The sequence below is a fragment of the Lepidochelys kempii genome, chromosome 11 (genome assembly GCF_965140285.1).
Source record: "Lepidochelys kempii isolate rLepKem1 chromosome 11, rLepKem1.hap1, whole genome shotgun sequence".
Lineage (NCBI taxonomy): Eukaryota > Metazoa > Chordata > Testudines > Cheloniidae > Lepidochelys > Lepidochelys kempii.
Genome location: NC_136390.1, coordinates 43,345,861 through 43,485,562, shown reverse-complemented (window position 1 = coordinate 43,485,562; position 139,702 = coordinate 43,345,861). Strand labels below are relative to the sequence as shown.

Below are 139,702 nucleotides of genomic sequence, written 5' to 3'. Positions count from 1 at the left end.
TCAACCCTACACACACACACAGACACTGTACAGCCCCGTGCTGGGCGGAGGATCCCATGGACTGGGGATCAACCCTACACACACACACACACACACTGTACAGCCCCGTGCTGGGCGGAGGATCCCATGGACTGGGGATCAATCCTACACACACACACAGACACTGTACAGCCCCGTGCTGGGCGGAGGATCCCATGGACTGGGGATCAACCCTACACACACACACACACACTGTACAGCCCTCTGCTGGGCGGAGGATCCCATGGACTGGGGATCAACCCTACACACACACACACACACACTGTACAGCCCCGTGCTGGGCGGAGGATCCCATGGACTGGGGATCAACCCTACACACACACACACACACACTGTACAGCCCCCTGTTGGGCGGAGGATCCCATGGGCCAGAGATCAACACCCCCCATCCCCCCCCACACACACACCATACAGCCCCGTGCTGGGAAGACACTCCCATGGACTTGGGATCAAACCCTCACACATCATAGAGGCCTGTGCTTGGCAGAGGCTCCCATAGACTGGGGATCAAACCCCCCACACGGTACAGCCCTGTGCTGGGCAGAGGCTCCCATGGACTGGGAATCAAACCTCAAACACACTGTGCACCCTCAGTCTTGTAGTTCTTGGATGTATCTGGATCAAATACCACATTAGGCCCCATCCTACGCAGTGGCTCCATATACCTGGGGATCAGTCACTAACTGCATTGTGAGCCTTCTTTTGTATGCAATGTTGTTGTACCCATGTTGGTCCCAGGATATTAGAGAGACAAGATGGGTGAGGTAATATCTTTCATTGGATCAAAGTGACAAGCTTTTGACCTTACACAGAGCTCTTCTTCAGGTCTGGGGAAATGTAACCCTTGTTTCAGATGGCATTGGCAGCAACAAAGGCCAGGTTCAATATCTAGGGGATCGTCTTAATAGAAAACTGAACTGGCTTCAGCCTCCACCCAGTAATCTGGGAAAACTAAACACTACCCTGGGCAATACCTCTAAGAAGCAGTACTTCCCCACTTACAAACCCAGCATTAATTTGGGAAAACACCACCACCATGATTCAAAAGCATGTAGCCATGGCAAACACCTGCCCACAGTACACTGGGCACTGTACTTTGCCTCAGTTTCCCACCTTGAGGTGTGAAACTATATGTCCTTTGAATATGTCACAACCCACTCACAGTCAGTTGTCCTTAGTCAGCAAAGACCCAGACCTGAAGAAGAGCTCTGTGTAAGGGTATGTCTACACAGCCGATGTTAAAGCGCTGCCATGGCAGCGCTTCAACATGGCTGTGTAGTTCCAGCAGAGTGCTGAGAGCTTTCTCCACGCTGTAATAAAACCACCTTTGTGAGGGGACTAGCTCCCAGCACTGGTGCACTGTCTACACGGCCACTTTAAAGTGCTGAAACTTGCATCCCCCCGGGGGGGGAGGGGGGGAGGTTATTCACACCCCTGAGCGAAGAAAGTTTCAGCGCTGTAAGGGGCAGTGTAGACAAGGCCTAAGTTTCAAAAATTGTCTCTGACCAACAGAAGTTGATGTAGTAAAAGCTGTTACCTCACTCACCCACCTTGTCTCTCTAATCAGCCTTATTTTGGGTAGAAGCCTCATTGTTTGTTCAGCCATCTGCTTATAGAGGGCTTATAGAGGGAGGGGGAACAGTGACTCACCCAGAAACCTGGAGTTTGTGAAGCTCCATATAACATTTATTTTACTGATGACAGCAATCACTGATTTCCCTGAGCATCAGGAGCAGGTGTGAAAGGAAGTTTTGAGGAACCACAGGCAGCTTGAGGGAAGCTGGGGGCAACCAAAGGATCATTGACAGGTTACTGGGTGAGAGGGAGTTTGGGGGTTATTGGAGAGATACTGGACTGGTTGCTGTATTGGAGATTAAAATGGAGTCATCTGGGGGAGAGGGTGGCCAAGGATCCCAGGAGGGAATGGAGCCAACTCCATTTTACCTCTGCTCCCTAGTAGCCCCCCTCCATGTAGCCAATCCCCTTCTGTCAGCCCGTTCAAACCATGGCCCATCTCCTCCTATTAGTCAACCCCTGTCCCTTCCATTAGCCCCGTCCACCTCATTAGTCCCTTCCTTATCCTGCCCACTAGTTCCTTATCCTGCACACCCCCTCCATTAGACCCTCACCTCTCCAGACAGTGGGGTACTGAGGCAGCTGACCACCTCTGATTCCCTTCTCCCCCATGGTGGCACCAAAGCAAACATGTGGAGCAGAAAGCAGGCAAAGGGGATATAAAATACCCACCCGACTGCCTTCAATTCTGGCACCACAGTGGTCCCCACTGGCTGGGAGGAATCATTGTAAGGGAAGCCCCGCATTGTCCCTACTGCAGGGTGGGTGAGTTGCCAGCACAGGACTGCTTGGTTGTGGAAATGGAGGGCTGCAAATTTGAGCACTGAGAATAGTGCATGATCCTTAGTTGTTTGTTGCTATCTGTTGTAATTGTGGCAGTCTGGAGACAATGGGGGCTGAAGAGGGGAGAAGGTTGGACGAAGGCACTGTAGAGGCAACCCTGGGAGAAGGAGGAGAATGAAGGGAAAGAGGGGCAGGTGGCAGGAAGGGGAAGGTGAGGTCTGGAGAGAAAAACACAGCCTTCATAGGGCTGACAAGCCTCATTAAGTTCATCAGGTACTGAATTTGAAGAGCCTCACAAGACTCCTCAGTATAGTAAGGGGGAGAAAGGAGTCCCAGGAAGAACTCTCTTCCCTTCTCCACTTGCTGCATCATGATGCTCCTCTGGTCCAGTGGAGGGGATCCAAAAGGAGTGAAGAATCTGTCTTCTGCTCTCACCTGCATGTGGCAAAGTAAAGCATTCCAATTTAAAACAAAACCAAACGAAAGAAAACAAACCGTAAAGGAATTCACAGACAATAGACTTTATTAGGTTGGTGTTAATGCTGAGAATACCTATTGGTTTTGGGAAAAGAGAAACCTTACCATAATATTGTAGTCAAAAAAGCAAACATTGGAAACCAAGGAACTTCATATTTAAAACTAAATTTCAACGAACATTTGAAAATATGGAAATGCTATGTTAAGGGCACCAAATAACCTTAACTTTGCCCCTGAATTGATAGCCTAAGGGGGGAAAAAAACAGGCTCTGAGACTTTATCCATTCATAACGGTTCCATATCAAAGATCACAAATGAAAATGCTTTACTACAATTGTACAATGGTTGTGCACATTTTAGCCTGTGTACAGCTATGCACTGTCCACAGAAAAACTCATACTTTAAAAAATCCTAATGATATATATAGCATATTGACGGTTATCATTCTGCAGTAAAATTCCACGTTTCACCAATGATACAAGTATCAGTAAATACAGAGCTAGTGAATCTACAAAAACAAGCCTACCTCTCTTGCCTCATGAAAGTGTAGCTCTTACAGAATGTATTTGGTTTGTTCTTGTATGTTTGTTTAATTTGAAATAGAACATTTACTCACCCCATCATTACAGTTTTGAAAAAAATTAAAATAGAAATATTGATTAGAAGAAAAAAGTATCTTTTAAAGATATCTTAATTAACAGAAAAATAGCTGCCATTCTTTGGGCCACATCATGCTCTCCTTAGCAAACCTCTACTCAGGAATAACTCTCATGGATTTCCCTTAAATGGAAATATTACCTGAGAAAGGACTGCAGCCTTATCCTTGGAATAATAACTCTCTCATTGTAGACATATAATCACAAAGGGAGCCAAGTCAAAACTAGAACCAGTCAAGTAGTATCAAAAAACACTGGCCAATAATGTAATGGATGAGAATATTTATCATAATTCTGTTTATTATGATGGATGGTTGGTTGGAATATTAACCACATCACTAACCAGTAAGTGGAAGTAAAAGTGTATCTTTAGGGGGTGATGACTCTCACTGCATAACTCATGACAGATGCAAAATCCTTCAATAGTGTGAATATGGTTGACTTGTGAAATACTGCAGGCACTTCAACTCTGCTTCTGGTATGAAAATGAAATAAGTATGTGGGCTCCCTGGATCTGGGATATGCAGTGTAAGTCTTCCTTCCTGGTATAACATCTGTATGAAACTTAGATGATAGTCCTGATTTAAGATTATGGTAAGAAAAGGCATTTCAGGAGCTGGAATGCACTGCACCACTTGAGGAAAAACAAAGGGACTTTAATAAAGCCCAAAGAATTCCCTGTCATGCGAGTATCTTCCGCTGAGGGAAAGCCAGTGTAGCTTGCTCTGAACTACCCTCTCTGGCATAGAAGGTGGAAGGAGGCATTTCAGGGGCTAGAGGGGGCAGGGTTAGAGTGTTATGGGTGTCTTGTGGCCACATAGCTTTGGTCCAGAGCTCTGACTCCAACAATCTGCCAGCCACTAGACACACAAGGTTACAAAGCAGATTGTGACAGAACCCTTTATTGGCCTGGGTGAACCCCAGAATGTCACACTGTCATCTGAGGCGCTCAAGAACTATACTAACTTTAACAAGTGCTTATCCTTCCAGATCCTGCCCAAAGATGAAAGGACATTTCTCCAACTTGTGTCTAGTACAGAATATATTATAACTTACTTATGTAATCTGATGAAGGGCCTAACCTTCTTCTCCCCATCCCAAGATCACTATAAGAAAGGACTCTTGTGTCAAGATATACGTCTTCCTGTTCAGCTAACATTCATTTATTTTATTCTTACATCTATAATAGGGAGCATATGTAAATTTTGAAAAAGTGCCATAATATTCAGTTGTGTATCTGATATTTAGATGACATATTAGAGTAACTGAAGATATGAAAGTCTGTTACATTGTTTTGCTATGCCATCTAATCTCCATTCTTTTTCACCCATACTTTAGTAAGAAATAACCCATTTTTTGTCATCTACGGGCAGGGCCAGGAAAAGGAATGATATCACTTAAGTCTTATAGAGCAAGATCTTAAATCCTTTATGCTGGTAGTCACCACAAGGTAGCTGTGAACAAATACATAGTTTTAGTCATATTTGCAAAGTGCTTGAAGGTCTTCAGATGATGACTACTACTGAAGCACTAAGCATTGTTATTAAAGGAAGTTTCTTCCTCCTAGCACTGTCATACAGTATGGTATCTGTGGTACTTATATGGTTCCTCATCACCATAGTATCTGAGCACCTCACAATCTTTAGTGTATTTATCTTCATAACACCTTGTGAGGTAAGGAAGCACTATAAACTCCATTTTACAGATGGGCAACTAAAGACTAAGGCCCAATTCCTTACAGTTATTTAGAGGATCTGAGTTTAAATAAGCCTAAATGACTTGCCCAAGGTCACACAAAAAGTCTATGAACAAGAAGGGAATTGAAAGTTAAAAACAACTTGGAACTGCCATAAATTGCTGAATGTATTAGAAGACAGTGATAATCTAAATTAAATTGCTGTATGTTAATTATTCTGGTCTACCCACCACCATAAATAGTCCAGAAGGCTAAAAATGAAAAACATGTGCAAAGGGTGCCCAGGCAAAGAAAAGTTGGAGCTTGACCTAGATAGCCCGTATCAAAAGTCTAACACCTAATTACAAAGAACATTGTCTATATAGAATTCACCAAGTGATACAAAGCACCCAGTTCTACCACCAGATACATAGGATAATGCAGTGCAATCTCAGGTCTGGAATTTAGGAGCTGTAATAATCCAAAGGCTATCAGATGGAATCCTAGTTTCTCAGCCACAAGAGGAGGAAAGAGAGATAAATCAAGCACATGTTCTCTTACTACAGTACCTACACGTCTTTCCTTCACCAGAGCCTGCTGCAAAAAAATTTCTCTCTGGTAATTCTTATGTTATACCCTGGAGAGGTTTGCTAGCCTTCCCTGGTTTTAAAGGGATAACACCCTATGCTAGGGTGCAAAACCCACTGACTTAAATACTGACTTGAATATTAAGCATTGATTTTAATGTAAATCCAAAGGGCAGAACTGGGCTCTAGCACTATCTAAAGCACATTACATTTGTCTGGAAGAAGAAGAAGGAAAGTAACCCATACCTATGGTACACACCAATCTTATAAAAATATTTCAGCTAACATCATTCACACTGTAACCTAGTCATAACAAGAAAGGAAAGAGAGAGGGAGAACTCAGTGGCAAGCTCTCTGAGCTGTCCAGAGATATCTGAAGAAAGGAATAATAATGCTGGAAGTAGAACATGAAATGAGATAAATTGAGAGACAAAATATCTCTGGGGTGTATTAACTTCTGCTGAAACACTTTAATATAACACGATAAGAAGTAGTGAAAGGCTTTAATTGACACAAAGTATGGAAACCTGAGAAAGTGCCTCTGGATTGGAAACTGGCAACAACAAATCTATTGCATAGTAAATGCCAAGAATTTAAGAGGGATTAGTCATTTATGGAGCCAGTTTGCACAAGTGCTGAGCCCCACAGCTCGCATTGATTTCATCTAAACATTGGGTTGTCATCTTCTCTATGAATCATAGAATCATAGACTATCAGGAAGGGATCTCAGGAGGTTATCTAGTCCAACCCCCTGCTCAAAGCAGGACTGATCCCCAACTAAATCATCCCAGGCAGGGTTTTGTCAAGCCTGACCTTAAAAACCTCAAAGGAAGGAGATTCCACCACCTCCCTAGGTAATCCATTCCAGTGCTTCACCACCCTCCTAGTGAAAAAGTTTTTCCTGGATCAAGCCACTTGTGTGTCTGAGAAGGAATTACAGCGTCTGGAGTACGCTTCTGCAGTATACCAAGACTGCTGTCTACAGCATGCCGAAAGAGAATGCACTAGAAAGAAAAAGAAATTTGAGTTCACTCTCAAAATGAAGATTGAAAACTGCAAAGTTACACAAAGTATATCTGTGGGCTTATGCTGGGGACTTTTTCCCTGTTTGAATCCTTAAGAATTTCCCTACCGCCCAAACCTTGTTTTGCTTTCCCCTCTCAAAATTCTACATTGTCATGACCATTCTTCTGGTTGAAGAGAGCCAGATTATTCATTATTATTTGCATTGCAGCAATGCCTAAAGATCAGGGCCCCATTGTGCTAGGTATAGTACAAACATATAACTTTGTGCTTTTCTACACAGGGAAATTGACTGGCATAGCTATAGCCAAATAATTATGTAGACAAGCTCTAAGAGATGGGATGTAACTCTCCAGAGCCGTGCTCTCCTCAGGGGTTATCTTTACCAATGAAGGTGTAAATGACTGGTCTGAACCAGTATAGTAGCAGGTCTAAGCCCTATATTTGCATATATTTGAAATGTCAAAATGGAGCTAAATTAAGAACTGTTCCACTGGCCAAGGAGTCCCAAGGCTGCTCTCAGAATTAGGTGTTTAGGTCATGAAAAATGCTTTTTTATCACCTAGATTATTAAATATTATTTTAATCATTATTCTCTTTGTTATGTGTTAATATCTACTGAAAACGTTTATAGAACAAATAAGAGAACTGTTATCAGCAGTACACGCTATTTACGTGAAATGGAAATCTTTCCACAGGTAGCATTTGGGGCTTAAGTATGTGTGAGTGGGAGATGATGGGAGGGGGTGCTGTTTGTTTTAGTTTTCTCCATTTTTTGAGATATTATATCCCACGGATATCATTGGGCTTTGGAACGGAGTTCTTAAGTTTGTCTTGCAAATGGGCAGCGTGACCATAAGACCAAAGCAAACAAAAAAGGATGCAACAGTTTAATGATAGTTGCTCAGCATTTGTTTAAGTTCTATTGTGCTATGCTTCAAAATGCTTTAAAGTGTGCAAAACACGTATTAATATAAATCCATTTTTATGTGTATACAGACTCCCACACCCTAATAAGACCTGCCATTGAGATAGCACTTCATATCTTCAAAGCACTGTTAAAATTAATGTATTCAAAAGAGTTTATTTGTTGCGTGTCAGAAGCTAACAGTTTTTGCAGTTTTGTGATGAGGTTGTAAAGCCTTTCTCTGCCCACCCTTGTAGTTAGCTCTGGCTGCACACAGCTTTTTAGGCCACTGGGGGGTTTTCTTCAGGATCTGCAGCAGCAGTTTTCTAGCAAGTCAATGGTATATCGTAACTATGCTGCACCATTCTGTCTCCAGACAGCATGCTGATGGCAACTGAACTTGTCTTTATGAAGGGCTGTAGAAGCATTGATAGTTATGGACCAATCCAGAAATGACTAACTGGTTACTTTCCACTGAAAGAGTATTTTAATGAGGAAAGGCTTGAAAACACAGGGGAAATCACACTACTTTTGTAACATGACTGAGTGGGAGACGAGGCCTGATAGCAACCAAGGAGAACTCTGACACAGAGAGAATGCAAACCAGCCAACATTACACTCCGCCACTCCCGTTCTGGTCCCCCAGAGTAACTTAGGCCCAGATCTCCAGAGGTATTTAGCCTCCCATGGAAGTTATAACCCTAAATACCTTTGAGGGTCTGTGCCTTGGAAGTTAGGAGCCTAAATATCTTAAAGGATCTGAGCCATAGAGTATCCCAAAGCCTGTTCTAAATTATGGTGGCAGCCAATGGCCCCAGGGTATGTCTACAAAGCATAGAAAAACCCACAGCTGGACCATGCCAGCCGACTCAGGCTTGCAGGACTGTTTCATTGCTGTGTAGACTTCTGGACTTGGGCTTGAGCCTGGGCTCTGGGACACTCCCAAGCCTCAGGGTCTTGAAGCCCCAGCTCCAGCCGGAGCCCAGAAGTCTCCACAGCAAGGAAACAGCCCTGCAGCCCAAGCCCTACAAGTCCAAGTCAGGTGGCAGAATCCAGTCATGGGGTTTTCTTTGCCGTGTAGACAAAACCCTAAGGGGTCATTGATGCAAGAACTGAGAATCACTGAGGTGCAGGGAAATCCTGGCTATGCTGTTTTCCCCCAGCAATACCCCTTATGCCGGGCACAGGAAAGAGGGTTGGCCTTCCAGTGACTCTGCCATCAGAAATATCCCCTGCAGTGGGGTCTTCTGGCCAGTTACATAGGGATGCTTTGTGTCAGCAGGGTATGTAAAGCAGCACAGCACAAAGGAAAATCTGGGCCAAAATGTTCTAACAGATTTAAATGGGCACTGGATACATGTTTATATTAATAAATATACAATTGTCAACCTGTTCTAAACCCCATCTTGGGCATTTTAAAATGAGAAGCAGTGTCAAAATCACTGGGAGTTTTGCCTAAGAAGGGGTTGAGAGCCAAACCCCTTAATCACACATACAGTCCCATTGATTTCAACAGGGAAGAAGTGCAACCTCATTAGAAAAAGTTGGAAAGACCAAGAGTGAAAATTAAGGGTCAGCTTCCACCTCTCATGTGTGTGCAGCTCCTATAAACTTGCATGGGAACCATGCAAACACCCCCAGGACAAGATCTGATACTGGGTAAGGGCTGTAGAACATGGGCCCAAGCTTGTATTTATTTTTTCAATAGATTTTTACATTAAAATAAGAGATGCACATTTCCTGTGTTTTTTTTGTTAGTAATCACTATCTTACTACCATTTCCTTAATCAACCGCCTACAGATACTTGTCCATTGATTTGGACACAGGAAAAAGTATAATTTCTAAGAACACACTTCTATACAAATATAATAGCCATAGGGGTATTAGCACTCCAACCACTTTGCATTTGTGGGGATTAGTGCATATTTAATTGACTAAATCAATTATAGTTTGAGATATGCGGAAGCATTTCAAACAGCTTATGCTAGGCTTTCAACAGGGCTTTCATAATATTTTCAAAAGCACCAACCATAGCATTTTCTGAAAGCAAATAGTCTCTAAATGCATCATATTTTCTTCTTTTCCCCTTGCTCATTTATTTCTTCGCTCGCCATTTTGTTCAGAGGGAGTTTTAGGTCTTTCACCTGTTTCCCCACTCCCCCCTGACTCCCATTGACTTCAGTTGGTTTTGTGGTTGCTCAGTATTTCTGAAAATCAGCCCCTTACTGTACAACGTTTTACTGACCGAAGGCAGAAATATCAGTCCTTTTGAGTCAATGGAGCTACATCAGAGATGAATTTTCCCCATTCTTCTTAAAAGGGCTAAATCCCAAAGTCTGATCTCTAGTTCAACAGTTTTGTTTGAAAAAGGACTGAGTAAAATTGATTTCACACATTAAGCTTTGGCCTATATTTACTCAGTTGCCTGTAGAATACTTTCTCTTATGAAAGTGGAGAACCCCGTGCTACAGGTTTCATATGTCTTAGATTACACAGGGCTAGATTATAGCTGTGATGCTGGCAGGCTAGATGTCAGCTCATGCTAAAGTCCCCATGTTTCAACTGGACACTAACAGATACATAAGTGAAATCTGTCTGGCTCACTTGTGGGTTAATATTGATAATATAGGTATTAAAACAGGGGTGGGCAAACTTTTTGGCCTGAGGGCCACATCGGGGTGCAAAACTGTATGGAGGGCCTGATAGGGAAGGCTGTGCCCCCCAAACAGCCTGGCCCCCTCCCCCATCTGCCCCCTATCTGCCTCCTCCCACCTCCCGCCCCCTGACTGCCCCCCTCAGAACCCCCGACCCATCCAACCCCTGCTGCTCCTTGTCCCCTGACCACCCCCTCCCAAGATCCCCTGCCCCAAACCTCCACCCCCGGGATCCCACCCCTTATCCAACCCACCCTGCTCCCTGTCCCCTGACTGCCCCCCAGCCCCTAGCCAAACCCCAGCCCCCAACAGGCCCCTCAGGACCTCACCCCCATCCAAACCTCCCGCTCCCTGTCCCCTGACAGCTCCCCCCAGAACCCCTGACCTATCCAACGCCCCTGCTCCTTGTCCCCTGAGCACCCCCTCCCCCTCCACCCACTCCCAGGACCTCCACCCCAAACCGCTCCCCCCCCAGGATCCAAACCCCTATCCAAACCCCACTGCTCCTTGTCCCCTGACTGCCCCCTGGTCCCTATCCAAACCCCTGCCCCCGACAGGTCCCCTGGGACCCCACCCCCTATTCAACCTCCCCCGCTCCCTGTCCCTGGACTGCCCCGATCCCTATCCATTCCCCTGCCTCCCGACAGGCTCCCCAGACTTCCACGCCCTATCCAATCCCCCCTGTTCCCCATCCCCTGACCACTCCTCCCCAGAACCTCTGCCCCATCCAACGACTCCCTGTCCCCTGACTCTCCCCCGGGACCCCGTACCCAACTCCTCCGCTGCCCTCTTACCAAGTCATTCAAAGCGGCAGGAGCTCGCAGTCCCTCTGCCGCGCGGCAGTGTGGCTGTGGGGGAAAGGGGGACAGCAGGGGAGGGGCCGGGGGCTAGCCTCCCCGGCCAGGAGCTCAAGGGCTGGGCAGGATAATCCCGCAGGCTGGGTATGGCCCACAAGCCATAGTTTGCCCACCTCTGTATTAGAATTATAAGGAAGTGTTTAGTGTTTAGACTCTATTGAATGTATGTTAGTTGTTGCATGCATTAATCTCACACGTATTATCTGTATTCCATATTGTAATGTAATATTTGAGCAGTTGTATTGCAAACCTCTGTGACTGTCTGAATTGCCACACAGGAGAGGGACATTATTTAGTGCGAAGAGCCGCAGGCCAGATCTGTCCTACAGACTCATATTAGTATAACTATGTTGCTCAGGGGTGTGAAAAATAGTTTTATGAACCTAACCTGCGGTGTAGGCAGCGCTACGTCAGCGGGAGAGCTTCTCTTGTCGACATAGCTACCACCTCTCACAGAGGTGGATTAACTAGACAACCAGGAGAAACTCTCCCATTGGCATAGAAGCTTCTTCACTTAAGTGCTCCAGCTGCGCTGATGCAGTGCAGTGTAGACCTGCCCTTATTGTTCACCTCTCCTCTCCTTGAAGATGAGTCATGCAAGTAGACTTCTCCCATCTGTGGAGTTTGCTATGCAGAAGAACACATGGTGGGAGGGAAATAAAAACGCCAAACCAAAGGATCTGATCATCTCTGTGCTGCTTTGTTTCGCGGGGGAAGTGGGGAGGGACAGCAAGGTGTTTCTAGGCATAAGCAAGAGGTTCCCAGGTGCTTACTAGCCTGGATTAGACCTAAAGGTCAAATAGAGCTTGCTGATCATAGAAGCCAATGTTACCTATTGAAACCTAAGACTGTAACTCGTCCAAGTATCTACGGGTATGTCTACACTGGAATAAAAGACCCATGGCACTGCCGCAGCTGGCCCATCAACTGACTTAGTCTTGCAGGGCTAAAAATTGCAGTGGAGATGTTCGGGCTTGGTTTAGAACCTCACATCTCATGGGTCAGCTGACTCGGGCCAGCCTCGGGTGTTTAATTGCTGTGTAGATATACCCAAGTTTGTTTGCTTTAACCTTGTAAATAACTCTCTAATTTCCTTTTCCTATTTAATAAATCCTAATATAGTTTACTATAAGATTGGCTATAAGCATAGTCTTTGGTGTGAGACCTAAAGTACAATTGACATCAGGTAAATTACTTGCTCTTTGGGATAAGGAGTAACCTGAATATTGCTGTGATTCTTGGTGTAATGTCTAGCATAGAGATACGCATACCTGGGTAGCAAGATAGACCAGAGTATCTAAGGGGACTATCTATAACTCTGTGTGTAGGCTGTTAAAGTGCCTGATGAGTTTGCACTTGGCATGGTTGGTGAAATCTAGGTTTAGAGCTCTCAGCCAGTGTGGGGTTTGTGCCCTGGTTTTTAATGAAGTTGGTACTCCCACTTGTGAATCTCTGTTGGGAGCATTACAATAGCTCTTCGATCATGGCTGATGTTGGAGGGAGCTGCAGTGGGTCAACCTGCAGCAGGAGCTCCCAGGAGAGAGAGGAAATTCAGACTCAGCCAGAATTTTTCCTGGGTTTCTGGGGCATGAATGTTGCAACAGTTGTTACATCAACAGAGACCACAGCATCTTTTGCACCACTCCACTTCCTTATTCAAGTAGCTAATGCCAACAGGGTTAGTAGCAGAGAATTCTCCATGAGGGTTGGGCCCAGCCCCAGCCTTGAAAACTGCTGAAAGGCTCTTTGCACCATCTCCCCACATACAGAGATCCCTGGTGTACCCAGGGCTGGACACAATGAAGTTCAATGATCTTTTCAAGTGTGAATCATAATCCTATTGCTGAAATTCCAGCAATGCCAAAGCAGCATCTCAATAGAAACAATCCTCGTTTTCACAATCTTTATAGTCATAACTCAGATTGTTGAAGTGGTGACACAAAGTTCCATTCTGGTATTTGTACATCGTGTCTCACCGCGCTGCAAAATCTTGAAGCAGCCTGTCAATTTGGGTGTGGAATAGTTGTTCACCATTTTACTGTTAGAAGCAGTTAAGCAAGTCTCCTTATTCCCAAAAGATGTTATCTGAAAAGTTCAGGAGCTGCTACTGTGTGTGGTTGCTGGACAAGCCTGGTTAACATTAAAGAGGATTTATTAATGCATGAAAGTGTAACACCAACAGACCCCAGTCATCAGCAGGCGGGATCGAACACCTGGGACCTCTGGAGCTTAGTGCATGAGCCTCTACAGCATGAGCTAAAAGCCAGTAACAGGCTGTTAGCTAAGGTTGTAGAGCAGACTCATTTTATATCTCCCTCTAGGTGATTTTGGTGCCACTAGATGAGACAGAACACCACACTCAGAAGGCGTGCAGGTTACAAAAGCACCTTGTGATGGGGTCTAAAAAATCATTCCAAGAGGCTGGCATAGGATTAACCCTCTCGTTCTTGCTGTCGGAATACTCACAGTTGCCTACCCTGTGTGCAAAGAATTGTAGGGTATCAGGGATGGCCCTGTTTGATGGACTAATTATCTGCAGCACACTAGAAGAGATGTGCTGTGGTTAATTTAGGGCTGGCTGACAGTGAGGGCCAGTAGCTGTAGGAAGTGTTTGTTTGGGTTGATTTGATCTCTTTGTCCTTTCTGATCCTTGACTGAAGCAATCCTTGTTTCATAGACCCCTTAAGTTTAGTTTGAGGGTAGCCTTTTATTTATGCTTGTAAGGAATGGCCTACTCCTTTAAGGAACACTTACTTTTCTGTTTTACAGCTAAACACAGCACAAAGCTATATAAGCTCCACCTAGACTTGTCAAATCACTTCCCCCCTTTAGTTTGTCACATTCCTTTGAAAACCTATGTGGATCTTGTGTTTTAGGAAATGTAATATTTTATTTTGTGAATCATTTGTGAGCCTTCCTCTATAATAATCTAGTTACCACCATCAATGGTGGCCAAAGTTTAAACATAAAATAAAGAATACCAACTATAACCTATACTGGAGAAGCTAACCAGAGAAGATTGCCCCTCCATATATTCTGGAAAGACTGAGTACTGACTTACCTTTGGACACAGATATATGAAATATGGGAATGTATTTTAATTCTAAATGTTCTGCTATCTAAAACCACTGACTGAATGTAAAAAGACCAGGAACAGCTCTGCCTTATCTTCATTAGAGCTATAAAAGCTTATACTCAACACTGCATCTCCCCAGGGTCCAACTCTGGTTAGAAAAAAGCAAAGGAAATACCAAGTTATGAAACAAATCACTTTCAAAGTGTGTCATAGGAGAGATTTATACATTAGTAAAGCTAGGCCAATGACCTGGAAAAGAGAGAGAAATGAAAAGATATTACAACAGAAAAAAAAATCACCATTCAATTACATGTACGCTGACTATGGGAAAGAGTAAAGCAGGAGACAGTCTTGTCATATGCTGTGGAGAATGAGGGCATGTGAAGGGACCACTTACTACCAGTGCTGCCAACTGGTCAGACTTGGGTGTGGCAGGTTGCCTTCCCCTCCAGGTGTTCCCTTCTCTCACTGTAGCTCCACCCTATGGTGGTCAGTCATTTTAGTGATGCAGCACCCCCAGCTGAGTCACAGAGTCAAGTCCACTCCTTTCAGGGTACACATAAAGAGTTCAATAATGTGGAAGTCTAAAGACATCAGCAAGGGCTTCAGGGCTTCCCCCTTGGCTCAGGGTCTTGGATTCTGCACCTTTGTGCCTTCAGGGTCTTCCCCAACTAGGTTCCCTGCCAAGAGATAGACTTCTGTCACTGTCCCCTCTTTAGGAGTTCTTAAAGGAGTGTGGGCCCACCCTCTATACCAGGCTCTGATCCAGGGCCCAATGGTATGCAACTAAGCCCTGCACTTTGGGGTGCTAGGCGATTGCCACCCTGGATCAGGCCCCACAAGCGCTCCCTCTTCCACAGGGTAAAGAAAAGAACTGAAACACAAAAACAAAGTTTCTGGCCTTCAAAAATCACCAGTCCCTCCTTTTCAGGCTTGTTCAGGTCAGTATGCTAAGGCTGCAAGTGCTCCTATGGTGCTCCTTCCCAGGAGTTCAAAGCACAGGTCAGCTACCTTCCCTGTCAGCCTGCTACTCAGCTTCCCTTCTTAGGCTCTCTCTCTCTAGCTTGTGCAGGCTTTGCAGGTGCAGTGGGTCAGGGCTGCCTGTGCCCAAAGCAGCTCCTTACCTCTTTCTTATCCAGTGTAGGGTTTGTATTACCCCATCACAGGTATTATTTTGAGTCTTTTATATATCTCAGTAACAACCGCTGAGACAACCAGACCTCTTGAAAATGTATCTCATGTTCTAGTTAACTTTTCTTCCCACAAATTCTAAGTAATAAACCTTTTGACTTTTCCTTTGAACTGTATATTTTGGGGGCAGATTATTTAGTTATTAATGCCTTAATACTTTAATACTAGTTGTTTTCTTATTATTAGGAGGAAATATTTATACTATGGTAGCTTCCGAAGGCTGCTTAAATTAAGCCTTATTGTGCTAAGTACTTACAAACACAGGAAATCCCTGTACTAAAGAACTTACATACTCAGACAAGGGGCAAGGGATGAGGATACAACATACAAGCAAACAATATGGTGAAGAATTGGCACTGCTTTGTTGGTTACATGTCTAATACTACTTCTTAATAGGGATGGATGTTTGTTTTTCCAGTGTTCATTAAAAGGAGGTTGAGAACTGCTCCAGTCACATCTTCATCTCATAGAGGTCCTTGATCCCTATTAGTCTCATTTTTAGCTGTGAGTATAGTCTGGAGATAGTATTATAATCTGTGGATGATGCTCTCCCTGCAACAATGGACACCAGCTACTCTGAGGATTGTTAGATCTATCAGAAAAGGCTTGAATACAACCACCCGCTTATTAACGTGCAGTCCCATCTCAGTTTGGATGCCTGCCTGATTCTCCCTTCGGGAACCCGTGATCAGTAGTATTGACCAACAGCCTTATTTAACAAAATATTTTTTATTTAACTGTTTAACAAAACATTAGCAATAAACTGATTTTAAAACAAGCAGCCTACCCACACATCTCAGGTGAAGCCTAAGACTAACTAACCAAAAGCTAAGTTAGATAGGCTTTCCTCTTCAGTTACAGCAACAGAACTAAATCAACTCACATTCTTTTACAAAGCAAAGATCCTCTTGTGACCTAACCTGGTCACCACTGACAGCATGCCCTACTGTTCTTTTAGCCCTCTTGCATTCCTTCTGTGAGAGTGTCTCAGGCTTCTTTACATGGGAAAATTGACCAGCATAGCCATAGCAAAATAAACTATTCTCCAGGTGGCCACTGTATTCCAGATAAAAGTGACTCTTTTTTTGGGTATGTCTACACTGAGAAATTAGGTCAAATTTATAGAAGTTGGTTTTTTAGAAAGCGTTTTTATACAGTCAATTGTTTGTGCCCCCACTCAGATGCTCAAAGTGCATTAACTCGGCGGAGTGCATCCACAGTACTGAAGCAACCATCGACTTCCGGAGCGTTGCACTGTGGGTAGCTATCCCACAGTTCCCACAGTCTCCGCTGCCCATTGGAATTCTGGGTTGAAATCCCAATGCCTGATGGGGCACAAACATTGTTGCAGGTGGTTCTGGGTACATATCGTCAGGCCCCCCCTTTCCTTCCTCCCTCCACGAAAGCAACGATAGACAATCGTTTCGCACCTTTTTTCCTGGGTTACCCATGCAGACGCCATACCACAGTAAGAATGGAGCCCGCTCAGCTCACCGTCACCGTACGTCTCCTGGGTGCTGGCAGACGCGGTACTGCATTGCTACACAGCAGCAGCTCATTGCCTTTTGGCAGCAGACGGTGCATTATGACTGGTAGCCATCGTCGTCGTACTCCCGGGTGCTCTTTTAGCTGACCTCGGTGAGGTCAGTCAGGGGCACGTGGGCAGACATGGGAATGACTCAGCCAGTCATTTCCCTTTTTATGTTTCGTCTCATGGAGATTCAGTCCTGTCGGCAGTTGTACTGCACCGTCTTCTGGTGAGCAGCCAGATGACGACACTGGTCAGCAGTCATACTACACCGTCTTCTGGCGAGCACCCAGGAGATGACAATGGCTAGCAGTCATACTGCACCGTCTGCTGCCAGCCTAAGATGTATAAAGATAGATGAAGTGGATCAAAACAAGAAATAGACCAGATTTGTTTTGTATTCATTTGTATTCATTTTCTCCTCCCTCCCTCCGTGAAATCAATGGCCTGCTAAACGCAGGGTTTTGAGTTCTATCCTTGAGGGTGCCATTCCATTTCTCCTTGATGCAAAGCCACCTCCTTTGTTGATTTTAATTCCCTGTAAGCCAACCCTGTAAGCCATGTCATCAGTCGTCCCTCCCTCCATCAGAGCAATGGCAGACAATCGTTTTGCACCTTTTTTCAGCACAGACGCCATAGCACTGGGAACATGGAGCCCACTCAGATCACCGCGGCAGTTAAGAGCACTATAAACACCGCACACATTATCCAACAGGATATGCAAAACCATAACCTGCAACAAAAACGAAACCAGGAGAGGAGGAGGTGACTGCAGCGCGGTGACGAGAGTGATGAGGACATGGACATAGACTTCTCACAAAGTACGGGCCCCTGCAATGTGCACATCATGGTATCAATTGGGCAGGTTCATGGCGTAGAAAGCCGATTCTGGGCCCGGGAAACAAGCACAGACTGGTGGGACCGCATAGTGTTGCAGATCTGCGATGATTCCCAGTGGCTGCGAAACTTTAGCATGCATAAGGGCACTTTCATGGAACTTTGTGACTTGCTTTCCCCTGCCCTGAAGAGCAAGAATACCAAGATGAGAGCAGCCCTCACAGTTGAGAAGCGAGTGGCGATAGCCGTGTGGAAGCTGGCAATTCCAGACAGCTACCGGTCAGTTGGGAATCAATTTGGAGTGGGCAAATTGACCGCAGGGGCTGCTGTGATGCAAGTAGCCAACGCAATCACTGAGCTGCTGCTATCAAGGGTAGTGACTCTGGGAAATGTGCAGGTCACAGTGGATGGCTTTGCTGCAATGGGATTCCCTAACTGTGGTGAGGCCATAGACGGAACCCATATCCCTATTTTGGCACCGGAGCACCAAGGCACTGAGTACATAAACCACAAGGGGTACTTTTCAATGGTGCTGCAAGCACTGGTGGATCCCAAGGGACATTTCACCAACATCAGTGTGGGATGGCCGGGAAAGGTACATGACGCTCGCATCTTCAGGAACTCTGGTCTGTTTCAACAGTTGCAGCAAGGGACTTTCTTCCCAGACCAGAAAATAACCGTTGGGGATGTTGAAATGCCTATAGTTACCCTTGGGGACCTAGCCTACCGCTTAATGCCATGATTCATGAAGCCATACACAGGCAGCCTGGACAGTAGTCAGGAGCTGTTCAGCTACAGGCTGAGCAAGTGTAGAATGGTGGTAGAATGTGCATTTGGACGTTTAAAGGCGCGCTGGCGCAGTTTACTGAGTCATTTAGACTTCAGCGAAACCAATATTCCCATTGTTATTACTGCTTGCTGTGCACTCCACAATATCTGTGAGAGTAAGGGGGAGATGTTTATGGTGGGGTGGGAGGTTGAGGCAAATCGTCTGGCCGCTGATTACGCGCAGCCAGACACCAGGGCGGTTAGAAGAGCACAGAAGGGCGTGGTGCGCATCAGAGAAGCTCTGAAAACCAGTTTCATGACTGGCCAGGCTATGGTGTGAAAGTTTTGTTTGTTTCTCCTTGATGGAAACCACCCCCATGTCCGGATTGACTCTACTTTCCTGTAAGCTAAGCACCCTCCCCTCCTCCCTTTGATCACCGCTTGCAGAGGCAATAAAGTTATTGTTGCTTCACATTCATGCATTCTTTATTTATTCATCACACAAATAGGGGGATAACTGCCAAGGTAGCCTGGAAGGGGTGGTGGAGGAGGGAAGCATTGGGTGAGGTGGTGGAGGAGGGAAGGACAAGGACACACAGCACTTTAAAACTTTAAAACTTATTGAATGCCAGCCTTGCTTGGGCAATCCTTTGGGGTGGAGTGGCTGGAGGCCCCCCAACCACGTTCTTAGGCATCTGACTGAGGAGGCTATGGAACTTGGGGAGGAGGGCAGTTGGTTACACAGGGGCTATAGCGGCAGTCTGTGGTCCTGCTGCATTTTCTGCAGCTCAACCATACACTGGAGCATATGAGTTTGATCCTCCAGTAGCCTGAGCATTGACTCCTGCCTGCTGTCAGCAAACTGACACCACCTATCATCTTCAGCCCACCACCTCTCCTCGCGTTCATATTGTGCTTTTCTGCACTCTGAGATTGTCTGCCTCCACGTATTTTGCTGTGCTCTGTCAGTGTGGGAGGACAGCATGAGGTCAGATAACATTTCATCGTGAGTGCATTTTTTTCGCCTTCTAATCTTCGCTAGCCTCTGGGAAGGAGAAACATATGCAGCTGGTGGAGGGGAAAAAAAGGGAGAGTGGTAGTTAAAAAGACACATTTTATAGAACAATGGGTACACTCTTTCACGGTAAATGTTGCTGTTAACATTACATAGCACATGTGCTTTCATTACAAGGTCGCATTTTGCCTCTTATTGAGTGTATGCCGGTTTGGTGTTAGAGATCACTCACGCAGGGCCGGGCAACAGAATTCAGCTTGCAGGCACCCATGGTAAGCCACAGTCTTTTGGCTTCTTTAACCTTCATAACATGTGGGAATGGTTTCAAACAGCAGTGCCCTCATTTCCCATACGAAGTAGCCATTGGGTTGGCCATTTAAAATGGGTTGGCAATTTAAAAGGAGGGGCTGCGGTTTCCGGGTTAACGTGCAGCAGAAACCCAACTAACCCCCTGCCACACACACACACACACACACACACACACACACACACACACTTCTCTGGGATGATGGCTTCACCCCTCCCCGCACTGCATGGCTAACAGAGGGGAAGATTTCTGTTCAGCCACAGGCAAACAGCCCTGCAGGAACGGGCACCTCTGAATGTCCCCTTAAGAAAAGCACCCTATTTCAGCCAGGTGACCATGAATGATATCACTCTCCTGAGGGTAACACAGAGAGATAAAGAACGGATGTTGGTTGAATGACAGCAAACACAGGGACCATACGCTGCAATGCTTTGTTCTGCAATGATTCCCAACTACGTGCTACTGGCCTGGCGTGGTAAAGTGTCCTACCATGGAGGACGGAATAAGGCAGCCCTCCCCAGAAACCTTTTGCAAAGGCTTTGGGAGTACATCCAGGACAGCTTTATGGAGATGTCCCTGGAGAATTTCCGCTTCATCCCCAGACACGTTAACAGACTTTTCCAGTAGTTGTACTGGCCGTGAATGCCAGGGCAAATTAATCATTAAACACGCTTGCTTTTAAATTATGTATAATATTTACAAAGGTACACTCATCAGAGGTCCCTTCTCCACCTTCAGGGTCCGGGAGCCCACCTTGGGTGGGTTCGGGGGGTACTTGTTCCAGATCCAGGGTGATAAACAGATCTTGGCTGTTGGAGAAACTGATTTCTCCGCTTCCTTGCTGTGAGCTATCTACAACCTCATCATCATCATCTTCCTCGCCCCCAAAACCCGCTTCCGTGTTGCCTCCCACTCCTTGAACGGAGTCAAAGCACAGAGTTGGAGTAGTGGTGGCTGCACCCCCTAGAATGGCATGCAGCTCATCATAGAAGTGGCATGTCTGGGGCTCTAAACTGGAGCAGCTGTTTGTCTCTCTGGTTTTTTAACAGGCTTGCCTGAGCTCCTTAATTTTCACACGGCACTGCTGCGGGTCCCTGTTATAGCCTTTATCCTTCATGCCATTGGAGATTTTTTCAAATGTTTTGGCATTTCGTTTTTTCGAACGGAGTTCTGCCAGCATGGATTCGTCTCCCCATACAGCAATCAGATCCTGTACCTTACGTTCTGTCCATGTTGGAGCTCTTCAGCAATTCTGGGACTGCATGGTTTCCTGTGCTGATGGGCTCTGCATGGTGAGCTGTGCAGAAAAGCTTGCCATGCTGGCCAAACAGGAAATGAGATTCAAAAGTTCGTGGGCCTTTTCCTGTCTACCTGGCCAGTGCATCTGAGCTGAGAGAGCTGTCCAGAGTGGTCACAGTGGAGCACTCTGAGATAGCTCCCAGAGGCCAATACTGTCGAATTGTGTCCACACTACCCCAAATTTGACCCAGCAAGGCCAATTTCAGCGCTAATCCCCTCGTCGGGGATGGAGTAAAGAAATCGATTTTGAGAGCCCTTTAAGTAGAAAAAAGGGCTTCGTCTTGTGGATGGGTGCAGGGTTAAATCGAGATAACACTGCTAAATTGGATCTCAACTTATAGTGTAGACCAGGCCTTTGAAAGCAGATTGATTGTTCTGGAATAGTCACTATTATTCCAGAACAGTGTGTCTACATGAGGAGGTATTCCAGCATAGCTATAGTAGAATAATTTATTTCTACTATGCCAGTCAATTTCCCCATTGAGACAAGCCCTTACTCTCTCCCCAACCCCCATTATGCCAGTTAAATCCATTACCACATTGCTCAACAGTATTCTTTGTTTCAGGGCCAAGCTGTGAATCCTCCTGGTCCTTCAGAGGGGTTTGTCCCTGTTGGTCAGAGCATCCAGTTAGGCGGATGCAGAAAGATGCCCCTGTGATTGCTGCTCCATTGCTTTAGTGGTTGGACACATTCAGTCAGAGTTTGTCTTCACAGGAAAAAAGAAAGGGTGATTTGGTTTAGTTTTAACAGTAAAATAACTAACTCACTCAAGCTATCCTGCTGTCAAATCCCAATGAAGACAAGTAGTTTTTATTGTGAATATATAGGCAAGGTCAAGACTATATTCCCTGTTGGTGATTGACCTTACCTAGTTTACTTCATGGTCAAACTACAGACCCTGGCCTGAGTTAGGATTTTACAGTGGGATAGCAAATGTGTGTTAGTTATCTCATGGTTAAAACAAAACAACAACAAAACCAATCAAACAAACCCACCGCACTTTTTCTGGCAGTGAACACAAAGCCTTAATGGATTGTAACCCTGGCCTGAGGGCTGGGTCTCCTCCATGAGTGATGGTGATGAAACTGTGGACAGAGGACCTTCTCACTCCCTTTTGTTAGCTTAGCATCATCTTACACATCAAGTATTATGGCGGGTGTCATCCCTGAGCACAGCCCTTTTTGTGGTACAGCATGGTCATGCAGACCCAAGCCCTCTCCTCTCCCTCTTGGGTCTTGCAATGATTTACTCCCAGGCCAGTGTATTTAGGCCTCGGTTCCTCTTTTGTGATGCTTATTCATTAACTGTTGTACTGAGACCAAAACTCTTTGGGCCCTCAGTGCTAAACCCTTCTCCTAGGATCAAGAATCCCACTTCTGGTCCTGGGTCCTTAAAGAAACAGTACTGTGGATTTTTCCTAAATACTAATCTCCTGGAACCACTTCTTCTCTCCCTTCATGTACACCTAAACTCCTGGAAACTTACAGGGCCATGCCATGGCCATGGAACAAGGATTGGCTGACCTTCTGCCCTTGAAGGGGATAGATCACCTGTTACATGCACAAAAATCACATTTTTACATAGCTCAACATATACAATTAATACAGAGATACTTAAGGTCATAGATTGTCAGAAACATTCACTTTGTCCTTTAACAGCTGTCACATAGGAGAGTTCCATTTTACCCCACTTCTAGCAATGACATGGGGAGTTGTTGAGATCTGCAGTTTCATATAAATGCGGTGATGTCCAGATATACATGTCTTTTTCAACAAACCTAGACACTGTGACCCAGACCCTTACAGGTATCTAGGTGCCAAAATGCATTTGAGGATCTGTGTCTGTTGTTTTTTCCTTTCCCAGGTGGGGATGAAAGCAAACTCACTCTCAAACCCATGTAAAAGAGGCGGTAAGGCTGATAGGCATGGGAAAACATAGTGTATGTCTGACCTTTAGAAATATAGTTCTCAGTCTCTGGGGTAGGTTGGAACCACCACTGCTCTTGGATCACAAATGACTCTAATAATACATAATACATTTGTTTCAGTTATGGCTAGGCCCACAGCATGATGGTTCTTTTTCACGTGGACCTCACATCACCAAGTCACACCTATGCAATCTCATGGCTCGATAACTGAAACATATTCACTTGAAAACCAGCAGGAAACACCATCTGGCCCATCTCTTAAATTGCATATGACAACTGTGCTTCCATTTTCTGCACTGGCTACCTATTCACATCCAAGTGAAATTAGAGGTCTTGATTACAATTATAATATCATATGTGGTCTTGCACCCAGTTATATCCAGGGGTGCTGGAACAATTTGTACAGTGGCTGTGCTGAGAGCCATTGAACCAAACTGTAAACCCCATATGATGGAAACCACTTCAACCAGGGGGTGCAGCAGCAACCCCAACACACCTAATTCCAGCACCTGTGGTTATATCAGAGATCTCTTCTGTCCTGTGAAGACAGTCACAATCTATTGGTTCAATCTTCCTGTCAGTTCTTGCAACTGAACAATCTAGCACCCGCATTGGGGAGTTCTTAGTGGGTGGCCCATGTTTTGGGATCTACTCCCTCTGGCGTGTAAGGCCAGGTTTGATAAGCTTCAGGGTGCAATATAATGGAAGTTTGTTCTGCCAAGTTTTTTACTTGACCTCTGAACAGTTTTTAAGAGCAAGATAGATAGGTTTTTATTAAGAGCCTTTTTAACTTACATTTTGTGAATTTTATAATGATCTTTTAATTTTAGGCACTCATGTGATGAAGAGAGAGTCACCATTTATAAATCAGAGAATATATGAATGCATGGATTTTAAAATAATAATCCTATACCTATGTTAACCACCGGATTTAATACTAAAGATTACCAGAAACTGAAATTGCATCCATTATCTGAACAGTGGTTGGGCAAAATCCAATCTTTGGTAGTCATTAAAAAATGTATTGTTAGTGGGCTTTGTATCATCTATTTTCAAATACCACTCTAAACTTGATTGTGTTTAATCTAGCTTACTTGTTACGGGAACATAAAAAAGAACATTAAGAATGTAGATTTAGTGAAGCAAGACAGTTAAGATGAAGAATAATGGCTATAAAGCCTTCATTCTCAGGCTTCACTGATGCAGTAACATAACAAAAATCAGATTAGTAGGGTGCAGACATTTCTACAAAGGGTATATAAACAAAGTGCACCTTTTTTCCTCATAAAGAATGGTCCTGATCCAGCAAACACTTACCCATGTGAGTAACTTTATATACACTGAGCCATGAGTGAAAACAGTAACTGCTGAAATCATAGCTGACACTGCTGCAGTGAACTATCTAGAAGTGGAACCCCTCTGCTCATGTAGTGCCTATTAAAGTCAACAGAGTTTGGTGTGGGTGAAGAGGTCTCATTGCAGGGGCATAGGCTGTAACAGAAAAGTTATTCTTTTGATAACACTTTGGTAAGAAATGCACTGTTTATGCCACTGTTGTTAGGGTGCATCAGTGGTTTCCATTATAAACCTATATTTTCTGGACTTTATAACTTGTTGTAACAATTTGCTCTGTGCTTAAGTGTAGTAGCAAATATATCTTTTTGGAGCATGGTAGCTGTAACTCAAATGATGCTGCTTCAGGTTGGTATTTTTTGTTTGTTGCTACTTTGCAATCCATTAATCTCCAGTGGCTGTCACCTTTGTGTGTTTTAGGAAACAAAAACATAAATAAAAAATAAGCAAGTGAATTTCATTATGAAGCTATGTTGTGGAGATACCTACTAATTTCGTTCAACATATAAAGCCCTGTCTACACTAGTAAGCTTACAGCAGCACAGCTGCACTGCTGTAAGATTGCTCAGGTAGCCGCCCTATGCCAACAGGAGAGAGCTCTCCCGTCGACATAATAAACTACTTCAGTGAGCAGCAGTAGCTGTGTTGGCAGGAGAAGCTCTCCCGCTGACACAGTGTGGTGCATACTACCACTTATGCCAGTGTAATTTATGTCATTGAGGGGTGGGTTTTTTTCACACCCCTGAGCGACATAAATTTTGCCGACGTAAGTGGTAGTGTAGACATGGCCTAAGAAGCCTAATCCTGCATCCCATGTTCACACAAAACTCCCAAGACTACACCATTATCTGAGGTTTTAAGTTTATGTATTGGCAAAACACATAAATCAAAGATGGTCAAAACTTTGTGCAACTGAGGATTGCATTGACAACTTGCCAAGAGCACAAGGAAAGCAACTAATGTGTTTAAAATAAGGTAGATATTAATAAATTATAATAGTATTTTGCACATGTCTAGCATTCTCATCCATACAGTGCACAGTGGTTATTATTATCCCCATCTTACAGATGTGACTAGTGCACAGAAAAATTAGATAACATTCCCAAGGTTACAAAACAAGTCAGTGGCACAGTCCAGTATAGGACCTAGGTTTCCTGATTCCCAGCTTCTTGCTCAACCAATTTAATAAGTAAACATCACCTGTTCAGATAGCATCCTGGGACTTATAGTCTCAGTGGGTCAGCTTTCCGTATTAAAGAAGAGTGGAGCCATGGGTCAACAGCAGAACCTTGTGGGCTGCATTTTGTCCCCCCTCCTGCTATAAAGGCTTAGTGCAAACTGTAATTGATTTATGCATCACACTATAAATCTTTTCTTGGAAGCTACAAAGACCCACAGATGCAAAAATCATCTTAATCAAAAGTATTCTAATTGTATTAGCACAGAGTGACCATCTATTGGGTAAATAACAACTCATTTTATATTTGGTTTGCATACCCCATTACATACTTAATTGCCCTACAGCTTAGAACCACTAAAATGTCAATGGAATAAATAGTAAATTACCAGCAACAAGTATTTATTTAACTTCCTAACCTGAACTGAGTTGTCTGTTATGATGAAACAGACATGGGGCAGTTTGTTCTCTGTTACTGTGTGACGTAGACTGGTTGTTATCATTATAATTTATTTGTGTTATCATAGTGCCTAAGAGCCCCACTGTCCTAGGCACTGTACAGAGAACAAATAGATAGTCAATTTAATCTCTCTCTGATTCAACAAGGTGCCTTATCCCAGTTAAAAACCACAGTAATTATAAGTATGTGCAGTGGAAAAATCAGTCAAAACGGAAGGCCTACGTTTAAAATGCAAATGAAGAAACAGTTGACTCTAAACTTAAGGCATCTATTAATGACATTGTGACAATGTATATGGCTTATGGGTAGTTTTTCCCATATCTATCTCCCACTGCACAGCAAACAAATGGATTTGTAACAACTATAAGTATTTACTTAGCATTTAGGTTAAGAGGGGAATATAGTTTAAAAAGTATAAAAATCATCCAAGGTTTTTAAGCTTTTATGAGAAAATATTTGATACCACAAAGCAGGTCTTTCCATTTGTAATTTTGTCTGATAAGAATTTTTGTGAGAGGACAGTTAATAATTTGTTTTATTTTACTCTTTCATGTGTAAATTATTGCTCCAATTTTTACTAAAAAATAGAGTGAGGGCTCACATTTTTAAAAGGAGATAATAATATAGTCCGTATGTTTGTTGTCTGGTTTACCATTTTGTTCCTTGATCCTGAAAACAGAGCTATTTATGCAATCAACAGTATATTTCAAAGTAGTCTGTGATGACCCTAAAGGAAAGGTCTGTGGTATTGTAGTGCAAGTGGCCCACACACATTCAATTCTGTGTGACCATTTCAAACTTGATGTGTTCTTATTGCCTGCATCTGATTTCCAAGGAAACAAGACTTTCCATGATTATTTAAATAGCCAAAGCGCACATTATCCAAATGTTTATTTATCCCACTCAGACATAGCAACTGCATGCCATTTTTCCTCCATAGAAAATGACAAATGCACCTCCAGCCTTCCAAGCCAATGGTTTTGTTACATCTTCTCTGACAAAAATATATAATTTTTTTTTGGAGATCCTTTTGTGGACTGTGGGCTTAAGCCAATAGCATCTAGGTAGAATGTAATCTATGACTGATATAGTCATTTCTTTTTGGGTTTCTTTTTTAATGATGTCTGGGGGAAAAATAAAGCAAAAAAACCCCATAATATTAATTATTCTTAATAATGCAGAGCATGGTAAGTATTTGCTAAGGTCAGGCTGGAATACTGTACTAATTCCAATGAGAATTACGAACTGTGCCTTTATTCCTGTTAGCATAACCAACAACCTGTTTCCAACTGCTAGGCATCAAAGTGAACATATGCAACACCCAACTGCTGGGTTTAATGTTGAATGAATAAATGTTAGACCTTATCTATCATTTATTTGTCTCATGTGTACGCCCATGTATATTACAGACATTTTTATTCAATTATTCAGGAATTGGCACATGAGTTGCATTATCTCATTCCTCTGGGTATCTTGCTGACAGAATAATGCAAAAGAACAGGAACTAACATGTGTACAGTTAAGATTGTTCATGGGGATCCAAGGTGTCATTAAGCTGCCCATATCATTTGAGAAAAAACTATATTTAAAATAAGCACTAGGTTTTAGCATAGAATGTGATTATGTTCCTTCCCATGAATTTTTTCTGACTCTTGTAGAAGAGTTGTAGGGTTTAGTCTTAATTTGCAAGCACATCCCGATATTCAGACTATGTCATTCTGATAGATACAGAGCCATGCACTGCTACAATGCAAATGTGTATTTATTTATTCAGGAAAATATATGGCATAAGACAATTCATTGTAAGTGGCTTGGTGTGGTCAATGGCCTCCCTGGAATCTTTCCTTTGACTTCAACGGAACAGGAGCAGCCCCAAAATGAGGAATTTACCTGGCCTTTTTATAAAATTGATACATTCCTCAAAATCAAAGTGACTGGCATGAACATGGAAACCATTACGAAAATGAAAACCATGACAAACCACTAACCCCTAAGCCATGTGACAATCTTAGAGGCAGAAGCAAAAACAGCTGGTTTTGAAGTTTGCGTGAGAACCACATGCTGCTAGGAAAATATGTTACTGTGGCTGTATGTGCATGTGTATTTGTAGTTAAAATAGAAGGAATACTAACAGTAGGCTTGGTGGGGGAAATGTGTTTTAAAACAATAGAAATTATTTGTAAAGGAATCCAGTCATTTTAAATATTTGGATAAAAAAGTTTTGATTTGGATTTATTTCTCCAATGCTTGTTGTATGTCACTTGTTTGGGATCTTCCCTTTTTATTTATTTTCTCTTTTAAAGGAGCAGTCAGAAGTCAGTAGCTATTTTCCTAGTGTTTTAGTGAGTGATCAGCACAGGCTATGAACATTCGGTTTTGGTGCCATTAATTTTATAAGAAGCTGTAAACATTTATTTTGGTTGCAATTAGTTTCATGCAGGTAATCCAATGACTATGTTTTTTTAATGGCAACCTAAGAAGTGAATCAGCTATTTATGGATAAATGGTAACATCGTGCGTCGTAGAGGAAGTGTCTGTGCATGTGTGTGTTTGTGTTTGTAAGTATGTGTAATTTGGGGCTTACAATCTCATTTTACTTTGCAAATGCACGAAAAATACAATGCGTAACCTAACACTTCAATCTTGGGAGGTCACATCCCTCAAGTACTAAAGATACTTACACCATACTCATTGTCAAGAATCCCTGATGTGCCCCCAGTGCAGCCATCTGTCTTTCACCTCAACATTCAGCCTGAGATATCTCGTCTCTTTTTTACACGGTTTGGGAAAATTCTGTTTCCTGTGATCTCCCATCTGTGATCTCTCTATCTGTGTTAGCAACAATCAACAGAGCAGCCACTGGTGATGATTATACTTGATGCTTCAGAGGAAGAGAAGTTCCAGTGAAAAGAGAAAGGCCTCTATTTCAACCTTTTTCTGAAGGGCACCTCAGGATGGAAGATACAACATGGAGGTTGCAACTTCACAGCCTATCTGATCAGTCTAGTTCCCAGTCCTGGTTTGATTTCTACCTCTTGGACCTAAACAACAACAACAGCCATTTTTCTTCAAGGATGGGGCAGATTCAAGGTATGATTTTTGGCTTGCTTTTGGGCATCCAAGACATAATTGTGAACATTAACAACTTTCAGGGAATGTGTTCTGGGGCACAACAGTGTTAGCCGTGCCACAGAGTATACTAGAAGGTAAAAATTAAAATGGAATTTTAAAATCAGCTGTTGGAATATTTATAGCCCTTTGCCAGCCACAAAAAGACATTTCAAGTGAGGTGTAGTGCTAATCACAGACCAGCAGACTGAACTTCTCTCTCCACAGAACTGGCATAACAGGAGAAGTGCTAGCTTCCCCATGCTACCTAGACAATGTACTGCAGCCCTCATCTGCAGAGAAATTCAATCTCCAGGCTCATCAGCCCCTCAAAGCTCTCTGTCAAGATTATCAACAGAATGAAAAGTAGTGCCAGTTGTGATAGTGGTCATGTAATGTGGACAACTGCCAACTAGGAACCACAGTGAGACCACTACACCTATTTCACATAGGCCAGCGAGCTGCCAACAACAGACAATGACTGTTGGATCTAAGCTGGCTTCTACCCAGAAACCCTAAAGTCACAAATCCCCTAACATTCATCCCCCCTTAAACTGGGATTTTATGTTTAACATCTATTTAGTTTCATTTTCTATTTTAAAATTCTGTTATAAGCTTATTCTGACTTCTCAACTAAACCCAGAAAGGAAGAAAATCAGTGTAAAATCCGCCCTTTGAGATTTCCTTTGGCTCTGTTTTACCTTGCTCTTTATTTTACAAGCGCTGACTTACAGAAATCAGATGAGAGAGATCAGCCTTGTTCACACTTGGATGAACTTCACTTGGCTGTTCCTCATTTTGAACTTGGAACTGCACAACAAAGAACTATCAATCCCATTGGTCTTTTGCACAAAGAGATGTCTGCAGGCAAACCAAATCTTTCTGAACTTTAACAGTCGGAGGTTTTCAAATTTGATAAGATTTGATTGTAAACTAATTTAGTATGGAGCATTAATTTATCCATACGGCATAATCAAGAATCTGAGAACTAGAAGATGATATAAGAAACCAGATCAGGCTGCAAGTGCTGTGTGAGGCCTATGTATTTACCATTCTTGCCCAAGGGCCCCTGGGAGAGGGCAGGAGGTAAGAATCAATGGGGCAAAACAGAGTAGAATGGGAGCTTGTGACGCAACCCAGGGTTGGGACAAGGTAAACTCCAGGCCCCTTCCTAATATCATTGCATTTGTTTAGTTTTGCCTGATAGCCTCTCTCTTCGGTACTGTGTTTATGTCTTTTCAAAGGCTTATTCGAATTACTGTAGGGATTCTGGAGTAAGGCAGTCCCCTTTGGGAAAGCAAAGCAGGGATCCAGGAAATGCTACAGCCGCCCACTACACACCGGCATACATTCTTGCAATGGACCTGCGGAGAGCAGATAAGCTGCTCCGGGCACCTTTGTTTAAATGGGGACCTTTTAGACATATTGGTCTTTTTGGAGGTGGCAACGGATACCTTGCAAAGGATCAAGTATTTTCTATTCTTCCTTGTCTCTGTCTCTTCTCTGTCTGAACTCTCTCTGACCCTGCTCTCCTTGGAGGTCTTTGGGTGGGATAAGAGCGGTCTACGCCCCTTTTAAAAGTTCAGTTACAAATGAAATTAGGGGACCAAAACTTGCTGCATTCCCGCTAACTGCCAGTCCGGTCAGTGGTGATGTTGTGTGATCAAGGCGAGCAGAATCTGGCCCTTGGATTCCTACACTGAGGCGAAAGGCTTTGAATGAGCCGGACTGCTAGGCAAGACACCATAACTTGGAGGAGATCAGATTTACTCCTCCCTCAAGATGTAAATGTGAAGCCACCGGGTGTTTTCATACGTGTGTTTGAATGGGCAGGCGAGAGACTTTCAAATAGCTCCCTCTGGAAAAGGAAATATAGATCAGGGGTTCCGTGAAGTTGTTTCTCTTTGCATATGTGTAGATTTCAGATTTTTTTCAAGGCAGGGTGCATTGCCATATCAAAGACTTCTGGAGGAGAGACCGGAGGTCATTGAAAATGCGTCCAGCCTGGAGACCCTTTGAAATACCGACACATCACTGTGGGTCCTCTGTTGTTTTAACCGAGAGCTAATTAGCATTATGCGGTTGAAAGACAGATGGCCCCAATATATAAGAATAATATTGACAACATTACATTGAAAAGTGTGACGTCGTTTTCCAATCAGGTTATTTTTTATTTCTCCATATTCTTAAAATCTGTGAGTTTTGGTTAAAAGGGATCTCCACAAAACTTATCCTGAATGTGTTCTGAGTTCACTATTGCTAGGGTTCTGCTTTTATACAAGTGATTGCTTTTGAGTGACTGACTTTTCAGTAGTCTTTTTTTTTTATCAGGAGAGTATTATGAACATATTTCCAAGTGGTTTAGGCTTTTTAAAATAGGATTGTGATGTCCTGGGTAATTAAAATATTTCATCCATATGGTTTGATACTAGGATGTTTTTCAAAGGTTTGTAGTTCAGGGATTTACTAGAAAAACAAGTGGAGATTCCCTAGCATGAGTCTTACTCTTGGTTCCATTCGAGACTGAAGGTCATCCATTGAACTTCGGAAACAAGAACATGCACGTGTTCCTTTTTGCTTCAACTCTCTTTTGTGATTCTTGACTTTGGAAGTGTGAATTCGGCCCTTCGCGCCCCTTTGATGTGCTGGTACCCTACTGCGAACCACCCTAAAAGTTTTTTTTTTAAATTAAAACTACCCTATTTGCAAATCACGCTTCTTTAGGCTTTTGCACTGTAAAGGTGGGAAACAGGAAATATGTACCTCTTGTTTTCGTAATCACATTGCGTCAAAATCTTTTTTGTAAGCCCCTGACATCGGAAAAGGGACAAAAAGCATTGTATTTACTGTTATAACTTGTCAAACATACTAAAGCAAAGTCTGACCCTGGCAGAAGGCATAAAGACAAGATAGCAATGACGCTATTAGCGTTCACCAAAACTTTCCCACATCCATTTCATTTGAATCTGTTCTGTAACTATGTATTAATTTTGACTAATTTTCAACTCTGGGTGATTGTGTATTTTATTTTTCAATAAAAACCAATAACCATGCTCTAGCACTTAATTAAATTCAGAATTATTCAAGACAAAGCCTGTTATTCACAAAATATAAATACAATGCAAATCCGGACACCGCGTTGATCACTCGGAGTATTGACATTTAACAGGTCAGTTAGTCCTTGATAGTACTGGAACTATATGAATGGTGATTGTCTCCCGCCCCCCCCCCCCCCGCCCCCCATTCAGGCACATTGAAAAGTAGGAGCAATTTAAAACACCTTGTAGTGCAAATGTTAAACTTCTCTGCCAGTGCAGAAACTCAACTGAACCAGCCAGTTTGCATCTTCTTTGGCTTTCTTACTAATAGCAATAATCCTCCTTTAACTTATTTTCGTTGTATATATATTACTAAGCTGGAGGACTCTGCGTGGTCTTGTTTGACTTTTTAAACAGACACAGGCTCAGCGTGTGCCGGCTACTTGACCAAACAAGTCATAAGACCTATGAGGAAATTAGCAGAGTGTTTTGACCGTCAGCTTTCCCTGATAGACCCATAAATAAAATGTAAACAAGTTGCAATAAAGAGCAATTGTATATTGTTACAGTCCGGCATTAAAAAAAAAATAGCTACATCTAATTCCTTAGGTAGACACAGCCCAAATATTTCATTGGCAGTGATAGTCTTCGTGAAATGATTATTTTTTTTGGCTCGGGTTGTGCAGGATTAACACTGTTGCGATGCTTTATGCATTCTATAAAGTGTCTGAAACGCGGCCTTCCTTTCCTGGCAAGTAGCTGTCACAACAGCTGGCGTTGCCGCGATCAGCAGGAGTCTTTGGCAGGGGAGGAGGGTGCAGAATTCCTGCCTGGCTTGGCTGGGCTTTGCACGGAGGGGGATGCGGCAGGTGAGGGGATCAGCAGCCCTTCTCTTTCCCGTTTCTTTTGTTTCATTCTTCTGTTTTGGAACCATATTTTCACTTGAGTGTCGTTGAGGCGGAGCGAGTGCGCGATCTCGAGGCGACGGGCCCGGGTGAGGTACTTATTGAAATGAAACTCCTTTTCCAGTTCTGTGAGCTGCTTGGTGCTGAAATGGGTCCGCACGGTGCTGGGGGGGGCATGGACCCCGTGGGCGGAGAGTTTGCCTGCAACACAAAACGTTTGTTCAGTAGCAGTGAGAGCTCTGGGCACAGCGCACGGGAGCCGGTTCTCTGGGCATTACGCCGGCTCCAAGGGCGAAGAGGTAACGCTTTGCATGAACGTCTCACGCGGGCGCCCGTTGCTCACAGGTATTTGAGGCGAGAGAAGGAAACAATAAGTGACCCTGCAAGCGATCACATCCTCCTTTCGCTCTTAGCGCTTAGGGCGCGCCGCTCTCCTCCTCCATAAGCGCTAAGAGCGAGCTGTGCCCATGCAGCCCCCTCGCCGAGGTTCACACTTACTTTTCTTGGGCGCATTTCTTTTCACTTTCATCCACTCGAAGGTGCCGAGCGCGCCCCCTGAGGCCGGAGAGGTGGGCTTGGGGTAGGTCCCCGGGGAGGGGGAGGCGCTCTGGAAGCCCCCCGGCTGGACGCCAGGCGGTTCTTTGAGGCAGGGGTGGAAGTGGCTTTGCCCGGCCAAGGCGCTGTAACTCACCGGGAGCGGCGATCCGCTGCCGGAGAAGATGGAAGTTGCATAGCGCAGGTGGCCGCCGCCAGCGTCCTCCAGCTGGGCGCTGGCTCCGTAGGGCAGGGCGCAGCCTGAGCCCGGAGACAGGACGTTGAAGTCCGCAGCAGCTGGACCGGAGTCGTAAGCCCCCGCCAGAGCGCAGGCAGCAAAGCGAGAGGCCGCGGCTGGCAGCGGCTGCTGCGCAGGGCGCTGGGCCGGGCCGGGCGGAGTCCCTGCGCCTGGCACTAGCCGGCGGCCCAGGTACGCGCTCTCTCCGCCCAGGGGGCACGAGGGCTGCAGGGCGACGGCGCTGGGGTCTGCAGGGCAGAAGCTAGGCGGGGCGGGCAGGGCATCGCCGCGAGCCAGGTACTCCAGGTAGGAGTTCATGTCCTGGCGCGGCTCTGGGCCAGCGGCCGGGGGCGCGGGGCAGGAGCCCGCTGCTGCCCGCGGATGCTGCCCGGGCCGCTCTCTGGACCTGCCCTCCACCTCCAAGGGCCATCGCGGCGGCGGAGGTAAATATTGTCCTAATATAGAGCCAGAGGGCTGGCACGTGCCGCCCGGTGGCCAATCGTAGCCCTCCGTGGAGAGCCCACCTCAGGGATGCTGGGTGCTGCTCGCTGCCTTCTGCCCCGGCGCAAACTTCGCCCAGGGAGAAGCGCGCTGCGGCGCGCAGGACCCGGGGAACCTCGCAGCGCCGGTAAGGCAGAGGAGGCAGCGCCGGGCATCGCCCTGAGCCGACCCGGGCTGCCCCCGCAGAGGTACGGGGCCAGGGCCAGGAGGGAGCTGAAGGTGAGACTGGGAGGGAGGCGCTGGCCACTGGGCTTAGCTCGGAAGAGTGGGGTAAAGGCAGCTGGTGCTGTGGGTGCAGAACACACGCGGGCCTCTCCAGCGCGCCCCAGGGACGTCTCCTATTTTCATGTGGCCTGAGTCTTACCCATTGCCTGGCAGAACCACTATAATCCTGACTGTGGTTATAGGGAGCCTGGCTCGGTACCGTCTGCAGTTTTAGTTCGGGAGGCAAAGGGGGCTGGCAGTTCCCTAAACTGAAATCCTAGTCACTTTGAGCACTGCCAGGAGGCTTTCAAGTGCAAAGAAAATGCTCAGAAAGCTTTACTCCTACGCTAATGCACCTGGCCAAGCCTAGGTCGACTGTTCCAACTGTTTAGGGGGGGATAGGGCAGTAATGTTTTATGTATTTCAGTGAAAGGCGGAAGTTTCTTGTACGTTGTAGTGTATCATGTATTTTAGAGGTGTTCCTAGGTTTCCCTTTGCAGTTTAATCTAGCCTTGCTTGCAATAAATGGCGAAAACTGTCTTTTGCCAGCTTTGTGGTATCTCATCCTCAGCTGTACCTGTGTTTCCTTTCCGAGAGGATCTTCATATATGCAGATGAGTTTTTAAGAAATCCGAGGTTAAAATGCATCCGGAAGACAGTTCAGATCTGGGTGGGGTTCGATGTTACTGCAAGTCACAGCAATTAATGGACCTGCTCCATCAGATAAGTGCTTTGTAGTCTCTTGAAAGTGAATCCGAGGGCTCACAACGTTAATGGGCTCTCATGGTCCCCAGGGTGATACAATAGTGTTTACTGAGTGTTAATGACTGGCCCAGAAATAAATAAAAGGAAACAGGAAAGAGATTAGAGTAAGTTCTCTGCTCTACCAAACTTTCTAACTTTGTAAACTTCATTTCCCTTTGGCAGAAGGGAATTAACCTCGTGGAGGGAAAGATTGGACTCCACAAGGCAAGTGATGGTGTTTTCCTAAAGTCTTACAATGCAAGTACTTCAAAATTTGACTCATTAACTATTGGGCTCTATTTCAATCCAAGTCTAGTAAACATGAAGTCACTACACGCTAAAAAGGCAAGTATTTTAAATATTTTGAGTACTCCTTAGAGTTCAAGACACATGACAGAAAAGGTGGCACCTGTCATGTAGCCCATGGGAGGAAAGGGAACGGAGCTACGGTTTAAAGTTTTGATATATGCTTCCTTCTCTATAAGAGAAATCTACAAAGTTCAGAGGCAGACCCTTAAAAGAGAGTGGGGAAGCACATTCATAATTCAGTCCTACTCTCACCCCAAATACAGTAATACACTCTCCATTGGATACATACACCTCCCACCGAATACTCAGTTCTACCAAAGGTCCAGTCCTGTATTCAGTTAAAAGGGTGCAGCTCCCACTGAAATCATGTAGTCGAGGCAGAATTGGGCCCTATCCCAGCGATTTTTCATGGGTCTTAGAGTTAAGGGGTCATGCCTAAAACTGACCCCTTGCTTCTGACACAAATGATGATCTACTCCCCAAAGCAGCAGAGCACCTGCAATTCCCATGAAGCAAAGTTGCAACTTTTATCCCAGTGCTCTCAGTGGAAGTTGTAGACCCCAGGCCCAATCCATACCTTGATGAAAGAACAGATTGCATTAAAGAAGGCAGGGTGTGGGACATGGTCTTCGAGAAGGAAATTAGTAGGGCAGCAGAAGTGAAGCATTTAATTTAATAATAAACAAGTTTTTAAGCTTAGGAACTTCTGTTAGACATTTTAGCCATTGCTTATGTCCACTGAAAAGCTTAGCCAACTTCAACCCTTCAAAATAAGGACTTCATTATTTCCTCTTCAATAAAAAGGAAAATTGCTGCGATTTGCAGCAACAACCTAAAGAGTTTGTCTCTCCCCCCCCCCCTCAAAAAAAGGCCCAGTATCCATTCACCTGAATAATCGGGTTTGTTGAGTAGCTGGCCATTCTAACAGTAGAACAATTAGAGCTCTGCCCCATTCTCTCTCACAAACCTTCGCTTTTAAGCTTTCAACTCAATCACAGTTGGGGCTGATGTTTATTTAACATCAGTTTTGTCCTTTTCTAATGCACAGATGGCAGAAAAACAGAAGTGTTTTGGATGATATTTTTCCTAAGTCAACATTTTCTAAAATAAAGTATTGCAGGGACACTGGACCACAATGTTGATCAATGTTTTTGTGGTGCAGTTAAATCAAGAGTTACTGCAGTTAGAAAAAACACAACTACATTAAAACTAACCAACCAAGTTTTTGGTTACTGTGAACACATTCCTGGATTAGATTTTCCCTGAATACCCACTGACAGTCCTCTTTTAACAGTTACAAACTATGTTGTCAGTGATTTACCATAATGAGAGTCTCATATTTCAGTTTGAAGAGGATCCAGCTATGAACTCGATCATTATGAGCTGAGAAAAAAAAATTATTTAACCAACTGAGGCCCCCAGCTGATGTGTGGTCAGGAAATTTAGTTTTTGGCTTTATGTCCATTCAAATCCAGACTGTGGTGACAATGAGGGTCAACACACCTGTCTGGTATAAACTTCCCAGACACAGTTCACTGAGATCAAAAGAGTTTTTGGAAAAAGGCATTTTCATTGGAGTCGGAGGTGCTCCGCAGCTCCAAGCAAGCACGGGGGTTTCCTAAAAGGGGGTTGTCTGGAAAAGAATCCTGGGAAGTTCAGGGATGGAGAAGGGAATCTTACAGCTAGGGGGAAAGGAAGTGTCCGTAGGGAGTGCTAGGGCGGCTAAGAGTGTGGATTGGGCGCACAGTTTCTGGCAGGCTTATTGAGTAGCTGGCACAGCCCAGAGAAGACCGTTTGGGTGAAGTCCTGGCATTTGTCCAGAATAGGTGGAATCTGGCCTTCCAGTGCCGCTGCGCCACCCACGCAGAGAACTAGCCTGGACCAAACTATGTTAGGTAAGGGTGCGAACAATGGCGCCAGTAATCTTCTCAAACGCAAGTCACATAAAGGAATTCGCTCCAAAGCCACGATGGATTCATGAATAGTAACATAAAATGAGAAAGTCTGACAAACCCTTGGAGTGAAGGTACATATGTAAAAAGCATTGGCACTGAGAGCACATCTCCACTAAAGTCAAAGGTAGCTTTCCCAAGGAGAGTCAGAGGACTTCAGAATTTGACCCATTTGTCCTTTTGTTCATTCTCCTTTTTTCCCCCTCCAGGGTGACTGTTTGAATCCTTTTCTCCAGAGGAAAACTTACATTTTCCAGGTGCCAGCTGAAAGAAAAGTGCTTTCCTTGCCCTGTCATCCTTGATGGTTCCAATATCATAACCTATATTGACACTATGATTATTTAAGTGTGACCTTGAAAAGCGCTGAGGAAATTTTACACCACACTAGCGTAGATACAATAGATTCTCCGTGAAATCTAGGAAGTGAAAGCCCTAGTCCAGATATGCACTTGGATTCTCCCAGCTTACTGTCTGATATTTTATTTTTACAGAAGTTGTTTATTAGAGACGGTTACTGATGGATCTAGATCTATACTGTGTCACACACATTCTCATTTGAAAATACTCTTAGGAATATGTTTTCAAGTGGCTCTCCAGGAAAACTGACCATGTACATTTCATGAGGGGTAGATATGAAAAGCTAATGATAAACATTTCAGCAGCATTTGCCGATATTCTGAATTGTTGTGGCCCTGGTGTACAAGCAAATTATAGGTTCCAGGCTGTGAAGGTTAATAGTGGTATTTGGAAAAAGAAATTGAAACGCAGTGGAGGCGGTAGATTGTTTCTGAAAGTTTTGGATAAAGTAAGGACTACATTTGGACAACTGGCATTAGCAAAAATGAAGTCATCCTAGTGGAATCCAAATTCAGCTCCAGGAAAAGCATGGATGCCCTGTGAAGGCAGTTCACTTCTTCCGATTGAGGAAGTTGTATCAGTCTCCCTCGGCTGACCTTCAGAGTAGTTTTGAGAGGCTTCGGAGAGGATTTCGCCCCCCCCCCCCCCGAATGTGACAGGTGAAGGTGAAATGGGGAGATTAACGGAGAACCTCCCACGCATAGAGGAAAAATCTGTCTTCAGAAACTATCCTGTTATGCATAAATAGGGAAAGTCCCAGTAATTCTCATCAGTATCACTGAAATAAGACCTGGGCTGGTGACTCGGAGTCTTTGCTTTCCTTCATCATGTTACATGGACTTTATAAACATCTGTAGGAAAGATTAAGTGGGGCAAGTCCTGGGAACCAATGGCTTAACAACATGGGAAAGTCCTGTTAGTGGAGTGCTAAGAAGCACACCTTCCCTGTAGCACCCCTGCTAGCCAAGCATGACGAAGTAGGTGCTACAGAGGTTTATCCTTTCTAGGGCTCCTTAAATAAACTCCACTACTCCAGAGGCCTTAAGACACTCCCCTACTGAATCTGTTTATATTACTGTTCACACCAACACTAAATCCTGGGGCTTCTCCCCTACACCCAGATGGGAATCCTCCATTCTCCAGCCTTCCCACCCAGCCTCTTTCCCCCCTGTTGTCTCAATGCAGACTAGGGTTTCTCGTCTTTCCCCCAGAGGGGATCCAATCCTTCGAGCTACACCCATGTTCTTCCCTGCTTTGGGAAGCCACTCCCAGCCTACCTGGTTGGTATATTTCGGTCCCTGAAAGGCCAGACTCTCCTACCGCCTTCTATTCGCTATAGCCCTAGAGAAGACTTCGAACGCTCTACAACTTCACTGTACTACGCAGTTCTCCTCTCCTGTTTCTTTCTACTGTCTTCATCTTCTTCGCCCCCACGCCCCTTCCCCCTTTATAAGGCCCAGGTGCTTTCCCTTAAGCCCAACTGGACAGCAGGTAACCAGTCACAGGTGCACTAACCCCCCTCCCTTTTAAAGGCAACAGGTCACCCTGTGACGGTGAGATAATGCAAAAATCTCACTTTACAATGGTCAGCTAACACACACACACACAAATTTGTTGGATTGTTCCTACATTGACAAATTCCTTTATTTTATTTTATATTAAAGAAACACCACAAAGTACTTTAGGCTGATCAGAGCCAAACCCCGGTGTAGATTCGTGGGACTCCCTGCCCTGAAGCAATAGCACAGAGCCTGTACCTCTAGGGAAGATTTTTTTAAATTGCTCTTAACAGCTACAGTTATTTTCAAGTCCAGTTACAATTTTTCCACCAGGGAGCTTGCCAGGCAAAACTAGAATAAATTAATTAATTGACTAATTAAGCGTTTTCACTTCTGTACACGAATGTGAGCCCCTTAATTAAGTACCCAAAAGTTTGGGGTTTTATTAAGGAAAACGTTTTAATGAAATCGTGTGTGCTAAATCCTTCTGGCTGAATTCCAGATTTGTTTTTATAGGTGAGATGGGGGGCAGGAAAATATGAGCCAATGAAGATGTTCTCAGAGCTGTCGCTTAGAGCGGTGGCTCTCAATCTTTCCAGTCTACTGTACCGCCAAGTTTCGCCTCATTTCAAAACTACTTGCTTATAAAATCAGACATAAAATACAAAAGTGTCACAGCACACTATCACTGAAAAATGTCTTACTTTTGCATTTTACCTTCTTCTTATTATTAAATAAATCAATTGGAATATAAATATTGTACTTACATTTCAGTGTATAGTATATGGATAGGTATAAACAAGTCACTGTCTGCATTAAATTTTAGTTTGTAGGGACTTCACTCATGCTTTTCATGTGGCCTGTTGAAAAACGAGGCAAATATCTAGATGAGTGGATGTACCCCCTGGAAGACCTCTCTGTACCCCTGCTTGATCACCGACTTACAGGTTCATAGAACCTATAATGGCTTTGTATAGAAATAAAGTAGACAAAGCCCATCTTGCTTATCCTGGGCATACTTGTGTATTGACTTCAGGGGCAAGATTACCGGGGGGAGGAGGGGTCACAAAGTCTGAGGAGGCTGTTATCCCGACCACAGGGTCACTTTTTGCATTTCGTTTTTTGTCACTAAAGGATTCAGTTGCATCCTCCCTGCTGGAAGCTGAATGCCGAGCGTCAGCCCGTGAATATTAGATTGCGGTGTTCTGAGCTTCGGTTTCTGTCTCCTCCGGCTGCGGTTTCTGGTTGAATCCCAGCTGGCCCAGACTCGAGCTGAAGTAGGAGGAACCGCTGTCGAGTGAAAAGTGCACATTGTGTGATTGATGAACTCTTAATAGAACCAATCCCCCTTTCCTCCCCCGCCAGCCCCGCTCCCAGCAAGGACCACAGCCTGCCCACTGCAACTGCTCGCTTGGTAATGGAGAGTTGTTGTCTGTTCAGTGATTAACTTGGTATCTAGTCTCCAGCAGTGTCAGGGGCCAACGTAACTCTGGGCTAGCCCATCTACCGACTTTTAAAAATATAGGTTGTGGGTTCATAAATATATAATAGCACGTGGTCCTAGAGCCAACCACCACGGCCCGCTAATTGTACACGTAGAAGAAACCGGCTTTTCGTGCCGCCTGTCTGCCACAGAGCTATTGTTTCTAGCGAGGGATTTCCAACCTTCCCTTGGATAGACGCTGGCCAGCGTTAATGCAGTTCTTCTGAGACTATAGAGTATTTGCTGTGGCTTTCATTGTGTCTTATTATTGGCAGTCTTTGGAAATATAAAGAGACAGGAACTAAAATTGAGTGTCCTTGTCTCTTTTCTTCTTCTTCTTCTTCTTCTTCCAGCTTTTATTTAACTGCTCAGACATCTTTCTTTACCAGCAAGAGCCAAATTAGTCTGTTGTAGAATTTGAACCAGAAGGCAGAATTTCAACAATTTGCATATTGCAGAATGTGGATCAGCCAGGGCCAAATCATGCTTGAGCTCAGCGGATTGAGTGGAGCTATTAGCATAAATCCGGAGAGCAAAACTGGGCCCTAACAGTGACCCTTTTTTGCTATATGTTCCTTTGTTCTTGTTTAATTCTCGCTGAATTAACTTTTGCTCATGAATCTACCTTCCAATCAATGTCAGATGGTTTCCTTGGTTTTCCACCGGGCTGACTGAGTGCAAGGAAGTCTGCTTTGTGCGCTGGTTTATTACTTACAAACAATTCACTACCGAGGTTTTAAAATTAGCCCCCTCTCTTTAGCCCCTTCTACATCAATAACTTTTGCAGGGTTTTACAGCGATTTACATGCCAGCTCTGCAACCCTGACCTTATTGGCACACTCTTAATAGATAGATTTTTAAGACTGTTTGTTTGGCAGGGTTGTCTCCCTCCAGCTTCCTCTTTATGTTGCTGCTGTGCAAATGATTTGATATTTATTTTACCCTGATCCCTCCTGCTATTTTAACTCCATTCGCCAAAACTTGCCACGTCCATCTCTTAGACCTGAGTCCGTGCCAAATCTGCTGCAGCCTTTTCAGAGGGTTGCGAAGTCTGTTCCAGCATCAGAGGAGCCAGTTCCCGCAGTCCACGGGGCCTTAGCATTGAAAAGGAACGGCAGCTTGCAAGCCAGAGAGTGTGCAAACATAATGCGGGAGTGGCAGGATGGCTTTGAAAAGCCAGGGCTTTCAAATCTGGAGAGCTCCCGCCAGTTTTAGTGTGAGGCTGTTACTGATGCGTTCTTCTAACGAGCAAGCTAGGGAGCTAATCATAAATACATCGGAAGGAGACTCAGAGTATGATGAACCCTGCAACAGTAGACATTTTAGTGATGTTTCTAAAACAGATATAAGCGTCAGACACCGGTTATAAAATCATCTGGGGGGAAATAAGGTTCCCGGCGTCAGCTATATGAGATAACTGTTTCATGCATTATTTCTTTTTCTATGGGCTTGCATTGTATTTTCCTACGGACCATTTTAAGATGCACTACCAAATACAAACAGAAAGAAAGGGTTTCCAGAAGAAGAGGACCACGTGATAGGCAGGATACCGGGATATAAAGAATACCACTTCCACATTTATTTCCAAACAACAAGTTACAGGAATTGTGCCTATAAAATATTAAAGTAAACGATGTAGAGCTATTAACACAGAGATTATGACAAAGTCCCCAGCCAAAAGATTGGATGTACAGATAGGTATTTCTCCGAGCTTTGTCAAATACAGATAGGTCATGTGGTCATTTACAGAAATTTTAGTCTCCAGAATTTTTCTCTAACCCTCCCCCCGTCCCCCAACCGAGAGGACATTTAAACTAACTAGCTGCTTTCCAGGGCTTTGCAGAAAAGTCTGCTGCTTTTGCAAGGGTCCCTCTGTTGAATGTGAGCTGTGTAGGAGCCGTATCAAGTGGGATGAAGGGAATAACGCTTAGTGAAGGTGGTCAGTAGACATGCTAAATATCTTGCAGAGTGACTGGTTATTACCAGCCCGTAGAGCCTCAGACACCAATTCTTTCTCTGGTATAAATGATCTTTGCGGGGGGAGAAGGAGTTGATCTTTACAGTCCCTACATTCAAAGGCATTTGCTGGTAACGCACAAAGGGTATCTGTCTTTATTTTTCCATGATATGGTTTAAAGGCAGGTTCTCGTTTTCTTTTAGCTTGTTCTGTGGATGCTAATGGAGTTTTCGGGGTCTAACTGGATGGCTGTGTATCAGAATAGTACAAACAAGTGATCGCTCTCCTGTAGCTTTGTGGCGATCAGGACTCTAAGCAGTCTTTGTACCGATAGAAAATATTATTACAGCGAAAAGAGCACTGAGCATAATAAGTGATGATAAGCACTAGTCCAGCCTTTAAATCAGCCTCAGTATACAGGAATATCCCATTCAGTTCAGTGTTTCTATGACCACTGAGGTCGCCTAACTACAGTGTGTAATTCAAAAACAAACAAACAAAAAAACCACCCAGGGAGGAGGTACTTCAAGGTGTAATTTCGGAGTTCTTTTTCCTGTGCACAGCTCCGTTTGAAATGGTAAATAATAAGTGGGTTATACTGGACAGAAGGTTACCTGCTTCTTACATTCAAAAATAAAGGAGCTTTTTAGGTCCCATTTATTGACTTCAGTGGGGCCAGGATTTCCCCCGGTGAGTTTTGCTACTGACTATATATGGACTAGGATCTGGCTCTAAATCTTTTACTTTAGTTTATTACTAATTACAAGAGGTCTCCACAATCAAAACGCTTAAATAGAGGTCACATTGTTCCGTCAGCTCCACACTAAATATCTTCCTTTAGCAGGAATTAATCCCTATCAAATTAATCGCCCCCCTTCGCTCAATGAATAACCCAGCAGAGATAGCAGGCACAGTCACTGATTAGGTTCGGGTTATTTGTTTAAAACTCTCAGTTTCTCTGGTTGTTATTTTGAATGCCATTTTTAATCAAACAAATAAACAGCGAGCGCTATTATAATAAACTCATTGGGGCCTGATCCAAAGGCAAGTGAAATCAACGGGAGTCGTTCCATCGACTTCAATGGGCTTCGGGTCAGACTTTAAGTAGCCTGACATACAACGAAGCCATCTTTGTCTCTTCCTCAGTAGCACGTCAGAAGGGGTTGTTTGGTCCCGCTTAGAAATGAATTTTCAGGGCTGATGAATTGTCTGTGACTGTCACTGTACCAGGCGTTATTGAAATGATGCCGACAGGAATTGAAAGACCAACTTCAGCCTTCCTGACCTGGTTTGCTGCTCTTAGGCTATTGGTTTCGCGGGAGGTTGGGAGGGAGGTTCATTCCTGGAAATGAATGAAGGTTTGGAGCCTCACACAGCTCAGCCCTTGCACTCGTGTTTTGTTTCATCTAGGTTACCATGGCTCAGAAAACTAATTGCAGGCTCAAAGGGAACTGAATGCATGTTGAAAGTGAAAGCGGGTTGTATAATTTATGAAGGTTTAAACTGCGGGCCAAGGAAAAGGAGGGCTTATGCCAAAGTGTCTCTCTCTTAGATTGCTGGTGCTTGTACAAACACTGTAAAAATGCCAACACTTTAGACAAGGTAACATTACTTCCCATAATTAGGTTGTGACCATGGGGTTCTATCGCAGTTGCATCAGATTTGCCTCTACCAGAATAAACCAGAAGAAACGGAATTTATTTATCACCTGACCCCTCTCCCACCTCACCTCCCACACACAACGGTCAGAACATTCGGAGAAAGAGATTTGCAAGCTTTGCCCCCAGGCCATACAAAGATATGATATACCAGTGCTCACCGGTAACATTATGTTTTTATTCTAAAGCACTTTCTTCAATCCCCTTTTTTTTAAGGGGAAGTGTATAATAATTTCCCTGGTTACATGAATTTTAAATGAACTAATAATAATATAACCCAGCCCAGACACTATGTGAAGTCTAGCCCATAAAACATTAAACAGTAGACAACACTTGGATTGTAGACACCCGCAGACTCAGAAAATGCACGTTGAGTAACATAAGATACTATAAAATGCTAAATGGAATACACTGGATTATTCATTTTTTATTTATAGGCGGATGACGTGAAATATACTTTAGCCTGAAGAACATAAAACTAATCTACATGTACCAGTTCAGTTTTTGATCTATTCCCTGCAAACTGTAACACAAAGCATTGGATCTGTATAATTCACGAATAGAGATTATTACTATTTATTTTATTGATTATTTATTTAAAATATTAATAGCTTAACTCTGACGAAATAATCGATGTGTGTGTCATAGAAAACAATGGTAGGTCTCGAAGTGGTTAAAATATGTCTTCGCTCAAAGTAGTTTATTCTGTTTTGTTTACAGATCTACAACACGTATATTCAAATCTGCTGGGGTAAAAGTTGAAACTTAACAAAAGGATACACTTCTTTTCTCAGCGTAACGTGACACTTTAAAAACAACACAGAGGGAAAACTAAATAATATTTCGAAACATTGTTGTCCAGCGAAACACAACGATCAGAAAATAAAGATTTCCCGTGTTGACCAGAACTCTCGGAGTTAATATTTCTCACACTAGGAATTCCAGGTCTTGTCATCAGGGGATGGCGCAGGGGCGGCAGTTACTTGTCAAACTAAAAAGTGATGCGTCGGGACGATTTTGCTGGGAATACAGAAGATCTGAATCTTAACTGAGCATTTTAAAGGCGGTAAGAATAACGTCTTCCTGGAAGGACATGTCTGGTTACTAACCTTGCTAATACCATTTCTACGTTTACAAAATCGTTGTAAATCCGGCAAGAGATTAAACACAGTTATGTAAATAAAAAGGAGGAAACAAGATGTTTGTTTCTTTTATGAAATAATCTGTTAATGGCAGTAAGATTTGTTTTCACAAGGAATGTATCAGTGTCTGTCTGCTACAGAAGATTACGCGGATGGAGATAACTTTCCTAACTGAAAGCTATTGTGGAATAGTTTGTTTACCTACTACTGTACCTCAGTTTCTACACTTAGCGGCTTCCTTTCATTTGTATATATTTGATTGTCAATTTTCTTTCGTTTTTTTTAAATGCGCGAAATTAAGCTCGGGCTTCCAATGGTGTCTAAAAAAATTGATTTATGGTTAGTATAAAGACAACAGTATAAATAACAAAGGAGACGGGCAGCTGCAGCTCGGATTGCTATGGAAACCCTAATTAAATGATCACTATTAGGCGGTTTCTATTTTTTTGTTTTTGTTTTTGTTTTTGCATTCTAAGCTTTTTCTATTTCAGATAGTTAGAATGTAATACCAACAAAATAGCCCACCGAATTAATGTGTGCAAGAGATAGCGAATCAATAAATAAATGCCAACCTCTCGGAGGTTTTTGTATGTAGAAGTTTATCAGAAGCAAAATGGCCGAGTGTTCCGCTTTGCAGCTTGCATGATTAAAACAGACACTTCCAACTTTAAAAAGTGGCTTATTTTTTAAATCTAAATAGATGTTCAAACGGCCCCAGACAATTTGAAATAAATACACTTTATAAAAATGCATAAGGGCTATTTGTGTGATGCCACAGTTTGTTTTACTCTATTAAAGACTTACAGTCTTAATTAATCCTTACATAAACTACAAACACCAGCCACTGTTACAACTGTTCAAAACTACTCTCTCAACTAGTTCAGACCAAATATACTAAATAGGTGAAATGCAATAGTCACCAGGGACCTGAATCAATCTCCCGAAGTTATGGTGAATAAATTCTACAAATATCCACATAAATACAGTAAGACGAGGATAAATAATCAGTGATACAAAAAAATGTCTCGCTTAAAACAATAAATACATATCATTTAGTCCAATGCAATCCTTGCATTACTGAAGAATTCATAAATTAACTTCTCTGAAATAAGTTTATATGCAGGCAAGATCCCATCGTTCACAATTGGTCTAAAAACACCTCAGCATGACGCGCTGCTACTACTAATTGATCTATAAGACTTACCTTCAAGTACATCATTACCAGATTATTAGCCCCTTGGTTTGCAGTATATTGCACTGTCATGCTTTAAACAGCTATAAAAGAAAGGATCCTTTTCACTGACTTATTTAGAGTCGCAAAAAAAGAATGTGGCTGTTAGGGGAGAGAAATCCGCTAATACTGTTGACGCTCAGAGGAAAGTAACGCTGTAACGTCAGAAAAGTGAGGTAATTTAAACGTGAGTACATTTCGCTCCCTCAATCCGTCCCGGTCCACTACAGATGCGTTAGTTTGGGTGCTTCCTGAATCCTTCCCTGAGATGTGTGGTGAGAAGTAAGATCTGTGTATGTAGGATGAGGGTCACAAGGTCCATGGTGATGGTTGCCTGGGATCTGAGCAGCGCAGCTGTAGTCCACGCTAGCAGATGAAGGATGAGAAAGATGGCCGATATTGAACATTGGGCCAGGAGCTGGCATGGAATCAACAAAATTACCTCCCACATAAACGGGGCTGCCCTGCAGATTGGGATTGGCAAAGCCGCCGCTGCTTTGCATGGTGTGATGGTCATACTCTGCTCCCGGGTACCGTTTCTGCTGGGGTAAGCAGCTGCTGAGAGGTGCTGTGTAAGCAGCCAGGCCATACATGTTTTGCTGTGATTTGGCAAAGGATGTTGGCGAAGGCGCATCATAGCTAAGACTATTTACAGTTGGAAGCTGGCTGGAATATCCTACGTGGTTTGGGCCACTTAAGGGTGGACTTCGGTCAGGGGACTGTCCTACAGGAGAGTGCATGATCCCTTTGGCTTTCTGGTCTTTTTTGTACTTCATTCTCCTGTTCTGGAACCAGATCTTTATCTGGCGCTCCGTCAGGTTCAGAAGATTGGCCATTTCCACCCTGCGCGGGCGGCAGAGATAGCGGTTGAAATGGAACTCCTTCTCCAGCTCCACCAGCTGCGCGCTGGTGTAGGCGGTGCGGACTCGCTTGGAAGCCGGGCCGGGGGGACTTTTATCTTCGCAGCTGTCTCCTGCCGAAGGAAGAGGAACAAAGAAAGGGTGATTCCTGTATAGACCCTGACACAGCCGCCCGCTAAGGACGGGCCAGTGCTCTAAAGATCGTTCTGTACAAACCAACACAAGCCACTCTCCCAGTTCCGACGAGGGAAATGACCCGGCTCTTGCCAGGAACTGGAGCGGTGTGCCTGGCCTGTCTATGCAGACTCAGTCACACCGAACCTGTGCCAGTGGTTTGACTAGAAACGGATCAAATCCCGTGTACTTTGGTTTTGCTTTCCCCTGCTCCCTTCCAAGGGTGTATATTTACCACGCCGATGCGTAGTTGATGTAACATAGCCCTTCAGATATTACCAAACTGGAATTCAAAGTAAAACGAGACTTCATGGGCAGAGTACTGACCGTTTTAAGGGAAAGGCTGTGTCAGAGATTGCTGATGATTTCAATATAACCTCCTTTCATATCACAGTAATTAACGATGAGCTACACACTATTCCAGCTTTTGATAAGTATGCCCTGAGTATGAGCACCCTGAGGTACCCTTCAGAGAGGCTTTGGTGGCATCATATCCAAGTCCCTCTGTCCACGGGTCTCTCTCTCTCTCTCTCTCTCTCTCTCTCTCTCTCTCTCTTTTTTTTTTACTACTAGACCCAACTCCCGATCCTGTTCCCAATTTGCACAAGGTCAAAACTCCTATTACTTCAAATGGGAGCAGGCCAGGCTACTTTATCCGGATTCTGAAGCACCAGAGGCGGGGGAAGTCATTAGTAATTAGCAATAGTGGATAATAAAAGGGGTGAAAGTAAATTAGACATTGGGGGATTTCTGAATAGACTCAATTTAGCTGAATGGAGAAAGAGGGGGAGGGATGAGGGGTCCCCCTTTCTTTTATCCCAAACCAGAGGAAAGGCCAAATGGCAGGATTTTAAACCAGCAGAACTGCTAGCAAGAGTAAAACAGACGGGGGATTGGCTTTATCGCTTTCAAATCAGAAGAGATGCTCCCGTTACTGGAAAAAAGATTGGGGACCTTTCCAGGGATGAGTGTTAGGAGTACGTGGTTTTCAGTGCTTGTGCTGTCTACATTTCTAAAGACTCCGTACTAGAAGCCATTTCGGAGTCAGGGAGAAAGGACAGATTGAAGCGTTTAGACGGAGGGCGAGGAAATGCTGTTTTCCTCTGCACGTCAGACTGGCTCGAATGGCCAGCAGGACTGTAAACCATAAGTCCAGTGGCCCCTCCCTGTAGCACTGCATTGCCTCCCCGAAAAGCCTCGATCAAAGCGCAGGGGACCGAAGCATCCCGCGAACTCAAGTTCCAATGGACAGAGTTGTTATTTACAGTGAAACAGGCCCCCAGCTGCAGAGGACTTGGCTTAGGAGCCCCTCACTCAACTATGCCAGAAGCCACAGAGTCGAGCACGTCAAAGATTTTAGGGGCACTCTTTCCCCGTGCTTCATTGGCCCCTCTGCCTCGCTGGGGAGGGGCTCTGGCCAGGCTGATCAGTGTGCTGCTTAGCAGAACCAGGGACAGCTGGACTTGAGGGGGACGTGAAGGGGTGACCCCAGGGAGGGGAGCGTGTCGGGTACCTGAAGCAGCGCAGGTGTTTTTCTGCTTGGAGTTCTGCCGGGACTCTTTCATCCAGGGGAAGATCTGTTTGCTAATGGTGGCCGTGGAAGAGCTGGAGGAATTGGGGCCGCCTTTGTTTTTTTTCGGGGGGGCCGCACTGGTGGGGTTCGGTGGGGAGGAAGGCGGCAGCGCAGGCGGCTGCTGCTGCTCGCCTATACCCGGGGGCTGACTGCCTGCTTGGCTGCCGCCGTTGGTCCGCATGCAGCTGCCATTCAGCTCGCTGCTCTTGTGGGTTGGGGCTCGGATGGGAGCCGAGCTCTGGATGGAGCAGGCGGAGCTCGGGTAGTCTGTGTCCAGGGCGGCTTGTGTATAAGGCTGGTGGGTCGAGCTGTAGCTGTAGGCGTCGGCTTTGCTGTACGTGTAGCCCCCGAAGAGCCCCGAGTTATCGTAGTAAGCGGTTTTCTGCATCTTGCTCTCTGGGATCGCCAAGGCCTGGGGACCCTGCTCAGATAACATTGACTAGGTCCCAGCGGCTCACGTGGTCGGCCTGGGCCACTCACTGCCTAGGAAGCCACCTATGGGGAAACAGCGAGAGACAAAAGAAACTTTAATTGAGAAGAACTGGTGTGATTTCGTATATTTTAAGGCCAGAAGGAACTATCCTGATCATCTAGTCTGGCCTCCTGCACATGGCAGGCCACAGAACCTCACCCACCCACTCCTGTCACAGGCCCATCACCTCTGGCTGAATAATGAAATCCTCAAATGTTGATTTAAAGATTTCAAGTTACAGAGAACCAGCCTTTTACTCCAGTTCAAACCAGCAAGTGACCACCGCCCCACATGCAGAGGAAGGCTGTAAAACCCTCCCTAGTATCAGGAAGGCAGACATCTCCTTTAGCCACACACACCCCTTACAAACACACTCCCTCACATGCTTACATATAGACTCACATACACGAACTCATTCACTCATCCTATACTTTGACACTCAGACATGCTAAGATTTGGCTAGTATACAGATTCTTTTCAGACCCTTCATCTGTAAATTGCACAGGCTTTCCTTTCAGATCTTTTATCTTCAAGAAAGAGGGAGACTATGGATTAACTTGACTGAGAAGCTACACTGAACATAAAATGGGTGAAAAATACATTAAATACTTTTTAAAAGAATCCTAATCTAGTTGAATAGTCAGACAGATGCCTCAAAGTCTTTGAGGAGTTTCCTTCTTTCTCTCTAACCAAAAAGCATAGATCAAATCACCTAAGTGAAGGGATGAGCATTCGGCCCCATCTCTTTAAAATCTGAACAGATCCTCTGATAATGGCGGATATAATGTGCGAACAATCGCCCAGACTTTAGGAACACATTTCAGGATGTGTTTAATTTCCTCTTGTTCTAGTTTTTTTAAACTTTGAACTGACGCTTAATACATTTACCTCAATACACCTGAACCATTAAAAATAAATGTGTTAGGCTTTCAGTGAAAATTGTGAGGTTACATTGTCCCCCAGTATCATTCTAGTATAACTTTAGAGCGTTTAAAAATCCCAGACGTACGGAAATGAATTAACTACTGTATTTCTTTAGTGTATTATATCTATGCATTTTTCCTTCCCTGTGTTTCCCAGAATGTGTGCAAAAACCACATTTACCTCTCTCTCTCTCTCTCTCTCTCTCTCTCTCTCTCTCTCTCTTTTGTTTTTCCGACTGCACTGTCATATTATCATTTATATTGTCATCATATATGTGTATATATTTATCCATAATATGCATGCATCCTATACCATTTTGGTATAAAGATTAACCCACATCCCTACTTTCCCTCCCCCCTTTTTTTTCTGGGCACGCAGGCGCAAAAGTGTGAAGTGTGAAGCCCCAGATGACATGATGGATTGAACCCGAATTAGAACCTGAAAAAAATAGAAAATTCCATCTCTATTGTAAATTCTGCCTCTTTTTTCCTTGAAAGATTCCTAGGAAGTTAAAGTATAACTAACACCATTCAGTAACTTAAGTTTGCACTATAAAGAAAAACGCTTAGGTCAGCTACCCTATCTTAACTCTTTGATTAATTTTACCCTGCTCAAAATCTTTCACCCAACGTTTCTTGTTAGTTCTTGTCAATCGAATCAATCTGAGACCATTTATATGGTTTGGTTTTCATTACAAACCATGTTTTGTTTATGTACTAGCATGCAAAAGTTATTTCAGATTTCAGTATTTTCCTATCAAACTGCTTGGTCTGGAAAATGTAGCCAAATGAAAAGTTCTCCATATAATCAATATTTTTACTCGGATACAAAAGCTATATACAATTTGTTGAATGTAAATCTGTATTTTATAGCTTACAAGATGGGAACTAACACGTAGTTTTGATAAATGCTATAATATGGCTGATACAACTTCTCTACTGGTACCCTTAGTATTTTTATGCGTTTTTTAAAATTGCATCTTTTATCCCGTCTAGCAAAATAAAGTACGGAATATTTCACCTGACAATGTAGCCTGTATTTGAGAAAATCTCAGGCGTCTCTCTTTATTATATAAATGTATTAACATATTACAGGAAAGTGGTTCTAAAATATTAAAGCAGTCTCTGTTAATTGTTATTCTTCAGTCAATATTTATGCAAAGCTTTAGTAATATGTTACCTTTAATTTTATTTGTCTGCTGCTTCCCCAATAGTAATTGCTATAACTAAGTAGCATTGGCATTCTTTCTAAAAGTTACCAGAATATCTATTCTGAACTAAAATAACGAAAATTCGAGGTCACTTTAAATTGTTTATCCTGCCATCTGATCTTAAATACAGCTTCACCAGAGGAGTTATTTTCTTTCATCAACATGGGCTGATAACTCTTTGGGAAGCTGGTAGGGGCAGAAAACCTGCGGCTTCGCCCCAACCCCATCCTGAAGAATGCAGTAACCAGAGGCCTAAGAAGTAATAAGCGAAGATAATTGTGAGTGCTAAGAAAATACAACGATCCAGACTAGGCCATCTATGGTTTAACTGTCTTTCATAATTTACTTTTTGCAAATAATCCACTCAATTAATAATTTTCTACCTTTACCATTTACATTTTCAGGCATAGTCTGGACTGAAGCATTTTGTTAACACAACACAGCATTGTGCCTATTCTTTTATATACAAAATAAAATATAGTCCCCAAAAGAATACACAGAATCTTAAGAAACAATATTACTGAAAAACTGTTAAAAGCCTTATTTCTTTTCTGAAATACCAACTACTTGTGAACTCTGCTTGAACCTAAAAAGGAGGCAATGGGCCATAAATCACACGGACAATGCTCAACTGTTTGGTGGCTCATCTTTTAGATCTTTTTTTTTTTTTTTAAATCTTTACACTTTTTGACTTTACAAGTGCAATGCATAAGGCGATGTTTTTGTATGTAACACCAAAAGCACGGGCTCAACACTTCTTGGTTTGGCCAAAGACAGTCTGCAGCAAAGTAACCTCCAAATGGTTTGCTAGCGTTGTGGGGGGTGGACTGAAATGCAGTAGGGCTAGGCAACCACAAAGTACCCATGTCTGTGTTTCGAGTTTCCCTTCCTGCTATCCAGAGAGGTTAACCTCATCTGAACCGTTATACATTACATATGGTAATGGGGCTCTTTGTCCTGTCTCTGTTTTCCAAACGCTTGGAAGCTACTATGCTTCATACAGTTATATCTGGAAATCAGACTAGATATAAGAGATGCAGGTTTGTTAGACAAAATACCCCATTCTTCCACTTACACACACACACACACACAAACACATCCCACGTGTGTGCACAAAATACAACAACCTCAAATGTTGACAAGTTTCCAGTCTCACAATTGTGTTCGATCCGACACCCAAACATATTCATATTAAGCAGTTCTCTACTAATACTTCCACTACACTTAATTCTGCTTAGGATCAATATCTAATATGATACGGAATAAATAACAGGCAGTAAGAGCGGCCAGTGGAGTGGTTATTAAGCAGCCGGAGCTCTCACGGTGCATATCAATGCACCTGTCACTGTGGTTTGTAACAAAATTTATGACTGCTAGTACTATGGCAGTAAACGCTTTAGTAAGGAATGAAAAGGAAAACACTTCTCAAGACCTAGCACTTTCAGAAGGGTAAAACAGGCTACGCGTAGGAGGAAGACCAGCAAAAGAATTCCCTACTCCGCAAATTTTCCTTATTTGCAGCCTGGAAGGGGACATATATATAAAGTAGTCAAACAGTTTCCTTCTTTACTGCGTCTCTTGTCAGAGCACAGACTATTTTCCTTCACGTTTCCAGGGACTTTTGAACCCCTCTCTGCTTATCTGTTGTTATTGTTTTTACCCTGCTTCCCCACCTCCCCCAAATCACGTTCTACTACTGGTCGTTGGATTTGCTGGAATATAGTTTACCAAACGGACGGATAGACTGCAACATGAAGACTTCCAGGAAATTAACTCTCCCTCCCCCCAATTTTTGTGCGGGAAGAGTGACTGATGTAATTTGACCATGGCTGCCACTGATACTGAAATGTATTCGTGTTATAGATTGTACACAATGGCTCACAGAGGGAGCCGCGTTTTAATAGGTGTATGTTCTGTTTCTCTTCCAGTGATTTAAGACTCTGTGAGCCACCTAATAACATTGGTAAATCAGGATCCAAATGCTGGTCTTTCTATCTGACCGATTTCAGAGTTCTTCTGAGCGAAGCAGAGGTCTTCCTGAAATATTGTTTTGGAGCTTTAATATTACTATTTGTAACCAGCCTTTGGTACATAAAAGCAGCATTAAAATGTTACTGGCTTTTAAAGAGCCCTACTGAAGATGGTGACAAATTCTCATTCGGTGGGAGCAGGACTGGTTCGAATGTGGTTCTATTCAATGCTTTTTTTTGTTTTCCATTGGAGTTTAAATAGGCTTAATAATGAGCTACTTTAAATGGGGCGACAGCATTTTAAAGAATGTTATTTAGGTGAAATAGCTTTTACAGTAATAACATTCTTCGTGTTTGAAGTTTGGGGTTAACGCTATTAAACAGCAATAGATTTGGAAATCGATCATCAGGTACCATGTTATGTATGTTAGCTTACACTAGGGAGATAAACTTTCAAGCATTTTTGTTCTTTACATATGATAAATTATCCGTGGCAACTACTTCTGTAGCAAGAGAGGTGACAAACTATAGAGACAAAAGTAAAAACTCACCACGCTTATGTTTTTTCTTGATTTTTGACTTTAACTCTTTTTGTAGGATCTTCGGATTCCTTTGGATAATCCGTTGGGACGTACCTGAAACAAAAGTGAGAACTTTCAGTGGAAGCTGCTTTGTTTTGTACTTCCTTCTTGATAAATATCACAATAAATTCACGCCTTTTATGTAGCAATTCTCTCTGACTCCAACTCCACATTAGCTCTTTTACTAGACAGATAACAGGTGCTTCACATGTATTTACTGTACTAACAACACTTTGAAAAGAAGCCTTTGGTTTTTATACGATTCATCGGCAAAACTTTATAGAGGCCTTGTTCGACTTTTCCAGACAATACAGTACATACAGGGCGTGAGTCTAGCGCTCACGTAATCAGAGCCCCAAAGCTTTTTAACCATTTGGCGGAACATTTGATAAAATAGCTCCAACTCAGATCGAAATAAAAAACAATTCCACATTCTCATGGCTTCTTTAATGCTTCCAGCACCTCCACTAGTTACTAGCTACTGTACCAACGTTCTTTGCCTCTTAGGGGGAGGAAGTGCAAACATGGCAATTATGAATTGTAACCCCCCCCCAGCAAAAGGATGTAAATCCATCTAGCGCTGTACAGTGTAAGTGATAACTGCATGCATTTGGCATGGGTAAGGAAAAGCATGCACAGGTCCAGTCATCACACTAAGAAGAATGGAAATTTACTAGAAAGACCACAGCGCCATTACCACGGCGCTCATACATTATGTATATCTGTGGTTATCTCGGGTTTGTCACACCAAGAAAAAAACAAGGCACAGCACTACTGTACAGATCTGCCACCCCCGGCTCTGATCTACTAATTTAGGAAAGAGGTATAAAAATCCAGTTGGAACTACCTTTTAAATTCCCTATTTAAGATACATAGAAAACTAAGATAGAAATTTAGCCTGCTGTACACACACACAACCAATATTTGTGGATCAAAATGAACATTTTGCATTTCATTCTGTAATGTGTCGACTAAGGAATTTGAGAACATGAAGAGTGTCAGAAAATCCCCCACAAAAAAAACCCCAGGTCATTATAAAGACGATATCTAGCAACCATAAGCCTTTGAAATGACCTTTGGCTTGTAAAGCAATAACTCACCACTTAATGAACAACCAACGGAAGCGCCTCCAATAGCTCACAACATAACAGAGCTTGCAACTTTCCACCAAATCTTCTCTGTCCCTGTCCAAACCCAATATGATGCAGCATTCCCCCTCCAATTCACCTTAATTTATGCTGGCAAACTGGAGTTTGGGAAGTAGAGCTTCATGATTACACACGATGTTCTACCAGGTTCCTGGTCCAAGGCCTGTCCCGGTAACGTCTTATATAATATATTCACGTGGGCGTACGTCAACTTTAAGTGCTTTATTTTTTTTTTATAACGGAGTTCATTAGAAATAGAATAGTACGTTACAGTGTGTAAGAAGAAAGCATAAATTCGGTACCCCTTAGCTCTTGACCGGAGAGATCATAATATTGTTATCAAGTCATTGTTATCCGCTGTTGATTAATATGGTAAGTTTTCATTTTGTGTCTAATTAATTATCGACTTCTGATCCTTTTCGCAGCAGCACTTCAGCAGTTCAGTGATATCATCCTTACTCTAGACAGGGGTTACTTTGCAACCAATTTTGCAAAGATATATTTTCTACCCTAACTGCCAGCAACATCCGAAATTTGTATTTGTAAGCATCTGATGGTTAAAGACGTTGGCTTTATACCATCTTACCGAAGCTTCGTCAAAGAAAGAGAACTGAGCTCTGATAAAAAGTTGCCAGGGATAAATCTTTAGAACTATTCAGGCATGGACCCAATATAGGTATTATTGAAATTTTAGGTGAAGTTATAAGTGAGTGCTTCCATCGAGCCAAATGAAATGCTGCTTGCAGTAATTGGATTCAACTGACTAACTTGGCAGGCCAGCAGCTTGGAGGCATCCAGCTAAGAAAAATGTTCCCTGCCTTTAAGTTCTGATCGAGCAGAGCACACGCAATTGACAACACAACTTTCTTTCAGTCTTTTCACTGTTCTGCATAAATATGGATGAGCATCTAAAATGAAGGAAGATTTGCCTAAGAGATATAAAGACTTCTGTTCAGATTTTGTCCAGCAGTGCCTTATTCTGAGCTTCTGTTACCCAACACAAAGGTTGGATGTTATATTATGCTCATTTCAATAGGTATAATCGGGAAAGATCTTCCATAATTCATACATTTTAAAAGGTAGCAAGTTATTTCAAACATGAACTTTGCATTTAGTGGGAGGTTCTGGCTATTTTAAACAGCAAAAAGTTGAGTTAAGGTTTACACATATTTCTGTGAGATCCATTTACTTTTATTAAGCAAAATAGGTATGAAATTTGTTTGTATTTTATTGGTTTTAGACCCCAAACCCTCCACTAAATATCCTCACGCTCTCTCATTTATCACTTGATCAAACTATGGAAATAGGCTTAAAGAAAACTTCTTGGTGCATGAATAGCAAATAGTACTTCAACAGCATGTGTGACTGAAATAAATAAATAAATAAATAAATAACCAGTAGCTCAGATAGAAATACAGCATCAAATGATAGGTATGAACCAAAGGCTAACCATACGTGAGTATGCGAGTGGATTTGCGAAGAGCATTCAAGAAACCATATGTGGAGGCTCCCTTACCGGTGAATTTATTTCAAATCGTACAGTAAAGATCAACCCGGCTGCACCCTGCCCAGCAGTCCAAGTAAGCGAATTAATAGGATGCTCTATAGTATTTTGGCAGTGACAGTACATGACAAAGTTTTTCTTTCTTTTATTTGTTCAATTGTCATTCCATACTTGAAACCACCAAAAACAGGTCCGGGGCAAATATATTCTCCTGAACGTTTGTAAAATGTTTCGTTTCCAAAAACAAAACAAAAAAACCCCCAAAAAACAAAAAACAAAAAAACAAACAACCCCCCGCACATATCATTAAGATGATACTGCTATAAACGTAGATGGAAACATATTTCTATACATATTTTTCAGTCAGATCACAGATTACTAGCCAGTTATATTTAGTCTCGGACTAAAGGCGATAATGCAGATCTATGGTTAAAGGTTCCATTTTGTCATGCAATTGCTTACCTGTGTATCAATTTATCATAAACCTGGGCTCCTCGGTCTCAATATCTGTGCTTGCAGTTGTTAGAATATACCCTTCACCCTTTGTCCGCAGACAGTCCTGTCCTAAGCCTGGGCTTGCGGTGTGACAGGCATTTTCATACACCAGCATTCCCGATAGAATGAACAGAGGTTCAGCCTCAACTACCAATAAACGAGGGCGAGTGGAGTTCGGAATCTGTTGTTGTTATTGTTGTTGTTGTTTTGTTTTTAATTCATTACAACAGTCCTTGGCAATCAACCCCAAGGAATAAAAGTCAGCAATTGGCCGGCGAGAGTGCTTTGTTTTGGTTTTAAATCGTGCGGCCATTTATGATTTTTTTTTTAGAAGAGCAACAGAAACCCCTTTATAATCAGACATATAGGCGCTGCCTTAAAATACAAGCATATTTGTTCACGTGACCCTGAGAGCAGATTGTTCTGATTGAGGCTGGAACTTTCACAATGTCCGTCCTCTCTAAACCCCCCAGAATTCACATGTTTGGGGGTATTACACAGGGATCCAAAAGCACCCATAAGCTTCACTTGAAAGCAAGGCAGCAGTCCAATGCAAATCCGTCTCACATTCCTGGGTTGTATTATTGTTTTAGGTACCAAATGGCAACAATTCCTTCCTGACGTGTTACAAATCCCTTTGGATAAATTGATCTTTTAGGTAAAGTACTTTGAAGACCTTCTCTTCCTAGATAAATCAAGCATTCTTAGAGCTTCTGGACAAATTGAACTACCACAGCAACCCCTCAGTGGAAGGGTCCCTTAGTCCATGAACACTCTATAATCTCTATTATGTCAATCTTTTTTCCTTGTGAGTAAAACAAATACACAAGACATTAATTTGAATGGTAGATTTTTTCAGCCATTGCCGATCAAATACATGATTAAATCAGAAATGTCCGATAGAAGATGAAAATAATGTTTGGATTTTATGTAACCGAAAATATGGTTTAATAAAAACTCTGATGCACAAATGTACACTACAAAGCTGTCTGAAATGTTCTAGGTTTTACTAGTATGCACTAATCTTTGTTTTCTCCTTCTCTATAGGAGGAAATATTTAGGTAAACTCGGATTTTCCAGATCGGAAGACTAAAGAAGCCTTAGAAAAATCGCCTTACTTTTCTGTTTGTGCACTGAGTCTGATCTCGCTCTCTCTTTCTCTCTCTCTCTCTCTCTGTGTATATGTATATACATATATACACAGAGAGATAGAAAAAGCACTATATGTATATATGAATACCTATACATGTACACACAGAGTTAGAACACTCTTTCTATATGTAATGAGTGCATACAAATGTCCTGAACAGCTCAAATTCTGTAAAAATGTATTTTAGTTCTTTTGTTTGATTTTCTAAGGTGTCTGTAGCTATAAATACACCACATCTAATCTAGGATCTACTAAGATTTCATTACCATCCAAAGCATTGAGATCTGACAGTAACGTATTACCTTACAATACTACCCTTAAGTGTATTGTAACATTTATCTAAATTACTTTGCTTTTCCTGACTTTGCAAACAAGTTATAAAAAGATTGCAGTCCAGTAACTGAAGCACGCGTTCAAGGTAAATTATTGTTTCGGACTCCGGATTTGTAATCTTGTATTTCTTGGAAATGATGTACTTGAATCTTGCATCAGGTAAAAGTCAATTGTTCTTTGCATCATTTTCTGCCAGCCATATATTTCACTACCAGTGTATCTATCTGTATATCCATCTGTATTTATATAGAGGTATGTATGTATGTATATATGTATGTATAGAATAGGTTCACACATTTTCTAATGACGAAAATCTCGTTTGCTCCTTACACAAAAGTGAAAGTGCAAAGTGCGCCATTAATCAAGTAAAGATCAAGAGGAGGGATTGAGAAGGAAAATCTCCCTTTTTATGCTTAATTTGTAAATATCTCTTAGCAAAAGTCACACTCCACCGACGGGTTCATTTAAGTTATACTGCATAAACATAACAACAACAAGAACAACAAAAATTAAGACAGTGAGCGGGGACAGCAAAAGCAATAAAGAAGTGTGAAACTCCCGCCATACTAGGACTCAAGCTTTGAGTGAATTTGTCTCCAGTAAAGGATCTGAAGACTCCTTCAGTCGGAGCATATGTTCATAGAGCAATAAAACAGAAAGATTTACAGTCTTCGCCCGCCCCCCAGCAGCCTCGCACCCTTTCAGGAATTACTTACGATGATTTATAACAACAACTCTGGCAATTGTCAAACTGATCAAATATCCCAGGCTATATACAGGAATAAACGTTATTATTAAAGGGTTTCAATTTATGTTCGGGGCCATGATACCGCGTGGCTTTATGGAGTTTGGTTTCTTTCTGGGCAAAGAGGATAATATAAACTTCATTGATGAAAACAGAGGAGTTATCGTGAAGTAGCAAAGCTGGTTTTTAGTCACCACCAACGCGCATACGCGTTTGTCATCTTTGAATAATTGAATTAATGTGTTATTGTTTGAATGTATAATTCATAACAGAGGAAACTTTGCCTCTGTCCTGCCACCGAAACGGAAGTCATAAAAGCTACAATCTGGGTTTTTAGAAATTACTCCAGCGAGGGATAATAAAGAATATCCTGTTCGCAGAAAGTATTTCCAACTGACTATGGGGTTTAACAGAGAAATCTCAGCCTTGCGGTCTGTGTTTTATAGGATGGGGAAACATGGTTTCTATATAAAAACTGCAACCCTCAGTTTTCTTTCAGCGTGGACTACTGGTTCAAAGTTCTAAGAGTGTGTATCTCCCGCAAAATGACCTAAAAACTGGGGGCTTTTCATAGGGTTTTTTCCCCCTTTTCAACATCCTCTCCCCGCCCCCCCCCGCCCCGCCACTCTCTCTCTCTCTCTCTCACACACACACACACACGAATGCTCTGCTAATCATTTCAGATAGAAACCGAAAAGGACCAGATCAAAACTGGGCATTTATCTGACGAAAATAAAAATAAAAATAAACCCTTCCCTTTGTGTAACGGTAGCAGTAATGTCAGGGGAGGGGGAGAAGCAAGCTCGGAATTCATTATCTGCTGCTTAAAACCTGCCTTGGGTAAAATTTCAACTCAGTTTTATAGCCTTCTATTATGACGCAAAGAAAAATTTACGACCCTTGCTTGAAAAGGAGTTCAGGGCCTTTTCTCACCATTTTAAGAATGGGCAGCAGATGCCCTGACAGCCAGTATTGTTCCCAGTAAGACATAAGCAACCAGTAAATCTTCTCCCATTTCACCACACATACAGCTCTTAGTAAACCCTTTCCTTTTCTTTTGCCTTCTTGTTATCTCTACGTATACACGCACACACATAAACAAAAAGAGAGCCTTTGCCCAACATCATAATTTTTCATAAAGTGTAAATCTTTTCCTCTGAATCTAAGGTCACCACACAAGCCTAGACCAACTTCTGACTATTGCATGGTTCCAAATCGGAAAGCAAAGGGTCCTATTTGTCAAGCATTTGACAGCTAAGTTCATTAAGGATTAAAATATGAAGGAATAAAAAGTAAAATGTTTACATACCAAGCTTCTCTTTTTCGGCTGCTACCAAAGATATAGGTGCGCAGGGAAAGAGCCTGCACCCTTTGTATATTATATTCTTGGGATCTCTTCAGTTTTCAAGTCTGATAGAGTCCTTTGCTTGGCAGATTAATGACGACTCCGTGTTTCTTAAGGGACGTGCTGAATTAATTATTTCGTAAATCACGTGGTCAGGACTTGTAGAAATCTATTCTTATCATCTTCCTTGCACTTTGAATTCTGCCTGTTATGACTGTTCCTAGCAAGACCGTTTTGGTCTATACGGTTACAAAAATCAGGGGGGAAGGATAACAAACATGGCCGTTGGAAGCTCTGTGGCTCTGCATTAAAGGTCCCTATTTACTGTACTGTACAGTGAGTGGTGTTTGCTATTGACTCTGCCTTTGCTCCTCATTCTTACCTTAACGACTAGTGGTGATATAATATACAGAATTGTATTGATGTATTGGTAGTAACAGGAGGAGCCATTAGACACAAGAGGGTCAAAGTATAATCAGAAAATGTGTCTGAATATTTAAACTTAACGTCTGGGTACTTAAAAATACACGTGCACGCATATCTTCTCCCCCTGCATTCCATTGTGTTCAGGGCACAAGCCTTATTTATTGCATGATGTTCATTTCACATTCCAAGAAGGATAATCTATTTTTGGACTCATGCCTTGGCCACTCTTCAAGAAAAGATAAGTCATATGTGACATATATCTGTGCTAAAAATAGTGCAATCGACCTCTTGTAGTAAGAAATTGTTGTCGTTGTTGTTTGAGGTGCTTATATCAAAAAGAAAGGAGGAGTCTGCTACAGGTTTATAGGAAAGTTCAACACTCTATATTTGGCTTTTATTTGTGTCTTATTGAGATCAGCAGAAATAATTAAGCCTACTTCTAATTTTAAAAAAACCTATCCCCTTTCACTCCGATTTTTAATTTAAAATTAATTTATGTCATCACCCACCTAAAGTACACGCCACTTGTGTAGGGTTCGAGGTAACTTCAGGTGTGGTTTCTTAATACTTACCAAGCGTGCATGCATCCGTGTGTCACTTAAGAGTGGCTTGTTAAATGTAAAACATTAACAAATGGATGATGGGCACTTTCACTGCGGCCTGAATGTAAATACAAACTTTAGTTTGTCCCAAAGTCACACCATTCTAGTCAATGTCATTAGAAAAACTGTTCAAAGGGACAGTTGGATATATTACTTCGGGATTATAGATAAGCTTCCATGTTTTTACTATATTATGCAGGGGAGGGCCTGTATGATTACAGAATGGAGATCCATATGATAAGGACTATTTGGCCAAGGTACAAAACAGAATGTGTTTCTCTACACCTTTTATTATTTCAAATATATATATGGAGGACTTACATCAAAACTACAGGAGACAGTTAGTATAAATAATACTTTAATCAATGGCAGCAAAACATTGATAAAGTCCATAAAAAGATCCACACGCTGACAGATATCATAGTATTGTTGGACAATGCATTCTTATAACAAAAGGTTACACAACATAGTATCCGTGATAAGCAAAAAGAAACGTCTTTACTTCTTAAGCTATATAACGTAACCTCTCCGGAGAGTTAAAAACACTTCTGTCTTTTCTATGGAGTAAAACGGGGATAACAGCAAATTAGTGTTTGTAGTCATCGGTACACAGAAATTTACATTCCTGAACCTTCAGAACACTGGCAGAAATATAACTAACATATTTTGGTACACTGGTGCCTCAATTCAAGTATTTTCAGAGTTTACTAATGTGATTGTAACCAAGTAAACTTAAATTCCTGCTCAAACTGGACTGGCACATAGGATTTTAAGAGCTGTGTCTGAACCAAACATTCGTCCAGAAGATATTAACATTTCAAAAGACAATGGGTCAACTTCTGCTCTCAGATATATCCTTGTTTTACTTCAGTAGATTTCAAAGGGGGAGCGGGGAGAGGCTGCACCTGAGAGCAGAATTTGACCCTTTCACTTTAGGTATTCATCTCAACCTAAAACATACAAAACAAGAATTTGTTTCTCTGAGCAAGTTACTTTAAAGAATATTACACAAAGGAAGCCAAAGTTGTGGACTTCCCCCGCAAAATAACGTCTGCATGGTTCACAATGTGCTCAGCACAGACATTAGGTAAACAATAGCAGGATTTATCTTAAATCAGACTAACCGGGGCTTCTTTTTCAGATTAATTTTGACAGAAAATACATGATTTGTGACAACTGTGTAGAGTTAACCTTGATTTTAAAAAGAATTGCTTTCAGCAACTTCGAAACTTGTCTGAGGAAAGCCCTTCCCAAAGGCTGCATCTAACTGCTCTCCATGTTAGAAAAAAGGAAGAGTAGTTAGGGTCCAAAAGGTTAAGGGTTTAGAGGTCACTCTTCCCGGCTGAAATACAGCTAATCGAATAGAAAATTTGTCCTCTGGATGAACCTGTTTCTGCAATTTAGCCGAACTTCAGTAAAATACCTTTTCAGCTTCTCAACGTGAAAGCTTCAGAAAAAAGACGTCTTTACTATGTATGAACTCTGTGCTTTTTGTATTAGAAACAATGATGCGAATAATGCAGGAATATCCATCTTTAATATCACGACGTGGAGATTCAAGTATGGCCATGTGCAAGTCTGAGAACTAGGCTAACCCTAAGGAAGAACAAAGAATTGTCTCCAGGCTCTAATACAAAAGACCAAGGCTCGTAAGATACTTTACTGAATTCTAGGGATGAGCAAAGGGCAGAAATTAATCCCTGACCACAGTTAATTTTGCCAACTAAATTATTTTTGAAGCTCTTGCCTTTTTAATTTCTAACCTATATTAAATCATTTTCCCTACTGTTTTCTCAAGTAAAATGTCCAGATAGTAGTTTATTGTCAACATAGTCCAACTAGAATACACTTTTGAACTTTCGAAATAACTCAGAAATGGCTCTCTTTTATATCTTTGTATAGAAATAAGAAGGTTAGGTTAAAAATAGAAGCAATGTCCAGTTAAAATAGCTGGTGCACTGGTATAACCTCTTGACTGTTTTCAGAGTGCAAGAGTAATGGACTGATCTTTAAATCCGTCTATATTAAGGTGTAAGTTAAGAGGGCAAGTTGATTTTGCTCAGTTTATTAGCATTTTAGAAAAGAAATAAGAAAGGCTCATTGATAAAAACTTTTCAGTGGTGCAAAAGACAACCCCGAACAAATCAAAGTACATTAGATTTGTTCAGTTATTATAAAAACGTTACATTTCCCCCTGAAAATAACTTTATTTCATTTCTAAACGTTCAATCCAAGCTCATTTTTCTTCTTAAAAACGAACACCCCTCCCCAAATCATATTTCCCATCTCTCCTAAAAACAATACTTTAATTAAAAATAGGACATGAAGCAAAGAGTATGTCATCTATTATGAAGATAGAATGGCTTAAATAATGCCAGAAATCGCTTTGGTTTTCACTCTGGATGTTTATTTATCTATTTTACAGCTTTCTGTTTGTTTTTTTCTTAAATTAGGAAACGCTGCTTTAAAGTATAGCGCCGAATAAAGCAGGCATTTAAAATACAATATAAAGAATGTAACTTCTTGATGATACATTTTTAAGATTTAGGAACGCTTTCCTATTTACAGAAAAGGAAATCAGTAAAAGAGACAGAAAAGTTCTGTATGTTCAGGTTAACTGATCATGATGCATATGGATACAGAAAAGAAGGAATACTGGATTTCACCTCTCCTCTTGAGTATTTTTGGTTTGACTGTTTTTCTTTTCTTTCTTTCTTCTTCCTCTTTCTAATTAACAATAAATAAATACGCTAACATAAGCAGAAAAAAATAACCCGTTTTCACTTCATGTCTATGCATTTGTTCTGAGGTGTTATGGAAATGAGCAAGTGTTTTCATCACACCATGAAATGTAAAGCAGCACAAAAAGTTCACAAATACTAGTCTCCTTAGTTTAAATAAAAAGACTAAGCCATAGATTTCTGTCTTGAATTTGCCCAAACGCATAATCCCAAAATTGTATGGGGCAGAAAAGGCAACAAAAGCAAAATACCGGAATAAAGCATTAAATCTCAACTTTAAAATTCAAAGCTGAACACAGTTTCATTTTCAATGATTTAGTACTTTTTTATGGACCGAAGATCTCACTTAATATTTTTCCACTTCCCACTACCTGTAAGAAGAGTTTTTAGGCTGTGCTAACGTAGGTAATTCAAATAAAGTCCGAAGTATTGTCATTTTGTCTCCTTTGTACAACAGTACCTTAAAGCAAGATGACCCTCTTGAGTCTTTAGCTGCTACATGCAGGTTCTGCTTGGATAATGGCAGTTATGTACAGTACAGTTCCGAATCAAAGGATGAAATGGAAAATTTCACCTCTTCTATAAAGTTGTCAAGTCCGTCTGATGGTCCTTGGAAACAGTCTGTAAATGTTGGTTTGAACCAGATGAGGAAGACCTGCCCTTAGTGTTAGGCAGTTTGTGGTCTTTTTTCCACTTCATTCTTCTGTTCTGAAACCAGATCTTGATCTGGCGTTCAGAGAGACACAAAGTGTGGGCTATTTCAATACGACGACGCCTAGTCAGATACCTGTTAAAATGAAATTCTTTTTCCAGTTCTAGGACTTGCTGCCTTGTGTAGGCTGTTCTGGAGCGTTTAGGTTCCCCTCCGGTGGAATTGGGATTCACTGAGGAAAAAATACGTATAACTTTAAACAATCTAATCTTGGCTTTCTAGTTACACTTCATAAAACAAACCTCCCAGGCTACCAAGTGGCTGCTATGTCTGATCACATTTCCCTACAACAGGCGTGCATGTTTCCTCAGTCTTTATATAGATAGATACTCTGGAAATTTCTTCCATGCTCCTAAAATGGAGTTTTCTCCTGCACAGAAAAGAGCCACATGGCCAACGGCCTGCTTCCTCTGCAATAAAAATTTATGACGAGTATAATTGGCTACCTCAGTTTAAAAACCTCATCTCGTACTAGTCTTGGAAGGACTTTAGTAAACATCTAACCGGATTAGCTTAATCGGGGTAGAAGAGCAAAGTAGGAAAATAATCCTTACCCGAGTTAACATGGACTTTCTTCATCCAGGGATAAACTACTGCTGGCTGTTTAATTGCTGACCCGTTTGGGGTTTTGAGGTTTTGCTGCTGGCTGCAGGCTCGCGAGTTGGATATTGGAGGCGGCAGACAATGCTCTGCTTGACCGGGGAAGTGGCTCGGTGGGCCGGATTGCTCCTGTCCATGACCCCGCGGCTGCACTGCAGAGTCTTGGGCATTGGTACAGCTAAAGGGCTGCTCGCTGTAGTTTGACCGTGGATAGATTCCCTGATGCTGAAAATCAGCGCCCTGCGATGCACTGTAATAGTCGGAGCCCTGCTCAGCTAAGTAGTTATTCTGTAAATATTCCTCGCAAGGAGGAAATTTAGGATCCACATACTTAGAGTTCACCATATACGAACTCATGGCCATTAATTTCTGAAGGTAGAAAATACTAATTTTTCTCGTGTTGTCTTTTTTTCTCCTTCCATAGAGCCCTCCTACTTGCTGTCAACTGAATAAAGTTAGGTATCCATGTGACTGGCTCAGCCAATAGGGAGGCAGGGAGTTTATCACCGGATTTGTGTGCATCTCATAATTTCCACCAATTTAACTAAATATACGTGTAATCAAGTGACCAAAATTCAATATAGTTTATTTTCAAAAGCAGATATTAATATGTTAAGAATATTCATCAAGCGATGACCGCTTCATTGACCCTCAGGTAAATCAAGCTTTTTGTCTGAATTGACTTTTCTAACCTTTGATGCCCTTTAGTCTAATTCACCAGCAATAATTTCAAACATGGTTTGTTACATTTGTCAAACAAAATATCGAAATAAATAAAGACCGAGAAGCTAAAATAGCATTAAGGGGAAGGAAATTGATAAGGAAACAAGAAAAAGAAAAGACATCAAAGAAGAGGGTAATATGATGTACAATAGACTTGTCCTGTCTTTGTCTTGCAGAGGTCATCCAAAAGTTACCAGAATCTAGTTCTGTTGAATAAAATTAGGCAATCAGTAACTTCTACTTCACTTTGCAAGTCTCAATATTTTAAAAAAAATCACGCAGATAACAAGGAAACATTCATTTTTAATCACTAAAGTCCAATCAATTGAACTCGAGATGGCATTTAACTTTATATACAAAATTCACAGACGTAATTAGATAAATGCAGTCTTCATTCGTCAATAGCGTTCTTGGGATACAAGTAAATACCTTTCAGTGTTTCGAATCCTTCCGATGCTATTGTCATAAATATTTGGATGAAATCTGTATACTTGATATGAAAATTTTGCTAACATCTGGCATATCAAACTAACTTTTTAAGTGTCTTTTAAATGATTAATTAGTTAATTGGTATTTTCCAGAAAATTTGTACTGATCATGTGATTAACTTATTAAAGTAACAGACTATTAGTAATAGTTACTACTGGACAACAAATAGATATTAAGCATTGTTCTACTGAGTAGTTAAATATGATAGAGGCAGCAAAACTTTTAGAGTTCCCAGTATTCAGCACGCACGTCTTTTGATACCTTCAATATTTAAACTTCTAACCATTTGCAGAAAGGTGAAGTTTTTGCATCGACCATATATTCCCCTAGAATCGAATCTGTGACTATGTGAATACCACACAAATTCGGTTCTACAGGGTATATATAGACAACGTAATAACATTCTGTTTTCATCTACAATATAATAGCCAGGATCATTGCAATTTCTTTATTCCTTACTGTCTTCTGAGGAATGCAAACTATTTTGTTGTGATAAAGTTCTGAAATATGGATTTCATGAAGGATGTGATTTCAGAAAAGAGTCAGGTATATTATTATTGATGAAATGGATCTTTATAACTTTGTAAGAATTTGTAGCCACAAATTTCTACTAACATTATTACAAATGATCAGTGAGATCTGGTTATGACTTTAGATGCTCTAAAAAAGAAAAAGGAGGACTTGTGGCACCTTAGAAACTAACAAATTTATTTGAGCATAAGCTTTCCTGAGCTACAGCCCACTGCATCGGATGCTCTGTCATTTAAATTTCCACTAAAGCCAATGGATGTTACTAATCAAATTAAGCTATTTTAAAAAATTAAAATGAAAAATAAAGAGGAATTATACATTTAGGCTATGGATCTGAAGAAATTTTACCTAATTTGATCACTTTTCCCCCCCAAAGGATTTCTTTTAATCGAAACAGGAATAAAAAAGGAAGCAACAGAGAGAGAGAGAGAGAGAGAGAGAAATGGGTGAAAAGAAATTTAAATGATAACTTTTTTGCTTTATTAAAATAGTTTCCAAATTTATCTCCATCACATTATGCTGTCTCTATTATTCCTGTTAGCGAAATGTGAACCTATCGTCAAAATTCTCAGCTTAGACACTCTCTTCAGGTTTCCCGTGCGGTAGCGTTTATGGTGAAGGACAGGGCGAGAGGTCATTCTAAATCATTTACAAACATATCACAAAGTTTCATTATTTTTACTTTGTGGACAGCAGCACACAGGAGTACAAAAGTTCATGAATTGTGTCTGACCCAGCTCCTCAGTGCTGTCCTGTGGTCAACCTCTTCTCCTTCAGCTATTTAGTACAAGGAACATCAGGACAAACAAGAGTGTGCGTGCATATTTCGGGGGTATTGCGTTTATCAAAGTAAGGTTTGCTTCGATGACACATTTAACGTCAAAAAGAAAAGGAGTACTTGTGGCACCTTAGAGACTAACCAATTTATTTGAGCATAAGCTTTGGTGAGCTACAGCTCACTTCATCGGATGCACTACATTTAACGTCTACTTTTGATGTGTTTGGGGAAGATATTTTTAAACATCTGCTTTCTAATTATGGCGGTGCTAAGCACTCAACAGCAAGTGCAACTCCAAACGATTTTCTGAGCAAAATCAACTGTTCCGGATTGCTGATATTTGCATCTAAATATTTTAATATAGCTTCTTTGCTTGCTCTTTTTATTAATAGTGCTTAACTATAAAACGCTTAACAGTTCAATATGCTCAACAAGCCAACGCTCCAGAATCTGGTTCAGAGCTCAGCAGAAAGTTTTGGTTTTCAAAAATCGTGTATAGTGTTGAACAGAAAGGATCGATAGCGTTGGAAGAATCACCTCCATATTCTGTTAAATAGTGCCCATTTTCATATTTGTTAGACGCTGTGACCTGCGTTTCACCTTATTGCACGACTTGCTCAGACAGGTCAAAGCCAAAGAGTTATTGATGAACAAAAGCGTTAAATATTCACCTCCTGTTCAACTGCCCATACAAATGCTTTTGATCTATCAGCCTTTTTGTATTCTGGTTCATAATCAGTATGCTAAATGTAGGTTTGTAAAAAGAAAGTAATCCATAGATTTAGGGTCGGCCACAGAATTATATGGCAAGAGCATTCATGCAACCCAGGGCTGAGCTGTGTAAGAGAAATTACCTATGGAAGGGAATTAAAAACCCTACAGCAGAGGCAATTGCGTAGTTCAGTCAGAGAGAATTCGAAAAATAATATTGCCATGAAAAATCAACGTCAGAACGATCAGCCTGGTATTAAGAAGTAAAAGAGGTCGTTGGTCAGATTGCATGGAAAGGAAGCAGAGAAAAATATAAATAAGCACAGTTCCACTCCTGCACATTACCCCATTCCGTTCACGCTTTGCAGAAATGGTAGGAAATTTAAGTTTAATGAATCCTTAGCAATCTTAGACTTTATTTTTCTCTTAGAAAAAACAAGTCAATCTTCTACTGAAGCATGAAGTTAAAATGCATTTAACTAAGACCTTTGCCATTATTTCAGTCATAAAGCGTCAAAAACAAGCGTTTTCTACTTTAGATTTAGTTGTTGTCTTCGTCACAGATTTTCCCCCCTAATATTCCCTTGTGTTTCATTTCATTTTGAATGATCAAAGATTGGAAAATCAGTAACGTTTGATGTTCCTCCACTGAACTCAAATATTAGCTCTATTCCACTTCCTGGTGTCATTTAAATAAATGTCATATTTTCACTGGCTCAAAAAGACTTAATTGAATCAAAGGATCAGTGATACTACTTAGAATAATATAATTACATCACTAGGCAAACAACTCAGCTCACTAATGCTAACAACATACAAATGCCATTATGCCATTCATTCATTATGCCATTCCAAACGAGTTTAAAATTAGATAACAAACGCAATTGTATTTTGAATCCTTTCCGGAAAAAGAGGAGTAGCCAAGCTTATGAGCAACTGTGGTATAACATGATACATTCAGTATTTGCACAGGGAGGCGCTGTATAGCTCGAGCACGTTAAAATGGTATGACTGCTAATTAGTTTATGCTACTTAAGAGCAGCATAATATGACACCTAGCACCTGGACTGCACTGTAATTATCTATAAAGAAACTGCCCATCAACTTTTAATATTGTATGTGATTATAACATGCACGAGGACAGGCTTAAATAAATTGAAGCCCAAGAGTCTTTGTATACAAATAAAACAACTGTGTAGTCACGTAAAAATGGCATCTCTTCTCTGATTTTCCCAGTCTAAGGAAAAGAATCAGTGTTTTCACGCAATGCTAATTTTGTAAGAAATTAGGAGTTACTTACTGTTGACGTCTTTCCATTGTGTCGAACCTGTTGCAATAAAAAGGTTTGGTTTTGTTATATTTAATAGATTAATATTTCTTTACAACATTTATGGAAACATATGACTTGTATACTTGTAAATAGGCTTGTCAATAGGCAGAAAAGGTGATGGCAAATTCTGAGAACAGGCTAGTAGAAATAAGAATAATATTCTCCAATGGCTGAAGTGTGCTGGTTTTACTTTCACTGTTCATTTACTGTTCATATTGTATCCTTTTTATTTCAGATAAGAGGGAAAGGGGAGGAAAACCCTCTACTTTCACCATTGGAAAAAGAATAACAAAGGCCTTTTTTTCTTTTGTAATTCACTCACATTCAAATGAGGTATTCAGGTCCACCTTTGATAACTCAAACTATAACGTGTGGCAACACGTCACGAAAACATCATATCCATTCTGAGTCTAGAAGGAACTATAATTCTATTTCAATATGACAGGAGTTACTCCAATATCCATACCCTTTAAGGCCGCCAGTAATTATCCAAACATTAACCAAGGTGTCTTCATCTGCATTACCAGAGGGTATATTTTAGTAGAATTCACCTTCACTTTTCTTTTCTTTTTTAATTAAATAGAGTTAAACAGTAATTTAAACCAAAATTTACGTGCATTCAGACTGATGCTCATTAAAACATATATGCTTAAGGAGAAAATGTCGGTCTGGTTTTATTTTTAACAACTATTTTGCATCATCCATTGCATTGCTACCCCATCTTGGAGAAGTGTTCTATTAATATACAAAGCAATTAACTTGGTAATAATAGTTCACTATATATAGCTTTCCAAGCGCCCCCACCCCCGCCTTTTTTTTTTTTTTTTTTTTGCTGCACTACTCGGTTTTCCTCAAGCATAACAGCTAGAACTTGCAATAAGAGTGGAATCTCGGCAGCTAAACACTAAAAAAACACCTTCCCGGGGTAGAACAGGGTTAGTTTCAGAATGAGATACTACATTATAATCAGAAATCTCAAACATGGAAAAGCAACCTAATTCCATTCTCTGCCTAGTCCTAGCTACTGGAACTGTACCCGTCCATGTTTACAGTAAATCTGATTCAATCCTTATAATACCAGGGCTAGTTTCAGGAAGCATAAAAACAGCGGAGCCTCTCGATCACGTTTTTGGTCGTATGAAGAGTAATAACGGACTTACTGTGTGCTTTTCCAGTGGAAGTGGGGGACCTGAAAGAAGAAATGTCTCGATGTTCGGATTCAAGCTGAATGTTCCCTGCTAACACTTTCCCTATTACTGCTTCCAGGAACCGAAGCATCTGCACTTGTATGCTCTTAAACTAATTTATGGTGGGAATTATATTTTGGCTTGTCAACTCTCAAGCCATAAAACAAAGTTTATTGGAATCACGTGCCTCTAAATAGCCACTCAGGGCCTATCTCTATGGAACCATAAATAACCTTCAGCTTTAAACTTTTATTCACTAAATAAAGGTTCGCTGAAACTGTTCTATAAAATGTAAATAGTTCAAAATATCAAGGCTGCACGGAAGGTCATAGCTGTATCAATATGACGGCCTTTAAAATAGTATGTTGCAAGGAATACGACTTAAAAGTGGAGTTAGCTCTCCAAAATAGCTATTGGGAGAAGGAGCATTTCTCTGTGAGTATCAATTCAAACCTTTATTTGAATATGTATGTAGCGCTTAGGGACTGGGAAGCAAATCGTAAGGAGAAAAGAGACGTAGTTCATTTAGGGGATTTTCCCCCACCCTCTTTAACCGGAAGTTTATGGCATTTTGGTCAAGCGCCCATGGAAAATGGTTTTGACTGATTAATCTGCTAAACTGTTTCTCTGTGGATTGGTGCCAGAAAGCTGAAGTCTCCCAACACATGTATGAAGCTTCTAAGAAATGTTTGTCTGAAAGGCTTTCGCAAGTGACCAAACTGCTTAAAACAGCAAGGGGCTGGGGCTTTCTCAAGTGAGAAATCGCGAAGCCTGCCACAATGAAATCTTTGATAACTGAAGCTGTAAGGAGGGCTATAAAACAATAAAACAGCTCTGGTGTGAAGGGAGCAGGGTGTGAGTGAGCAAATGAGGATTTCTAAGCACAGGAAGTCAAATGTCACTAGCAGTCCCCCAGCCTCCCTTTGCATAAGGGAAGCTGGGCACCAATTCATAATATATTACCGCGTCCTTTTCAGATTAGAACGTCAGGTAGTAAGTACAGCAGCGTTGGTGAAATGGAGAGGTTTGCTGATTCGTGGCAGAGGCTTGGAGCCTTTTCTTTAGTAAAGTCTAGGTCTGAAAAGAAACAGGCAACTGACGTAAAAGTGTTTGAATGGAGCAGGGAGCTCTTCTCTCCCCGAATCACGCATATGCGTATCTGAACCTCATCGCAGCCGCATATATTATCAAAAATTATTCAGCTATAGATTCAAGATGGTAGAATAATGTCTAGCACGAATGATTAAGTATTTGTTATTGTCAGGAAACCCAATAGTCTGTAAGCAAAACCTAGCGCCATAGTCCGCAATCTGCCTAATAAAGGCATATTTACATCTTATCTTAGAATCATAGAATCATAGAATATCTTCTTCAATAGTCTCTATGTTTCTAAGCATGGCTTAACAATTTGTCTTTCACTAGGCACAGAGTATGAGGAGTCCTGATTTTTTTATTTATAATAATGTTCCTCTCTTGCTTCCTTTCTCTGACAACTGGTTATTTTGCACTCTGCTGTTCTGCTTTTGCATGGTAAAAACTTGGATTCAAATATAAAGTTTTCGTGTATTCATAAATAGGACAACTCTGTGAAATAGTTTGTTTCTTTTTATGCTCTGTACTGCCTCTGATTCCTGAGAGAACTGTGACAGTTTTGGTATTACATTCAGCTATTTAATGACGCAATTAAGAAATGAATGTCAAAAGAAACGTTATCAATCAACCAATGCAATCTAAGCAAGCATTCAAAAAATAATATTTTTCTAGATCCTATCTGTGTTTGGACCAAAGGAGCCTTCTGGATGGTTTGCTATATTCACACTTTCAAGGATAGGCCGAATTATAGAGGAACTACCATATTATCTTACTCCAAGAAAGCTATGGACCAATGGAAGTTCCGAATAAATTCTTAGCCAGTACAGTTTGTGAGATTTTAGCTATGTTCATCGTTTTAACATGAGGAGGACAGGAAGGGTTAAATCCTCGCTTACCATATAGAAAATATATCCCTCAAGGGCTATTTCTTCCAGATCTTCATCTGGGCACTATCGTACCCCGTGAGCAACAGCCTTGAGAATGACAGACCGATAGAATGGAATTGGACAAAATCCTAGAGAAAGTCCTTCTAGCTGAGAATAGGCCAGAACCTACATCGCCTGTCTACCTAACAAACCAAATGACTGCAAGTGGATTTGTGGGTGCGAGGGGAATGGAGAATCAAACCAGCTATGGGATTGCAGAAAGCTAACTGTAGGGAGCAAAACAAATGCAGATCTCTACAAAATATTCAGATATGTACAGGCAGGTTCTTGTCTTACTATAACTTGGGCACTGTAACATTATGGGTCTTTCTGCAATGTAATGAATTGATGGTGAGTGACTATCACACACACCCTATATGAGATGTATCAGTGTACTAGTGAATATACGCATACACATTCTGAAATAGCATTATGAGCCTTGTGTAGACGATTTAGAAGAATACAATCAATACCAAGTTTATTTCAGTCTTCCTACTAAAGCACAGCAGCTAAAGCGTCAAAAGTGCTGACCAGCTGAAGCATCCAAAGCTAATTACATGAAAGTCCTACAGGTAATTATTACGTGATACCTAAAGGTAAAAGTGAGCTAATCACAAATAGTTCCATTGCAAGGGCGGAGGAAGTGATTGTAGATCAGAATCTAATGGGAAACCGTCATTGTCTAGGCAGGTCAAAAAATGAAGGCACCAACTCATGGAGTCTGAGAATCATGTTGTAGAGGAAATATTTTCTTAATACAGCAGGGAAAAATGCGTTTGGAGCTGGCCAGATCCAGAGATCCACTGAGATCATTGTGGTACAGAAAAGAGGGGAAACATTATTGAACTGAAAAATCTGGCAGGTTAAGATCATGAGTCAACTCAGCTCATTTATTAACAGTGTAATAAATCAACAGTGTAAGATTTTCCCTATCGGCATGCACAATCACTTTAGCTACTTTTGCAATAACCCGGACAATATAAGAGAAATGTATAAAGTGGAATTTGGCTCTATAAAGAGAGGAAAAAGACCAAATAAGCTGTGGGACAGGACGCGTGTGTTCACTAAGATGGCAAAGAACATCATCAGGAAGAAAACATGGCACAACTGGACGGTTCTCAGTGAAATATTAGAACATTGAAAAATTGTGCCGTTCAAAGCAACACACCACTATTAAGCAGCTAAAAAGGTGTAGCAGACAGAATGCACGTGCAAAGGCTGGAAGACATACATTATTTAGCCTTAACAGTTAAGAAATCAGAATGGAGGCAACAATTTTAGGCATGGATACAACCAAGTGATTCAACTATCCTGAAAGACGCATAGAAGATCCAGAAAAATTGGGAGCTAGGAGAGACTGGGGATGTGAGGTGGCGTACATAGAGAAGTTCTACAGAGAGTAAATTGGAATATAAATCTTACTAATTGGGGTATGGAGATACTTTGCATGCTGCTGAATAGCTCCAGTCCACAGATTTTAAACAAGGAAATATGAAGTTCTTCCTGCCGAACTCATTATGAAATGCTGGTGTGTCTTTAAAGCTCTGGTCAGGGAATACGGAAGGCAGATTTTGTTGTTCTAATGAGAAAATGGATTTTGGAGGATTCCGAATAGTACCTGCTTTTCAGATACGGATGTTGCTGATCTTAAAATGGAACAGAGACAATAAAACACTAGAAATAGTAACGATAAAGGAGTGGGATTACTGTAATGATTTGTATAGAGTGCGACTGGCTTTTATGGTACTTGGTGGACATACAGACAAGGATCCTACCTCGAGGAATTTACAATCTAAATGCGACCAGGAGCTGTGATGTTACTATATCACCTGCGTCAAAGCTTTCAGCTCAACCTATTGTGCGATCTTTATGATGGCCAATAAACTAGGTTACATTATTTTATCAACATTTATCCAGATATAGGAATGTGTACTGCTCTTGAAAGTAGATGTGAGGGCTTTCAATGAATGCCTATGAAAGTAGAGGTCCTCATCCCCAGCAGTAAGCCTTTGGAAACAAGTAAAGCGAACAGTGCCAGTGAGCGGGGAAAGTGGGTTGAGTAGGAAGATCAAAAGGTCAAACACGTTGACTCTCGCTGAACATCTGAACCGGTGTAAGGGTTAGGAGTGAGGATGAGGTGGAGCTCTACATGGAGTCCACAGGGTGTGAGAGCTGCTGTAGGAGACCAGGCTCACCATGTACTGTGTCTATACCATTGAAGGGCACTGAGGAAAGAAGGGAGGGAGCTAAGTGACCAGGAAGGTCGTGCTGGTACAAATACTTGTGGCATGACTGTGAAAGTTGAACCCTGAAGGATGCACCAGAGAAGGAGACAGGGCGATTTGTGGGTGAATGGGCTTTTACCACCACTGTCAGAGAGAGGAGAGTAGACAGATAAGTGGGAGTACTAGCCCAAAGTGAGACTGAAGGAGAAATGCAGTAGGGGGTGCTGTAGCCGAGATCAAAAGGAGAGCAAAGGAAACGGTGACTGAACAACATCAAAGACCTGGCTGATGACACTGGAGAGCCCCTAATCGTGAGCACTGGTGAATCATAGTACAAAAGGCAGCCTATATACCCTCATAAATGAGGACTGCACGTGATGATAGTGGAGGCTGGTAGTGTTTTAAATGTCAGTGGCCTGCAGCAGACTGGGCACTGCTAGCAAGACAGTGAATAGCTCTTTGTATGGGGAGGTATAGTGCTCTTCTCATATCCTTTAGGTAGATTTGACTCAGAGAATTGGGCCCCCTGTTGAGGTGTATGTTGGAGGGTGGGAAGGGAGGCTGAGTGTAGCTTGAAGAAGGGTCAGCATCAAGAGTTTAATGACTCAGTTGATGATGATCAGTGCAACTTCATTACATCAGTGACTATCTCAGCGTTAATCACAGTGGTCCTACCAACCCACTGTCGAACCGGATTGAGGGGGACAAAATGGATGTGATAAAGGAAACGGATTTCCCCATTTACAAAAGGTTTGCATCGTACACTGGACGATTCCCTGGGAGGGCCAAAGGAAGGGAAAAACGCATCTGAGTCTTTCCCGACTGTAAATAGTCATCAGGAATTGTATCTTGATGGCTGTTTCTGCTGATTGCCAGATGAAAGCGTGGGCGAGCGTAATATGCACTTGGCAATGCTCCTGTGAGGCTCAGGCACGGTGGAAGCTCATGTAGAAGGAGGTCTCCCTGTGACTGCGAAACAGCAGTAGTTTTACTCTCTGGCTAAGCTAAGGGCAATTCTTAAAGACAGAAAACGGAGGCTTGTCCTACAGCGCCTTCTCCTGGACGAGAGGCCGGAAAACAAAGTGGTTACACGCACCCAGGGAGAAAGGCCTCCTGGTTTCTCAGGGACAGGTTCTCCAGTGAGACAGCTTTGAATGATCGGGGGCGGACGGCGGACACCGAGGGAGAAGGAGAGGGTCTGTGGGGAAAATGTTTTCTGAAAACTTGGCCTTTTTGACGTAGCCTAGATAAAGTCTGATGAGTTAATTCGCACTACACAGATAAACACATAAAAATATCAGTTCTCCAAATGGTTTACAACATTACCACATAAATCAAGGGATACTACCTCTCCTCCTCTTTGATTTTTCTATATGCTGTATCCAAACGAAGTGATAAGCAAGAGTCCAGGGATCACATAACCCGCAGGGGCGGGTTCTTGCCCTTGTTTTCTGGGGTCCCAATGCTTATGCATGCCAACACTCATCGGAATTATAGCTTATTTTCGACACAAAAACTGAGAAAGCCGATGCAAAAGGCAGAATATGATTGTATAGCTTTGAAAGACAAAAAGATATCAAACATCTGGAAGGAATATGTTCATCTGCAAAAAAAAAAAAAATCTTCCTTGTACTTAGGGGCAGACTCTGCCAATTTATTCACTTTGAGTGGCACCTTACTCTTCGAGTAGTTCTATTGATTTCTGGCCTAATAAAATGCCAGGAGGAGAAAAAAGCATAGGACTGAAAATAACAAATAACTGATGTTTAAAGTAAACCTGTCTCTTTCCTGACAAAGGAGTGAACGCCGGGGCACATTTTGCCAGCTACTCTGAAGGAGAACTCCCCATTGCAGGCAGTGCGGGATGCTGCTTTAAAGGTGATTACACTCTCTGGCCCAACGTCAGGTATAATAGGAGCCTTTGGAAAACAGCGAAAATGAAAGAATGTCCAACATTAGCAAATATAGAATCAAAAGCGCATTGGGCTTTTTTTCCATTTTTTTTCCAACTTGCTTGGGTTTATTTTTCAATTTTTAAAAATTTATTAGCCAATACCTGCCTATAGTGTAGATGGATCTATCTGTCTATCTATCTCTACACATACAATATAAACACCCATTATCAGAATGCACGTATGTATGCACAAACAGAGAGAGAGAGAGAGAACTAGAGAAAAATAACATCTTTCCTAATAATGAAACAGGTAAGAGTGCATACATAGATGTGAAACATTGGGCAGTTTTCCTTTTCATTAAAGCCTGCCAAAATAAATTGTTCTTCTTCCCACCTTCACCTTTGCAAGCACTTGAAATCATTTTTCATGGGAGCTGATATAATCACCGGTTCCCTCTGATTGGCAAACTAAGTTCAGACACTGGAAATCACATGTTTCTTGGAGAATGTAGAACGCTTTTATTATTTTGTTATTTCCCCTTTTAGAATTAGAGATTTGAGATTCCTCCCTTTAACAAGCAAAATTGACAACGTGCATCAATGAAATATATATTTTGTTGTATCGTATCTACTTTGGTGATTCTTAGTACAAACTGTACCGAGCTGAATGGTTGAAATGTTTACTGTGCTTCATCTTTTCCTTTAACTTCCAGTTTTTTTCCTCTAACACTGCCAGCAGCATTCACTGCCGCACTGCAGTAGAGCAGTAAATACCTTTAACAGCTGCCTGCCAGCCAAGGAGTGAAATACTGTCTTTGTTCTGATTTTTTCTGCCCCAAGAGCTCATAAAGCAGTCCATGAGAAATATATTTCTTCGAGAAAACATGATTGGAAAATAAACAAATCGCTGGATTCTAAGGCTCAGGGAAAAAATCTTGTATTAATTTTTCCTATTAGGTGCTTTATGTTCGCATCCCCCCGCCCCCCAAGGATATTCACCAAGCATCTACGGACACTCACTCAGCTCATTCATCTAGGTTTTTCTTCTAGACAAAAAGTGAGGGAATTTACTTACAAAAATGAAGCATGGGCTATAACTTTATCTTTAAATATTAAACGAGTGTTAATGAGGTCTGGATAGCACGACTGGTTCCTGGTTGCAGTTTCCTTGATTATGGTTATTCTTTGCAGAGTGTACGCCATTAACGTCTATTTAATGAATCCTCTATTTCCTTTCAAAGATTAAATTAATTATAGAAATCAATATTCACATTGTACTTCTCACACCTGCTTCATGTTACATTATGAACACTTTGCAACCAAATAAATAGACACACAGATAAACACATATACTTTCTTTAAAATGTTTGCAATTTAGAAGCACACACACACACACAAACTTAGCAGCATGTGTGTGTTTGTGTATTTTAAGAACAGAAATATATCGAGAGAGGTAAAGAGAATTGAATGCCGTCCCTTTTCGGAAAAAAGCCACAAAGTACCAAAGAAACTGTTCAAAGGGTGTGTATATAAATACAAACCCATTATCTGTATATATAATATATACATGAGCATATTTTTAAAATTCGCCCTTGCAAAGTTATAGGGTATTCTCCCCACCCACCCAGAAGCTGCTAATAATTTGAAAACATTTTTAAGAGAGTGAATTTTACAAAATTTTAGAGTTTTATTACTAATCGACTGCATAATATTACCTATACTAATAACTATATCACATGAGGAGTCATTCTGAGAAACAAATTATTAGCTAATGCATATTTTTCCAATTGATATTGTAAATTGTTGCTGTGTCAGAAGTTATTTCCCCAACCTGTCCTTTTAAATCAAACGTAATTATGGTGTTGCGAAAGGAAACATATAAAGCACCAGAAAGTTAAGAGTCTTCACTTTACTCTTTATAGCAAGCTTATGGGATAGTAGACCTATTGGAAGGCACACACAGTGAGGGATTGACACTGTTTAATTCTGAAGGCTTCAAAATAGCTGTCCTGAACCCAGTAGAATCCTTTCTATTTTCATAATCAATTCTGAATATTATATACAATGCTTATATTTGACATCATAAATGATTGCTTGTCACCTAAATAATGCTGTTGTAAAATGTTCTATGTATATATTATATAATATGTCTTGACCTTTTCCCAGAATTGTAAACATTAGATGCAATACAACATTTCTATCACTGAGGATAAACAATTACATAATTATTATATATACATTTCAAAATATAGTTTGTAATAGGTAGATTATAAATATTTGCATAACAGAAAATATATATTATTTATGTATAATATCTATATATTTTTAAATTAATCTGTTTATAAAAGTATAATTAACTTATATATGTAATTTTACCATTTACAAATCGTACGGTTAGAACTGTTGTACTGCATTGTATTGTATTGTATGTTTACAACTCTAGAAATGGTATACGTGAGTACGTTTATGTGTATTCCTTGTATCAGTATAATACGTGGTATGCAATATATTAATAAAATATAATCAAGACAATATAGATCTGGAAAAAAATCGCCCTAGATAGCCCTGGAAAATTAAACACACAGTAGACAGTTACTACAAAGCTTCTTTAAATTCTGAAATATTCATTAACTTCAGAGTCTTATATTTTCATTATTATAAAATTCTGCCTTGTGATGAATAAAGCTAAGCAGCAAGAAATAATCAGATCACATACACATCCTTTATGGTTTGATATAATTAAAAGCATAGAGAGAAGAGTTGCTGTAAAATATTTATATTCAGTGTCAACGTCACTCGTAAATTGCTAACAGCATAAATCCAAAATAACTGAGAACTGATAGCATTATTCATCCAGGCTCAACACTGATAACTTTCATGTGTCATTCAGCGTTGCAAATTATTAATGACCAAAATTCTGGTCAGAAAAACACCTGTTAATCTGTAGTTATGCAAATGAATTCTATAATCTGGAGCACACTACAAAATCATTAGACTAAGCAATGCGTCAAAAAGCCCTTTATTGGAGCAAAGCAAAGAATATCACACACATTAAATTGTCTGTTCTCTATCTTTGAGTAGCGTACACTCTGCTTCAACTAAACTTCCTGCTTCGGCAGTCAGCAGAGTATTTTGATCACCTTCGCCACATTTTCCTAGAGCTTGCTCTTCGAGACAGCCCTTCAACAAGACCAAATACACCCCAATAAAAATAGTTTTGAAAGTGGTGCTTGCTTGTGGCTTAAAGGATCAGAAAATGCCTCTCAGACAGGTGACAAAACAGGCAGGGGCAGTTAGCAGCCACATTCAGTGCAGTTAGTGACCTAGACTCGAAGATATCTGAGTGCCTAAATGAATGCGACGGCTATTACTGTCCCGAACACTTTCTTTTATGACTTCTCAAGTCATCTGGTGGCGTCTGGGTTCTGGGGAGCCCTGTAATAAGGCAGAAATGAATGAATTCCTTACCCGCTTGCTGCACTGGAAGAAGGCAGGGGAGCCGAGGAGGATCGCTGTAATCCATTAGACTGGTTGGTAGCAATCCGAGCCGCATAAAATAAAAAGGCAAAAGACAATGGGGCTAACAGGTACAGGGAGAGAGCTCCGGGAGCCAGCCTGGCAGACTGGGACCTTGCCGCTCGGCAGCGAGATGCTCGCTTATGAGTCCTCAAAATAGCTGGAGGCTGACAAGGTAGCAGCCCGCAGGAATCGGGCGAGTTTTTTTTTAAAGAGCCCTGATCTAAAATGGATCAGTACACAAACATCATAGCGACTATAATACACCTCATCGGAGACAAAGGTTAGAAAAAGAGGGGTTGAGGCTCTCAGAAGGCAGAATGCAGGGGGAAATTCGCCAGGGAAATCAGGAAAAAGGCCATGAAAGCCATCACTGCCTGCACATGACCAGCCTCAGCCAATGACGAGCCCAAATAGGTCATAAAAAGGTCTATTACCAAGTTGTAAATTTTCTTCAAACAAAAAGGAATTTACTGCAATTCCTTGCGGATTTTGCACATACTGCTTACCAGCGCCATGTTTCTTTTGCCTGCTCTCTCGCTCTCTCCCTCTCTCTCTCTCTCTCTCTCTCTCTCTCTAGCTTTATTTCCTGTCTTTCCCCTATTTTCCGTGGCATGGCAGATCATCTGTGCAATCTGACTTGGTCGTGTAATCAACCCCGCTGAAGAGTCGCACTCCCAGGCAGAGAAGTTATGGAAGAAAATGCAAAAGAAATCCGGGTTTGTTTGAAGCGTGCTTATTTCCACAAAAACACAAGCCTGCGTCCTAAAGTCTCTGGAGTCCTCCCAGAAGTTCTGGTGCCAGCGCTATACAAAGGGGAGATCCTCTTCCCTACCTGTTATCTAAATTTCTTGGTTTTCATATACCAGGAGTGTTGGAATTTATTCCTAATCCGTTTTTTAATTTATGTAATTTATATTTTCCCCAAACAAAAAGAAACAGAACTGCTTTAGCGCCCCTACTGAACTGAAGCTCACTGATAGCCTACAAATAAACTGAGCTGGAATAATTTCTTCCTAACTAGTCTCAATTTTTTAATGCACACAGGTTGCTCAGTGGCTTCTTTAATTCGAAGGTGGAATCTTCCACGTTGTTTAACTGTTGTGTGTTTTTTCCATTTTTACGTGAGTTTAATTAACCCGTTTGTATCTGGAGAAAACAGCCACGTGTATGACATTTGCCGCTCAGAAAAAACTTTGATTTCTTAAAAATTGTCCCTGGACCTACATATGCAGATCGGAGCAAAACCGCCAGACATTCCTGGGTGTTTCCTCTTCACGTTTTGACATTAGGACATTGCTACGAATCCTCCCCTATCAGCATCCAAGATAATTGTGCAAACAAATGGAAAATAGAGTTTACAATAAAGTATCCTGAAATATATACACCCCCTTCTTTAATATTCTACATGAGTGAATTACAGGTGAGCAAAGGGACATCGAAATGAATGTCACACAAGTGCAATACACACAACAACGTCCATGCATAGAGGTATCAACAGCAGTGATATTTTGTAATTCACTCTTGTAAAGCACAGATGTTGAAAATTGAAATTAAATTGCACAAATAAAAGGTGCCATTTTCATAAACTGCTCTGGGGGATTTGTTTGAATTGGCGCTGCATCCACTAGCACATCGAAAACACTTTTCATTCCAAATGTTGCCGCTCCCTCTGTAAATCACAGGACCCGGATTTTACGGGGCTGTATGTTGTCACACTGTGGGCCATTTTGTGCCATCGATGTATTTAGCGGAATTCCACATTGATATCCGAGAGCCAAGGGTACGAAATAGCATTATAAACTCACAAAGTCAAAATTAAAAGTGTTTTTGGGGGCCCCTTTCCCCAAGAACGAACGAGATGGATATACTCTGGGGTAATATTGCTAGCCCACTGCAAATACATTGTACAGAGTGCGTTGACGTTAGTTCCTTTTCTTTGCTGGTAACCTGTTTATACACCTCTCTAGAAAAACATGCGAACAAGCAATTTTTAATAGATATTTGTATTTTATTCTCTCTGCTTTGAAAAATAGATTTATTTTAGAATCAAATATTTGTCCACAAAAGTCTTCATCCAGATTGATACATATCAGTGGGATAAATAGCCACTTTAAAAAGCAAGATTCGGGTTTATAGACGACGGTAGTCATTGGTACGCTAGTTCAGACATTCCTGGCCTTTCAAAATGGCTTTCCCTGTGACAGGATTTTCCTACATATAATTTAGTCAAGCCAGTTTTGGTCCGGAGGAAAGATGTTCATGTTGTCTCCGGTCAGGGAGTATATTTTTACCCCTGATATATATATATATATATATATATATATATATATTCTGTTTCCGAATATCAGGTTGCCTGTAAGTCTACATTACCAAATCACACAGCCTTTGCTGACACTAGGGGGGTACTGGTGTATTTATGCAAATTCATGCAGCAAAATGTTTGCTTCATGGATTTTCTGCAGTTTCCACACGTTTAGGAGTTTTAACCAAGTAGGAGATCAAACTTTTCACCTTTATAAAATAGATCAGAACAATAGCTTTGCTTGAATCGCTCTCCTTCAAGGCTGTTTTCTTTAGATGAGGTTCAGTCTGAAGTATACAAGTGCACCGGAGTAAAAGAAACCAGTTAACCTGAATTTTATAAATCCTTGCCCAGTGCCTCTCTTTAGGCCATATTTCACACCTCCTTAGATCGTGTCAAATCCGGGAAAACTGCACTGCGTTCAGTTGAATTACTATGGATTTTCAGGTTTCAGAGCAGCAGCCGTGTTAGTCTGTATTCGCAAAAAGAAAAGGAGGACTTGTGGCACCTCAGAGACTAACCAATTTATTTAAGCATAAGCTTTCGTGAGCATCCGATGAAGTGAGCTGTAGCTCACGAAAGCTTACGCTCAAATAAATTGGTTAGTCTCTAAGGTGCCACAAGTACTCCTTTTCTTTTTGTGGATTTTCAGCGAAGCAACTGAGATTGGAAGTTGTCCCACTAATACAGTTCTCACTCCTGGCGGATCCTGCACCACTGAATCAAAGGGAGCAGGATCGGGGCTTGTCTGAACTAGCAGTTTGGTCTGAGCAAACAGCGCAGCGCAGGGCTGCACACAAATTGGGCTGAAGTGTGGGCCATTTCAAAACCCCCCTACACCCTCCCCCCCCACCCCAGTATACATTACAGGCAACTGGTATTTACACAATTTTAGATTTCTGCTTCCGCGAGGACACGTTTGTTTATCAACTAGATAATTTAAGAGCGGGAAGCCATTTGTTGCACCACTGAGTGCGTTCCTGTGGTTTCTTTGCACGAAACATAATTCATGTAATGTGGGAGGGACTGTGGGGAGGAGAAGAAGGTTCTAAGCAAAATCTTGATGGAGACTATGAAATAGAAATCTTCAGAAGACAAGGATTATTTTCACTTGGTCCGATCAGATCATGAGAAATATCATGCCTGGGGGAGAAAAATAGTATTTTCTCTATCAGAACAAAAAGATATCGAAGCATTATACTAAAGCAGGGGGACTTGCTTTTTGATCAAGTTTGCAACTGTCTCTCAAGCAAAAACACAAGTAGCATGGTATACTTTTCTTATGAGATCCTGGGGACCTTACGCCTTTTTGGAGAGATCCCTTCACATCGCCTGTTCTAAATATAAGCATTTTCCTCTGGGCTGTTTTATATTTCTAAATTTCAGGATTAATGAGACTACACGATACCAATCCCCAAGGGTTTTTTTTTTTCAAACAGCCCCACACGAAATGAGAGAAAACCAAAAATCAGAAATATACAGGTAGCTTTGTTTAGGGGTTAAAAGGGCCTTTCCCTTTTCGTTTGTGCTTATCTCGATCTGCACTGGTCTAGGGCCGGATCCTGCAAAGATTTACTTACTTGAGTAGCTTTTATTCATGCTTCCAAACCTAGTAGACACAAGAGTACTCATGTGAGTAAAGAATACTCAGATGAGTGAGGTTTAGCAGGATAGGAGTCCTGTGTTTGGCTGCGTTTTCCTTTAAAGATAAAATAAAAGTATACCTGTCCAATAGCATCGTGCGGTTATGTGCCAGAGACTGAAATAGTTGATGGATAAGATTTTTGAAACCTGAAAACTCTTAATTAAAACTGGATTGTCATTTAGCAGTATCATATATATGTTTATACAAATTCCCCTTCTTACTAAATGAAAAAATGGAAATAAACTTTATTACCCTGCTGACGTTGATGTTCTGTAGTATTACAAAGACCTATTATTGTGGAAATGCAGACAGTACATGCCTAACTAAAGCGATCTACATTTTATGAAATAGTCAGAGATGTGTTCTACTATTTTGAGTTCTGATCACAATATTCATTTGCAAGAGGCATTGCTGTTTTCAAGAATAACAGTATGAAGACATATGGACCTGCAACACTGGGGAAAAAAAAAAATCAAGATGGATCAAATGATTTTACTAGGCCCACACGGGTAACACAAATAAATATGGCGACCCTGCAATAAACAAATATTGTAAAAGGTAAATAGACCAATAACATGCAATTCATGAAAATTACAACAGCAGCTGAAAATGAAAATACGAGGAAAATTCATGGTGAGATGAATGGTTTCTAAGTAACTGTGAAACAGTAGCAGTGTTGGAGAGTTAATGGGCATGGACCAGATCCTGCATTACCTGTGCACCCCAAATGCCCAATGACTTCAAGAGACTAAGTATCAAAGAAATGCAGGAACAGGCCTTCTGAATTATATCATCGGCCTTTCAAGTATTAATTCAATAGACGATTTAATTGTCACAAAGTTCTCTCTCTCAAATTAACTATGGCAAAAAAGTAAAAGTCTGCTACCATTGAAATCAATGACAAGCTTCAATTGACTCAGCCAGAACAAGATAAAGCCTATTTAAAAACAAATAACAACCAAAACAACAACAATCTTGTGGCTATCGCAGTTTCCGTAGACTTCAGGTCACCTGTTCTTTGTCTAAAAGAATGCCGTTTTTCGGCTGTGCTCCTTAAGTCTTCGACTTAAGCTCTCCCAGCTATACCATATATAGTGAGAAACGATGAAAGGAAAAAAGTTACCCTAATTGCAGACCTCCAGAAGGTTATCGAGCCAATGAATTACAAAAGGGAGATAAGAAAACGGGTAAGTATTACATTTGAATAAAATTATGTTTATTTTAATCAATATCAATAATAGAAGGTAAATATTTTAATAAGATAATTTCTTCAAAATTATTAGATTTCTTTAACTTACTCAACATAATATAGGAAAAAGTTTAAAATAGTACAAGTGCACTTGTTCTGATTAATAAAGCATTTTATATGTCTCGCTTATTGGTACTTATCATTAGGAAGTTTATGTCGCTGACAGTAATCACCATCTTTTAAACTTTGGAAAATTACAATCAAAATATATTGCTACATATTCGGTATCAAATTTCCATGTAAATAAGAATAAGTGATCTAGAGATTGGGCCTGATACAGTAAAAACAAAACAAAAAACAAAAGTACAGAAACGTCAAGCCTAAAGACACAGGATAGCCTGAAACACAGGTAAGGACCTTTACAGCAAAGAAAACCGGCCGTGTTTCCCAGCATGCGTGGATCGTTATTTTCAATAGTCTTTTATTAATGTTTAAAGGCAAAACTTAATTCGTCTGGCCTTCAGCTCTGTCTTCTTCCAGATCATGTGCTTCCTTTTTGGCCTCCCCTTCCTTTCCCTCCTGTCTGGAAGCTGGGAATTTGTCTTTGTTGTTTTCTTTTTTCCATTTCATCCTCCTGTTCTGAAACCAGATCTTTACCTGCCTCTCGGTGAGTCCTAGCGCGTGGGATACCTCAATCCTTCTCTTCCTTGTCAGATAAGGGTTAAACAGAAATTCCTTTTCCAGCTCTAGCGTCTGGAAACGACTGTATGTTTGTCTTCCTCTCCTCCTACCAGGCGCTGCTGATTAAAACAAAAACACAGCATTTTTCAAAACAAAGAGCTCATTGCCCTGGGCTCTTATATGTGTCTGTTCATCTAGACATAAGCATACAGCTGGGAGACTATCTAGGTGCATACAACGAATACATACAGATATGTGGCTATTTAGATATGGAGTTGTGTACAAGGGTACAGAAAAATAGCTGTAGACATTTCTTACACTACTCTGCTTTCATTACACATCAGAATTTACTGTCTTACTTTATGATCTGATCTCTGGAAAAACATACCCAGTATTTACATTTAAGCACAGAGCTTTTTTGACACGGGTGTACCTGTATTCATGGGATTTACGCCCTATGCCTATGAGCAGAGAGTTTAAGGCTACCCTGGTGTCTCCTGCATCTACTGCACAGACTTTGGTTTCCTCGCTGTGTTACTTTATTCTCAAACCCCAGCGCGGTTCCAGCACACACAGAGCCGCAGAGACAGGAAGAGGGAGAGGAGGAGGAGGAGAGAGAAGGAAAAGAAGTTTAGAACTCAGACGTGAGATGGAAGCAAATTGTTTTTGCCTGCGTCCAACCTTGCGGTCTCATCCAGGGGAACATTGGAGCGGGAGACGAGCTCTGATTTAAGTGGTCTGGTTCCTCGCCAATATTAGCACTGGACGATTTACAGTCAGGATATTGTACCAGCTCGGCCTCTTGCTGGGTCGTAAAAAGCTGCTGTCTCTGTAAATTATCGTATCCGTAAAATTTCGCGGGCTCCCCGTGACAGGTAATCCCGCCGCAGGGGGCAGGAGGAGGCGGCGCGGGAGCAGGGGGAGGAGGCGGCTGGTAGGCAGCCGCGGGGCTCCCCCCGGCCGGCAGGTAATAGTCTGGGCCCCCGCCGCCGGGCCCGGGGTGCGGCTGGAAGCCCGCGGCGGCGGCCGCGCTGGTCCCGTACAGCAGGGCGGTGGCGGCGGCGGCGTGGCGGCCGCTCACCTCGGGCGCAAAAGGGCAGTCGTAGTACGCAGGGCCCAGGGGCTCGCCCGCCGCCGCCGCCGCCGCCGCGGCCGCCGCCGCCGCCTTGTACTTGGCGTACAGCGGGTTGACAAAGTAGGAGCTCATGGGCGCTGCCCGCGGCCGGGGGAGGGGGCCCGCGGCCAGCACAGCAGCAGGCGGCGGCGCAGGGGGCCCAGGCCCCGGGAGGGGCTGCCGCGGCCGCCCCCGGCCCGCTCCGCTCCGCTCCGCGCTGCTGGCGGCGCCGCTGCCGTCCGGCTGCTGCTCTGCGCGGCGGCGGTGCCCGGGCTGGGACGGACTCGCTCCCCGAATGACCTGCCTCGCTGCTTTTACGGTTTCCTATCAGGCACACACCGCGGCCCCACACACACGCACACGCGCTCCCGGGCAGGGGGAGCCTCGGCCTGGCTTGGCACGTCCCGCTCCCGAGGCACAGCGCAAATACCCCCCTCCTAGCCCCCGCCACCTGCACCCCCGGGGTGTGCTCGGAAAGCGCATATTTAAAACCCCGCGGAGCAGGCCGAGATCGGCCCCAGATAACTGCGGGGCGGGTTGATCCAATGGCTGAGCGCGCTGCGGGCCAGACGCCTGCCCTGAGACACAGAGACACCCACGCCTGCCATAAACAGGCAGCTCTGCCAAGGGCTAATGTGCCTCTTCCAAATTCAATGGTAGGGCTAACGTGCAACGCGCAGGCCTGTCTAATACACGGGACAAGGGAACCAAAGGGGAGACCTGGGGAAGCGAGGGAAGGCACCTAACCCGGAGAAGCAAAATAACATGCTCAGGGACGGGCTGATCATCTGGAGCTATAGCCGTCCATCCGTCTCCGCTGGCAATGCAACAGGGAGATAACTGTTCTACAGGTAAACCCACGCAACAGAGAAAGGCCCCGGTGTCCTCCGCAGGAATCAGGCCATTGTCTAAGCCAGCAGATAGATTGGAAATGAGATGCACGGTTACCCTTGACGCAGTGCACGCATGGCTGCGACTCCCAGGTTAATTGATACTGAATGGAAATCATGCCTATGAATATACTTTCCATCATTTCACCCTGGGTGAACGTCATTAGCGAAGGGGGGAAAAAAAAGGAGAAAGAAAAAAGAAAAGAAGAATGTGTGGGTGAGCATTAGCATCGCTTGGGGATGGAATAAGAAATAGGGTAGGAAGGTTCTCAGGGGCCAGGGAAGGAAGGCTTGTAGGCCATTTGCATTTCTCGGTGTACAGTACACGCTGCTCTCTCTGAATTCACTTCAGCAGAATGCCAAGGGAGATTCATAGATTCCAAGGCCAGAAGGGCCCATCCTGGCCATCTAGTCTGACCTGTTGTATAACACAGGCCATAGCACTCCCCCAAATAATTCATAGAGTATAGAGGCTGGTCAATGTTTGTTCCAACGTTCCACACCTGAAGCTCTGCGTTATTAATCTGTTATTTGGGCAAAGAAATACCGGGGATTATTCAGGTCCCTCCCTACGAATTTAGTGATTCTGTCTTTAAATTCAATTCAAACAAAGACTTGAGAGTCTGATCCACTTCCCACATTGGTCAAACTCCCACTGGTTTCAAGCGGTGCGGAATCGACCCCCGATTTTCCCATATTTTGGCAAAAGAGTTTCGTTAAATAAAAGTCAGTTTATAGGATAAACATGAATATGATCTCAATGTCCTGTTTTAAACATACAATAACGTTTAGGTGAAATATTATATAGATCCACTCAGAGCCATGTGTGACAGTCTGTTGCGAATCGAAAAAAATATTTGTGGTTACATAAAAGAGACTCCAGAATCCTTTCCCATCTTTCACTGTCTCTCTCACACACATACTTCTCCCTTATGTTATTGTGTCCAATAAACATCCATTTTTTTTCTGTTTATGTAGGTAACATGCGGTAACTTCCACAAAATGAACTTGTCTATGCATAAAAACCCGAGACAGAATATCCAGTTTAACATAAAACACGTTAAGACATCTTTCAGCGGAAAGGAAGAAATAGAATGTCATAAAATATACAATGTTATTCCGGAGAATTTATTTTCCAGCTCAGTTGTTTTAAAGGATATGTACGCAAATTATTGTTGGTGTTATGGTTTCTAATCTGTAATTGCTTCTAACAAGTATCTTGTGTTCAGCTGAGTATGTGTGTTCGAAAAACATACTGAACTGCTTATTCTACAAGTGTAGGTCTCGATCCTGCAAATCCCAATTCCATGGAGCCGCTCTTACTTATGAGAACGCATACTTCTTGTGTGAAAAAGGCTGCACACTTGATTTGCAGGGTAAATTCCAAAATTTAGAAGAGCTACACCGTTTAGGATTTACACCAGCGCAACTGGGAGCGGAGTCAATCCCTAAAATATTGTCCTATTGATTCCTTTTGTGAGATGGAAATGTATGGCTATGGAGACAGACCTTATTTTCCTTGCTATGCTAATTGGGTGTAGGAATACATCTAGAGATTGCCTGTGAAATATAGCAATATATTATTTCATAACAGTGTATCCGTCTGTTACGTCCCTAACTGTTCTTTAAAATAAATGTGTTTTATTCTCTATAAAATTTGTAGGTTTTTTTCCCCTGAAGCCATAAATATTATTATGCACAGATGATCACTCAGAGAAAAATTAGGTATATGTTTTATCTTAATGAAACATATACCAGTTCTGACCTTAATAAACCTCAGTCTTGTTTGTAAAACACAAGGAAGAGATCACAATGGGAAATATCGTTCAAACTTAACTTCTTACCTTCTTTTTACCCTTGGTCTTTATAAGGTTTATGTTCATACTCCTGAAATCTGTAAATTAATCGAAAGAATGCACAAGACTTTTGCTTAATATCCATAAAGAGCTTCAAGTATTTTATAGTTTCAGTAACAAATCCTAGAAAATACAGGGAGCATTTTTCGACAATAGGCCCAATAAGCCGGCATTACTTCTTGCTTTTATTTTTTTTCCAGGGAACAACTTATAAGTAAAGGATTTTATCATTGTGTTTATTGTCATAACTTAAATATAATACAATGAACTGAAACCTCCTGGAAAAAAACATAGCTGTTTATATATTTATGGCTTCATATAATTAAATATTGTGCCATATAAGGTGTAATCTGCGAGAATCTTTCTGTCATCTCAAAACTGCTGATTGCGCAAGGTTTTTCTAAGTTATCCATTTAGATCATAGTAAAGAACAGTTACACTTGTTTAATTTGGATTACAAATGTACAATTCATGATTAAAAGTCGGAATGTCTATATTTTAATAAAAATACATTCTGCACGAAAGCCAGAAGCAGTGGCGTCTCAAGAATCATAAAATGGAGCAACAGCGCTCTCTAGTGGTCAACTGAAATTGTGATCAGCAACCAAATCGCTTTAACTTCTCTCTATCTATACTTACTCTACCTTGATTTAAAAGTAGTTTACTCGTTTTAACTCTGGCTTCCATGAATTATATAAATAGCAGCTCTTATCTTTCACGTTCAACATCTAAAGTTATCTAAGCAAGGCATACAAAACCAAAGGAATGTAGAGAACAGCACTCTTTACACTGAGAAATAGAGTGGGTTGAATTCTATACCTTTAGTCACAAAAAGCTTTTTATTCATAGTTTATAATACCGTATCTTTTAACACATTTATAGTAGTCTTTCCATTTTTACCCGTGCTATAATTAAGCACGGGTAAAATTAAGTGTCTTCTTTAGACAAAGCAGCCAATAAAGACGTCTAAGGGCTTAAATGTTGAAGACCGTTGCTCTCCCATTTTTGGTCCTGTTACTTGACATCTTACATCACTAATACTAGATGTTTGGTATTTTCAGGTTCAGAATTTTTGAACTTGCTTTTGATTTAATTATTTTTGTAACTGTAAACTTAAGTAAAGACTATTCCTTTCACCATCCAGCCAATTGTTTATCTCAAATACACCGAACATTCCACTTAACTGATTGGTATATAGTACAGTTCTTATATTTCATTCTTAAAGCAGTCAGCCTATAGGAACTAAAATGTCGTGTCGCTGGACACAGACAGCACCTTGTTTAAATGGAAGTTGTAGGCTACCCAGTGGCTCGAAACGCCTTCATTTTCCTCAGACCATTTGGAAATAAATATACATAAATACAACGCAAAAAAAAACAAAACAAAAAACACAGGACAACTTCAACCCTGCCATTTCGACTGGCAAATATTAAAATCAGGTTCTATCTATATCGCCTTAGTTTGATTGCAGTTTCTTCCCAGCATAGGTAATGGAATCAATGCCATGAAGCGTCCCGATTGCAGTAATACAGCTTGCGTCTTAGATCAGCCAGTAAAAACGGCTACTTTCAAAAATATGTACCTATTCGCAACAGCATTGATCACCATCTAACACTTCTACAAATATAATTTAACAATAAATTACATGTTAAAACCTCTGTTAACTTTTCGACCTGAGTGTCTTTTCTTGACTGTGTTGTCTTGGCCCAATGGTGACATATTGCAATTTATAGTCCAGATTTTAAGACCGAGTTTTGTCTGTATTTTTGTTTTCTTCTAACAACCGCAAACATCAAAATAAGATAGTTTCAAAGAAAAGCGCCATAGCGTATCGTAAACTCATTAGGTCCAGACGTCTAGCCATCTCAATGGTTTTATTATACCTCGGTTCTTCCTGCTTTAAAAGAATTATAGGTATAGGGTTGACAATGAATGGGGAAGCAATGCAACACCTTTTCTTAGCACTATCTGCCTTTCCACTTTTTTTCCAGAGGTAAAAACGTTAAGTACCAGGTCTCTGCAACTCTTTCCTTAATCTTAAACAACTGCTCATAAACATTTGCAGATCCTTCATTTTAATGGTTGCTCTTTAAACAAAGCAAGGTTCTTTTACAATGAACTTCATCTTAATTATCTTGATAAAGTCCTGTGTGTTTATAAATGCTGAAGGCATGAGATGTGTTGCTACATACTCTCCCCCTCTCCTCCAGTTGATAACCTGGAAGTGGCATTAATCCATTCTGAATCTATTAGTGTTCAGATTAAACAGCGCAGAGATTAAAATGGCAAAAAAATAATTAATTAGGTATCGTAAATATTTGGCTTTGGAGCTCCAAATATTTCCTAGTTTACTCCAAGAGGTCACCTGTGAAACTTTACTGATTTTTGAAAGACAATTTGTGTATAACGTGTTTTCTGAAAAATGATGCAGGCATATCTACAATATATAATTTAAGCCAAACCCCCTTGCGATTAACTTTTAGAGAAGGCGGTTGCTGACTATAGTAGAAACATTATGAATCTTTTTTTATCTCGGTAACTACAAATATAAGGCTGAGTTAGTATCTGTGTTGAAGTAGTTTTCATTTGGAGCTAGAGTGGGCAGCAATCTTCTTTCCAAAATTCCTGTGTACGAAATAACCGAGAGCTCAGAGTCTCTACTGCCTTTTTAAAGCCTCGCGTTAACGATAAATTAACCAGTATTATATATAAAAATGCTTATTGGGGCATATACCAGACACTGAGAAAATAGTGCATTTGTTGTTTTCATATGATTGCGGCTAATTATGCGGTGCCAAAAGAAGAGGAACGCACACGGGTTGCCATATAATTGCAGTGATTTCATTTGATCTAGTAGGAGTTTATTATGGAATAACTGACAATAATTACAACAGGTCTTTAGTTAGAAACATGTGATGGCTGATACAACATATACTAATATTCAGAACTCCAGCTATCCAAGGCATCAGTAAATGTTAGGCCTATTGAAAACTGCTTCAGGTATGACACAATCGCCTAATAGTGCACTGAAGAAGAAGAAGAAGAAGAAGAAGAAGAAGAAGAAGAAGAAGAAGAAGAAGAAGAAGAAGAAGAATGTTCTCATTGCCTCACTCTGGCACCGAATGCAAAGGACAAAATTCAGGACTGAAAACAGAGGTTTTGGTAATAGATTATTTTAATGTCATGAACAACACAATACTGCTATTGATTTAAACAAGTGTACTTCAATATATATATTTATTATCATAATTATACTTATGTCCTTTACCTTTATTTTGGCAAAGTGACTATCTACACTACATAACATTTTAAGAAACACGTAAAACATTTAACACTAAGGTCCCAAAGCTAACGTTCACTCACAATATCATGAACCAAACAGTTTGGGGAAAGGGAGAGAGGGAAATGAAGCAACTTTCATAAACACATTGGCGAGCAAGACAGAATTCCCCCCCCCCCAAAAAAAAACCTGACATAGATCACATTTCCCCTTCTACCTCAAAGATCAGATTGATATAAAGTTCTGCAAAAACGCATCTGGTGCTGGAGGGGGAACGATAATAATAATAATAATAATAAGAAGAATGCGTGTCTACCCCCGGGGGTTAGTCTCCTTTATTTCCTTTCTCCTTGTTCATCTTTTTCATTTTCATTCTTCTGTTCTGAAACCATATTTTGACCTGTCTCTCTGTGAGATTTAAAATCCTAGCTACTTCGTAACGGCGGTCCCGAGTCAGGTACATGTTAAAGAGGAATTCTTTTTCCAGTTCCAGAGTTTGGTACTTTGTATAGGGACAACGCTTTTTCCTCGTTGAACGAGCGTGGATCCAGTTTGCTGCCGGATTATCTGGAAAAAGGGAGGTATATAGGGAGAAGGGGGAGACGGGGGTGAGGGAAGAAAGGTCGTTAAATTTAACGAAGGATGGACTCTTCACAACTTTGTAGGAATTATCATAAAAGCCTTAATACCCCAGTCTGTTTACTGTACAAATCATGTCTTGATGGTAGGTGGTTATGTGGAGTCTTTTATGGGTGCTTGTTGCTGCTTGCGCTAGGGTAGGCGTCTAGACGTTTTTATAGGTTAGTAAAACTATCAGTTTTGCACATTGGAGCCTTACAGGTTTCGGCAATAAATCAAAGGGGCAATTTCTTTTTTACTTACTTGGGTCAAGTTGCTGTTGCTTCTCTTCCTTCAGATCGCTGCTCGGGCTGGGGTTGTGGCTGCAGCCTGGAGGCTCCTTAGGGCTGCAAGTAGCCGTCTTCTCCCGGGTCTCCTGCAGGAAGGAATTGCACGTGTACTCGGGCACACTGATCCCTTGAGACTCTCGGGACGAGGAGCACTCAGTCCTTTTGGAGGTGGAGGAGGAGGAGGAGGAGGAGGAAGAGGAGGCAGCTGCTCCCGTTTCAGGCTTTATCCCGTAGTGGCGCCCGTTGGAGGAGCTGGAGCTGCTGCTGGGGAAGCCGGGGAAGGGCTCTATCCAGGAGCGCACGTATCTGCCAGTCTCGGCTGCCCCTAAGTGGGGCTGGTGCATGTAGGGATGGTAGATCCCTGTCATTGCCGCAGACGGCTGCGGATGGACCGTGGACCAAGAAGTGGAGAACACGGTGGATTTTGGTGCAAAGCTACAGGAAGAAAAATCTGAACTCTCTGCAACACCTGATGGCCTGGAGGACGCACTGTGACCTGCCTGGACGAATCTACTCCCGTAAACTTCTTCGCTTTCATGGCCTATGAGAGAATCGACATAATAGTTACTTATGGTGCCACTAGACGACATTTTTAGGTTCCCCTCTTAGTCATATAAAAGGTTACTCTGTTAACTGTGTATGATGCCCTCCCTGAGAACAATCGTAGTATTTTGCAGACTGCAACCCTCAACCATTGGTTGTGGAGCCCACGTGATCATATTTACCAATACTACTAGTAAATCAATCCGCTAAACTGGGGCTGCTGTGATTAAAAAAAAATCGTCAACAACAATAACAACAACAGACAATTAAATCCAAACTGTAACTGTACGGCCCGGAAGGAGCCCACCGGGAGACAGCTGCGCCTGTGTCCCAGCAGGATCCCAAGCGGGCGTGGCCCGAGCCAGCAGCACAAGAATGAGACAGCCGGGAACTATTTCTTCACTTCCTTGGAGTGATTTCTGCCATTCATTTCTTAATCAGTGAGACGCAGGGTGTTTAAATAAACCCAGCAGCCCGGGCTTCCGAATTAAACTGAAATCTGCCGAGAGAACCCGCTGGGAAAGGGGAGATTCTTGCTTGTAAAATCAAACCACATCCCAGCGCTCCGAGTATACGACTGCTCATAAAACAGGAAAACGTTACAGTAAAAGCACATTGTGGTGACTTCCATATTTCAAAGCATGTGGCTGTATTCCTCCGTCTTTTAAATAAAGTTTCTATTTAAGGGACTTTTAAAAAAAGAGAAAGAGAGAGAGAGAGAGAGAGAGAGAGATGCCCACTGTGTTGTTTTAAAACAGGTGGAAGACCTCCGTAATGATTTTATGCCTTTCCATAAAAATTTTATGAGGTGGATTTGATTATAGATTAATGTGTCCCTAATAAAACGGACTGATGGGACAGCAAAACCTGTGTCTCCCTGTACAACTGACTCGCTCCTGAACACATGCCCCTGTATTTGTTAAACTTCGGGGCTCGGATGTTCCAACATGGCAAACGTTATTGTATCATCAATTGTAGCCTCGTCACAATTTGGCTAATGAACTATCGGCAAACGTTATCCAACGAAATCTCTTACAAGTACATTACAACTATAAATAAAAGCACATTTGAAAACAATTCTACGTCAGCAGGAGAGACATTGCACTATTGATAGACAAGGTTTTCCTATTTAGAGTCTAATGCACAGCCCCTTCTACTACATTCCTACCAAGCATATGCAAAAGGCATCTGGCTGTTATTCCCCCACCTCCAAAAATAGTTGGAGACGGAGAATCCCCTTTATTTACTTCTCATCCCTAGATGGGTTCTTCTGAACCGTGTGTGCTTCACCAACTAAAAGAATATTTGGTTAGTATTTAAAACTAAATTACCCATATTCTTCTGCACATTTCTGTTCCTTCAGACATACTGAAGATGGACGTATTTGAATCTGAAGAAAATGCACATAGTTAGTCCATAACCCACAACAGTACTCGTTGAGAATATAACATAACACCATACAGGAAAGCAATTCCTACGCACTGACAAATATAAGGAAGGGACTGAAATTCCTGTTTATTTAATGATTTATGGCTGTCTTCTTCCTTTGCATTTGCATGCTGAAATTTTATTTTCCGTATACACAACTTGTTTCATGTTAAGATATTACACTTAATTATTAATAAATATAAACTGATTAATCAGGAAGATTTAAATGAACATTTTTTTCATACATGTGAAAACTTGGTTTGTAGCCAGCTAATTGCATTTCCACTACTGAAACTTCTTTGGCGATGTATTGAGAACTTTTACGCGAAAGGAGAAGAAAGTAAATAGAGGTTCAAATATATTTCTTATTTAAACTGATGGAGAACCTTGGTTTTAGTGTGGATATTTTGAAACCAGGATAAAAACATCATACGTGAATACTATCTGCGTCTTTAGCATCAAAATGTTTGTTCTCTGGCTTGAGGAAAATATAGTATGTTACTAATTGTTTGCAGCCCAGTATATCTAAACTATATACCCGAGACAAGGGAGGAAAATTTGATATCACCAATTGTAATATGAACTGTAATCGTGTCATTAAGGAAGAAAACATTTAAAATATCTCGGAGCTTATCTCTTGCTTTGGAAACTGAATGGGTAGAGAGGGGGTGTTTTTTTGTCTGAATGCTGTTTTTCGAGAGTAGACAGTATCCACACGTTTCTTTCCAGGATTGTTAGAAGGTGAAAGTATGTTCAAGCATTTGGACTTCAATGTGGAGTCATGTTCATTTGCAAGCCATTTACAGTTCTGTTTAGCATTTCATTCCCTCCTCTTCCCCCCTCCCCCAGTTTGCAAGATAAAGTGGCTGTTAATAACATTTTCCAGCTATGTATCGTTAAGAGTCGTGAACTTTATTAGCTTCATATATGTTATAAAAATGGAATTGCGTGAAATAAAACGATCTTCCGAGCAAACAAAAATGGTGCAGAATAACAAAAGTAGGTCTGAATAGGTTGTCGTACTTTAGTGTGCACCGTTGTGAGCATTGCTAGTAGAAAAAACCCATCCTTGCCAGATATCTAAGAGAATTGTTTCTCTTCCACAATGCTCTTAAAGCTCTTGAGCTCACCAAGAGCTTCATGATGTTTTTCTGTACCCATATCTGTGGATTTTGTATGTTGCATTTTTAAAAGCAAACGAGGACAAGAAATCAAACTCTACACATTATAGGTACACAATGACTGTTATTTTTTAAATCAACACCCTAATGTCAAATAAAACGACACACAGATTGCTGACAGCTTGTACTAGAGATTTTTTTATCACTTACCATTTATGAGTTGATTGAATGAGGATGTCCAGTTTATGCCATAATATTTTACTATCCCTTTTGCATTCACTTTTCAAACTGCGAACGATTACACAACATTTTACCAATTAATCATTTGTTTACAGTCACAATTATAAAATAATTAGGTTTATATCATTTCTCACCCCCCCCCCCCAAATAAAACCACACACACAAAAGAGAAGAAACAAGAAAAGAAGCTACATCAATCCAACCAACTGCTGATAAGGCAGGATCAGGATACCAACCTGAATCTGCACTTTTAAACATTTTTTAGAAAACCAAAGGAACCGCAGTAGTTTACAGACTTTATTGCATTATACATGCGAATAGAACATGCACAAGAAGAACATATTGCTGTTGTACGACTACTATACCACATATGCACCACAAGAAAATGTCTACAATGGAGAAGAATTAACTATTCCATTTTATGAAGGACAATTTCTAAGTTCATTTGATAGAATAGTTACATTTTAATGTGCTTTTTTCCCAAAAGTTTTTCCCCCTTAAAGTATTGAATGTGTTCAAAATGTTATGGCTCGTATATTAGCCCCGACATAAATACCATTTTTTTAGAAAAAACATGAAAAAGTCACATTGTTTGGATGTTCGACAGTTCCAATAAGTTAAGACCAAATGATAATATTCAATCATAGTTACCCTGCATTACGATGAGAAAAAAATAAATTACACGTGCTAGGTTTTTATATATATATACTTATCATAGTAATACATATTCACTTGCAGCACTAAATGAATGACGAAAAGTCACATTCTATCAGAAAAAAATGAAAAATGAAGGTTTTTTTTTCAAAGTCTCTCCTGCATTTTGCAACTGGCGGTGCTGTACCCAGTTCTCACTGTTTCAACCCCCAGGTTTACGGTTTAAGAGAAGGTCAGATTAGCGGTCAGTTCTCGGATTCGGTTCTCCCTGCTCATCTTCTTAAGCTTCATTCTGCGGTTTTGAAACCAAATCTTGACCTGCCTGTCAGTGAGGTTCACGCTCTTACTGATCTCTAGGCGGCGCTCTCGAGTGAGATACATATTGAATAAGAACTCTTTTTCTAATTCCAGTGTTTGATGTTTAGTATAAGGACACCTCTTCTTTCTGCCACTCTTTGCAGTTAACCAATTGCTTGTTGGCGTATCAGACTTGATTTCCTCTATCAAAATCAAAGAAGAAGAAGAAGAAGAAGAAGAAGAAGAAGAAAAATCAAAAATACCTCAGGCTGGCAAAGTGTACCCTTGGCCATGAACCCTCATCTATAGTGTCTGGCAGATATGTTAAATGTTGGTATTAAACATTGCTCGTATGAGGTGTGTGCACTGGAACAGATGTTTAATTGTTGCCAGACTCAAGGTAAATAGTTCAGATAAAATGATTCACTACCGTTTGGAATTTTGGGGCTCTTTTGAAAATTATATCCTAAGTTTTCAACTAGTATATAACATTTGAACACTATTTAACCTGCCATCAGTACAATGGTAAAATTTTAACGGATCTGGGTTGCACATGACAATACAAGTCTTATGAGACATTTAGTAAGAAAATCTCTCAGTTACAAAGTATTGATGCAATATATTTTCTACCAGATTCCTGTATATCATATGTTGAATTACACAAAGAGGTACAGAAGCAGATATGGGCATTTTTCTTAACTAAAAGGATAATTTTCAAATTAACACCTTATACCACGGATTTTTTAAATTTTCCTTTTAGAATTTTTCCATTAGAAAGAAAATTGTCCCGGATAAAGCTATACTTTAATTGTTAAATAAATGTTACACATAGAATTTCTATGCACATACTGGGATAAAAATTGTCCTAAAGGTTGCCAGGCACATTTTTATAAGAGGAACTCTCCCGGTTTTGATACTGCACCATACCCCGGTCGAAATTAAGGCTATTGTGCACTTTTAAAAGGAAAATATAATCAAATAATTATCTCATTCATCTTTTAAATACATTTCAAAATAATGTTGTACTTTTAAAGACAAAACCAAGGTTATCAAAAACACCACTGCAAAATAGTCCACTTTTCATCAAACAGATAGCGGGCTACTGTTTTCATTGTACGTTTGTTTAAAACTTTATGCAGCTCTGTAGCACCCATTTCTCCTCTATTTTAATAGGATCATAATTAACTTTCAATGCAATCAAACCACAGTTAGACTGAGTGAAAATAGTTGACCAAAATATTACAAGATAAAAGGTGAATTGGTCGTATTGTACATGCTCTAGAGCTATTTTGAGGTGTTTCATTGATTTTTGATACTGTAATTTATTACAAAGAATAAAATATATATTCTCCGCATGCACAGAGGACTATCTGCATAGGAGGATATGTAAATATCAAAAAAGAATTTGCAATCTTTTGTGTAGCATTTTGCCCTTCTAAAAGCTTCAGAGACACAGCACCTGCAGCCCGATTCCTCCTTATCATTAAATGTTATGGCTGTAATGCTTGTTAGTATTTTACACCGTGTTTTACGATGCTGGCGTGTTCAAGTTATAGCACGTTACGGTTTAAACTTTATAATACCGACCTTTACTTTCCTTCTCCTGTACTTCTGGGCTGGACACAGAGCCTTCAGCCAGGCAGCTCCTTTCATCTTGCAAAGTGGACTTTGGCTCTGGACTTTCCACTTGAGAGACTTTAGCTGAGTTGTCTTGGTTGTTCGGATTTTCATTCATTTTCTTTTCCATCTGAAGTTGAGAAGATATCTGCGGTTTGGAGCTGCCGCGAGGGTTTAACTGTAACATTACAGTTGAACTCGTTTCAGGACTATTATTGTACTCTTGGGTTTTCCCAGTGGCGTAGGTCTGGCTTAGTCTAAAATATCCTGGGACAGGAACCTCGGGATTTTCAATGGGACATGATTCAGAGACCAACCTCTGGTAGGAAGGGACGTCTGAAGAAATTAGTTTTGTTCTCTTATCAGAATACATGCAGCAATTGCTTTCTTCCTTAATATTTGTAGCAAAGGAACAAGTGGGTGCCTGCTGTGTAACAGGTTGCTCTATTCGACAAGACCTATTCGGATCTGTCCAACTGTCTACTTGAGGTATATAAGGATGTACATTCATACCCATATTTTGGTGATTAACTTCTCTTTTAGCCAGAGACGGTAGAAGTCCACAGGTTTGCATTCCATAAGTTCCAATGTCTGTGCTAGGTGGCATATACATGCTGGCGCTGTTAGAATAAAAACTGTCACTTCTACAGGCACTGATCAAAGAATCTACTAAAAAGGTGTTAGCAGCAGGAGAGCTGTTTGGAAAGGACATTTTGGGGAGGAATTTGAAGAAGAGAGATTGTGTCCTTTGTAGGCTGACATCTCTAGGAAAACATTCCCTGTGTAATTGTGGATGCCTCTGCACAACCACATGACAACCAAGCCAATGAGATTTGAAAATGGCCTTGAGCCGCTACCTCCCCGCGAGTCACGTGCTCCGCGGGACGGTCCGGGCTGCGTCTGAAATGTGGTCAACAGCGACATCTAGAACGCCAGGGGGAAAGTGCCGTCCCCGCGCCCGAGCCCTGCGAAGCAGCCCTGGCGCACTGCGCTGATTTAAAACAAGGGGCTTTATTTCTCTGAGTTGTGTTTTATTACAAACAAGCTGAATCCGAATTCACCGAACTCCTGGCAGCTTACTGTCCCGTGGTCCAAGGAGATGGGGACAAACATGAAACAGATCCTTGCGGACAGAACGCCCCGGAAAATCACTGTAATGGACATAATGAAACCCCCATAGGTTGTGCAAATTTTTTTTTTTCTTTTTGGTACGAAAATAAGTGGTTTCTTCTGGCCGCATGGACGCTCATTACTTCAAGACCCTGTGCAGTTTCGTGCAGAAGACAGTTATTTGCAAGCAATGTGCTCTCAGAGCAGCCGCCCCCAAAGCTCACTATATGAGAAAGGCTCTTTCTCCCCCTTTTCCTTAATGCTAGTAATACTAATTACCAAAAAAAAAAAAAAAAAAAAAAACCCTTAAAAGTTTTAGACAACTGGATGTGCTGAACCATGTGCGAAATCCGAAGGTGTCATTTGGTTATTATGCAAAGAAAAATATGTTTGCCTTTTATGGATTTTGTAAAAGCATTGGTTCCTGACAAGCGAAAGGTACAAAAGGTTGTGGAATTTATTAATACGTATTAAGAAGAATCAGGGCGATCAATAAAATTCTCATCTACATTCTTGGGCTACTTGGTAATTTTCTTGCTTCTGAAGCTTTTTAAAGAGTTATACCCTCTGTTGCCACACACGGGAAGATATTTTATTAACAAATCAATCGAGACTTTGTAAAGGATAAGATTAATAGTTAAGATTTAGCATAATGGCGTTCCCGTTATGAATTATTGAAAATTATACTATTGATTTTTTCCCCTCGCTACTAACCAAGAAGGTCAATTTTGTTTTAACACAAACCGTCAAATATTAAAAGCTATACTTTTATCATAACATGAGTGTAGAGTTACCCTAGACTCTTAAAATTGTTTTACAATGCTCTCGCTCTCTCTGCATATGCAAAATAAAACAAGATAAAAATAAAATAAAAAATTACTTGCCCTAGATACTGAAAGCACCATAAAGATCATTTCTTCTTCTGTAGCATTGCTCATTTAAAAACATACAGAAACTCAGGTTTATTACAACTGTTCAAGCCACTTCTTTTTTCCCAGAAGAATAAATGCCGCATGAATATTTAAAAAAATCACAGAAAGCAACAATAACTGCCTACATGGCAAATTAGACTTTTATTTTCCAACATTTTAAATGTGTTTTGTTGTTTCCCTCCTCACTTTGTAACTATATTTACATCCAGAGCTATTACTTTTAAAATTGCGAGAGATCAGATTTGATCGCGCAACAATTCATTATATGTTTGCCTAGTTACAAACTCAAACAGTTCTCGTTTAAGAATAGTGCTGTCAAGGAATTTCATACAGACAACGTGAACTTGTGGATAAATTCCGTTTCAGGTTCAGCTAGCTATTTATTTGGGGCCTTTACATAATCAAAACACTGTTTTTAAAAAGTCCAGATATCTAAGAACAAACAACACATAAAAGGGAGTTTAAACTCTGTCTTTTGCACAAAAGCATACTTTGAAATGGCATATTCCAGCAAAGTGAATTTGAATTTTATACGAGTTCCTGGTATTTGAATGTTTTTCACTTTTCCGTACACTTTACATTGTTGGAAACAATAACCCTATTTAAAATCTCGCTGTGGCAATGAGACAGACCCCTTAAAACCTTATCGCAGCTGTTCAAATACAACATCATTGTCAGGTTAAGAGCCAGTGTCTTTTACAGCTTCAGTCTAAAGCTTCAGTGTTGCCAGAGAGTTTAAATATTACCTTCATAATATGAGCTGCTTTTAAGATTTTTCTGCACTCCCTAAGTCTTTGTATGCGTCCCTGCCTTTTTCATGTGTGTTTAATCGCCACCGAGCATTTAGCACAAAAAATGGGATTATGTGTATATTTAAGATCATTATCAGAGCCATTGCTAAGATTTGCCTGAGCTCAGGAACAAACTGCAGTAGGGTTCACGATGCTCACTGTTTGCGGACTGGGATTTCCCCCCTGCTTTCTAACAATTTCCTCTTTTGGAACAACAGCCCTGACAACCCACCGAGTTTAAAGAAACAAAATACTATTTTCCTTGACACCGTTTAAGACTTGACTGTTAAATCTAATCAGGAATTTTATGCCCATCAAATGGCCTTTCGGAATCTGTATTTACTCTTTAAGAAAAGAGTGTCCCAGAAATATTCCTACTGAAGTATTATCCCAGAGGTTTGCTGTGTATTTCGACCAATGGTAAAGTTAAAACAATAACCTAATCCTTAAATGCTCTGCGTTCCTGCGTCTGTTTTATTTAATGAGCTGACTCTGCTGCTGCTGATTATACATTATGTTTCCTTGATTTAAGTGAAAATATGATTATAACATGTCAGAATATGTAGTTCAAATTATTATTATTTAATACTGAGTTTAGGAATGTCGAATAGCTCAATTTGATCATAATAAATCATGGCTTTTTAAAATCGTACATGAAGTAGCCTAGCTGTTATTTGGACAAATGAACGTTAGGAAAGTTGGAGTTTGTTTGCCATAGAAGTTGAATAAACGTGCAGTAGTCTTTAGGGAAATGGTTACTTACACTCTGGGTATTTAATGTCACTATTTTTAAATCATATTAAGATGGAATAAAGTAATTAACATTAATAAATAAATCAATAGTGTGCAATAAATGAGATATTTTCAAGGGGGGTCCCTCAAAAGGGCCCATATATACTAGATTACTATTTGTAATAAAATATAGGTTGGCTTTATGCTTTTCAGTCTTAATAAATATTAGTAATAGAAATTCGAGGTTAAAAGACGTTGCTGTGAAGTTTAATTTTCATTCCCCTACCCAATGTTATTACAGGTTATCTGATTTTTCCCCCAACTGTTCTAACGATTCTTACTTGCAATTTCCTATGTTGGTATCGGATTATTAGCGTAGGATGGGAGAACGGTTACGAAAAAGGAGAGATATTTTGCAGATGTATTAATCAGTGCAAAAGATATTGAGAGAAATAGCTAACTTTAAAATAGCCGGAAACCCAGGAAGTCTTTAGTAACATTGCTTTCGATTTGAGCAATTAATGTAGGGAGACGCTAAAAATGCAAACTATATACTGTATATCACGCCATTACATTGCTTTGCGATTGAAGAATATTTTTATTTAGCAAAAATAAAATAAAATAAATAATAATTGGCTACAATAGCGTGACCTTTCTTTTTTAATAATGTAATTGTAACACTAGCCTTCTCTTCGTGAGTCACGTTTTTCTTGCTGGGATTGTCGGAACTTTTAAAAAATATACCGATGCCATTATGTATTTCAAGAGTATTATTGTTGATAAAACAATTGTAATTGCACATTAGCTTTTCCTGCAATAGTGATATTGGTGTCTTGTGTGATCACACATAGGTGCATTCCCTGTATTACGAAGATATTCACACATGGTTTAAACCTTAGCCTATTGTGAATCCATATTTCTTTGTACACGTAAGTACAAAACTCAGAGTGTGATCTGGATGTTATCAGCGTTTAGCGTTTAGATAGGCCAATGAATGCGCCCTAATCTTATTTATTTTGAAAGTACCTTTATCTATATATAAATTCCTGACAATTTGTTCTTTAACCAGAAATACTCTATTTGTTGTTCTGATAGGACCAAACAAAATAAATTGGGAAATCGCTGACAGTTTTAAAAAAACTATACTCTCCCTTATCCATCCACAGAATCATCACATTTACATGATGATTCAAAAAAGAACAAAGCCACATTTTAATCTTCATCTAATTATTTAATTAACAACATATATGATTTCAATCACAAGTTTATATTCGTTAAGAATGGCCTTAGTATAAATGTGAAGGGCTAAAACATACAGAAGCCAAGAGATGGAGTGAAGAGGCAAGATCTCAAAAGAAGTACGTTAATTTTAAAACCAACCAACCTATCAACAAAAAGATTTTTCTGTATTTATTCCTCTGGAACTAAGTAACTAAATTAATGTTGGGGGAGATAGGATTTGCTCTGGATTCTGTTGATAAGCGTTACCTTTCTCTTCAAAGATTCCAATGATCTTAGATGGGACAATGTCATTTTATTACAGACGGCAAAGCTATTTCCAAGAAACTGTTAACAATGAACTTCTAAAAAACCTCGCAGACAAACTGTCAACTAATTCTTTCACGGGGATAGGGCTTGTTAAATAGAGAATATAGTTGAACAAGTAGATCATGCATTAGCTAGTTTTAGATGAATTTTGCAAACAAGCAGATAAAAACTAACTGATCTTTGGTGTTATTATTTACAAGTGCTTATTGGGGGAAAAAAGAAATATGTAAATTCACTGGAAATTTTCCAGGACATGTATCGTGTTATACTTAATTTTCAAACCTTTTAGTTACATTTTAATAGCTCTCTACAGCATTATAAGGAGAGAGATTTTATTTAACAATCCCTTGGGAAGGTGATGTTCCGATATTCAAAATATGTACTCTTCCTTTTTGTCATTTATACTAAACAGGCACATCCAGAATCAAAAGCCCGTCTTTTGTTTAAATTACATACACCTCTAAAATTATGTTATAGCTGTGTTTGCACTTTTTTAGGGACAGGCTTGCAATAATATTTTACAGATAAGCTTTGAAAAGGAGACACATATTTTGATATAACTTTTGTTCTTTGGGTGTTAAGATTGCACTAAAAAGAGTAAACAGAGTTTCGCAATACTGAACGAATTCTGAATATCATATTTATCTTAAAATTATAGGATTTTTAAACCTCGTATGTATTATAAAAGATTACGACCAAAATTTTTCTTTTCAAGTGGCATATTCCTTGAGCATGTCACGGTTACGAGTTATTTGTTTAATAAATCTTTTTGATGCTTTATTTTCTCATTTCGAAAGCCCTGAAATCTTATCGTTACTTATATATTAGATTTTTTATTAGTAGTACAATTACTATTAAGAGGAAAATAGACTTGAACATCAGGACAATTGTAAGCATTACAGAACATGAGCGCGCCCTCCTGTGGAATTCAGAGGCTAAGCACAAGTGAATTTATTTATCTTCTTTGGCTTTCCGTTCAACCTTGATGCTTTTAGGTGTATTCAACAATGGGGTTAATTTCTGTTTTTAAATAGACATTAAAATATAATATATTTGCAAAATTCGGCAATGATTATATCGGTATATTTAGTTTCTGGTGATCATCTTTGCGGTGCCTTAACATTTTAAAGGACCACCTACCCTTGGATAATTTATTAAATACACCATAGGGATCTGAAAATCAAATAACTTATTCTTGCACTATGGATTAAGACCTGGAAGAGATGTGCGATTTTTGTGATAATGTTAAATGATTTATTTTAATAATTTCCTATTGCTACATGTTTCTCCATTTGATAGGATGTTTCCTATTAAAATATATATTTGAAAATGAATTCTCTGGAAATATTGTTTTCCTCCGAAATACCTAGTTATTTTTTACATTCCACGGCTCTATATATAGTATGTTAACTCGGCGCGGTTATAGAAAGAATGGCCTTTCCTGCATTTTCTGGACACGAGATAAGTATTAAGAAAAATAGAAGACATTGTAACATAACTGACGGATTCCATTAGGGACCTGTCCGAACATAGCGTTATTGGAAAGTATTCATGACAGCTGGAATTTTCTTAGCGTTATGATGCATTTGCTAATAAGGCTAGCCATGCAGTAGTTAGTGTGTGTGGGGGGGTGTGGGTGCGTGTGTGGTGAGTGTATGTATGTGCGTGTGAGAGAAGGAGATCGGGAGACAGAGAGAAAGAGAGAGAGAGTGGGTGGTGGTTGAAAATAACAGAGGAACCTTAAGGCGCCTAATTATTCAGAAAGGTTAAAGGTGATGACCTTGACATTTTGGAAGTTCAAAGGCATACACTTATGTTTTTCTTGCTAAAGAGTTTAAAATTTTATTTTTTTAGCTATGCCTCCTTACGATTTAATCAGATATTTTTTAGTTTTTCTGTCTTTTCCGGACTTATTTCCGTACTTTTGTGTTTACTGGGTGCAAGTGTAATGAGACCCACTTTTCTATTATTTTTTTATTCAAAAAAGACAGATTCTTTTCTCACTCCTTTCCTTTATTGCACTTTGCGGAAATCTCTTTTTCACCCACCAGAAGGTGTATAATATAACCCAATTAAGCTGTTTAGAACCTCCGCTTTTATGGTGTTGTCTAGACAGTTCAAGGTTTTGTAAACAGCTTCGCCAGGTCATACTACATGAAGTGAAGAGGGGACCTTCACCAAATTCTTTTACTTTCAAAATAAAGACAAAGACCAGTTATTTTATACTAAGTTGGGGAAACTGATTACATTCCTGTGATTAAATATAGGAAACTCAGAACGAATCGGTAAAAAAACACGGTGAAAATATTCACTTTTTTTTTTTTTTTGCTAAACTTTGTTTTAACTAGTTGCAATTGTTTACAGCTGCCTGTTGTTTGAAACATTCAGGGTTCCCATTCTGACAATCCTTCCCCAGCTAGTAAACATCCATTTGAGCTTTGAATTCTTGTCTCAAACCTTAGACGCCCGAACAGCTATTAAGCGTTTTTCATAGCTCATAGTAATTGTGGTACCAGCAGAAGTGGTGGTCTTCAGACAGCCATGTTTGGGCTGCCTTAAACTGAGGGGAATAACAGTGAAGGTTTTATATAGAATAAGTTAGAGATTTAAACTAACGTTTATATCCCATTGAAAATAATTTGATTTAACTTCCTCCATTGTTACTAAATTGAATTTGGCTCTAGTCGAGTACACACTCTGATCGTTCAGAGATGGAAATCCATAAGTGAGCAGAAGATATAACCTTAACTTTACTAGAAACCATTTATTCACATGTAAAAGACAGTGGCCCATGCGTTTATATGACAATAGAAACACACACACACACACACACACACACACACACACCATGTACATTTACCATCTTTTAAATAAATTGCATTCATTTAAGGGAGGAAAGGCTTATCGTAGATCAAAACCAAGAGGAAAAAACCTCTTTTTTAAAAGCAAAATCTACCATACACACCGCCGATTCATTGGTGTCATCATAAAAAGAAAAGAAAAAAAAAACCAAAAAACAAACACCTTGGGCGATAAACATTGGAGAATGGACTTTTGGATTTACCCTAGCTTCCCCTTATGAGGGACGCGTTCCGCCAAGCCCCCGATATCGCCAGTGGACATTGATTGTTTGGAGGCACCAGAGTTGAACAACAAAATGAAACTTTGCGTTCCGCAGGGTGAATGTGTCCTGTAAACCAATTTCCTGGTGTACTCTGATGGCAGGTTAGATAGGGATATTTTCTTTTCTTTCAAAACAAGGGGTTTCCAGTGAAATATTGAAGTCGATCTCTGTTCAGTTTCTTTTCTTTCATCCTTCGATTCTGGAACCAGATTTTAACTTGTCGATCAGTGAGGTTCAGCATTCTGGACAACTGCAGTCTTTTTTCTTTGTTTATGTACACGTTGAAGAAAAACTCACGTTCCAGTTCTCTTATCTGATATTTGGTGTACGGACATCGCTTTTTCCTTGATCGCTGGGGAACTGCTGAAATTCAAGACAAAATAAACTGATTTTATGCTGTTTCAATAAACACTTTCATATAACGATAGATAAGACACATTCACAATATCGCATTTACTAGAAAGCAGCATCCTAACAGTTAAGGAAATATTCTGAGAGATTTCTCTCTCTCCCGCCTCCCTTCTGGGTAACTTTGCAAAAGGTGGACATTTCCAACTTCCCCTTAAAACAGACCCTATCTAGCAGTACAGAAGGATGTTTAAATTGGCTGGAAATATTCCAAGGTTCTCAAACTACTCCCCTAAACAAATGAAAATATTAGACTCTATAATTAAGGGTGCTTTGAATAATAGCTGTGAAATCTCTCTGCCCCCTCCCAAATCAACAATTTAATAACAATTAATATCCTCCTCCAAAAATACCTTAAGCCCACGTAAATTGGTTTCCTATCGTAAACACGCTTTACAACGGTAAAGGAAATCTTATAGGATATATAAACTCCTTTGGATGCTTATAAAATTGCACATAAAATGCGGCTTGACAAAGTGTTGGCCTTGTACGGTTGCCCCCAATTTACTACTGATACCTACCTGAACTGTTGCTCTTCTCTGCAACAGCCTCACCAGAAGGGGAACCGGCGCTGTTTTCTGTTGTCACTTTCTTCTCTTGGCTGGAAGGTGTTTTACTACAAGGGCTATTCTGAGGTTTCAAGTCGCTCTTGGCCGCTTCCCCCTCGTTCTCTGCTTGCTGTTGGTATGGAGGTCCATGGGCTGTCTCATAAAACTGGTCAAATCCTTGCGGGAGAATGCCGTTCCTTCCCACCGTGTTGTAGAAGTTGGAGGCAGCGGCGGAGGGTCCATGGTGGCTGCACACAGGATCCGTTTTGAATAACATTTCCGTCCTCCTGTTAGCAGGCTGGAGAAAGTCTCGATGCATAACCTCCTCAGCTGAGTAATAAGGAGCATAACTGCCCCTATACTGCCATTTGCTGCGCTCTAATCCGTATTCCCTGAATGCCACTTCTCGCACAGGTTGGACATGAGGTAAATTAGAAGAATAAGGAAAAGTCATTTGACAGGAAGACGATTGCGACAAAAAAGAGGGTTTCGTCGAGAAATCTGAAGGTGAAACGTAATAAGCGCACCCTGGTAGATACATATTGGATGCACTGTGGCTGCAATCGTCAAACTCAGTCATGTCTTCCTTTTTGCGATTGCAAGCAACCAGGAGACTTCAGTGCATTGAACAAGATCCATCTATTGCACAAGAGGGTTTGGACAGGATCAACTAAGAAAAAATCCCCACCGTGTGCTGACGTGCAATTCATCTTGATTGATTCTAGTGGTAATTATGTCACGTGACGCAATGTAGAAATGTCCTTATATCTATATCAGCCCTTCGGAAAGACTCCTAAGATCCTCCAAAGAGCCTCCCAGCACCGAGAGATGAGCAACGCATTTGTACAAATGTTACATTTTTATCTTTCTTTCTGCCACGGCAAGATGGGGTAAATAGAGAGAGAGGCTAATCACCTGAGAATGCACAGTCTGTGTAGCGACTCCTACGCACTGCTGGAAATCCAGCCCCTACCACTGAAGCAAAACGCACGCATACAGAACCCCTCCGATCCCCTCTTTCTAAGCATGTCTCTAAACATATTTGGGGAAATAGGCACAGATAATTCAACTGGGAAAGGTAATCCCTAGCTATTTGGGTGTGAGCTTCAAATCGGAGACCTCGACGCTGTAGTATGACAATTCAGGGTCGGAAATATTTGCTTGTTGCTACTTACACTGATGATTAGCTGATGATAGTAAATTTAGGAAAGCAAAGACCCTATTTACATACTCTAGCAGATTTGCTAACTCAGATCTAGAAATCCATAGTTCGCAAAAAATAACCTGTTTCAAAATTCAAACTATGAGACTCAGTAACCTTATTATTCCCTTCCCTAAGTACAAGCCCTGTGTGTTTGTCTGAGGGTGTGCGTGAGAGAGACTGAAAAGAGAAATATGCAAATAGCACGTTACAGTTAGCCTATTTTGTTAAAGGAAGTCTCTTTCGGGGTTCATTTGGAATTATGGAGAGATTATGATGCAACATCACATCTTTGGAGGAAAAGAAACCCAACAGTCACGATTTCCTTGGGAAGCAGAATATCAGACAAAGTGACTGGATACCATGAACTTCAACCAATGTTCATTTTCATTTCATAGTTGGGAGTTTTGGTTATTAACGCAGAGCCACATAATAAGCGTTAGCCTACCTTATTTTTTAAATATTATTATACCTAAAATGAGCACAAAATGAGCCACGTAGTATGAAAACAAAATTAATTAATAAGCTTCAGAAATAACCCTGCACCAAGACCATTATTCATTCCGAGGGCATTTACCAAATCTCTGTAGAAATCTTTTGTTCCCCCCAGTACAAAATGTCCATCTTAGCCACAGGGCATGCTCGTCTCTAAATAAAAAAACATGCCGTTATGCCACATAGAATAGCTTTTGTAAAAAAAACCCTTGAAAGCCAAGCTTTTTCAGGATACTGTCTGCAAACACTCAGGCCACAGATGACTTAAAATCTTAAAATGTCACACAATGGAAAGCCCCTACAGGTGTGGAAGCGGACTGAAAGAATAATGAAAACAAACAAAAAGGAAAGAAAGAAACCCAGGATATTAACTTTGTTATCATGGCTGAAGCCAGAAAAGGGGCTCAGTATAACCCGATGGGATATAAAACATCTGCATTGCGTGGTAGCAGAGGCATCCGCAATGACAGACACCTATTATGCGCACTTTGCTTTTAGCTGTAGAAAGAGGGAGGTAGAGGTATGGAATCTTTTATTCCGATTTTTTCCCCAAAAAAATCTTCAGACGTGTCCATATGATAGAAGGCTCGTGAAAGCAGTTCCCAAAACGGAGCATAATGTCCTGTTTTCCAAAGGGACTATGTCCAAAGCCATTCAGACAACTTGAAGTTCAATCTATTTTTTCCATGATGCCTCGCTTGTATACCACCATTAATGCAGCAATCTGATTTATCCCATCAGATATACTCACTAAAGATCCCACTAGATACAACGCACAGCACATAACACATCATTTCCTTCTTTGCGGAAGACTTTCAAGCCTTTTAGATTTTGCTGCAACAACTATCTCCTAAAAATGATGACTGCGTAGCTAAAATGGCTTCTGTGTCCCTTCCCACCCTGAGTTCCCAGCAGAACATGGGCAACGATTCGTTTGCATGATGCTCCAGGATTTCTCAAGACTAAGTTATTAATTTGACGGGGAGCTATGAACCTATGAAACTTCATTTTCTTTAGCACCCAAAACAACCAATTAAGCTCTAGTCGAAATCGTATCCCTTCCTTTGGCTGCAGAAACCCTAGAATCAATTAAATATTGTGGTAGGAGTCAATCAATTTCAAGCAATTCAAGTTCAACGACATGGCGACGATTTGTTAATAAGAAAACAGCTCAATTAGGAAACAATCCCCGACCAAAACCAAAAACCCAGCCATCTGATTGTTTGAATGTCCACCCAATAACACTACAGATATTCCACCTGAATGAGATGAATGTGCGAATTTCTGATTGCTAAGGCATTTTCACCCCATATTGGATCCTATCCCAAACACAAGTAATCCTTTTTCTAACCAGATGAAATAGCATCGAAACATAAATGTATATAATGGATATATTCAAGCGAATACTTTACCGTTAGGTGTCTTGTAACATATGCAATCGTTGCCTAGAATTAGCAAGTATTCTTGTCCAAGTGACATTTCCAAAAGACCTCCGTGAAAATTAAGACGACTTGCATAACATTCGGATTTAAAAATATACCCAGTCCAGCTAGAGAAGATGCGGTATTTTTGTGCCACCCAAGATAAGACACTAACTTGACCTTAACTTTGTTATGGCGCCCCTAGTATCTGGAGAACGTGAACAGACACTGTCTGGCAGCTCTCGTAAAAACTGACTGGAGAAGAGATTCTGAGTCATTTCATTTATTGCCACTACAGTTCTGCAAGAAAGCTTTTCCTCCCTGCCAAACTTTAATTATTTATGCTCTTTTAGGAAACACAAAAGCACCCAGAGTTTCCTTTCCTTAGCAATCTAGCACGAATGAAAACCCTATCTTAATCAGTTTATCCGATTTAGATTTCGGTCCGAATGTAAAGATGTTTATGTTGGACTGAATAAATGAATGTAGGTGTGTATGTGTGTATTACTACAATGCATGTATGTTTGTGTGCTTATTGGCACGTACAAAGACACACACCACACGCACCCAGAAATCTATTGGTAGAGAATTAAATACAGGAGTATATAAATAGATGATAATATATTCGTGTTTACTTATTCTATATATATATATAGAATATATATAATATATATTATATTATATATTCATATTCATATGTGTATATGAATTTAGATATAAATATATATGTCTATAGACACATGGATATATATAGTATGTATCTATTTGTGTGTGTATCTATCTATCTAATCACACACTCAACTGAATGTGTGTGTGTATACACAGTATATCTTGCTATATATGTATATTTGCATGTATGCATATACACACAGAGCGACGGTAGTTGCTTTATATTTAAGGTTGCAGTTTATATACAAAATATTGTGCGTGTGTGTGTGTGCGCGCGCGCTTTGGTTATATATTTTAGATCCTACGTCTCCTGTTTTTTATTTTATTTTCTACTTTCATTTCAAGGCAATAAAGAATGCAGATTCACAGTAAGTGAGCATCGTAGAGCAATTAAGCTTAATGAATAATGCATTGTTCTTTCCACATTTTTTCATCCGATATTCCTCTCAAGCTTTAATATTAGAAAATTAGGAAATAAAATGGTTGGATAGTTTGTAAATGTAAAGAGGGGAAGGTGGACAATGCAATATAAACAAGACAATTTTTGCTAGACAGTATTGGAAAGGAATAATATGCGGGGGAGGGGTGAAATCAGCAACGAAGCTTCAGAAGTTCTGGGACTTTTCTTCTGGATTTTTTCAATAGAATTTCTTTGTGTTATTATTATCGAAGAACATACTAGGAGAAGAAGATATTTGTATTTGCCAGTTCGCATTAGCTTGAAATAAAAAATCTTTAAAAAGTTAATTTCTGGACTTCTCAGAATGCATTGTTTCGCTTGTGGTTTTCCTAAGTGTTCACTTTTGAATAGCGAGATCCTCAGGCGTATTTTTGCCTCCATTGTGTACTGAGGTAACATGATAATTTAGAAGACATAAATACTAATCCCCAGTTTGCTGGCTCTCATTCTTACAATCGAAAATATCTCTGGACCCGTTACCGCTTCCCTGTTCTGCAGCAATCAGCCTCAGGCATTCAGAAACATTGCTGATACGCTGCACCCCCCAAAAAGCCAGTATTTATATCCAAAATGAGCTGTAACGACTGTTTCCTTACAACTGCCATAACACATTTTAAAGCTGATGATTGGATAGGAACAAAGTTCAAATGTGTCTTTTTAAAAATTATATTTTGGCTGATCTCAAACAGTCACTAGCCTTGTATTAATAGATAGTTTCTTTGTACAGTTCACTATCATTTTGATCCTTATTCACACGCCTTGAAGAAGTACATTTAAGCCTATTTCATATCAGAAAAACACGGGTATAACCGAGTCTCTGTCATTTTGAATTGTTATGATAAAGGAAAGGCAGCCCAAGATTTCGCATGCAGAAAAAGCTTCTGCATTAAAAACTTTGAATTACGTGAAAAATACATTCAATAGACATTTTAATCAGGACCTAAAGATCCCTGGAAAATTTTAAAATATAAAACCCAGTAAATATATGTAATTTTCATTTGATTCGCATCTGCTAGAGAGCTCAGTGTACTGCTCACAAATCAGTTTCACATTAAAGGTAAAGGGATCAGCCGCAAAAAAAGAATAGAAATGGATGAAACATTTAAAAATCATCAGATGAGTTGGAAAATGTGTCGAGCTCGTTGAAGTTAGAGGTATTTACAACTGGAGGTGTTTGCATTGGACAAAGGCACAGAAGCTTTTGTCCTCAGGGGAAAAAAAATATGCTAAATGATCATTTGAACATCCAGATGAAACAATAGTAATGGAAGTAAATCCCTTCCATGAATAGGAGAGTTTTCAATGTTTACCCAGTTCTTTGGCACTAGTATATGTTGTTAAGGCGTGTGATTAAAAAGAAATCGCAGATCGGCCTGTATTAACCCCATCTTTATCGCCTACAACAGGGTGTTTTGATTTTTTAATTTTTTCCCCCGTGGAACATTTGGACCAGGCCAAAGTCATCCAGACCAACAAGGCTAAAGGCAGCGTAGACTGCGCACCGCACGGGCCGCCAAATAAACGATTCGCATCGAACACATGACGCGACCTACAAGAATTTTTTTAGTTCTATTTCTAGATCATGAAGATGGAAACAGAGCAAAGTTATAGTAACGCTAGCGGCGGGGGGTGTCTATTTTTAAAAAACTCCTTCGCAGTGACATTTCGCTTCTTTCTTTCTTTCTGGAGAGAGAGGGCGAATGGGGTGGGTGAGGGAGCTCATAACAACTGAGTTTTTCACTTGGATTCTAGTCAATGAATCAAAACATTTTATCATGAAGGTGACTGGGAGAGCATTATTTTTGTCAAGGCTGTTCAAAGGCAGCGTATGGGGGGGGGGCAAGACTCCTCGACACTTTCACTGACAAAGAGAGACAAACAATATTTACATCCAAATAAAAGTTGTTTTCTTTTAATGGAGCAGGCAATAAGACGATCAACATTCTACGCATCTGAAAACCAAAGCAAAAGGCAGTCCGTTGACATGTATTTCTTTCTGGTTTACAAGTAAGAAGCTGCGGCAAAGGGCTCAAAGGCCTGACCATCGATTTTCCATTCACAGTTTAAAAGTCTAGGTATAAGGGCAGGGCTGCAAGAGACAACGGCAGCCTTCAGTCGCACATGAATGTTTGAAGATGCACAAAGGATTTTTTACCCCCAATACTTCAGACATTTTCATTCAGTTTGCCGCAGCCTATGACTGCAGAAGAGAGATTTATTCAACACCTTTTAAAATAAGTAGCAGGAGTTAATGCATCATTTTCAACACGCAAGAAGCAGAAAACCTTTGGGCGCATTATGAATCCGTGTTGTCAGGTTATGCCATGCCTTTGCGCACAAGTCACGTGCCCCGTTAAAATGTATGCCTCTGGGTTCTCGGATCGATGCCATTATGTTAATGGATTATTAAAAATAGGGTTTATTTGTTATACGCTTTTCCATTTAAAAAAACCAGGTTATTCCCAACAACAAAATAAACAAACACTGCATGCTCATACTGTAAGGCAAGTTAATATATGAAGAGACTAGCCAGTATTTTAATATCCAAGATCATTACTAGTCAACGTTTCTTTATTTTTCTGCAAAATTATGTTTACATACAGTTAGAGAAATGGATCTTAGCTCAGTACCGCTCATCCTCCAAGGAAAGAAAAAAGTAGAAGAAAATCTATTATAAAGCGAAATTAAAGATAAGAGCTGATAATACAGGTCTTAGTGTAGCCTTTTGATGAGTTTACTTTCTTCTTTTTGGCCAAGAATTCAATATTTGCCAATTTACAAGAGCCCCAAATGTTTGCTTAGAACTTCTAGAATTTGTTTTATTATTATTAATAATAATCATAATCATAATAATAAAAGTTTTCATCGGGAATATATTCTACCCTAAAGTTGCAAAAGACAAGTTCATTACAGGAATGGCAAGACTTTTGTCTAGTACATAGAAAGCGCCTGCTCACGCATTACTACTCTTTTCTTTTTCATCCGTCGGTTTTGAAACCAAATTTTAACTTGTTGATCGCTTAAATTCAGTCTGTTTGATAGCTCCTTCCTCTTCTGTCGGTTAATAAACTCATTGAGGAGAAACTCGTTTTCCAATTCAGCAATTTGTTGTTTTGTGTAAGGTTTCCGTTTCTTTCTTAATCTCCCCTGTGCGGGACACCAAGGCAAACCTACAACAAACGTCGATAATTTAATGGATAAATTGTCTGCAATACATGGAGCATGCAATAAACAGCATTACATAAATGTAACTTGCCCAAGGTATGTTTTCGTCAAGTACATTGGACATCACAAGAACTACCTATCTTGTCAGATTAACTGATTATCTCCTCAAATGGATAAATGTGTAATTAAGATAATTCTAAGGGTCTTTTAGAAAATTATTCTCTAGGTCTCTTCTAGATAAAGTGAGTTATTTAAGGCATACCATCCTGCACTGAAGGTCTCAGACATGACTGGACTGCTGCAGACTGCACTGTCAGGTTCAAGTTGACCGAATTCTTGATGTCCTCCTTTAAGTTTGAAGGAGAGGAATTCACTTCAAAAAGAGCTGATGAGCCATGCAAACCTCTTTGCAGGCTGGAGTGGTCATACTTCACTGGCTTTAAGTTGGTTGGATGAGTAATACTTGGGTCATTGGCAAAAGAGAGCCTCTGCCTGCATCTTTCCTCCTGTTTGGAGCTTGCTTCGTGGGCGTAGTATTTATTGTTTTCTTCCAGGCACTCTTTGTTGCTGTTGGAATTGATGTTGATTGGAACAGAGCCCGTAAGGTAAGGCTGCGAGGAGCCGCTGAAAGCATGGTTCTGAGGCTGAGCTGTACACGAACTTGAGCAAGTCCAGGGGATCGAGCTTCTGGGGTAGGAAATGGTGGGCAGAGCCGCCAATTGACTGCCATTAGTCCGCAAATTAGGAAAATAAAAGGAGTCCGGCGATTGCAAATTCAAGAGAGAACCAACGTAGCCAGATCTGTAGAGACTGCGATCACACATTTCCAACAAAGGCCTTCAGCTGGTCTTACAGCAGGATTTAGTTACAACGGGGAATAAGCGGCAAGCCTAAAACGATTGGACGAAACTTTGCATACAGGTTCTTCAAAGCCGGTAATTTCAGCACCGCCTACACCCAGTGAGCCCTCTTGTTCTCAGTATTATAGTAATACTTGAAATATTAAAATCCCTAACTTGCAAGGGGGAGGAGAAAGCTTTGTCCCCACTCCTATAAAAATGAATGGAGTAGGAGTGGAACGCTGCTTTCCAAAAGGGAAACTAGGAGAAAACAAACATTTGTAAACCTTTAGATGGGAACTTTAGCTAGAATCCGGAGAACGGTGATTTCTCCTTATGCCTACTTGACTCGATTATTACGCGTTATTTCTCACCTAGGGTTTCCTCATTTATTGTAAAGGTGTGAAGCTATTTGCTATACATACAGATGCACATGTACATATATGTTTATTGCAAACATCGTTATATACATGCTTGAAATTAACATCCTCATTATGGTATGATTATGATACCATTATTATAAAATCCTATTATTGGTATGATTATGATAATGATCTGATATGACTCTAGTTGTAGATTTATGCCCCTTTCAGGTTTTCACATTTTAACTTGCATTGTCACCATGTGGGGAGAGTGTAATCATTGAAGGTCTGTGTTCTTTACAGGGCGTTCAGTAATTTACATTTCCCAGTGCACACACACTGTTAAAAATAAAACCCGTTCCACTCTTTCCCCCAACATGTTTCTTATTGAGGAGACTTTATTTTTAACATTGCAAAGTATATAAAAATGTCCAAAGAATACATTTCTATCACGTGCAATACATTTTAGAATAACCTGCCCAAAGTAAAGGTTTTCTTGATTTATTTATTTTATTTTTTTCGCAAATCAGGCTTATTAATAAGGACTGGCGAGGGAAGACGCTAAGAATTAATTCGGAAACTGCGAGAAAACACATCATGTCGGAGGTGCAATAAGACAAGGCAATGATTAGAGTGGTCGCCACCGGTTTTAAATTGTCTGGCTGATATGACATAATTTCCATAGCGTTTATTTTTCCGCCATTAGGTGGTCAGCTCTTGGCACTCGAGGTTTTTCAGGGTCAAACATGATTTCAAGAATTCCCCCCCCCCCCGCTTTTCGCCTAACAACGGAATTAAAAATGACATTAGTGAGCGTCCACACTTCATACCGCATGACTTTGGCAAAGGGTGAACGAACGAGTTGTGGAGCTTTGGGGAGCCGTTGATTCCTTTTGAGGAGTCAGTTCTGAATTCCGCGAGGCCTTCTGTATAGTAACTAAGGCCGAAATAGTCCATGAAAAATACGGCTAATGGCGCAAGAGGCTTGAACCTATTTGCTAAAACACACGGAAATATGGGGTAAGGCGGGTGATATGGGGCAAGTTATCAGAGGAAAAAGCTTCAGATGATCATGGATATTTTTGAGATCACTCTTCCTCAGTCAGCAGTCTTCAGAGCAGGTTTTCGGAACATAAAGTCGACTACTAAATAATATTTTCGGCATCCATCCATTTAATACATTTCACACAGTACATACATACACGCTGCTTCTAATCTGACAATTTCATATGGGTCGCTTCCATAAACGGGATGTCCCCACAATGGAATTAACCCAATTTCAAACAGAAACATAAAGCTCTGACTTCATCGTGTTACCTTAGCTCGATTAAAATATCAAACATGGTTAACACTAAAGGTTAATTTTCCATGTGATTGTCTTGTTAATTATAGTTTTAATCTTGGCTTTATTTCTATGAGGAGATCAGACATTGACATTTTCCTAATGAAACTCGTCTTTCTGTTTAATGGGAATTTTGAGTAAATTATACAGTAATTTCATTGCCCAGGAAGAAAATCTTTAAATGATTACTCTCCAGATTATCCTCCTAGACCACACAAGACCACACAAGCAGTGCTGGAGGATATTACTGACCACTGCTCTTAATTTTTATTGTTTGAGTTATGTCTACCAATTGAGTCTCTCTTATTAACTTATTTGTTTTCGTTTTCCAATATGCTGGGAAATAGTTGGGAAAAGTTTAATTCTCTTCCGCCCTAGCGTTTCATAAAGAAATCTGCAACTGCTTTTAGCCTCTCAGAAGAAAAGAATGGGCATTTTGTGTTCAAAAGAGTATATTTTCCCCCAGTAAAAAAACAAACCAACCAAGAATAGATGTGAGCTCTGTTACCGGAAAGGAAGGTGACACTTCAAACTAGTTTTTATGGTGTTACAGAAACAAGACTTTTCAATTAACCTTAAACTCATCTATAATTGTAAATGAATAATAAAATAAATATGGAAAGAAAAATCTTAGCAACAGCAGAGGTATTTATAGCTGAAGAAAATAGTGGTTATGTTTAAGTCTGCGCAAGCATGACACAATATTTTGTAATATAGTCCTTGTTCAAAGTTTTTGCCGGTGGTGGGGTGAAAATATCAGTGACCAGAAGTCTTGTTGGAGAGGATATCTTCAGCTGTAAACACACGCCTCGTTTGTTAAACCATATTCTTTAATAAAACGTGCCTATCCCTATATTCTTATTTGTACAAGAAATGTAATTGTTTATTATAGAGCTAGATCGAGACCTTTGCTCTTAAGCGCTTTTGGGTAAGTGTTGGATCAAAAGTAGTGTGACTACTAGACCTGATTACGCTTCCAAACCCTATGATTTTATAGGCATAGTCTTTCCCTTTGAATATGAAAGTTGTGCCGTGTAAATTAATGGTACTGAGTTGTCATTTGTACTGCGGAGATGCAGCAGCTGGAATGGGAGTGAAGTGCTTTCCCAGCCTATGCCAGAGATTGTCCAGGAGATGGCAGGATTGTCCTATACATCCACGCTCACTCCACAGCACAGCTATAGGAGTCAAGATCAATGGTAAATAGAGGGCAGCCAAGTCACCATCACGCCATATTTCAATTCAATTTACTAATGTACTCATTAATTATGTGAAATAAAACTATACATGTATTATATAATAAAGATATTTCAGTCATCAGAATTCTGCTAATATGTATAATCAAAGTACTCTTGAATAGTGTGAAATAGAACTTTCTCTTTCACACTTTTATTTCTCACAATTAGTAAGTACATTAATTATCTATAGTAGCAGAATCATTACAATTACGCTGCGCTTGATTAGTCTAAAATAAATTACTATACATAAACTGTGGGGCCATAAGGTCTCCTAGTTAGGTGCTGGCAGTGATATGAAATGTACACTGCACACACAATGGCTGTGTATATTATAATTCATCTGATACTCCAAACAATTGTACAGAATCCAATAGCCTTTGATGAAGACGTTGTCTCTAGCACCAGAGCAGCTCTCCATACTTTCTGCCGAAGCATTCTTTAATTTCTTCCATATCGCTTCCCTGCTCCTTGTATGCGTACCTACAGACAGTATACTCTGTAAATAATGCGTCAAAATGCAGGTGACGAGGGGAAAAGGAAGCCCTCGCCTTTCTGACTATAGTTGCCGTTTTCTTTCTATTTCTGCACGTTAGGCTCCATGGGACAAAAATTAAAAGCAAACTCCTCATATGTGATTGAGTGAGTAGCGGGTTCAGATTTCATTCTGATGTATTATTTGCAGGTCAGGTGGAGTTCTAATATTGCCTAAATCTGCACCTCAGTGTTCTGATACAAACTGAGTCTAAAGGCTAACCTTACAATAAAAAATAATGTAATAGGAGCGAGTTCTGGGCAAAAAGAAAACTAAATGTTACCAATAAAAATCTAACCAATGAGTATTTTTCTTAGTTTAAAAGTATTTTAAAAAATAGGGTGAAAAGGTTCTAACAGATAGACGGAGTTAAAAATATAGAGAGGAAAGGGATTTTTAAAGTTCTAAACAAAGGCAGCATTGATTATCAGAGACGGGTCAACACTTTTTTGGACATTTACTCTATCTCCCATGTACTTCAAGTTAGAGATTTTATGTTCCCCCAAAGTCTCTTATTTTCCCAGGGAAAGAAAATCCAATTTGGAACCTGGCTTTCCAGCGGAGAGAGATTTTTTTTCCAAGTTAAAAAGGAAGGTGGGGGGCGAGGGTGGGAATAAGTGTAAGGGTAACGTGTGAGCCTAACACTTCGCTGTACAGGTCATTTTGTTAAATGAATGGGCTGACAAAATTCTGGGCCGCTTTCTGAACTCCACACTCAGCCAAACCAGCTGCATCAGGGAGGCTTGTTGGTGTGTGAATGCAGATTCAGGCCTAAGGACACAACAAATATTCTAAAATGCCATGTGAAGCAAACACGTATGGAACATTTAAAACACTGGAAGGCTGCTCAAAGAAGCCGCATTTCTTGCGAGACGAAATACCACAGTGGAGCTGAAGTTGCTGGAAAACCACAATTATGTTTCATAGAGCAAACTGTAGGCAGAAAGCATCTTTTACTCATTATACAAAGACCTGGTATAGCAAAGAGCCCCGTCTTTGGGCTGTATTCTCGACTTTTTAATGCAGCCTGTCGTTAGATATCTGACTTGCTTTTTTTAAAAAAAAACCAAGCCATAAAAGTAGCCTTTCCATAATGCAGCCTGCGAAACGCCACGCTGTAAAAATAAATGTGATTTTCTTCAACTGTTTTTATATTGAAAAGAAATCGTTTTTATTGAAGATGTTTTAAGGAGGTCTTGACAAACTCATTCACGGCTTTGAAGTTGAGCCCCCATTTCCAACACAATTCCAAGTAAAAGCAGACCTTAAAACAAGAACGGAAACAATATGGTTTGATGGAAAGAGACTTAGTGTATGTCTTACCCACATACGTTAAGTATCAACGTGTTTAGAGCAATAGGCTATTATAATAAATAATAATAGTTTGGAACACAACATAGTTTAATAATTACACGAGAAATAAATGGAGAGATTTTCTCTTTTCTCTCCTAGCAGTAAACTGACTTGTATGATCAAAATCACTGCATGGGTATCATAACACGCACACTAAGATTCAAACAACACTAAAACACAACCGCCAGCCTCTCTGATCTTTATAAATTACGGCATCTTTCGAAAGTCCTCATTTATTGCTTCTTTCATTAACACCCGTGTATTTTTGTAACTTAAAGGTATCAGCAAGCTTCACTTCTGTAACAAGAAGTTTTCAAACCACATGATGGGGTGAAGGTGGAGAGTCTTGTGCTTGTTCAGATAAACAGGATAATAGGGCATCCAATACATTATATAAAAATACACATAACGTTTATACACACCTTTATACAGCATGTCCTCTATATGCAATATGATTAAACACTGGAATTCCATTTAACTGTGTGTTCCTAGTATGCAGCTAACTAGCTAGCTATAAATTGATAAAACTTATCTGTTTCGGACTATCTTACTAATGAAGAGCAAATGATAACCCTATAAAACTGTATTGTTTGAAGTAATTGTATGTGATGCATCCGAATGAATGCATCTGCACAGAATATTTTGTTATTCTTTAAAATAGGGAGTATGAAATCATTAATCTGCAAATGACTACAAAGTAAAATCCAAAAAAAAAAAAAAAAATGTGGAATACAGACAGTCATGGAAACAGCTGAAGTTAAATATGTTTTTCTAGTTCCAATCTGGCTCCAAATTACATTTTTTTCTGAAAAAATAATAACCACCTCCCAACAACATAAAAGTAGCTATTTTCACATTAACAACCACTCACTGTATATGCTGGTGGGCTCACTTTATTTTAGACTGAGAACAGTGTTGTAATGATTTCTTAATCCCCAATTACATTACATTAATTTTAATTTTTTCACAACCGGCGTGGTTGTGAAATGTATTATACCAAATCACAACTGACAGTCTTGGCACCCGGCTGTTCAGAGACAATTTTACAGAAAAAAAACAGATAAGTATTTAAGAAAATTATAATTGTAACTGATCAACATACTTAAAGTCGTTTATACTGGCCTAGAGGGAGGAACAGAAGATATTAAAATACACAAAAAAGAAGAAAGAAACAGAACTACAAAGTCAAGTTTTGGCAGCATTCTCCACGGATCAGAGAAAAATGCTGACATTAATTAAAAGCAAATCACAAAATCTCGCCGCCATAGGAAGGGGGGAAAATATTAAATATATTTTCAAGTCTTTCCAAAAGTCTTTAGCTGATCGTAAATTGCATTTATATTTCCATCACTGTCCACAACCAATAGATCAAGAAACATTGTCCTTCAGCTTTGAGACTATTTTCTTATCCTTCACCCTTCTATTCTGAAACCAAATGGTAACTTGTCTCTCAGACAGGTTTGTGGCTGCGGATATCCTTCGCCTCTTGTCCTTGTTAATGAACTTGTTAATGGCATATTCATTCTCGAGTTCTTTAAGTTGCAGTTTTGTATATGGCACTCGCTTCTTTCTTCCACGTCTGTAGACACACATATCTGGCTGGTTTAGTGCAACATCCCCTATTGTAAAAGACATTATGCGAAAAATTAGAATTTTATTACAGGCGTTTAAATCTTAACTGATACTTGCTGGGCACTGGTTTTCATGGGAAAATAAATAATGTTAGGCTGTTTGCAGCTTATTATTATTTACACACCCACATTATTTACACGCTATTAAAGCACGAAAATCTTGATGGTCTGTCATCGCTTTCCAAGCCTGCGTGGTAGCGAGCCTGCAAAGTTTAGCAGTGCATTTGCTGGGGAGGGGGGGGTGGTGGTGTTGGTGTTGAGTTAAGTTACATGTATGTAAAGTACACGGAGAACTTTGCTTAGTGTGTGTTTCCCTGTGTCTGTCTGCATGTGGTGTTGTGCATGGGCACACTCACCGTATGCAGTTTCTTAACTACACTGGGGCGAGTCTTAAATGCTAGGCGGAATCAGAGACAATCCCAAGCATTCCAGACATCAACTGGCACATCTTCCCAAAACAGCAAAGGCAAACGTGAATAAAAGTCCAATCATCCAAACACATTTAAAACTAGCCATAAGGCTAGGACAGCTGGGCTCTGGGGTCTACCACACAGGGTGGAAACACAGAGTGGGATATTCTTAACCAACATTTCCCCCCTGCGCCGGGGGGCTGTGTGCGCAGAGTAACCAGGTCGCCAGGCCGGCGAGTGTAGCACAGGGCGGAAATTAAACTCAGACCAAAGCTCTCCCTCGCGTACCTGGAAAGGGCGATTTCCAAAAATGTGAGCTCTGGGACTGGTCTTTAGCGCAGTAAACCTGACTGTTCCAGCCATTAGCCAGAGTCCAGGACTGATAGCCCTCCATTGAGATGTATGTTTCGTGCCTCGGCTCCCCAGAGCCGAACGTGGAGACCATGTCTATGTACCCAGGAACGTGCTGGTAAGGGTTGGTGTAGCCCTGGTAAAAGGACACTTCCTTGGCCCGGGAGGAGACTTCATTGGCGGGGACGCTTGTGCTGGCCAAGCTGGAGACGTCCATATACTTTTCCACGGGAAAGCCGCCAATGGAGGCATGGGGGGAAGACTTCAGGGCGTTCTGCTGAATCCCGACCCCGTGGGACATCCGACAGCTGTAATATCCATTGCCAAAGTGATAGCCGTAGCCCAGCGCCGGGGCGGCCGGCGGAGCGGCGGAGCCTGGGCACTCTTTGGAGGGCGGATCGGAGCGGGCCGCGGAGCCCGAGCGCTCCGGGCCCCCAGCGTACGCGAACCCCGGAGCGGCCGCCGAGCGGCCCGAGTGAGCCGCCCCGAACACGGGCGACGAGAGAAAATTGCGGCACTGGCTGGAGGCGCCGCCGACCCCGTCTCCTCTTAATCCTTCCATCTCCCAGCTCGCGGCTTTGCTCATGGCCTTACACATCCCTGGCTGCGGCTCGGTCCCGGGCTAGGCACGGTGCACATTGTTATTGCCTCCAACAGGTTAGATCATTGTGGTACGTTTATAAAAACTAACTTCAGATTGGGAGGGGGAACAGGGGGAGGGGGCGGCCTGCTCCAGATTAGTTTGCTGGAGTCCGAGGGCGCCTCATAGGCTGCCGAGGAGCATGTGATCCTCCAGCCGCCTGAACTAGTTCAGAGCTCTCAGCCCCTGCCCGGGACCGGCGTGTCCCCTTGCCTCACTTATTCATATTTTACTGTTCGGATCCACGGGCGTTTACTCCGAAACGCAATGATCACGCTAGTGGGAGGAGGGGTTTATGGCCCCCTTTTCTGCAGCACCAGCGGTGCTTTCATCTCCCGGCTAGCTTCCATCGGTTCAAAAGGCTTAAAAGAAAGAAAGAAAGAAAGAAAGAAAGAAACAAACAAACAAACAAACAAACAAACAAACAAGCGCCCCAACTATTTGACCGTATTGCGCAGGAAATGGCGGCGGGGGGGGGGGGGGATGTATTGTCATTGTCCAGAATATCTCGGTGTTTACTGCAGTTCTTCACACTTGAGATTATTTCTTACTTCATTATTGATTCATATGGTTATTTAAATTCTGGCTCAAAGTCATTGAAAGTTGCTAATGACTAGCAACCAAAGTGTCTTAATTAATGATCCTACTCCAATATTGGAAGGGTTACTGCTAAATGCACAGAATGGGGATGCATTTAAATAACCATTTAGTTTAGAAGTAAACATTCCTTTCCTAAATAGATGTATTGACATTTCTGAGTTATTAATGATTGCTACACGGAAGTTTGCAGTATCTTTCTAATATATCATAAAGAAATATTAGACTTTGCATGGTTTTGTTATTATTGTCATTTAGATACTAGATATATATACGCAACTTACTATGTGCTCTAACAGGGTATATAAATGACAGTGCTGTTTACGTTATTTCTGAAACGTATAGTGCATAAACATATATAGATATATGCGTGTGTGTGAGATCACAGACACAAACACACGCACACATAAATGGCAGGTCTTATATCATTGCCGATAGCCATTAAAATCCACTGTCTGTGTACTGCACAAGATGTTAAACCTGGGATTCATTACATGTGGCTTTTTTCCTGAAGTGTCAGTTAATCTAGTGGTAAAACTGACAAGTTAAAATGCCGTGTTTGCTTATTATTATGGTTCTAGGGTTAACTTTCCAAGACTGTAGCAAATCTTTATATTGTCTAATCGACACGAGTGCTGTGTCAGTTTTGAACTTGCCGTAGTGCAAAGATCCTAAAATGTATCGCGTTCTATAAACATATCTCAGTCTTATTGGACTGGCTCTTTCCAGCATTCTTGCTCTCGGTTTACTTGTTGCAAACACTTAACACGCTCACTTGGACATAATATGCAACAAGTTACTACAGGGAAGCTTCTCCAAAGTAAAAGGAAGAGGGTTTTTTAAAATTAAAATGATAACAGAAATGTTTTGAATGCTTAACACACACACACACACACACAAAACAACACAGTAGAAGATTCAAGGAAAAGGACAGGTTATGGAAAGCGAAATTAATATTTGACATGATTTTGTTTTGAAATGCAATTTGCATTGATAATAACAACCAAGGATCATAAGCCTGTTGGGGTATTTTATATAAAAACTATGATCTCTCTTTATTAACAGTGGCTTAAGTGAGTTGAATGAGAAAGCGAACCGCTTCGCAGTAATCGCAGGTCTTTTAGTTTTGTAGCAAGTCTAATAATATTTGGCAGTTTCTGGAAGTGGGGTGAGGAATGACAAACTGGTGCCAATAATCACAATAACAACCGCCTGGCAAACACAAGTTCGTGTTCATTAGCTCCAACCACTTAATTACTCTTAATCTTTCATAATCAGGTAAGAAGTCAAATAAATAAACCAGACAGGGCTACGTATTTCGCTCAATTATAAGCCGACTCAGTATTTGTTCCCAGGATATAAAATGGTACCTAATTAGGGAAGTGGATCCTAAGGATACAAGTAAAGACTCATTCCTTTAGTTAACTGAATTCAGCTTTCCCATGGATTCTTAACTAAAATATACAATATTTAAGATCGAAAACGTGTATTGCACTGGCCATGTGCAATTTTCTGTTTGTATCTCGTACTGTAGTTCTTCTAGCCAATAAGTATACTGTAATGATCTTTCCTGTCACAAAAATATAAAAAATGTGTTTAATAAAAAAAGAAACTGAAAGTATGAAGTTTCTTGTCCGCTTAGCCCTCTTACATCAAAGCAAATTAATTTGTAATTATGTCTTAGCGCAAAATAACACCAAAGACCACTTTCGCCTCAATGAGTGTTCTATGATTCCATGCCCAGTGAGACTATGTCCCTGAACAGTGGTTTGGGATCAATAATTGAAACTCAGTAATACGCCATTTTGTGAGGTGTGTAAAAACACAGCATTGTCTTACTCTCACGCTTTGCACGAACAGGATATTATGAATGTGAATAAAAATAATGAGCTCACAAGTCACAGTCTCTTTATAATGTCTGAAAATACACACCCAGTTTACATGTGTTAAGATTTGTTGTTTTAACTATGTGGTACACTTAGGTGTAGAACAAGAATCTAGACTAATTAATGCTGGCTTCTGTGTAATATTACACTTTGATAATAAAGTATTCTAAAACGATTCCTTATCTCCTTCATTTACTGTGAAAAAGTATTTTAGAAGGTAGTGGCAACTGACAACTTTGAAACTTGTTAGTAGATCGTAATAATGGATGTTTTCATTTGCTCCAGAGCGTTACAGAATAATTTTCCTTCCCTCTAGTGTATAGTAAGTGTGTGCATAGTTAACATCATATCTGTATGAAATTTTCCATTTAGAAATAATACGGGCATCAGTATAATAAATTAACTAGATATCTGCAAGCACATCATGCAGGAAAGTTACTGAGCTCTTCCCATAAAGAACTATGCCGCATTTTATGATTTTGAAATTATCTCGTGTCCTCAAAAATCTTCGGAAAAATCTACTATAGTAATCAAATCTTTGTCCTAATTAAACATACGGATTGAGCAATTGCTGTGCCACTCTCTTTCACCTCCCTTTTCCGTCTGCCCAGCAAACACACCCTCGTCCTTCCGCCACCCCCTTCTTTTACCTCTTTCCAGGCTTCCGTGGGATCTGGCTTTGAGAACGTCGTCCTCTTCTCTGAGCTATATTTTAAATTTATTTCTTTATTTCGATTGCCCTTCTGAAGTCATGGTCTATTGCTATAGTTTGCTGCAGAAAACAAAACCACACCAAACAAACCAAGGAACTTTGCACTTTTGGGTTCAGCCTGAACAGCTCGTACACAAAATAAGGAGATTAGTAATATTTCAACAGCTACCTTCTCCAATCCTCGCTAGATTTTTTTGTTTAATGTTAACCAGCTTATGTTTTTAGTGACTAAGTAGACCAACAGTGTTTATTTTCTGTGTTTCTTTTTCTTCCAACTCAACAAAAAGAACTAGTAGAAATTGAAACAATTGCAATAAAGAAAAGGCTTAATTGCCAGGTAAGGATATTTGTTAAAATATGTTTTCCAAATCTGTCTTATGGATGCCCAGAACTTGATTTAGCAAGTCAATTAACTCTGATGTTTGAAAGATACATTTTCACAGACTCATAGAAATGTAAGCCTGTGTAAAGGACCTTCAGAGGTCACCGAGTCCAGTCCCCTAAGCTTCAGAACATTGAAAAGTATCACTCTGCACAGTGGCCTCTACAAAATCCAAGCAGACTTTTAAGCAAACGTGAGTGTTTAACATGTCCCCCCCCTCAAGTCCCCCATAAACGGGTATAAAATCTTTCATAAGTCCCAGCCAGTATTTAGAATCATAACTCGTGCTGGCGTTGCATACAGGTCGCTGCAGGGAACTGATAAACGGTTCGGTTTAAACCGAAATAACTTTTTACATCACATAAAATGTTATCAACTGAACTTCGCAACATACGTCCCATTCGTGAAGCTAGCCACAAAAAGACACAATGTTATTAACTTTGTAATATATGGTGCTCAAAGCTTTCTTTGAGTTGTAATCAACTTGTATATTTACGACGGCAGTGAAATATTTTTAAAAGCACAAGTGATTAGACAACTATGCTAGAGTCCTCCTACATAATAATTCTCTCATAAGGAAGTAGAATAAATATAAGTATATTTATATATGGAGGTGTGTGTATGGATATTTGTACTTAAATTATTTCTTTGTATACAGGAGAAGAATATGGGCTCATAGAAAGCACTGATGTCTCCAGTAAAACTCCAGGCAGCTGCTGTACCCAGCAGCAAGTCTTCAGCAACAATATTAAATGGCTTCCAGTTTTTGCAGAGTTGGAGGTGTAAGCAGAGAGAGAATTTCTCTCAAGTTTGCACCATTCAGCATTTCCCATGATTATATAGTACGATGTAGTATCCCAGCTCTGTCACTAGATGGCTCTACACGTTTTTCTGTGGAGACTCAGAGTGCAGATTAATAATGTAAATTTGAACTGTATTGTTTCCTTGATTAACAGAACCGGATTTTCTATCTTGCAAGAGTGAAATATCTGAGTTTATATATATTTTTTTACTACAAAGGAGGGAAGAGGGTTCCCACAGAAAGTGAACCTGTTATCTTAACTCAAACTTTCAGGTATAATTGTCTTAGTGCAATAAATCTCAGCTTGTTTTTTTCCTTCTTAAAACCAGACTTTCTATAATTCGCTATAGATCTATAAGTAAATGAAGCAAACAGGCTCTAGTTTCATGCTGTGAGTAGTCAAGTCAAGGGCAAAGCGACACTGTATAATAACGTTAGATCTCATCAGACCATTTCACCTACACATGAAAATTCTCTTTTTCACCAATCACTTTTAATAATAATTGGGCAAAGCTCACGGATCATTATCTACTTGAGCCTGGGTCCTCCTATAGATACCTGGGCGAAATCAACTGCAACATCGGGCCTTTGGTTATTTGAGAGACAATATAGACATATGCAACCAGAAGTTTTTTGCGAGCTCCCACCTGAAACAGTGCATCTACACGTTGTATGTTACCTGCAATAATAATAATATTTTACAATTTACCTCTGAACACCCAAAGTTAAGAAAAAAACCCAAATATTTAGCCGGTGTTCCCTAGAACACCTTAAAACTAGTTAAAAACTGGTTGAGATTTCAGTCGATTTCATATGAATTTCTCTTTCAGTGAAGATTTAACAGACATGATCAAAATATTATTTGATATCATAAGTAACAACTCTCAAGATAAAATAAAATATTTTGGCTGTCGGCCTATGCAGCTAGTTAAAGCTTATAAGAACAACTGAGTAAACAGGGTAGCAAAAACTCATCTATTTTCATCGATCTATATCACTTTCTTTACATTCCCTCGCTGATACAACCCTTTAAATATGTGTTGAAAGTTTTCTAGATTGCACTCATTATTAAAAGAAAAACTATAAACATTTATAAAATATATCAATCTAGTTTTCTAAGAATATAAATATCAAACAACTAGTTTATTAGTGGATATCCATTTTTGAGAGGAATGATTAATTGTATTGTGCTGATTGTTTTTGTTTTAAACTGAAGTATTAATATTATTTAAAAGGTGCACAAAGTAACAAAACACTAATTAAGGTAATTAAGGCACAGTCGACCTTGTGTATAACATATTTTTCACATTGGACGTTTTGTAGTACCCTATTTCACCTGCAATATACCATAAAACAATTATTTTCCTTTTAGTGGTGCAGTAACATTTTTGGAATATAAAGCTCCACTGGATTTGGTAGTGTTCAGATGTAAGTGTGTTGGAGATGTGGTGTCTAGCTGTGGTTTTCAAAAAAGGGGGAAAAAAGATACTAACCCAGTTAAAGTATTTAAGAAAACAGACGGGGGCGCCAAACGACAGCAATAAAGCTACCCACAGACTTCCGTTTCCCCTCCTATAACTGGTAAGGCACTACTCAATCTGGACGAAATAGGCTTTCAGATCTATATTTAGGAGGGGTATTTTGCATAATCATTATTTCAACTGGCAAAACATAAGTCTGTATTTAACTGGGACCAGTTCCTTTTGCGATGGAAAGTTTGGTTACAGTCTGGATCACCAATCTATAGTCAATAATAGAGAAGTTTTTGAATTCAAGTGAGGCAGTGTTTACAGTACCTACAAACAGAGCCCAATATGTACATCGTCACTCTTCTGTTCAGAATTGTTTAATCTCAGGGAGCTGCTGTCCTTATAGCATTTTAATAACAGGATAGCCTATGGAGACTGTCAGACAACTGAATGCATCCGATGAAGTGAGCTGTAGCTCACGAAAGCTTATGCTCAGATAAATTGGTTAGTCTCTAAGGTGCCACAAGTACTCCTTTTCTTTTTGCGAATACAGACTAACACGGCTGTTACTCTGAAACCTGTATCTTTTCAATAAATAATGGTGTAGGAAATTGTGCTCTCTCCTGATAAAACAGAAGATACCGCTTTGTCACCAGTTATATTGGGGTAAGAAAGGCAAATATATCACCATCTCTTACGGGTTTAAAATTATTTATGGAGAAATATAGTTTCAGAAAGTGTGCTCTTGGATTGTGTTGGCAATATAAAGGGCTTTGACGTTTACATTCCTCCTATTACAATATATGTTTTTCTTATCTAAGTCTAAGCACACTGCTCAAAGCTGCCTACGGTTAGTGAAAAGTTGATATTTACTTCTGTCTGGTTTGGGGCTGTAAAACATAGGACACCAAACTGCAGCTAAATTCACGTTTCAAAGAACTGATGTAAAACTCTGATTAATAGAATGCTGGATTTTATAAACAATGCCTAGAATGTTTCCTAAATATTTCATGGGATGTTTAGGGAGACTTTTAATACGTTCTTAAAAAGCCGACAAGAATCCCGTTTTCCAAGTATGAATCATAAGCAAGAGCATAAGAACTTAGGAGATGTGACTTTACCATTACAAGGAAGCGCCTCTCTTGGCAAAAAAAAAAAAAAAAAAAAAAAAATCCTATGTAATCACAGGAAACGTTGGAATATTTCTATACCTGATCAAATTCAGAAACTCGGGATCTAAAACTTCACTATGTGGGTAGAAAAAAATCTCTCAGAAAGTAGAGATTGGGTAGTTATTGAAGAGTACTCCAGAGATGCTAATGACAAAGGATTTATCTTCGTTTAAATGGTTGCCATCAGCGTCATTATTACTATCAAAGTTATCACTGAGGAGAGACTTTCCGATAGTCACGTCTACTAAGCTTGCTAGCCCGTGTCCCTTACAGCACAAGACATTTTACTCCGGATCAACCCGGAAAACAACGGACAGCTCAGCTAACTAAGCCACAGGTAACCTTGGCGAAAGAATGACGATGAGGAGCATGTCTTTACTAATATTTGATGCCTTTGAAATACTAAAATCAAGTCATTATATCTATATAGATTTTAAAATGCTTCGCTTTTCGGGGGGAGGGTGTAAAAAGAAACCTGTCTAGAGAATGAAATGACAGTGCTGCAGTACGGTGCTTTAAATCATGAATGCATTTAACGTTATTTGGACGTTTTTGCCATCAAATTGCACAACAGAGAATATTTTCCCAAGAGGGGGGGAAAAATCGTAGACTAGCTCCGACAATAAACAAGAGTATAGAAAGTAAAAAGGACACCATATTTAAGGATGTAACGAGGAAAATATACTAATAGACCCCCCCCCCCTTTCACCCCGGATTACAATAAATCCATTTGCAGGCTGCTGTGGTAGATGCACTTAAACTGCTACGTACCAGCAGCGATAGTTTTTAAAAGTCTCAGCATAAGGTTTGCGTGTATGGGGCTGGTTGGGGTGTGTGCTAGTAAAATTCCTAAATAAAAAGTACCAGTGCATTCTTAACTGGAAAGTAAAAGTAAATAAAATACAGAGGAAGGGTAGTCTCAGTCCGCAGGTCCTCTTCCAACGTTTCCTCTTGTTGCGATCTAAAATCCGCTCTTAGACATATAAAACATTATCTATTATTTAACACGTAGTTCTGTCCGAGGAAAAACGAGAAAGAAGCTGCATCATTAGGACCTAAAAGGCAACAAAACAAAAATCAGAGCATAATGATGCACCTAAATGAAGGGGGAAATGTTGCACAGCTCATTTTATTAATCAGACTGTCAATTTCACCCCAGAGGCCAAACCCCAGAGCAATTCAAGCAAGATCTGATCACGCTAAGGACAAGAGCTTTACTCTTCACTTCTTGTCTTTCTTTCTTTCTACCTGGATATATTTGTCTGCTCAGAAGCTGCCTTCATTATCCACTGACAGAAGCTTGTGTTTATTTGCTTATAAACCTGTTACAATAAATGATTATTCGAACAGCGTCATTCCTACCTTAATGACGAGCACTACTTTTTGATGAATGACATTTCGGGCTAGAAAGGATGTATGGGTCATTTTGACCAGTCATTCCCTCGCTTTGGCATCCCACAATTTTTACGCCTCCCTCAAAAAGAGATAATAATATCACTTGCCGGGCTGAATGTGAATTAGCCCCTGCTGCAGCTCATCATTAGTACAGGACCAACCCTGCAACTTTGACATTTTTTATAAAGCTGAGATGATGGAAAGAATAAGAAAAGAGATGATTCTGATGGAAAGAGGTCTGCACAGCCCTACAGCTGGCAAAAGGCTCTCGAATTTGTCAGACTCAGCTGGAAATGCAGTGCTGGAGGCCCTTGAAAATTCTCAACACACTAGTCGCCTCAGCCCTAGACTAACTTCCGCCTCTCTGCATAGCACTATAGGGGACATCCCTGCCAAAGGCAAATTTGAAATAGACACTTTATTCAATCTTCAACATCAGAACAGTGAAAGCAACGTCTCCTCCGAAATTGCTCCGTCGGAAAGCAGGAAGAAAATTAGCCATTATTCAGAAGTTGCTCAAGAGGCAGATATGAACAGTGATGTGGAGGTGGGCTGTTCAGCACTCCGCTCCCCAACTAGCCTGAGTTCCTCCCAGCTGAAGGAAAACAATAACAAAGGTAAATATTATTTTATCCTCTCGATCTAAACGGTACCGTTATTTGATTAAACTTGTTAGCCTGTGGAAATAGCGCTCTGTATTCAGTAAAATCACTGCTAAAACGGTGCACAATTATTTTTCATGTGTTATCACGATACACAAGATACACTAAACAGTGTTTATATAGCCAAGTGTCTCTATATATTAATGGAAATCGCTCTCTTTCTCCCATATATAGAACTATATATATGTATTTATATAGTTTCTCTCGTTCTGCAGATCTGTCTGTATTTCTCCAGCTATACAAATATACATACATGGAGTAAATTGAGTGTATAGATAGTAGAAACTATGTATCTAAGTATATGTGTGTATTTGTCTTTGTACGTATAAAATGTGTCATTGTGTATTCACACTAATAATAATTGGCCATTGTTCACTTTCAATCTCTGATAACGCTGACTATTAAAATCCCCCCCCCATCGTACCAGGTTTGAAATAAATTTGGTGAATTATTTTCATTGGGGAGTGTAATAAGAGAATAATCAATGGATTTCTTTGGGGCAATAGTAGATGCGTTTTGTCAAATGTGTCAAAAGAAAAGCAAGCTACACCATAACGCAAGACATATCTTTGTTTATGGCTGCACTTATTTTGTGCCTCTCAAACGAAAATAAGGAAGGCTCATGTAGCTGTTAAAGCTGATTCACAGATGAGAGTTATCCGATCACCGCAGTATGAGAGCGGTACCACGTCTCTAAAATTGTGCTCTGCATATGTACTCCTACTTGGCTAATTGGCTGCAGGAGCTAGAATTCTATAATTACTAAAATGCCTAATTTACTTAGAATAATTTCGTTATGAAGTGATTTAAAAAAACTTTATTGATTCTATTAACAGCAGCAATTTGTAACAATGACAGCTAGCATTAATTATCAGAGTTCACAGCCAGACTGGTAACGTTACCTCCTGCTTTATTTAATACACGCAAACACATCCAGAGGAACAAATCTTTATTTCACAATTTGCTTGCTTGTTTGCCAGGCTATTCAGAAAGCAGCTCAGCTCCTACTACCACCACCTCGTCCTCAGGTTCGAGTTTAACCAGCCTGCACAGCAGCAGCAACGCACTGGGCAGCTCCGGCTCTGGGGCTGACCAGGTGAGAAGGTACCGCACCGCCTTCACCAGGGAGCAGATAGCCAGGCTAGAGAAGGAGTTCTACCGGGAGAACTATGTGTCTCGGCCCAGGAGGTGCGAACTGGCCGCAGCGCTCAACCTCCCTGAGACCACCATCAAGGTATCTCAGCTGAAGCGCTACAAACGCGGGGCTAGTACACTCGATGTGGATTTTGGTGCTTTTGTGCTGTCTGGGAGCTTAAAATGTGAGATCGAGCCCAATTCCCGGCTAAATAGGTGCTTCTTACTGACAGGAAAATGCAGTGGCTTATACTTTCCTCCTGTATGGCAAAAGAATAAATCCAATGATAACAAAACAATAGAACATAAAAATAAATAGTGTTGCATAATTCCCACCACGGTTTCTTAGCTATTTTTAGCTATGGCTTTTGGTTAAAGAACATCCGGTCTTGTCTTTCCTGTTGGGTTTGTTTGTTTCTCTGGGTTGAAACTTTTTTTATTTGTTTTTTTAATTTTCCTTGTCAATTTGTATTGCCCTTGCACGTTAAAAAGGAAACAAACGATGATATTTACCAAAAAAATGAAGCAGAGGAATTGGACACGTCAATATAATAAAAATTCTATTTCTCCCATTTCGGACAAAAGCACTTGAAAGACAAATGCTGTATTATTTAAAACGGATTTAGTGTCTGACTGGCACAAAGCATTTCAGTGATTTATTCGGGTGAAATCTCTTTTGGTTGGATTATTTTAAATAATGTGGTTACTTATAGCACATTACAAAGAGGCAGTGGAGAACCAAAAAGCTTGAGACAAGAAAACAAGCTGCTCCGTTACAGAGGGCGAATCTTAAGCGCTCTCCTTCATGCTTCAGAAAGATCTGTATGTTTGGAATGTTCCTTTCCTGAAAGTAGCTCTAGAAAATAATATAAAGCAAGGATGCTAAAGCGGAAGGCAGATGCAAATGCCCATTGTTACAGGGCAGAAGCAAGGCTGCAGCGTTAGCAACTCGGAATTTCATTTGTACGGCTGCTTTTAAAAACAAAACGCAAACAATATTTTGCCGTGTGCAAACCCCGTGCAATTAACAAAAAGCAAACAGAAAAGCTTCCCCATAAAAGCAGCTGGGTTCCTTCAAAGGAGCCACTTTCATTTTTAATTCCTGACAGCTTTAAGCCTCTCTGATGTCAGCGGGTTTTGTGGGTGTGCGAATTTGGAGGGAGGTTTCTAGGTAGCAAACCAGGAGGACACTTAATAAATAAGTCACAGGCAGGCTAAGCAGCGGGGGTGGGTCCTGGGAGGGGAGCGTGCCCGGCACGGCCATGCCCTGCTCGGGAGCTGCTGCAGCCCGCGGCCGGAGCAGGGCTTGGCGGGAGCCGGCCTCGTGTCCGGCGCCGCGGCTGCGCTGCTGTCTAAGGCCGGCCTGTGTGTTGTGTCTCCCCCTCCCGCCAGGTGTGGTTCCAGAACAGACGGATGAAGGACAAGCGGCAGCGCCTGGCCATGTCCTGGCCCCACCCGGCTGACCCCAGCTTCTACACCTACATGATGACTCACGCGGCGGCCACGGGCAGCCTGCCCTACCCCTTCCACTCCCACGTGCCGCTGCACTACTACCCCCACGTCGGGGTGACGGCGGCCGCCGCGGCTGCGGCCGCCTCCGGAGCGGCCGCCGCCTCGCCCTTCGCCACCTCCATCCGGCCGCTGGACACCTTCCGCGCCCTCTCGCACCCCTACTCCCGCCCGGAGCTGCTCTGCGGCTTCCGCCACCCGGGCCTCTACCAGGCCCCCGCCGCCGCGGCCGGGCTCAACAGCAGCGCGGCGGTGGCGGCGGCGGCCGCGGCGGCCGCGGCTTCTTCGGCGCCCCCGGCCGGCTCGGCGGCCTGCTCCTGCCTCAGCTGTCACAGCAGCCAGACGGCGGCGGCGGCGGCCGCGGCGCTGGGCTCGCGCGGCTCCGGCTCGGATTTCCCCTGCACGGCGGCCTCGCAGCGGGCGGAGAGCGGCTTCCTGCCCTACTCGGCGGCCGTGCTGAGCAAAACCGCGGGCGCCTCCCCGGACCAGCGGGAGGAGGCGCCGCTCACCAGATAACTACCCCGCCCGCAGCCGGGGGCGACCCGTTTGTAAGGGGCGGGGGAGGGGGGCCCGCAGCCGGGCTCCGGAAAAGTTCCTTCTATTTTTGTACCGTTCACCCGCCCCTCCCCCCAGCTTTGGCGGAGACACGAGCCGGGGGGCGGTGGGCAGGGCCCCGCCCTGACATTCCCCTGCACGCCCCGCGGGGCCCAGCGCCGGGCGCGGGACTGCCTGCAGGGCCCCGGGGCGGGGTTTGCAGGACAGCGCGGCGCAGGGGCCAAAGGCTGCCCTGGGCGCCACTCCCCGGGGAATTGCGCGGGTGTCACTGGGTGCAAAGCTTCTGTTCTCCTTGCTGGGCCCAACCCCCGCCGCCCTCGGTCGGTCCCGAGCCAAACCTCACCCCCTGCGCAAGGG

At 40.9% G+C, this 139,702-nt stretch overlaps 10 protein-coding genes across 21 annotated transcripts; 1 reads left to right on the top strand and 9 right to left on the bottom strand.

Annotated features, from left to right (window-relative positions):
- Positions 1-32,539: 32,539 nt before the first annotated feature.
- On the bottom strand, positions 32,540-34,401 carry HOXD1 (homeobox D1). The gene is made up of 2 exons (XM_073305945.1): positions 33,723-34,401; positions 32,540-33,425 (listed from the first exon to the last, which is right to left on the bottom strand). Exons 1-2 carry the CDS (start codon positions 34,312-34,314, stop codon positions 33,106-33,108), a joined length of 912 nt encoding a protein of 303 aa, XP_073162046.1. The 5' UTR covers positions 34,315-34,401; the 3' UTR covers positions 32,540-33,105.
- Positions 34,402-39,692: 5,291 nt separating this feature from the next.
- HOXD3 (homeobox D3) lies at positions 39,693-82,017 on the bottom strand. 8 transcript variants are annotated; one of them, XR_012154302.2, is made up of 6 exons: positions 81,953-82,009; positions 71,131-71,157; positions 54,768-54,851; positions 49,581-50,135; positions 47,007-48,006; positions 39,693-40,852 (listed from the first exon to the last, which is right to left on the bottom strand). XR_012154302.2 is itself a non-coding variant. In XM_073305938.2 (5 exons), the coding sequence occupies exons 4-5, from the start codon at positions 50,074-50,076 to the stop codon at positions 47,258-47,260; spliced, it is 1,245 nt and encodes a 414-aa protein (XP_073162039.2). In that variant the 5' UTR covers positions 50,077-50,135; positions 54,768-54,851; positions 71,131-71,157; positions 81,953-82,009; the 3' UTR covers positions 45,334-47,257. The 8 variants fall into 8 exon arrangements, 6 of the variants coding, with proteins under 6 accessions (XP_073162039.2, XP_073162040.2, XP_073162042.2 ...); XR_012154301.2 differs by lacking the exon at positions 39,693-40,852 and adding an exon at positions 45,334-45,680; XM_073305938.2 differs by lacking the exon at positions 39,693-40,852 and having other exon boundaries at positions 45,334-48,006.
- Positions 62,938-82,012, bottom strand: HOXD4 (homeobox D4). 2 transcript variants are annotated; one of them, XM_073305949.2, is made up of 4 exons: positions 81,953-82,012; positions 71,131-71,157; positions 66,553-67,527; positions 62,938-66,170 (listed from the first exon to the last, which is right to left on the bottom strand). In XM_073305949.2, the coding sequence occupies exons 3-4, from the start codon at positions 66,959-66,961 to the stop codon at positions 65,866-65,868; spliced, it is 714 nt and encodes a 237-aa protein (XP_073162050.1). In that variant the 5' UTR covers positions 66,962-67,527; positions 71,131-71,157; positions 81,953-82,012; the 3' UTR covers positions 62,938-65,865. The 2 variants fall into 2 exon arrangements, with proteins under 2 accessions (XP_073162050.1, XP_073162049.1); XM_073305948.2 differs by lacking the exon at positions 81,953-82,012 and adding an exon at positions 72,321-72,368.
- Positions 82,018-86,175: 4,158 nt separating the features above from the next.
- Positions 86,176-89,661, bottom strand: HOXD8 (homeobox D8). Of its 2 annotated transcripts, none has more exons than XM_073305947.2 (2): positions 88,502-89,661; positions 86,176-87,936 (listed from the first exon to the last, which is right to left on the bottom strand). In XM_073305947.2, the coding sequence occupies exons 1-2, from the start codon at positions 89,025-89,027 to the stop codon at positions 87,644-87,646; spliced, it is 819 nt and encodes a 272-aa protein (XP_073162048.1). In that variant the 5' UTR covers positions 89,028-89,661; the 3' UTR covers positions 86,176-87,643. The 2 variants fall into 2 exon arrangements, with proteins under 2 accessions (XP_073162048.1, XP_073162047.1); XM_073305946.2 differs by having other exon boundaries at positions 86,176-87,939; positions 88,502-89,657.
- A 5,186-nt stretch (positions 89,662-94,847) lies between these two features.
- On the bottom strand, positions 94,848-97,931 carry HOXD9 (homeobox D9). Of its 2 annotated transcripts, XM_073305937.2 has the most exons (3): positions 97,743-97,931; positions 95,843-96,409; positions 94,849-95,527 (listed from the first exon to the last, which is right to left on the bottom strand). In XM_073305937.2, exons 1-3 carry the CDS (start codon positions 97,744-97,746, stop codon positions 95,286-95,288), a joined length of 813 nt encoding a protein of 270 aa, XP_073162038.1. In that variant the 5' UTR covers positions 97,747-97,931; the 3' UTR covers positions 94,849-95,285. The 2 variants fall into 2 exon arrangements, with proteins under 2 accessions (XP_073162037.1, XP_073162038.1); XM_073305936.2 differs by lacking the exon at positions 97,743-97,931 and having other exon boundaries at positions 94,848-95,527; positions 95,843-96,928.
- A 1,439-nt stretch (positions 97,932-99,370) lies between these two features.
- On the bottom strand, positions 99,371-102,672 carry HOXD10 (homeobox D10). Its single transcript, XM_073305935.2, has 2 exons — positions 101,739-102,672; positions 99,371-100,354 (listed from the first exon to the last, which is right to left on the bottom strand). The coding sequence occupies exons 1-2, from the start codon at positions 102,478-102,480 to the stop codon at positions 100,077-100,079; spliced, it is 1,020 nt and encodes a 339-aa protein (XP_073162036.1). The 5' UTR covers positions 102,481-102,672; the 3' UTR covers positions 99,371-100,076.
- Positions 102,673-109,538: 6,866 nt separating this feature from the next.
- HOXD11 (homeobox D11) lies at positions 109,539-111,596 on the bottom strand. 2 transcript variants are annotated; one of them, XM_073304755.2, is made up of 2 exons: positions 110,935-111,596; positions 109,539-110,368 (listed from the first exon to the last, which is right to left on the bottom strand). In XM_073304755.2, exons 1-2 carry the CDS (start codon positions 111,539-111,541, stop codon positions 110,133-110,135), a joined length of 843 nt encoding a protein of 280 aa, XP_073160856.1. In that variant the 5' UTR covers positions 111,542-111,596; the 3' UTR covers positions 109,539-110,132. The 2 variants fall into 2 exon arrangements, with proteins under 2 accessions (XP_073160856.1, XP_073160857.1); XM_073304756.2 differs by having other exon boundaries at positions 109,539-110,365.
- A 6,542-nt stretch (positions 111,597-118,138) lies between these two features.
- Positions 118,139-119,196, bottom strand: HOXD12 (homeobox D12). Its single transcript, XM_073304754.1, has 2 exons — positions 118,635-119,196; positions 118,139-118,377 (listed from the first exon to the last, which is right to left on the bottom strand). The coding sequence occupies exons 1-2, from the start codon at positions 119,194-119,196 to the stop codon at positions 118,139-118,141; spliced, it is 801 nt and encodes a 266-aa protein (XP_073160855.1).
- Positions 119,197-125,406: 6,210 nt separating this feature from the next.
- On the bottom strand, positions 125,407-126,992 carry HOXD13 (homeobox D13). Its single transcript, XM_073304753.1, has 2 exons — positions 126,368-126,992; positions 125,407-125,657 (listed from the first exon to the last, which is right to left on the bottom strand). Exons 1-2 carry the CDS (start codon positions 126,990-126,992, stop codon positions 125,407-125,409), a joined length of 876 nt encoding a protein of 291 aa, XP_073160854.1.
- Positions 126,993-135,678: 8,686 nt separating this feature from the next.
- EVX2 (even-skipped homeobox 2) lies at positions 135,679-139,306 on the top strand. The gene is made up of 3 exons (XM_073304752.2): positions 135,679-136,102; positions 137,128-137,381; positions 138,674-139,306. The coding sequence occupies exons 1-3, from the start codon at positions 135,679-135,681 to the stop codon at positions 139,304-139,306; spliced, it is 1,311 nt and encodes a 436-aa protein (XP_073160853.2).
- The last annotated feature ends 396 nt before the right edge of the window (positions 139,307-139,702 follow it).

Coding starts and splice junctions, on each gene's coding strand:
- HOXD3 (XM_073305941.2), bottom strand. CDS start 50,076: ATGTTATCTGAGCAGGGTCCCCAGGCCTTGGCGATCCCAGAGAGCAAG. Junction 48,007..49,580: donor AAACACCTGCGCTGCTTCAG/GTACCCGACACG, acceptor TTCCTTCGGCAG/GAGACAGCTGCGAAGATAAA.
- HOXD8 (XM_073305946.2), bottom strand. CDS start 89,027: ATGAGCTCCTACTTTGTCAACCCGCTGTACGCCAAGTACAAGGCGGCG. Junction 87,940..88,501: donor CCCCTGGATGAGACCGCAAG/GTTGGACGCAGG, acceptor TGTTTTAATCAG/CAGCGCCTGGTAGGAGGAGA.
- HOXD10 (XM_073305935.2), bottom strand. CDS start 102,480: ATGTCCTTTCCAAACAGCTCTCCTGCTGCTAACACCTTTTTAGTAGAT. Junction 100,355..101,738: donor ACAGGAGAAGGAAAGTAAAG/GTCGGTATTATA, acceptor TGATTTTGATAG/AGGAAATCAAGTCTGATACG.
- HOXD9 (XM_073305936.2), bottom strand. CDS start 96,458: ATGTCGTCTAGTGGCACCATAAGTAACTATTATGTCGATTCTCTCATA. Junction 95,528..95,842: donor GCAACAGCAACTTGACCCAA/GTAAGTAAAAAA, acceptor CCCTTTTTCCAG/ATAATCCGGCAGCAAACTGG.
- HOXD13 (XM_073304753.1), bottom strand. CDS start 126,992: ATGGAAGGATTAAGAGGAGACGGGGTCGGCGGCGCCTCCAGCCAGTGC. Junction 125,658..126,367: donor TTGGAAATCGCCCTTTCCAG/GTACGCGAGGGA, acceptor CTTTTACAATAG/GGGATGTTGCACTAAACCAG.
- HOXD12 (XM_073304754.1), bottom strand. CDS start 119,196: ATGTGTGATCGCAGTCTCTACAGATCTGGCTACGTTGGTTCTCTCTTG. Junction 118,378..118,634: donor GAGACCTTCAGTGCAGGATG/GTATGCCTTAAA, acceptor CGTTTGTTGTAG/GTTTGCCTTGGTGTCCCGCA.
- HOXD11 (XM_073304755.2), bottom strand. CDS start 111,541: ATGACTGAGTTTGACGATTGCAGCCACAGTGCATCCAATATGTATCTA. Junction 110,369..110,934: donor AGAGAAGAGCAACAGTTCAG/GTAGGTATCAGT, acceptor CTTGAATTTCAG/CAGTTCCCCAGCGATCAAGG.
- HOXD4 (XM_073305949.2), bottom strand. CDS start 66,961: ATGGCCATGAGTTCGTATATGGTGAACTCTAAGTATGTGGATCCTAAA. Junction 66,171..66,552: donor GAAAGTCCATGTTAACTCGG/GTAAGGATTATT, acceptor TTTTTTCCTCAG/TGAATCCCAATTCCACCGGA.
- EVX2 (XM_073304752.2), top strand. CDS start 135,679: ATGATGGAAAGAATAAGAAAAGAGATGATTCTGATGGAAAGAGGTCTG. Junction 136,103..137,127: donor GAAGGAAAACAATAACAAAG/GTAAATATTATT, acceptor CTTGTTTGCCAG/GCTATTCAGAAAGCAGCTCA. Junction 137,382..138,673: donor TCCCTGAGACCACCATCAAG/GTATCTCAGCTG, acceptor CCCTCCCGCCAG/GTGTGGTTCCAGAACAGACG.
- HOXD1 (XM_073305945.1), bottom strand. CDS start 34,314: ATGAACTCCTACCTGGAGTACCTGGCTCGCGGCGATGCCCTGCCCGCC. Junction 33,426..33,722: donor AAGAAATGCGCCCAAGAAAA/GTAAGTGTGAAC, acceptor TTTGTGTTGCAG/GCAAACTCTCCGCCCACGGG.